Genomic DNA, 110,227 nt, shown 5'->3' with positions numbered 1-110,227 from the left:
AGGAAGTTCAGGGGCGCTTTCGGGGGCGGCAAAAGAATGATGTAACTCTGGGTGCTGGGGACCAATCTGGATTAGCTTTGAATCCAGAAAGGATTCCCAGTTCTATGGTCTCCAAGCTGGCCTGTCCGGGTTGGATTTTGATGGCTGTGACAGTTTTCCTGCCAGATCACTGCTGGCTTTGAATTCCTTCCTCAGAACCAAACAAGCAAAAAAGAAAGGAGAAAAAGCAAACCACTGATCTTTACACGATGCACGGGCCCCATTGCCCTGATGTGTATGTAACGTAAATGAGGCAGCACTTCACGTTCCCGTGACGAAGTAGCTGAGTTTACACCTCCGAGCATGTGTCCTTCCATCCGAGGACAGCAAACCTTGGTAGTCACTCCATCGATAGCCTACCTTCAGTGAGCAGCAATCACTCGCTCCTTTTTTGAAATATGCTTTATTATTTATATAATATTTATTTAATGTTATTTACTACTTATATAATATTTAATTCATCATTTACTCAGAATAAATAGCTCACTTAATCATTTCAGTGCCAGCACCCACTTTAGACTTTCAAAGCAAGACACACGTTCTTTTCTCAGTCCGATTGTGTTGACCCACAAAATGAATAAGAGGAGGTAGAGGGGAGAGTCTCCTTCCTTTGATAAGAGGAAGGGGTGTGGGGCGCCCGGATGGCTCAGTGGGTTAAGCCTCTGCCTTCGGCTCAGGTCATGATCTCAGGGTCCTGGGATCGAGTCCCACATCGGGCTCTCTGCTCAGCAGGGAGCCTGCTTCCTCCTCTCTCTCTCTCTCTGCCTGCCTCTCTGCCTACTTGTGATCTCTGTCTGTCAGATAAATAAATAAAATCTTTTAAAATTAAAAAAAAAAAAGAGGAAGGGGTGTGGGGCCCCGGAAAGAAAAGCCCTTGATGCCCCCCCCGAGGGAGACAGAAGCGCTAAGCCCCATCTGGCAGGTTCTGCAGACCCTAAGGGCAGCTCTGCCTGGTCCCGAGCCTGGCAGAGGCCCAGCTGCAGCCGCCCTAGGGGCTGAGGTGGAAGAGGACAATGCTATCTGGCATCCTTGGTCCCTCCGTTGGGGGGGGCCCTACCAGTCCCACCTTCTATCCTGCGATGTCTTATTCCTGTTGTCCTGACTCCCCAGTCTTCTCTCAGGACTAGTCCAGACCAGGCGGGATGCTATCTGCCATTTGGATGAAATCCCAGTTTTCTAGTTTTGCATACACTTTTTGTCCCTGAATCACAACAAGCAGAGACGGACCCCTCTTCAGGAGGCACAGTGAGTTTCCGGCCACCCAGTGTTCTCTCCCCTTAAATCATCATTCCTACAGAGGACTGAGTTATTATTGGCCATAACCATATTTACCCCACAGAAGTATGTCCTTTTACGTTGAGACGTAAATATGAAACAACAGTGTTCTAGAACACCTGGTCACTAACATGGCAGGATGAAGCCAAACTCCAAAGGATCCCAAGGCCTAGCCATGTCCTTAAAGAGAATGTTCTAAGGGACGGTCGTACAAACCTTTAACACTATTTAGCAATCTCTTCGGAGGGGCTCTGTCTCTTATATACTGGGAGATGTAGCATATGAGCTTCCATGCCTTTGCTTTTGTCTTATAATTTCAAATTGTATATAGTCAGGAAATATTGCATTCACTGGCAATCAATTTATTTTGACTGATATAAAGGGGTTAATAAAACCCCCCTTAGAAATAACAAGAAGGGGGCGGCAATATATCTTTCTGGTGCCTTCTTTCGTGGCACATAAAGAGAGCAAGCTTCTTTACTTCTCCCTGATAAGTCTTCTCCTTGATTTTCTATACCTAGTGAGTCATTTATAACCCTTATTACTTCCAACCCACACACAGTCGTATTTCCACACGCTGCCAGGGATCTCCTTGCTATGTCGTGAGAGCCGAGAGACCAAAACACCCTATAATTTATATGAAAATACATGCCAAAAATGGATTATTGAACATAACCAATGTGACTTCGTACACTTGCATATAAAAGAAATTTAGGATGAAATATAAAACATCATGCTAAAATTTCAATCTGTTGTTGAGGCATAGCGTAGCACAGAAAGGACGCTTATGTCTGGCGCTTGACAAATACTACCAAGTGATTAGGAGCAGAGATAAGTTAAGATGAGATACAATTAATACTTCCGTTCAAACTGAAAGCTATTATTGATTTTAGAAGGCACAATTGTGGGTTATTAATATTCTTATTTATTTACAGCACCTGGGAAGAAAATGCAAAACGGCAGACCGTGAAATGCTTGCCTCCTGTACGTGCCAAGTGTTTACACTCACATTCCGGGAGGGACTGGGGCACGTACCTTGCACAGCAGCATACACAGGTCTCATTTGAACTGGTCATAAAGTCTTTCGATATTAAATAAGTATCCGCTGCTGGTCATCCCTGAAGAGCACATTTACAGAAGCAGGAAATGATTTGGGGAACTGGCTTAGATCTCAGAAGTCTCCACACAGAGATATTATTTTGGAAGTTGAAATGTGGTGGGTTTTTTCTTTCTTTCTTTTTTTTTTTTTTTTTTTGTTTTTTGCTTCAGTGAAGTATTCCTGGATCATTATAGAGATGGCATTTAGAGAAATCTTACACCAAGTCTTGCCATAAAGGAAAATAAAGCCCGAGCTAAAATGGCATTGACACAAAACCATGACCCCCAGAAAAACAGATGTGTGCTGATCTTCTGGACAGAAGTGCATCTCTAGACGTGGGTCCTCCAGGAATAAAGCTGTCCCCAGTGAGCGGCCCTTACAAGTTGCTGGTTCACTGTAGAGCTGAAGACCAAGCCTAACAACGAGGGCCAAGAGACAGGAAAGTTTGCTATTCCACTTAACGGTCCAGCGACAAATAAATGTCATTTGCTGATAGCAGGCCCGGAGAGGTGAGAGGCCAGGGCACTTCTCTTAAGGCCTCTGGCCTCAGCTGGAACAGACACAACTCTGATAACCTTGTGCACTCACTCATTCACTGTCTTGGCCCTGAATCCCCACCCTGGGCCCTGCCTGTGCTGGGCGCTCGAGACACGGAGATAAAGACACTCTTAGAGCTTCCGGCGAACAGAGGGTCAGCCTCTGAGTTCACAGATAACAGACCTGCACCTACTCAGAGAACCTTCCACTTTGCGGGCAATGGAATGTTTCCGAGTGAGTGAACAGGTGCGTGCGAGCCTCAGTCGCCCATCAGTACTGAGCCTTTGCCTTTGTAGTTCTGACTTTGTGATGTGTCCGCAGATGGTCTCTCTGGTAAGGCGGCTTCTCGTCATGAGTGAGAGGACTTCCCTAGGCAGCACGTACTCCCTGTTAAGTCCCCAAGAAAGAAGGTTTGTCGTATGCCCGCTCTATGCAGAAAGCGTCCAAGTCCAGAGGGATGCAGTCGCGAAGGTAAGGACAGCATGACAGAAAGGGGGCGGCTTCCGTGGAGGACCAGGCCAGTCCCCACACGTGGAGGGGGTTCCCGGGGGAGAGACGGACGGCAGCTGCACTGCGAGCAATGAGGAGGAGAGAGGCCAGGCGTGCACAGGGCCCCAGGTCAGGGAAGGGACCTGGCGGCCCCAGGCTGCTTGGGGAGGCGGCACACAGCGAGGCAGAGACCTGCCAGGTTCTCAGGGACGAGAAGGCCCCTGACCACCCACTCCCGTGCACGAGCCACTTTGGCACAGAGGCGGAGCGCAGAGTAAAGGTGTACAACAGAGTTGCCCCTTGCAAAGGCCGTCTCTGGAGGGCTGCACTTTACCGCAGGGGCCTAGAAACGGGGCTGAGGAACCAAGGCCCGTGTGGCGAGTGGCAGACTAGAGCCCTTGGGTAGGAGTGGGGTGTGTGGCTTGCGACCTGCCACTCAGTAAGGAGGCTCTCCACAGGAATGAAAGGCGGAAACAGTCGGCGATCCAGGCAGGGTTGTGTCAGAAGTCAGGGCCGCCCCCCGGGCCTTCTGCTGCCCTGGGCACCGCGGGCAAAGCATCTGAGCCTGGTTCTTTATCTGAGCACGAAGACGGCCCTGCAGCACTGCTGTGGGGTTCCCTGACGTCCGGGGTCCCAAACGGACTGCTCTAGCCTCCAGCGCCTGCGTCCAGCTGCGGGCCTGTCCCTGGCCGGTGGAGCACGAGCACGCTGGTGGCAGGGGGTGGGTACGGGACCCCAACGGAAGAAGAGAGAAAGAACGCCTCGGGCCGAGTGCCGTGCAGGTGGGGAGCCAGGCTGTGGGTGAGCAGCGAGCCCTGCGGCTGCTTCAGGGCAGGGCGTCGGCCCGGCCCCTTGGAGGAGGGACAGATCAGTCCACATCTGAGCAACAAGAAACAAGCCCTTGCAGCTTAGGGGGAAATGTTTCCAGGCAAAGAGGGTGATCGTTATTGCTATAATAATATCTAAAAGCTGTGGATTTCAAAGAAAAATTATAAGCCTATACAAGTGCCCAAGGAAGTGCTGGGAATTTCTTTTAATAAGAGGGCGAGAAGGAAAAGAAGGGACCTTTGTTGTTTATTAAGTAGCTACTATGTGCCAATCTCTGTGCTAGAGCTTTAACATGAAGTGCCTCTTCACATCCCAGCAGGATGAGCAGAGGTAACAATTTTTAGGTCATTGGAGGGACCTTGAAAGGGGGGATGTTTAAATCATTGGAAAATCAGATGTAGCTTTGCAGCAAAACAGTTACTCAACCCCCTCCCTACAACACACTAGCGCGCGTGTGCGCACACACACACACACACACACACAAACACCTCCCTTGGCCAGGCTAACCTGAGCATGTTTTTCTTTCTTTCTTTTTTTTTTTTTTTCATGTATTTTATTTATTTACTTCTAGAGGGAGAGCGTGTGAGTCGGGGGAAGGACAAGGGAGAGGGAGAGAGAATCCCGAGCAGACATGTCCATCGCGAAGCCAGACGTGGGGCTCGATCTCATGACCCTGAGATCATGACCTGAGCTGAAATCCAGAGTCAGACACCGAACCAGCTGAGCCACCCAGGCTCCCCCCGAGCATGTTTTCCGAACAATCTGCAGCCATTCCTTGAAGCTCCCTCTTTCCAAGAAGGCAGGTGACAGGAGGAAGCTATTTTATTCCTACCGTGCAGATGGAGAAACTGGGGCTCAGAAATGAACAGTTGCCCCGGTGCACACCACTCGTTAGGTTCTGCAGCCTTCAGCAAACCAAACTGCCAGAAACGTCCAGTGCGCAGATGGGGACAGACCCGAAGTGGCCGGGCAGCTACAGTGAGCTGTGAGCTGACCATGTACGCCACATTGGCGGGCGTCATGCCCGCCACTCGACAGACAGTATCTCACCGAAAATTCACAGCACCCCAATGAGGTATGCACCTCTCTTAGCATCCCAATTTTATACCCTGAGAGGGACGGGGAATGGGAGGTTAGAGCACTCTGCCTGGGAGCTGGAGATGAGCAGGGTAGAAGCGGAACTCAGGTCACCTTCCTCCTGAGAGCCATTTCCCTGGAAGGCGGTGTGCAAGTGATGGCAAGCAGTGCACAGAAAGACACTTTTCTTTTATTATTTAGTATATTTACTTTTATATTGTGGTGAAATGTACATAACATAAAATTCACCATTTAAAATATTTTTAACTATACAGTTCAGTGGCGTTAAGCGACCATCAACACCATCCATCCGTGTCTGGAACCGTTCCCATCTTTCTAAAGGGAAGGTCTGCACCCATGAACTACTAACACCCCAGTCCCCTCCCCCAGCCCCTGGAAACCACCATCTGCCTGTCTCTGCGAGGCTGATTATCCCAGCACTTCGTGGAAGTAGGGTTATCCTTTGTCTTTTGTGATGGGCTCACTTCATTGAGCATAACGCCCTTGGGATTCCATGTCGTAGCTGGTGTCAGAATGTCCTTCCTCGGGTGCCTGGGAGGCTCAGAGGGTTAAAGCCTCAGCCTTCGGTTCAGGTCATGATCTTGGGGTCCTGGGATCAAGCCCAGCATGGGGCTCTCTGCTCAGCAGGGAGCCTGTTTCCTCTTCTCTCTCTCTGCCTACTTGTGATCTCTGTCTGTCAAGTAAATAAATAAAATTAAAAAAGAAAAAAAAAGAGAATGTCCTTCTTTAAGGCTAAACAGTATTCCATTGCATGGGTGGACCACATTTTATTTATCCATTCATCTCTCTCTGGACACTTGGGTTCTTTCCACCTTTTGCTACTGTGTCTAGTGCTGCTATGAACATGGGAGCTAGAGCCCTGGCTTTCAGTTATCTTGTGTTATAAACCCAGAAGTGGAGCAGGATAGTAATTTTATTTTTCATTTTTTGAGGAAATGTTATACAGGATTTTTTTTTTTTATGTTTTAAGTTTTTATTTAAATTCTAGCTAGTTAACATACAGTGGAGTATTGGTTTCAGGACTAGAATTGTGTGATGTATCACTTACATACAACACCCACTGCTTATCGTAACAAGTGCCCTCCTTAATGCCCATCACCCATCTGGCCCATGCCCCTCACCTCCCTCTGTCAAGGTCAGTCTGTTCTCAAGGGCTGAGTCTCTTACGCTTGTTTCCCTCTGGGTTTTCCCTCCCTCAGAAGAGATGAACACATCTCTTTTGTATCTCATATTCCGCGTATCAGCGAAATCATGTGCTGTTTGTCTTTCTCTGACTGACTTCGCCATTCTTTTAATCGTGTTTGACATTCTCACCAGCAACACCCAAGGCTTTAATTTCTCCATATCCTAGCCAACACTTGTGTTTTTATGATGGGCCTCCCAATGGGTATGAGGTGGTACCTCATTGTGCTTTGGATTTCCGTTCCCGATGGCCAGTTGATGTTGTGCATCTCTGCAAGCGGGTATTGGCCATCGTGTATCATTTTTGAAGAGATGTCTATGCAAGCCCTTTGCCCGCTCTTTAGTCAGGTTGTTTGTTTCTCTGTTGTGGAATTGTAGGCGTTCTTTATGGATTCTAGATATTAACTCCTTATCAGAGACATGATTGGCCAATATTTAATCTATTTCATGCGCTGCCTTATCACTGTTAATAGTGTCCTTTGATGCACAGAAGTGTCTAATTTTGATATCATCCAGTTTATGTATTTTTGTTGTTGTTGACTCTGGTTTTGGAGTCATATGCAAGAATCCGATGTCATGAGGATTTTCCAGATTTTTTCTAATAGTTAATGTATTTGCTTTAAAATATTAAAGTAGTGAGTACTATAAACATAACAAATGTTTTATATTATTTTTAGTTTAAAAAATTTACGATATTAATTTAAACCAATATACTAAGTAATAGCAGAGTTTTGTATACATATTGTAATTGATGTCCAAATGATTGGTGTTTGGTAAATAGTGTATTACACTAACCTGTGATCTATTAAATATATATCTATTTCTGTACACAGTGTTAAAGAAAAAATTATTCATGACACTTGACATGAAGGTAAGGAAGACTTTATTCAGGAGGATCATTGTAGCAATTTTTTCCTAACAGTTAATGTATTATGACAGTTGTAGGAATTACTACGCTGGAGTTTTGCAGCAGGGGAGGAGAGTAGGGTCTATTCCCAATACAAAGAAGAGGGAGACTTTATAGCCAAGGGGTGTGATCAGGGCAGGGCAAAGTTGGTGGGTGAAAAGTTACTAGGAGGAAGCATCTGGGATGAGGGGCAATTCTTTCTAAACCAACCTAATGGGATTCTTGCTGAAGGCAGGCGGGGCGGTCAGACATCACCTGGGGGCATGTGGGGAATGAGGAGCCCCAACAGATGCTGAGGCTGATCAGGTATCAAGGATCGGGGATTCTGGCAAACTGACTTAGCAAGATTCTTGCTTAAATTGGACGATGCAGAGACTGATGTGGAAGCCCAAAAGTTGGGGACTCGTTGAGAAGAGAGTTCAGGGGAGCCGGAGGGCAGTTTGGTCAAGGAGAGGGTCTGCCACTAGCTTGTAGGCTAAGCTACATGACCCTCAGGACCCAACGGTTGACTCGGCATCCGGAAGAGCAGCCCCAAGTACCAGAGATACTGAAACCAGTCGGCACAGCAGATCATTTCATCTAAACTGCAACACCAAGAAAAAAAGCTTTTAAGGTAGGGGGAGTCCTACAGGATCACGATAGCGCCTTATTTCCCATTCTGCAATGCAAACAAGTCCTACAAGTGAGTTCTTCCTACATTTTGAGCAAACTCAGGTAAGCTGATACGAGACTCAAGCTGCGTCATGTCCCCGTTAGGGTGAAGATTTGTGAACATTCACACGTTTTGCCCCGGAGATGCCGAGCTCGATTGTAGGGCGTTACCCCAGGCCCTGCTGAAGGTGTTTCGCACCAAGTGTATTCCTGCCCTTAAACCCCCGAGATCCTGGATTCCAAGAACACATCTGGCCCGCAGTCCCTCCTCCCACGTCGACCGCGCCGCGAGGGCACAGAGCACTGCAGAGCCGCGATGACCCACGCATTCGTGCTGCAAGATGACGTAATGGGGTCGGTCATGCCGGGTCGGTCCATCTCTTCTCGGGCCAGAACGCCGCACACCGACTCCTCACGACTTCCGGACGCGGTCGCCCCGCTCCGTCCGGTCTCCGGGGCCGGCCTCGCGCGGGGAGAGCCCGGGTTTCGATACGGGACGGTCGGCGGGCAGCGGCCGGGTCGCTGCGGGACCGGCGGCGGCGACGCACCGTCCTCGGAGCGTCCCCTCGCCCTCAGGACGCCCCGCTTCACCTCCCGCCCGCAGGGAGCGAACGGAGGCGGCCGAGCCCGCGCGCTCGCCCGGGACCGGCCGCGGGGAGCCCGGGCGGAGCTCGCTCGGGTCCCGGGGCCGGGCCGAGCCTTGGCCGGCGGCAGGGCGCTTCGCTCGGGGCCTCCAGCGGCAGAAGCACCGCCGAGGTCCGCGGCCTGGGAGGCGCCTGGCCGCGGGAGGGTTCGAAGCTGCGAGCGACCGGCCGCCGGGGCCGCCCCTGTCCCGCCGCCGGCCGCGGGCGGAGGCTCGGCTGGCGCCGGCGTCGGTTAACCGGAGGGTCCGGCGGCGCGCTCTGGGCGGGGCTGCCTGCTCCCGGCCCGGCTCCCGGAGGACGCGAGCGCAGCGGCGGGCGGCGAGGCCTCGCCGGCCCCTCCGCACAGCCCCGCAGCCGGCCGAGAAAGCCCCGCGCGCTCCGCACCCGCCGGAGGCCCGGGACCGCCCCGCGGCCGCAGCCGCCCGGAAGTGAGGCCAGATCCCCGGGACTACAGCTCCCAGAGACCCGCTCCCTCGCCCAAGCGGATTGGCTCGCTGCGCCGTCCATCAGCCACCAGCCGCGGGAAGACGGCTGCGACGGCGCTCCGCGACCAATCACGAGAGCGAGGAGGCGGGCGCTCCCCCGGCCGATCGGCCGCCTGTAGAGCAGGCGTGGCGGGACGCCAAAGGACTGGGTTCTTCGGGGCGGTCGGAGAGGTGACAGGCCGGCCCTGAGAAATGGTGACCTGGGACAGAAGCGCCCTTTTGCCCAGAAGACGCTGGTCTCCGCGGGGCCGGCCCCGCCGGGTTTCGCCTCGCCCCCATCGCTCATTGGCTCCCCCGGGACACGTGGGGGGAGGAGGCGTGGACACAGCGGCGTGGGCCGGCGGCCGGCGCCGGGGGCAGGAGAGGCCCGCGGACTCGGGCGTGGGGCCGCATGGACACGCTGGTGCTGGGCCGGTGGCGACGGCGGAGGGCGGAGGAGCTTCAGGTTCCGGGGGACGCGGTGAGCCCCGGGGCCTGGGCGTGAGGGCCTGGAGGGCGGAGGCCCTGGGCGTGCTCCTCTGGGCCGTGCGGCTCCGCCGGGGCCTTCCCGGAGGCGGCCTGGCCGGGGTCGCGCCCGCGCTCACGCCCTCCAGGCGGGCGGGGTGAGGCCAGGGCCGAGGGGCGGGGTCAGGGGCGGGGCCGCGGCGCTGTCCCGCCCCCGCCCCCCCCCCCCCGGCCGCGCCTGCGCGGAGATGCGGGCCCGCGAGCGGCTAGTTCGGCGCCGTGGGCAGGACGCGACCCAGTGTCCTTCGCAGTGTCCTGACCCGCGCCGGGTCCGGGTGTGCGCGCTGCTGCTCCTGAGTCGCGCCCCCGCGTGCAGGCGCGGGGCTGGGCGGGTAGGGCTGCGGGGTGGAGGGCGCCGCTGGGTGGAGTGCTTCGGGCGGAGGGAACGGGGTGAGGCGAGGTGGCTGGTGGCGGGGGCCCCGATCGAGGTCCGGCGGGAGCTGGACCCGCGTGACCCCTGCGGGAGGCTGGAAGGGAAGCGGGCTGGGAGACAGGCATGCCTCCGCCTTTTCGGGAGCTGGAGGAGGGCCCGTGGGGCCGCAGCCGGGCTCTGACTTCCACGGCCGCTTGCGGGTTGGCGCTCCCCGCACCGCCTTGACTCGGGGGTCCTGGCTGAGAGCCCCCGGGAGCCGCCGGCCGCCCCGCACCTGAATTCTGTGCCCTCTGCGCCTGCGGGCTCCATCAGCCTGGGGTCTGGCGCCCGAGTAAGGCAGCGCTGTTTGCAGGAGTGGCGAGTCTCCTTCCTGCCCAGGCGTCCCCACCCCCACTGCTTGACACCAGGCCAGTGTCACCTACGCCCTGTCACAGAAGCCCCGCACTTCCAGGGTCCATGTTACCGGGGCACAGGTTCAGCTTCTGCAAGGGAGGCTTCAAACCACGTTCGCTCCAACAAGGTGGAGGGTTGGGTGGGTTGGGGACCGTAAATGCAGGGCCGGGACTGGTGCTGCCCAGATCGGAGACACCCAGGGACCAGGTTCCTCCTGGTTCCTGCACTCCCCAGTGTTGTCCTCTTACGTGAGGTCAGCGCTGGGTCATCACGACCCTGCTCACGTTCCATACGCTGGAAGTAAATAGGAAAGTGACATGATCATACTGACATTTTAAGAGCTTATTCTGGGAGCTCTGGGGAGAATGAAGGGGCTGGTGGTCAGAGTGAGGGCAGGGAGTGTCTGGACTCCGAGAGGTGACAGGCTTGGACGGAGATGACAGTGAGACAGTGAATGGGCGGGCTCCCGCCGCTGGATGGGGAGTGGTGCTGTTACTGAGAGAGGATTGGTGTGGATCTGCAGCACAAAAGGAGCTGCGCTTGGGACAGGCTGCATTTTCCGTCTTTGGGACATTTAACAGAGGTTACAGGTACTTCTGCTCATTGAGTGGGTACCAGGGGGTTCTCTGAAGTTCGCAGTACCCTGTTGCTGTTCCCAGATTACAAGGGAGGAAGCTGAGGTGCAGGGAGGTTAATCAGCCCGGGGATGCACAGCTTGTAGGGAAGTAGGGCTTAGACCCCACTGTCTGCCTCCAGAGCCTGTCTTCTCAGCTACGGGGCTCTGTAGCCTCCCGTGTGGGGCTTTGCAACAAAGTCCTTATTGATTGCAAAGGAAGAAAGGCTTAGAGGCGAAACCTTGAATGGCCTTTCAGATTGCGGTGCCGGAACAAAGTGCCCAGCCTGAGGCTGCAGTAGGCCCCCGGCCGTTGCCCAGGAGTAGTGAGCTCAGTGTCTAACTGCCAGGGTGTGTATGGCCTCTTAATGCGATAAACTGCTTGTTTATATTGTCCTGTGCCTTGGTCTTTGATCTAATAATCCAGATGGAGTTCAATAAAGTATCCAAGTCCTTGCTCTGCGTTTTCTGTTCTGTCTCTCTCTCTCACACATACACACACACGCCCCCTTCCAGAATTTGGTTCTGTGCGAAGTGCATTTCCTACTTCTGTTCGCAGATTAGTGGCTCTACACCCTGTGCATTATGACCACCAGTGGAGTTTGAGGAACCGCAGCTGCCAGACCCATCTCTGTAGTAGCTTCACAAGCAGTTGTCAGAGCCAGAGGGAGCCACCTCCGCTCATCCCTTGAGGGTCCTGACTGCGGGAAGGGTGCCTTATGAGGTCACATGTGGAGCAGTTAAGTATCAGTAGGGCTTATCGTTTCTGTTAGGTAGACACGTTTTGAGCACCTGGTGTGTAGCAAGCAGTATTCTAGGCTCTGCAGAGAGAAAAGGGAAATCCTTGGTTAGATTGACCCTGAGACCTGGGGGCATCAGGTGCGTGGCTCGTTCAGGCCCCCCGCCCACGGCACAGTCACCACACTACCTGTTCCAGAAGGAAAGCACATGCCCAGAACACCTCGAGTCGTGAATGCTCAGCCCGTACCATCCGTGAAGACGCTCCTTCCACATGACCTCTATAAAAAGCCAGTTCTCTGGGAGAGAAGCACCCAGAATGTCTCAGCTCACAATTGAATTGGTATCTTTTCCAGTTTCCTTTGGGTTGATCCAAGATCCATTTTCCAGCTTTTGATTCCTAGGGAGAAGTGGCCACTTCTCTCTTGTAATTTCCTTTGATTCTTTGTCAGTATCCTGTGGAAATAACATATCAGGATGCATTAATTAATTGGCTATTGACAGGGTTTTTTATCACTTGTTTTTTCTTTTGAAAAACATTTTTACCTTAGTATTTTTTTTTGGTATGTACTTTTTTTAGTCGAAGTGTAATGTGTGTACAGTGATGTATTAGTTTCAGATATACAGTATATTTATTCAACAATTCTGTACACTACTCCGTGCTCATCACAGTGGGCCCACGCGTAATCCCCTTTACCCGACCTCCCACCCGCCGCCTCTGTGACAACCACGTTTGTTCTCTTTATTTAAGAAGGTTTTTTTGGTCTCTTTTTGTTTGTTCTTTGTTCTGTTTCTTGAATTCCATATATGCAAAAGCATATGGTATTTGTCTTTTGCTGGCTGGCTTATTTCACTTAGCATTGTATCTTCTAGGTCAGTCCGTGTTGCAGATGGCAAGACTTTGTTCTTTTTTGCGGCCAGGTGATGTTCCCTTGTGTGTATATACTACATCTTCTTTATCCATTCATCTATGGATGGACTCTTGGGCTGCTTTCATATCTGGGCTTTTGTTGATGCTGCTGCTGTAAACATAGGGGTGCATGTATCTTTTTGCATTAGCGTTTTCATTTTCTTGGGGTAAATACCCAGTCATGGGATTACTGGATCATATGCTGATTCTGTTTTTAATTTTTTGAGGACCCTCCACACGGCTGTCCACAGTGGCTGCACCAGTTTGCATTCCCACCAGTGGTGGACGATGGTCCCTTTTTTTCCCATATCCTCACCAGCACTTGTTATTCTTGTGTTTTTTATTTTAACCATCCTGACAGGTGTAAGGTGGTAGCTCTTTGTAGTTGTGATTTGCATTTCTGTGGTGATTAGTGATGTTGAGCATCTTTCCATGTGTCTGTTGGCCGTTTGTATGTCTTCTTTCAGAAAATGTCTATTCACGTCCTGCCCATTTAATTGGATTATTTGGGTTTTTTGATGTTGCGTTGTATGAGTTCTTTATATATTTTGGAAATTAACCCTTTATCATATATATCATTTGCAAATAGTTTCTCGCATTCACTAGGTTACCTTTTATTTTATTTTATTTATTTTTTTTTTAAAGATTTTATTTATTTATTTGACAGAGAGAGATGACAAGCAGGCAGAGAGGCAGGCACAGAGAGAGGAGGAAGCAGGCTCCCTGCTGAGCAGAGAGCCCGATGCGGGGCTCGATCCCAGGACCCTGAGATCATGACCTGAGCTGAAGGCAGCGGCTTAACCCACTGAGCCACCCAGGCGCCCCTACCTTTTGTTTTATTGGTTATTTCCTTTACTGTGCAAAAGCTTTTTATTTTGATGTAGACCCAAAAGGTTATTTTTGCTTTTGCGACCCTTGCCTCAGGAGACAGCAGCTTCTTACTAGATGTCCAGAAGATTGCTGCCTGTGTTTTCTTCTAGGTTTTTTATGGTTTCAGGTTTCATGCTCAGGTCTTTAATCCACTCTGAATTTGTTTTTTGTATATGATGTCAGAAAGTGGTCCAGTTTCATGGTTTTGCATGTAGCTGTCCAGTTTTCCCAGCACCGTTTGTTGAAGAGGCTCTCTTTGCCCCATTGCATATGCTTGCCTCCTTTGTCGTAGATTAATGGACCATATAATTGTGGTTGTATTTTTGGGTTCTCTAGGCTGTTCCATTGATGTCTGTGTCTGTTTTTGTGCCAGTTTGCATGCTGTTTTGATTCCTACAGCTTTGTAGGATATCTTAAAATCTGGGGTTGTGGTAGCTTCAGCTTTGTTTTTCTTTCTTGAGATTGCTTTGGCTATTTGGGTCTTTTTTGGTTTCCTACGAATTTTAATATTAATTGTTTTAGTTCTGTAAAAAAATGTTCTTAGTATTTTGGTAAGGATTGCATTAAATTTGTAGATCTTTTTGGGTAGTATGGACATTTTAACAGTATTGGTTCTTCCAGTTCATGAGCATAGAATATCTTTCCATTGGTTTGTGTCTTTAATTTCTTTCTTTCCTTCTTTTTTAAAAAAAATTTTATTTATTTATTTGACAGACAGATCACAAGTAGGCAGAGAGAGAGAGAGACAGAGAGAGAGGGGGAAGCAGGCTCCCCGCTGAGCAGAGAGCCCAGTGCAGGGCTTGAGCCCAGGACCTTGGGATCATGACCTGAGCCGAAGGCAGAGACTTTAGTCCACTGAGCCACCCAGGTGCCCCTCCTTCTTTTTTAAATGTACTTTTAATACAAGATTTTACTTATCTATTTGTCAGAGAGAGAGAGAGCACGGACGGGGAAGCAGGAGGCAGAGGAAAAGCAGGCTCCCCGTTGAGCAAGGAGCCCTACCTGGGACTCGATCCCAGGACCCTGAGATGTTGACTCGAGCCAAAGGCAGCAGCTTAATCCACTGAGCCGCCCAGGTGCCCCTTGTTTGTGTCTTTAATTTCTTTCATCAGTTTTTCAGGTTTCAGAGTACAGGGCTTTGACCTCTTCGGTTCAGTTTATTCCTAGGTGTTTTATTACTTTTGGTGCAGTTATAAATGGGGTTAATCTCTCTTCCTGCTCCTTATTACTGGATAGGAGCGCAGCAGATTTCTGTGTATTTTGTATCCTGAGGCTTTACGGAATATTTTTGATGAACTGGGGAGATTTGGATATGAATGAATCATAAAGTTCCACTCTACCGTTTTGACCCGTTCTTGGCATTGCGAATAGTTGCGTCTCCCGTCGAGGGCGGAGGGTGTCTCGTGTCCTCTCTGCTCTGCTGGTAGCGTGTCCAGCCGCCGCCTCCCGCGCTCGCGCTGCGCCTGCCGTGGCCGCGGCCGCAGGGTCCTGCTGCCGCCCGGAGCGTCGGACGGAGGCGGCGGCCCCGTCGGGGGGGAGCGCGTCCCGCGGGCGCGTGTCCCAGGGAGCGAAGGGACTGTCCCGCCGCGGCGCCCCGGCTGCTCTCAGGGACCGGGCCGCGCTCGGGAGGGGCGGGGGAGGGACCCGGCGGGCGGGTGCCCACAGCGCGCCCCGTGGTCGCCGTCGCCGGCCCGGCTGCGGCTCAGCCCGCGTTTCTCCCGCGGCGGTCACGGGAGCCACGGGGAGGCCGCGACCCGGCCGGCCCGCGTGGGGTCCCTGCTGAACGCGGCCCCTCCCCTGCGCGAACCCGCCCCGTCCTCCTTCCCCGCGTGTCCCTCCCCGGACCTCCCGGCAGTTGCGTTGGGGCTGCCGCGGGCAGTGCCGCGTTCGGAGCAGGCGCGGGCGGTCCCCAGCCGCGGAGCCGGGGTCGCTGGCCTGCGCTGCCCGAGCCGCCGCGTCCCGCCAGCGCCTCACGGCGGCCTGGAGAGGGCGCCTGTGAGTCCGCGTTCGCCGCGTCCCGCTGGCGGCCTGCAGAGGGCGCCGGTGAGTCCGCGTTCGCCGCGTCCCGCTGGCGGCCTGCAGAGGGCGCCGGTGAGTCCGCGTTCGCCGCGTCCCGCTGGCGGCCTGCAGAGGGCGCCGGTGAGTCCGTATCCCGGGCGGCCTGTGGTCCCCCCGGGGCGGCGCGGTCGGTGTGTCAGCGTGAGCTGCGCTTCCCGGGGACCTGCTCGCGGACAGCGTTTCGTGGGCCTCTCATCGTGGCCGCTTTGTCCGCGAGTCATTCCGAGCTGTGCGCACGTGTGAAAGCAGCTTTGTTTGTGATTCACTGCGTTCAGGCGCGCAGGCCCGCGGCTTCAGCGTGTGGCGGAGCTCTGTCAGTACGCCCACGACCGGGTAAACCGGAGAGAGACCGGTGCCAGGGCCGCTCACGCCCTTCCGCCCTCCCCAGCCCTCAGCAGCTACGGCTGACCTTCCGTGTCTGTCCGTCTGTCCGGGCCGGGCCGTGGGGACCGGAACCAGGTAGCTGTGTCCCGACCGGCCCCTTCCCTTGGTGGGATCGCGTGCTTGAGGTTCACCCGGTGGACGCGTGTATCCGTGTGTCCTCCCTTCCCTGGGGGATGACCGCCCCGTGCGGCCCTTCGCCGTCCCCCGGTGCCTCACGCGGTGGCCGTGCGAGTCGCTGGGCTTCGAGACCCGACGGAGCGCTGCTGCGGGCGGCCGCGCGCGGTGTTTGCGCGCTCGCGGGCTGTGACCGGGCCGTGGCATTGCCGCTCGGTAATCTGGGCTCCGCATCCTGAGGAACGGCCCGCGGGCTCCGCATCCTGAGGAACGGCCCGCGGGCTCCGCATCCTGAGGAACGGCCCGCGGGCTCCGCATCCTGAGGAACGGCCCGCGGGCTCCGCATCCTGAGGAACGGCCCGAGGGCTCCGCATCCTGAGGAACGGCCCGCGGGCTCCGCATCCTGAGGAACGGCCCGCGGGCTCCGCATCCTGAGGAACGGCCCGAGGGCTCCGCATCCTGAGGAACGGCCCGCGGGCTCCGCATCCTGAGGAACGGCCCGAGGGCTCCGCATCCTGAGGAACGGCCCGAGGGCTCCGCAGCGCGCGCCGCTGAGGCCGCAGCAGGACGGAAGGAGGCCTCCTCTCCGGCTGTTTCCGACGGCAGCGTGCGGGGCTCCGCTCCCCCGTTGTGGTCTGGTCGGCGCTTTTCTAGTGACAAATGACGTCCACTGTGTTTTCACACACTTTCGGGCCTTTTGTATGTCTTTGTGGGGAAATCACCGTCAGATCTTTACTGGGTTGAAAACCACGTCATCTGTTGACTCGGGAGCCTTCTCTTCACGGCCGGGCCGCGTCCGCTCGCGCGGGAGATGTCCGAGCGCCTCCTCCCAGCACGCGGCTTGTCCTTCTACTTCCGTGGTGCCGCCTTTCCGCGCCCGCGACGCCTTGATGTTGACGAAGTCCTGCCTGTGAGCGTGGCTCCTTCTAGGCCGTGTTTTTCTAGTCAGCTCTTAGGATTCCTTCCCCAAGCTACGGAGCTCTTGTCCTGTGCCCTCACACGGTCATGGCTTCCGCACTGCGTTTGGCCGCCTGGTCCCTTTGCGAGAGTGTCTGCGCGCGTTCGTAGCCCGGCTTGTCCTTCTGCACCCGGAGCGCGAACCCTGCCCGAACCGCTTCGGGGGAAGACTGTCGTCTTGGCGCCGCCGTCAAGGGTCAGTTCGCCGTAAATGGGCCGGTTTCCTGCGCGCTCTGGGCCGCCTGTCGGTCTGTACGTTTATTCCTGTGCCGGGGACACTCGGTCTGCATTACTGTGGACCCGAGTAAGTCCGTTCACCCGGGGTTTGCTTCTTCGCCTTCTTGCTTTTACCTTTCGGTCTTATCCCCCCGGTTAGGCTGAAGCGCCGCCCTCTCGGGTCACCAGACTCCACACAAGTTAGTTCAGGTGTTTGGATTTCAGTTTTCTCATCTACAAAACGGAAATAGTTTCTTACCTTTCGTATGTCATGAGGTTGTTACGAGGATCCAGTGAGGTACCCAACGTGCAGACGTCCCGAAGCTGCAGTTTCTATGACTGTGCGCGACCTCTATGAGTCCCCGCTGCGGTGGGTAAATTTGTATACCCGGTTTGGTAAGATCCTTCACTGTAATCAGGAGGGCGACGGCGGTTTATGTGGACTTCGTAAATCTCGCGAGCCTGCACTTGACCCTCCGTAGGTCCCGTAAGTTCACTCACGTTTTTTACTTTAGTTGGAAGTATGAGCATGGCTCCCCGCCCCCTCCCACCCCCCACCCCCCCGGCCGGGCTCTGTTGTCTTCCTCCAGGTCACCAGCCCACTGGGAACTAAGTTGTCACTCTTACTTTTGACTGTGGTCTTGGACTGCTTCCCTTCCCTAAACCTCCCCGTGTCCCAGCCAGACGGGGTAGGGGTATGGGCTGCGAAGCCACATACGCTAGGCTGACACGTCTTCCAAAAGTGGTCACGGCCAAATAAAGCACCGCATCAAGATGTAAGATCCATGTGGTTAGAGTTTCAGCGTGCCCTGAGAGTGTGCAGTGGAGAGGAGGAACCCTAGCTTCTGGTCTCCGTGCTGGACTCTGTGTCAGGTGGCACCGTCCTCAACCTCCCAAGAAAGCGGGCCTCCCAGGAGGGCACACCACACCACAGTGTTACTGAAGGAGACTCTGGCCTGGTGGAGCTGTTTTCTCTCTGAGGGTCTGCAGGCCTTATTAATCTTGCTGTTCCGGCATTAATGGTTTTGTATTCGGGGCTGGTGGACGCTCACACCTGCTCCTCCAGCGAAAGCGAATTTCTCTACTGAACTCCGCAGCCTCACTCTGCCACTGTTTCTGGTAACTAGGACTTAATTAACCAGCGTTACATTGCTAGTGCAAATGGTCTTTAGAAAGAGAAACAGACTGTGGACTCTGAAAAACAATCTGAGGGTTTTGAAGGGGCGGGGACTGGGGTGTTGGGGGAGCCTGGTGGTGGGTATTATGGAGGGCACGGATTGCATGGAGCACTGGCTGTGGTGCATAAACCATGAATTCTGCTGTGCTGAAAAGAAAAAAAAAGGCCATTAGTCCTAAAGATGCCCACAGTTTGTACAGAATGGAAGTTCAGATGTGTGTGTGCGCAGAGACTCACCCTCAACTGCATTCTGAGTTCTAGTGATTTACGTCTGTATTCTTTGTATGCTTAGCTTGTGTACTAGCGCATGCATTAAAGATGCTTAATTCAAGGTGTTTAATTTTTTAAGAATTAATCCATTTTCTGGCTGTGCAGATTGGGGAGAATACAGGGTGCTTTTTTGTTGACGTTTCAAGAAGTTGGCATCGTTTTTTCCTCCACATCCCTCTGGAGCATAGGGCGGAGGAACAGGTTTCCAGAGGTGGCCCAGGGCTGCGCTCCATGGGCTTGTGCCCCCTCTTCTGGCTCAGCAGTGTGTGCCAGGTGCGTTGTGAAGACGTCCCCAGTCTAGTTTCTCCCCTTCTCTCGAATCGTGGAGCCGTGACCCTCCTCCCTTCCCTGCGCCCTGCTCGTCCAGCTGGGCCTCGGCACTTCTGATAAAGGAGAGAGTCCGTGGCAACCAAGGTGGGCTCATGCCTCCTCACTGGGGGGCACCTTGTTTTTGCCGACACCTGCCGGGGATTTTGTTCTGTCAGTGAGGCAGCACGAGACATATTTTATATTTTAATTAATGTGTCTTATCAAGTGTCTTCTCATAGCCAACTGTGTTTCTGTTTCCAGTGTTCTCTGGTGAGGTTGCTACTCGATTGATAGTCCATTATTGTTAAGTAATGGGGTCTTTGTGTATACTCGGGATTTTAATTTTGTTTATACAGTGCAAGTGTCTTCATAGTTGGGTGGTAAATCTTTGTTTGCCTCTATGAAGGCTGACATAGCCTCTCCAGGAGGGAGTAAAATGAACCATGCAACACAATCCTAGAGTTAAATGTCTCCGCAGACTTCCTTTCCCTTTGGTCCAGGCCAATCCGTAATAACTGGACAATTTGCCAAGTAAGTGTCCAGGTCAATAGCACATGCGGTCAGCTCTCAGTAATCCGCTGTAAATAGCAGAAAACATGAATAATTTAATGCACTCAGCTGGTCAGGGCCCCCAAGCAGGTAACCCCCACATCCCCCAGAGGAGCCCAGCTCTCACCCACCACCTACGTACCAGCGTGACTCCGCCTTTCAGCCGCCGCTGGGTGTGGGGACCCAATTCCCCAACGGCCTGACCCACTTAAAGAATGTCAGCTTGTCGCCACAGATGAGCACAGGTCTGCTGACTTAACGTGCCCGGTGTCACCTGACCCAGCACAGAAATGGTTCCGAATGCACTTCCAGTGTTTGAGGGGTCATCCAGAAAGTACGGGTTCTAGCTCGGAGTCGCCCACCTGTGCCTCTTTGCTTTCCTTTCTGGCCAGTCTGGTGTTACTCGGAGAAGTAACACTCGGAGAAGCTGACACTGCTGTCAGCCCGCTGCGGTGTTGCGGATGGGGAGCGTGAAGCCTGTGTATACAGTGATGTGGGCGTATTTTATATTTCCACTTTCCCTGTCAGCCCAGCTTGCGGGAGTAGACCAGTTTCACCCACTGTACTCGTGCCCACGGTGTCAGGGTTATGTCCCGAGTCACCGGAGACCCCCCGTCCTCGGTCTCCCGGGGGTTCTCGTCTGCCTCGGGTAGGGTGCCGGGGGCTGCATTCTTTACAAACATCTTGGGGGTGGTTAGTAGGATTACTGGGACTGCTAGAAGGACTGGATGTACTCCGATAGACCAGAGGACCACACAGATGTCAAATTAGGGAGGCCTTCCATGTAAAGAAGAACGCTCAGAGAGCACCAGGGCTGGGGCAGCTGCTTCACGCGGAGAAGACGCGGGGGCAGTGTAGGATGCCCACCTCTCTGGGACAAGCCACGCCACGTGGCCACTGTGCTTGTCCCAGTAGGTGGGTTTCTTCCTCGCACACACACTGGTGGAGCCATGGAGGGTGGTCATTCTGCTCTCCGCGGTGGGGGCCACTTGGCTTTGCAAGTGTCTTTTATGGTTTATTTTAAGAGAAGTATTGACAGTTTAGAAACTCTAGAGCGGTGTGTCTCGGATAGGACAAGTCTGGAAAACGTCTCAGGTGTGGGATGGCGAAGGCCGCGGAATGGTTGGTTGGAGAGAGGAAACCTCACCATTACCTGAGCGGGATCTGCAAACATCTGGAAGGATGTTTATCTCCTGCTTGAGCGACTATTTATTTTATGTTGCTCAAGAGGGAAGAATTGGAATCCGTGGGTTGAGATCATGGGAAAGCAGTTTGGCTTAAATCAGTGTTTCTGTAAGTGTGGTGTACATACCACCAGGGCTATGAGAGATTTTTCTCTCCCTTCATTTTAAAAAACTTTATTTCAGAGTATTTACAGATTTACAGAAAGGTCCCCCCGAATATGATGGAGACAATTCAGGTATACCGTCAGCGAAACGACCTACTTAATGTTAGTGCAGTGAGCGCGCTGTGAGACCAGCCCCGGTGAGGGGCTGCGACGATGCTAGACCCTCTCCTGTCTCCCCTGTTTTCCCGTCACAGCCCTTCTCTGACCAGATGGAATCCAGGTTCCGCGCTGCATGTGGTTCTGTGGTTCTTGTGCTGCTCAGTCTCCTCCAATCTGTGGCACTAACCAGTGCTCATGACCTTGACACTTTAATGGACGGTGGTCAGTTCTTTTGTAGAGCGTCACGCGGTCTGGGTTGTCTCACGTTTTCTGTGATCAATGAAGGCCACACGTTTGGCGTGAGGACCGCGGCGGTGGCGCTTCGCCTTCTCAGTGCGTCACGTCGGGGATCCGCGATGCCTGTCCCTACTGCGGACGTTGGCCTTGTCCCTCCTCGAAGGTGATTTCAACCACTGTGAGGTCCCCATCTTTCTCTTGTCATTAATGAAAACCTTGGAGGAGATGCTTTGAGGTGTGCCAATATCCTGTCTCTCCTTCAGCTTTTGCCCAGTGATCTTTAGCATCTCCTGGTAAATCTCGTTTGAAATAACATTCACCGTGGCATTTACTTAATGGTGGTTTTGTGTTTTCCTCATTCCTTTCGACTTGTTAATTAGAATTCCGCTGGAAAGGAGAACAGGATCTCTTCCCCGCAGTGATGTATCTGTTTGTTGATGTCACGGTTAGACTCACAGGTATTTGTTTTATTCTCTAGATTATGGTCCAGTGCTCTCGTTACTTATTTCACTACCTAAGTGGTTCCGGCGTTGGCTGTTGGGAACTCCTTCAGGATGCTGTGCCTTCATCTTTTTGATGTGGTCTTCTTATGCTTTTTCAAAAAACTTATTTGGGGTGACCCAAAGTGTCTCGGGCTCATCTCATGCTTTGCCTGTTCGAGACCTGATTCAACCCCTCTCCATGGAGCCTAGATTCCTTTAACAGGAGATGCTAGTTAGAAAGCAGTGTCTACGTGCTAGGTATAGTCTTGCTACCGGTAGGATGCCACCAGTCACAGCGGACACAGCTAGAAAATGTACGTATTGGTGTGGGTGCGTGTGCTGGTGTGTAAGTACTCGTACCTGTGCTTCATGTCACATGCACATCCACACAGCTGTGTTCCCCCGCCGCTGTCTGGATACGTACTGAGAACTGCATTCATGCCGACTTCAGTCCAGATCCAGCATCCCTGGGTTCTTGTTCTTTTCTTTTCTTTCCTTTCTTTCTTTTTTTAAGGATTTATTTAGGAGGAGGAGGAGCAGAGGGAGACAGAATCTCAAGCACACTCCACACCCAACACAGAGTCCGATGTGGGGCTCGATCTCACGACCCTGAGATCCTGACCTGAGCCAAAATCAGGACTTTGATACCCAGCCAGCTGAGCCACCCGGGTGCCCCACCACCAGCCTCCTCCCTCCCTGACTTGTAACTTGTCTCTTCAACAGAGAGACACCTGGCTCTCTCTATTCACAGTCTGTTTACTTATTTATTCAGTCCTAGTTTACCAATAACATAGTTTCAAAATTGCTAATCTTGGAGAACCAGATTCATTACGAGACTCAGTATTTGCATACAGCTCTTTTTTGTCCTTAGACTTAACAGTTTCTAGTGAAAATAGTATTTTCCAGAATTACTGAGGCTAGTTCTGCATTTCAGTGTGGCTCTGTTTATTTCTTATAATTTCATTTATAGTTTCATTTCTTTTCATTTGTGTTCCCTTTGAGTCTGACGTCCTGGTTGATTTCAGTTTGGTACTTCTTTTAGGGTATGTGAACTGTTACTGCAGTTCTGAGACTGGAGCTTGGGAAGAATTTGCAACGAGTGTCTGCCCCGCTGTGTACCTGTCGCCCCCGTCCTTCCTACCTTTTCCCATCCGTCACCTGTGGGAAAGCAGTGTCTTCAGTTCCTGCGTTTCCTCCCTGTCTTCCTTTGTCCGGATGAGCAGACAGGGGCAGGCGTTCTCAGCCCCCTACTTTTTTTTTCTCTTGTGTATAATTTATTTTATTTCCTTGCCAAAGATGTAGAAAACAAAATTAACACAAGACAAGGAAGGGAAGTGAGAAACTTCCAAGAAACTTGTCAAGAAGGGGAAATTCCATCTCTGAAAATAATTCCAATCAGTGATACATCTCCTAGCATTTACAGAAGTCCGTGATTAATTTTAAGTTTGGAGCCCTGAAAGCTGTATTTCTTTTTTTAATTTTTTTATTAACGTATAATGTATTAGCCCCAGGGGTACAGGTCTGTGAATTGCTAGGTGTACACACTTCACAGCACTCACCATAGCACACACCCTCCCCAATGTCCATAACCCCACCACCCTCTCCCGACCCCCCTCACCCCAGCACCCTCAGTTTGTTTTGTGAGATAAAGAGTCTCTTATGGTTTGTCTCCTTCTGGATCCCATCTTGTTTCATTTATTCTTTTCCTACCCCCCCAAACCCCATGTTGTTGCCTCTCAACTTCCTCATATCAGGGAGATCATAGGAGCCTGTCTTTTATCCACTGGACATTCTTTCCTGCATTGTCAAAGATTAGTTGACCATAGGGTTGGGGGTCTATTTCTGGGCTCTCTGTTCTGTTCCATTGATCTATGTGTCTGTTTTCGTGCCAGTACCATACTGTCTTAATGATGAAAGCTTTGTAATAGAGCTTGAATTGTGATGCCACCAACTTTGGCTTTCTCCTTCAATATTCCTCTGGCTATTTGAGGTCTTTTCTGGTTCCATATACATTTTAGGATTATTTGTTCCATTTCTTTGAAAAAAAATAGATGGAATTTTGATAGGGATTGCATTAAATGTGTAGATTGCTTTAGGTAGCATAGACATTTGCACAATATTTGTTCTTCCAATCCATGAGCATGGAACATTTTAAAATTTCTTTGTGTCTTCTTCAATTTCTTTCATGAGTACTTTATAGTTTTCTACGTACAGATTCTTTGCCCCTTTAGCTAGGTTTATTCCTAGGTATCTTACGGTTTTGTGTGCAATTGTAAATGGGATTGACTCCTTAATTTCTCTTTCTTCTGTCTTGCTGTTGGTGTAGAGAAATGCAACTGATTTCTATGCATTGATTTTATATCCTGACACTTTACTGAATTCTTGTACAGGTGGAGTGGAGTCTTTGGGTTTTCCACATAAAATATCATGTCATCTGCAAAGAGTGAGAGTTTGACTTCTTCTCTGCCAATTTGGATGCCTTTAATTTCTTTTTGTTGTCTGATTGCTGAGGCTGGGACTTCTAGTACTCTGTTGAATAGCAGTGGTGATAATGGACATCCCTGCCGTGTTCTTGACCTTAGCGGAAAAGCTCTCAGTTTTTTTCCATTGAGAATGATATTCACGGTGGGTGTTGCATAGATGGTTTTGATGATATTGAGGTATGTACCCTCTCTCCATCCACTTTGAAGAGTTTTGATCAGGAAAGGATGCTGTACTTTGTCAAATGCTTTTTTAGCATCTATTGAGAGTATCATATAGTTCTTGTTCTTTTTTTTTTTTGGAGAGAGAGAGGGTGAGAGAGAGCATGAGAGGGGAGAAGGTCAGAGAGAGAAGCAGACTCCCCATGGAGCTGGGAGCCCGATGCGGGCCTTGATCCTGGGACTCCAGGATCATGACCTGAGCTGAAGGCAGGCAGTCACCCAACCAATTAAGCCACCCAGGCACCCTGTTGTTTTGTTCACTAATATGTTGTATCACATTGATTGATTTGTGGATGTTGAACCAACCTTGCAGTCCTGGGATAAATCCCACTTGGTCATGGTGAATAATCCTTTTAAAGTATTGTTGGATCCTATTGGCTAGTATTTGGTAAGAATTTTTGCATTTGTGTTCATCCAGGATATTGGTCTGTAATTCTTTTTCTTGATGGGATCTTTGTCTGGTTTGGGGATCAAGGTAATGCTGGCCTCATAAAATGAGTTTGGAAGTTTTTCTTCCATTTCTATTTTTTGGAACAGTTTCAGGAAAAAAAGGAATTAATTCTTCTTTAAATGTTTGGTAGACTTCCCCTGGGAAGCCGTCTGGCCCTGGGCTCTTGTTTGTCGGGAGATTTTTTGATGACTCTTTCAATCTCCTTACTGGTTGTGGGTCTGTTCAGGTTTTCTATTTCTTCCTGGTTCAGTTGTGGTAGTTTATATGTCTCTAGGAATGCATTCATTTCTTTTGGTTTGTCAAATTTGCTGGCATATAGTTGCTCATAATATGTTCTTTTAATTGTATTTCTTTGGTGTTGGTTGTGATCTCTCCTCTTTCATTCATGATCTTATTGATTTGGGTTCTTTTTCTTTTCTTTTTGATAAGTTTGGCCAGGTGTTTATCAATCTTATTAATTCTTTCAAAGAACCAGCTTCTAGTTTCATTGATTTGTTCTGTTGTTGTTTTTTTGTTTCAATTTCATTGATTTCTGCTCTAATCTTTGTTATTTCTCTTCTCCTGCTGGGTTTAGGCTTTCTTTGTTGTTCTTTCTTCAGCTCCTTTAGGTGTAGGATTAGGTTGTGTATTTGAGACCTTTCTTGTTTCTTGAGAAAGGCTTGTATTGCTATATATTTTCCTCTCAGGACCACCTTTGCTGTGTCCCCCAGATTTTGAACCGTTGTGTTTTCATTATCATTTGTTTCCATGAATTTTTTTTAGTTCTTCTTTAATTTCCTGGTTGACCCATTCATTCTTTAGTGGGATGCTCTTTAGCCTCCATGTATTTGGGTTCTTTCCAAATTTTCTCTTGTGATTGAGTTCTAACTTCAGAGCATTGTGGTCTGAAAATATGCAAGGAATGATCCTAATCTTTTGGTACCGTTTGAGATCTGATTTGTGACCCAGGATGTGATCTTTTCTGGAGAATGTTCCATGTGCACTAGAGAAAAATGTGTATTCTTTTGCTTTGGGGTGGAATTTTCTGAATACATCTGTGATATCCACCTGGTCCAGTGTGTATTTAAGGCCTTTATTTCCTTGTTGATCTTTTACTTGGATATTCTGTCCATTTCAGTGTGGGGGGGGTGTTAAAGTCCCCTACTATTGTTGTATTATTGTTGATGTGTTTCTTTGATTTTGTTATTAATTGGTTTATGTAGTTGGCTGCTCCCATGTTAGGGGCATAGATATTTAAAACTGTTAGATCTTCTTTTTGGACAGACCCTTTGCCTATGATACAGTGTCCTTCCTCATCTCTTATTATAGTCTTTGGCTTAAAATTTAATTGATCTAAGGATTGCCACCCCAGCTTTCTTTTGATGTTCATTAGCATGGTAAAGTGTTTTCCACCCCCTCACTTTATTTTTTTATTCTTAAAAAGATTTTATTTATTTATTTGACAGAGAGGGATCACAAGTAGGCAGAGAGGCAGGCAGAGGGAGAGAGAGATGGGGAAGCAGGCTCCCTGCTGTGCAGCAAGCCCGATGTGGGGTTTCATCCCAGGACCCAGAGATCATAGCCTGAGCTGAAGGCAGGGGATTAACCCACTGAGCCACCCAGGTGCCCCTACCCACTCACTTTAAATCTGGAGGTGTCTTTGGGTCTAAAATGAGTTTCTTGTAGATAGCATATTGATGGGTTTTGTTTTTTTTATCCATTCTGATATCCTTTGTCTTTTGATTGGGGCATTTAGCCCATTTACATTCAGGGTAACTATTGAGAGATATGAATTTAGTGCCATTGTATTGCCTGTAAGGTGACTGTTACTGTATATTATCTCTGTCCCTTTCTGGTCTACTACTTTTAGGCTCTCTCCTTTTGCTTAGAGGACCCCTTTCAATATTTCCTGTAGGGCTGGTTACGTGTTTGCAAATTCTTTTAGTTTTCGTTTGTCCTGGAAGCTTTTTATCTCTCCTTCTATTTTCAATGATAGCCTAGCTGGATATAGTATTCTTAGCTGCATGTTTTTCTCATTTAGTGCTCTGAATATATCATGCCAGTCCTTTCTGGCCTGCCAGGTCTCTGTGGATAAGTCTGCTGCCAATCTAATGTTTCTACCGTTGTATGTTATAGACTTCTTGTCCTGGGCTGCTTTCAGGATTTTCTCTTTGTCACTAAGACTTGTAAATTTTACTATTAGATGATGGGGTGTGGACCTATTCTTATTGATTTTGAGGGGGTTTCTCTGCACCTCCTGGAATTTGATGCTTGTTCCCATTGCCATATTAGGGAAATTCTCTCCAATAATTCTCTCCAATATACCTTCTGTTCCCTTCTCTCTTTCTTCTTCTTCTTCTGGAATCCCAATTATTCTAATATTATTTCATCTTATGGTATCACTTATCTCTCGAATTCTCCCCTCAAGGTCCAGTAGTTGTTTGTCTCTCTTTTGCTCAGCTTCTTTATTCTCTGTCTTTTGGTCTTCTGTATCACTAATTCTCTCTTCTGCCTCATTTATCCTAGCAGTAAGAGCCTCCACTTTTAACTGTACTTCATTAATAGCTTTTTAAATTTCAGCTTGGTTAGATTTTAGTTCTTTTATTTCTCCAGAAAGGGCTTTTATTTCTCCAGACATGGTTTCTCTAATACCTTCTATGCCTTTTTCAAGCCCAGCTAACCCCTTGAGAATCATCATTCTGAACTCTAGATTGGACATATTACCAATGCCCATATTGATTAGGTCCGTAGCCTTCAGTACTGCCTCTTGTTCTCTTCTTTGTGGTGAGTTTTTCTTCCTTGTCATTTTATCCAGATAAGAATAAAGGAGAGAATAAAATACTAAAAGGGTGGCAAAGACCCCAGAAAAATGTGTGTTAACCAAATCAGAAGAGACCCTAAATCATGGGGGGAAAGAAGAGGGGAAACAGAAGTTCAGAAAAAAAAAATTAAGAAAAGAAGAAGAAATAAAAAGGAAAAAAAAGAAAAAGAAAATATATATATTAGACTGGTGAGTAGAACAGAGCCACCCACTTAATTTTGGGAGTATTTTGCTCTCTTAGAAGAAACTACCTCCTAAAATTTTAAAGAAAGAAAAACTTTTGTATATATAGAATAGATACACGTACACACAATAAGGGTAAACACAATGAAGGGATGGAATGTGACTATAAAGATGAAAATTTTAAAAAAATTCTAAAAAAGGAGTTGATAAGTTGGTTGGGAAAAGAAAGAAAAAGAAAAGTGGAGAGAATTTGCTCAGGCTGGAGACTAGAATAAAGCCCTATGCTAGATTTAGGGTATATTTGATCTATTAGAATAAGTTGTATCCCAAATTTTTTTTAGAAGCAAAAACCCTATGTGAACACAAAAAATAAAGTTAGACACAATGAAAGATAAAATATGAGTATAATAATGAAGGTTCAAAAATATTGTTTTTAATGAAAGGTATTGTTAAGATAAACTTGTTAAAAAACGTTAAAAGAGGAAATAGGAAATGTTTAAACAATTTGAATAAGAAAAAAATTCAAAAAATTTAATTAACTTTGCAAGACGAGGGACTCATGGAAAGAAAGCCATGAATTCCATGCTTTGCTTTCTCCTCCTCTTGAATTCTGCTCTTCTTGATCAGTGAGTTTGGTCTTGGCTGGATGTTCTTGCTGATCTTCTGGCCTGTTGTAGTGATTCTCAAGTATCTTTGCCTGAAGGGGAATTGCACCACCCTTGCCCTGGGCTGGGCTAAGTAATCTGCTGGGGTTCGCTCTGAGAGCTTTTCTTCCCTGAACGCTCTCTGTAGAGTCCGGTGGACAGGAATGACAATGGCGGCCGCCCAATCTCTGGCCTGGAGGAGTAGAAAGCTCAGGGCCCCACTTCTCAGTGCACCGTTGGAGAAAAGCGCAGAGTCACTCCCGTCTCCCTGGCCTCTGGCCGTGCTCCGAGCTCCCCCAGCCTGTGACCTGTGTCTCTGTCTCTGACACACAGCCCTGTCTCCAAACCCAGCATATCCCTGCTGCTCTTGCAGGGGGATGTCCCTGGATCCACCACTTGTGGGGTCTCTGCTCAAAGAACAGTGGCCTGACTGTGCCACGGATCAGAGTTCAAGGTAAGCCCAAGCTGAGCGCTCACTCCTCGGCTCCGTCTCCGTAGCCGGCTTCTCTGCTTTAATACCTGCGAGCTCTGCAACACTCAGACACCCCCGATTCTGCTGTGACCCCGCAGGACCTGAGGCCATGCTGTCCCTGCGTGGGTTTCACCCCGGTTTAGCCTCTGGAGCGATGTCTCTCCGTGGAGCAGACTTTTAAAAGTTCAGATTTTGGGGACGCCTGGGTGGCTCAGTTGGTTAAGCAGCTGCCTTCGGCTCAGGTTGTGATCCCAGCGTCCTGGGATCGAGTCCCGCATCGGGCTCCTTGCTCAGCGGGGAGCCTGCTTCTCCCTCTGCCTCTGCCTGCCATTCTGTCTGCCTGGGCTCGCTCTCTCCCGCCCCCCTGATAAATAAATAAAATCTTTAAAAAAAAAAAAAAAAAGTTCAGATTTTGTGCTCCATTGCTCTGCCGCTTGCCGGGAGCCAGTCTCTCCATCCGTGGTCTATCTTCTGTCACTTTGGATTCACTTCTCCGCCGGTCCTACCTTTCAGAAAGTGGTCGATTTTCTGTTTCTAGAATTGCTGCTCCTCTTCTCTTCGGTGTCCTGTTGGATTTGTAGGTGTTCGCAATGGTTTGATAACTGTCTAGCTGATCTCTGACCTGATGGCATCTCGGCTGCTACTTCTCCACCATCTTGACTCCTCCCCGTTGTTAAAGCCAAAAGCTGTGTTTCTAATGCAAATTAAAGAACTGAGGAACTTGGCTGAATGTTAGGAGTCTTGGTCTTCCTTAGGATTCCAGGCTGTCAATCTGTGGGGAAGTGATCCAGGATTCTCTGAGGTAAATGTGAAAATCTGGAAATCCCTGGCCGCAGTGTTCCCACATCAACTGGCAGATGCTCAGATTGGTGGCCTTGGGGACCGGAGGCTCCGCCAGACTCCTGCTTCTGCCCCGGCAGGTGTCTGGCACCTCTGGCCCAGGCAGAAGCTCATCCCCCTTCTTGCATTCTCTTCTTCTTCTACACTTTTTCCCGTCGCTGTAAATCTTGGGAATCACCACAAGCTGGTCCGCGCAGGTCTTCCCCTGGTTTTTATAGCTGTCTGGAGCCACGCTGCTGAGCTGTGCCATGCTTCTCCAGCTGCTTCTCCAGGTGCTTCTCCAGGTGCTTCTCCAGCTGCTCTTGTGCCTGTGCCTACTGAGGTGGTTTCTGGGATCTTCCAGCTTAACCAGGGCTACAGTGAATAACCCTGTACTGCCTTTTTTCCCATATTGTCTGAGGTGTGCCTATTGGGTAAGTTCCTATAGGTGTAATTTCTGGGTTAAAAAGTCTGTTTATAGCTTTTGTTAGGTAGCACCAGTTTCCTGCACAATTTGCAGTGCAGGATAGCCTGTTTCCCTACAGCCTCCAACAGAGTCCGCTTTCCATCTCGGCCGTGGCTGGTCTGATAGATGCCGAGTGCCATGTGGGGTCTTCTCGTTTGCTCTCCTCTAAGTGTGAGTGAGCTTGGACTTGTAAACTTCTTGTGAATTGTCTCTTCATGGCTTTTTTCCATGTTTCTTTTGTGTGTTTGGTTCTTTGTCCCTCATTTTCTAGGAGAGTTTCATATATTAAGGGGAGTGGCCCTTTTCCTGTGGTATAGGCTGAAAAGACTTCCTCCAGTTTGTCACTTATATTCTGTGCAGTCGAGGGCACCGTTTGCTTTGTTTTGTTTCGTTTTGCCCTGCTGACATTTTTATTTTTATGTAGTCCAATTCATCCGTGTTTGTTTCATTGCTTCTGGGTATGGAGTCACAGTGAGAAAGTCTGTCTGTATGAACAGCTCGCCCCTGTTTTCTCCTAGGAGTTCTGTGGTTTCATTTTCTTACATTTTTAGGCCCTTAGTCCACCTGAGGTTCATTCGTATATATGATACAAAACACACATCTGATTTCATCTTTTTTCAAACAGCTACCCCGTTGTCCCGGCACCATGTAGTAAAAGGCCCGTCTTTAGCCCAGCGACGTGTGGTGGCAGAGTCTGTGTGCAGTCAGGCTTATCTCTGCACTCTGTATTCAGTCCCATTTGTCCGTCGCCGGCTCTACCCTTTTTAAAAGTCGAGTCTTTATATACGGTTTTGTGTCCAGTAGTTTTAATTTTATTCTTTCATTTTTATTGATAAAAATATTAGTCTAATGAATTTTTCTCCATTACTGCTTTAAAGGCATCCCATAGATTCTGATTTTCCCCTCAGGGTTTTCTTGGGCATTCTTTTTTTTTTTTTTTTTAGGATTTTATTTATTTATTTATTTGACAGACAGAGATCACAAGTAGGCAGAGGGGCAGCAGAGAGAGGAGAAAGCAGGCTCCCTGCTGAGCAGAGAGCCTGAAGCGGGGCTCAATCCCAGGACCCTGAGATCATGACCTGAGCCAAAGGCAGAGGCTTAACCCACTGAACAACCCAGGTGCCCCTTTCTTGGCCATTCTTGCGTATTTGTTTTTCCATATGACTCTTATTACCAACCCATGTAAGTCTACACCGTAGTCTGTTGGTGTTTTTACTGGCATTACATTGACTTGATAAATTAACCTAGGGGCAACTGTCCTCTTTCTAATGTTCAGTCATCCTAACCAACAATAGGAGATGCTTTTTCATTTGTTTATTTCTACCTTCATGTCTTGCAAGAATGTTTTACATCCCCCTTGTACAGGTTGAGTGCAGTTCCTATTAAAGTTATTCCTAAACATTCATTCTTCCTTGTTATAATGATCTAAATTGGGATGTTCTCTAACTAGTTATTTTATATTTCAAGGCAGTTTTTTATATTAACTTTGTGTCCTTCTAGTCAATTGATTCTTTCATTGTTTGGGTTAGTTTTGTCATTGATTCTCTGGGGGGTGTCCAGATACATATTATGATATCTGCAAACAGTGATAGTTTTACTTCCTAGCCCATTCTTATGCCTCCTCTTGATTTATCTTTTGTAATTATTTAGGGTAATGTAATGCCTCTAGGGTAGGGTGGTCGTAAGCAGAAATGGAGACTGGACATCCTTGCCTTGGTTTTAGTGGAAATGCCACTAGTCTTTTCCCATTAAATAAGATACTCTCATTAGGAATAAAGTATGTATATTTTATCATGTTAAGAATATAACTCTCAATTTCTGTTTCCTGTAATTTTTATAAATGGGTTTTAAGTTTTGTCAAAGCATTTTTCAGTATTTTGGTAGATCATCATACATCTTTTTCTTAGGTTTATTAATACGAGGAATGATACCGGATTTCCTAATATTGAACCCAACTTTCATTTCTGGAAAAAATCGTACTTGGTCATGGTATATGGCTTCTTCCTGTGGTGTTAGATTCTGTTTGTTAATGTTTTATTTGTTAATGTTTTATTTAATATTTGTGCATTGATATTCATGAGGGACACTGGTCATGGTTTTCTTTCTTTGTTCTTTTCTACCTGGTGTATCAGTATTACTCTTGCTTCGTAAAAGGACTTGGGGACTTTTCCATCCCCGTCAGTGCTCTGGAGCAGTTTACGTAGGGCACTGGAACTCTCTGGTCTTCAGCGTTTGGTAGAACCCCTGTGAAGCTCTCTGGCCTGATGCTCCTGGGGAGGTACCTGCTTGGGAAACTTTGTCTTCTCTGACTTTCATCCGGTTTGGCTCTCTGACTATGGTGGGGTCAGTCTTGGTCATGGCCATCTGAGCTTCCTTGGGGAGCTGTCCCTGCCAGCAACATGTTTGAGTTTGTTTGCATGGAGGTCTACAAAGGAGTCTCTTTGGATTTTTAAAATTTCTTGTTTCACTGGTCACTTACCCTGTGTCATTTCTTATTCTCCTTATTTGTTCTTTCTCCCCTTTTTTCTTGATCAAGTAGCTGGTAGATTGTCTACTTTGTTAATTCCCATCCCCCAGCCCTGCAAAAAACCATAAGACTTAGAATTAATTACTAGTTAGCTTTGCTGTTTTTAGTAGAAAACCTCCCCTCATCAGTCAGCTTTTCTTTCCATTGTTTCTTGCTTGCATTTTGTTTTGGGGTACTAACAAGCTAAGGCATGTTGGTTGATTAATGTCATTTTTTTTCATTTTTATTGATAAAAATGTTATTATGAATTTTTCTCTGATTACTGCTTTAAATGCATCCCATAGATTCTGTGCTTTCTGTGTAATTATTTTTAAAAATTCTATACTTTTAGTTTGTATTTATTAGTCTTTCACTAAATGTTAACAATAGATTTTTTAAATATCCAAGTGGAAATGACTTTCTGGGTTTTTTTGTTGTTTTTAAGAATGTATACTTTTATTGCATTGTGATCAGAAAGTAGTGTTTGGAGTATTTCTACATTATGGAAATGGTTGATGTTTTCTTTGTGACCTAATATATGACCATTTGTAGGGAATGTGCTAGAGATTCTTGAGGAAAATGTGTTTTCTATATTATCAGGGTATGGACTTTACTGTATATTGCGTATTTTGTTGTACTTGCAGTTCCTTTATAAGATCTGTAGTCTTCACTTTTATATTTTTTATTTTGGATTTAGAGAGATTTGTATTTTCTAGTCATTACCTTTGTATTTAAACCTATTTCTGTGTCCTTAGTAACCTGTTTTTGTTGAACTCTTTATTGTCTGATTTGGTTTTTTCTCACATTCTTTGGTGCACACCTGTTGCGTGTACGGCAATCACCTGTGCGTGACTCAGAGTTCCGCTCTTTACCTCTTCCTTTGTCTCACATTTCTTAGTTGAATTACTTCTGTTTTGTCACTGTGTGTCATATTTGCACATGGGTCTTTCAGCTTCAGTGCACCTTTATTCCGGCCTAACGTGTACATCTAAGTATTTTTATGTGTGTCTCCTAAATCCTTCTGCTGTAGCAGTCATCACCGGGGCAGGTGAAGCTTACCCTCCCGTAGAATCCTCAAGAAAGGTTGACTGGGCGTCCTCCTCTCCAGAGTCACGCTGTCAGAGACTGCATTTCTGTGGGCTTGGTAATGGAAGGATGGCTGGCTGGATTTTAAAGTCTTGGTTCATACTTTAATTGAATTAAAAAAAAATGTTGCTGCCTCGTTGGGGTGCATGTGTGTTGGTTCTGAGAAATCGCCTGCCATAGTCATTGCATAGTCATTGGTTGTTGCCCTCGGGCCCTGAGGACTTTGTCTTTTCCTTTGAAATCCCTTGTTTCACTGGGAGGCATTTCAGAGTTGATGCTTCTGAGTCCTTTTCCCAGGTACCCTGTGAGCCCTTTCCTTTGAAGATTTGGGCCTTTTTCTATTCTGGGAGTTTTCTTACAGAGTTAAATGTTAGCTTTGCTGTATTGTTTTGCTTTCCTCCCCTTTTCCAGTCTTTCTGTCGCTGTCCTCCTCTTGGTTGTGATCCTGTCTTTCCTCAATGCCCTTTGTTAGTTTTGTTTGAATGTATTCTTCTTGGATGCTCTGTAATCGATTCCTTACTTCTGAGGTGATTTTATTTTTTTCCATTACTATCCTGAGTCCAACTTACCAATCCCTTGCTCTCTCCGTTTTTGTCCTTTTCTGTTTTTAATTCTGCATTTCTAATTCAGGGTGGTTTGTCATATCCTCAAATGTTTGAATGTGTTTAATTATATTTTGGGAGTGTAAATTCCAATTTTCTTTTGACTTGCGGTGGTTTTCAGGAGGACGTTTCTCTGGTAAAAGATCACAAGTCTGGCGGCAGCCTCTTCGTTTGGTGCAGGTGACGCCGTGGTAGCTGTTGGCTGCTTGGCTTTGGCGAGGATGGGCTGGGGTGAATCTGATGCTATTTCCTCTTTACTCCTACAACCCCACGCTTTTCCTCTTCCTCTTAGCTTCACCACTCAGTTGCCAAAGGGTGCTTCTCCCTTCCCCTTTTGCCTGTTGTCTTCCCGTAAATGCCTCTGTAAATGCCTCCCCTTAAGGCTGTGTGTGGGCTGACGCAGGCGCTCAGGCACGTCAGAACGTCTTCATGTTCATGTGGACTTCTCATCCTTCCCGGTGCTCCTCTCTGTCCTGCGGTCTTTCCTTCTGCCCTGGCTCCCTGGAGCTTGTGACAGCATGTGTGAGGTGGGGGCCTAGGGGGCCCACACCAGGACCCGGTGGCTTTTCTCTTACCCTTTTCTTCATATTTCACATTCTCTGGCTTCATTATGCCCAGGGTGTGGTTTGATGTAGAATTTGTAGTTTCATTTGGGGAACCATACGGAAGTCAGTGACTGTGTAGCCAGTCTTGTCTTCACCATCCAGAGGTCAAGCCCTCACCCAAGAAATTCTTCTCAGTGGGCTGAGGGGCTCAGAGTTCAGCATTTTCTGGTTTAATTTCAAAATTTCCCTGTAATCTTTTAAGGCATGTTAGAGAACAGTAAATCTAGCGCTCCAAACCCATGATATAAGGCTTCTGTATTGAATGAATCCATTAAGTTAAAAAAAAAAAGTCAGTTTAGAAAGTACAAGTAATAGTACAGATGAGAAACAAATCGGGTGGGAACCATGATGATGGTTTGCAGGAGACCAGAGAAGCAGAGGGTGTGGGTGTGAGGGCTTTGTTTTCTGACCTGGTGGGAGCTGTCCAGCAGCAGAGTCTGCAGGCTGGCCCTGGGGGTAAGGGATGGACTTCACCACCCTTTGCAAAACTCTTCCTGGTTCTCAACTTTGTGTTGCTGAACGCAAAGTTGTGCACAAAATGCACAAAGTCTTGGGATTTTGAGAGTGAATTTTTTTTTTCCTTTAGTGTTTGAGGATTGCTTTTGTGATTTATCTTCTTTAGTTCATGGGGAAGCAAAAGCCAAATGCTAACTTTCCCGAAGGCTGTCACTTACAGAGCATGTGTACAACCTGAAAATAAGTAAAATTAATTTGCTCTTCAGTGTCAATGAAACAAAGAATTATCCTCCTGTGAATTACTCATATTGTATTAAGAAAGTATGGAACTTGGAACTAGGCAAAATGTGTTAAAGCGTGTAACTAGTTTCCAGAACAAAATTGATAGATTTTGTATATTTTCAATATCAATAAACCAGTCATAAGAGTTTATTAGAAGAGTTTTAACCAAAGTTGTTTAAAATGTCTATTTTAAATCCAGAAAGCCAAGTAAACACCAAACAGTGCTAGAAATAATGAAGTTAAATGTAATTGATGGAACGTGTTCCTGAAAGACGACGTTTAAAATCACCCCTCAGACATCCTATAAACTCATGCAACTCTGCAGGGGTCTGTGTTTGCCGCTGAAGTTCACGGAAGGCAAATCCAATTAGTGTCCCGTGCTCCCGGAGCCACCTCAAGTGACATTTCGTGTCTTTCAGAAACGGGCATGCAGGAGAGGAGAGGCGGCCGGGCCGGAGTGGGCCTGCCCCCCCACAAACCTCAGCGCCCCGGTGTCCTGGAGTGGTGAGGGGCGGCCACGTGTCGGGGTAGGTTCCTGTTCCCACCAAGCCAGCTGTGACCCATTTGAATATTTTAATAAAAAGTGTAAATAGTCTCTGTACTGATGCGTCTGCGGCTCTGATTTGTTGACTAGATTCCTCTCAACGGTGGAGGGAGCTCGGCCCAGCCTTGCCCGAGATGTATTGCGGGGGAGTCTGTAAGTGCATTAACCTTCTTGTGTGACATAAAAGACAGACTTGTTCGTAAATATTAGATCCATAAAACAAAGTTAATAAAAACGGCAATTACATTTCTAAGGAATGAGGGATATGAATAAAAAGGTGCAGATTGATTTAAGCTTTTCTTGGCATTCTGCTGGGGTGCAAACTGATTTGTTTCCAGCTTCAGATTGGAAATAGAAATGAAAATGCACTTAAAATTTTTTCTCAACACAGGGTTCAGGGAAGGGAACAGGCCACCGGATACAGTTAAAGAGATCATTTGAGGGCATCTTGGAGCAAAGCCCTGACCTCAGTTAATTATAAAAATAGGAATAGGAATGGACTTTTTTTCTTCTTTCCTGGTTAAACTTTCTTTGGTGTTCCCATAAACTTCACAGAAACTGCAGATTTCAGGAGGAGAAAGGAGAAATGCAGTGTTCACACTGTTAATTCAACATAAAGGGGTCTACAATGGCTGGAGTCAATCTCAGTTTCCTTTGTTGGGTAGAGTACCGTAAAGTACACACAGGCATAATAGTACAATTGTTATTAATTTTGTGCTTATTCTAAGAACAAATTAATGTCCTTGGTAACCTCTGTAATTCTTATTTGTTTGTTTGTTTTGTATTTTAGACTTAGAATGTTAATATTGGAATAAAATAGAATTACATTTAATTGCCACATAGAAACCACGAGAAGTGTATGTGTGTGTGTGAGTGTGTGTGTGTGTGTGTGTGTGTTTAGAAACTGGGGTGTGTACTCTGTACATGTGAGTGTTTCTTAGATTTCCCTCTGCAGGGTTTAGAGAATTGTATTGCTCTGTTTTGGTCAGCAAAAGATTGGGTTGATCCACTGTAAGATTTTGAATGGGCATACCGCGGGCTGCCGGGTTTTACATGTTTTATAGTGAGAGGCACGGATTTTGTTTTAACTGAAGACCTAGCGCTGTGTCAGTTATGGCCCACGTGAACTGCCGATCGTCTGAAGTCATTGTAGAAATAGGAAAACAAAGCTTAGTGTCCAACTCATTCTGTGAAGGTGTGCTTTTCATACTCTTATTTTCAGGAGAATTTCTGCTTCTGCATTCTGTGCTATAATCCTGAACAATAGTGAAGTCAGAGATTTGGTAATTAAAACTTACTGTATTTTAGGTCGATTCCTATAACAGGCACACATGCCCAGGAATACAATTACATAAGGTTTACCTTGAGAAATGCAGCCCCATTATGAGTAAATTGTGTTAATACTGGTGACTAACTGGTAACCTTCTTTGTTCTCATCCCATTTCCATGGAATGTATCTCTCAAATCCCCATCTGTTGGGCTGACACTTGGAACGTCATATGGATTCTTAATGCTCTGAGATGCTGTGTTCTGGCATGAATGGCTTAAAGAAAAAAAATTTGGCTCAAGCAACTGATTGGGTCATTTTAGCTAATATTCTGTTTGAACAACAGTTTCTGTTTGATTAGGATTTTTCCTTCCTTTGTAACTCCCCAAGCTTGCCTCTGTTCTGTTTCATAGGAAATGAATCTGTGAGCAGAGAACCTATATTGATAGGTAAATACATCATTTTTTCCCTTAGTGCTCGATATTCTTTTCATCTAAATTTCAGAAACTGACTTTAAAAAATCAGTTTCCCTTTATCTGTAGTTATTCTCAATAAAATTTCACCCAGGCTTGGGTGATTTAATATTTACACCCACTGTTTCTAAAAGTCTTATGTAAATAAAGATTGAAATGTGAATTTGAAAAGTCACACCTCTTGATATTTGAACAGACTATAGCTGCATATATCTTCTTTTTCTAATAATATGGCTAGTTTCTCTCCTAAGCTTTTAAAATAATAAGACACCATTTTTGTATTCTGGAACATCAGAAGGTTCAGTGTTAAATAAAAAGCAAATAGTATTTTTAGAACTGTGAGATCCCAGGGAGAGGTGCTTAACAGTAAATCACAGATGGGCAGCAATTCCAAATTCCAGAAGACTTTATTAGATACACGGCTCCATTCACAAATGTGCACTCGTGTGCGTGAGTGTGCCCTGTCCTGTACCGTTTTCCTAGAGCGGACCCAGGGTGGTGACCTGGGGTCAAAGAGAAGCAAAGTTTGTATCGAGGGGTCTGTGCAGCCCTAACGGGAAACCTGCCAGTGAGTCTCGGCTGCTTTGGTGCTGCTCTCACTCTAACCTCCCTCGGTGCTCCCCAATCACCTCCCTTGCACCTAGTTTCCTGGCGTGCTTCTGACTGAGCAGGACCTCATCCGACTGGCGGGTCCTGCCCTGAATCTTCATGCGCTCTCAGCTTCGTGCCCGAGCACCTGCTCTCTCTCCTGAGCTTTTCCTCATTTTGAACATGAACCGTTTCTCGTGAGTGTGGAGTCTTGGCTTCACAGGTGTGCGGGGCCTTTCTTAGCTGGCCTCCTCCGTCTCATTTCCAGGTTGGCGCGTGGTCCCCTCTCTATAGGTCTGCGCCGGCTGCCTGTGTGGGGACCGCAGCCTCGGCTGCTGCAAGGTCCCTGCCGGGGCAGAGCCGCCTCCTCTGAGCTCTGCTGTGTCCCGCTCAGGTGAGTGACACCTGCAGGAAGACCGTCCCCGTCCTTGGGGTGAGGTGTGGTGCTCCAGCCCCGGGGTGTCTGCCCCACCGCTCTGTGCTGCCCCACGGGGGCCCCGAGCCCAGAAGCAGTGCCGCTGGCCGCTCGCGGACCCCCATCTCTCACAGGTGCTCGCTCCTCTGGGCCCAGCCCTGCCCCCGCTTCCTTGCTCGGGTTGGCTCGGCCGGCCCGGCACGGGGTCCGCGGCAGCCGCGGGGAGGGTGGAGACCACGCCGTCCTCTGCGGATTCTGACCCGTTAAGTGAAACCTGGCAGGGCTTCGCGAGCTGTCCAAGCAACGGAGCGCAGCTCCGGTGGGCTGAGGGGGTAGTAAGGCAGAAAACTCCAGGAAGGACAGATTTCCCTCTTTTGCTGAGGTGGAGATGCTGGGTTCCTGCCACCGTCTTCAGCAGTGTCTGGTCTCTGACATCAGAGCTCCCGGCACAGGAGCCCTCGCAACGGCCTGTTCCTCCTCAGCAACCTTCCCTGCCTCTGCTCTGCTCTGCGTTGTGGGGACTCCTCGGCTTCTGGTTTCTGACCTGGACGCGGGGGTAAGGGGACAGGCCGGCCGGAGCGGGAGCGGCTCTCCCTCTGCCCCTCCCTCCAGGGTGCCAGCTCCTGCAGACTTGTCCCCGTGGTGCCAGCTCTGTCAGTGGCCTGGGCTCCTGGCCCTGGGCCATGCCACCTCCTCCCGAGGTCCTCCCCCCGACCTGCCCCTGGGGGAGGCTGAGGCTGTCGGGGAGGGAGTGTCTGGTTGCCTTGCCCTCCCCCATGGGGCTTTTCTGCTCTTCCTCCCTTAGTGTGCTTGAAGCCAGTTAAACTCCCTGTGCTGCGAGTCCCTAGGTCCCTCTCTGACTAGACCCTTTTGGGTTTAATGATCTAAAGAGGACAAGTCCACCCGGGGGGAAAGAAGAGAAAGATTGCTGTCGGAAGCACAGGCCTCTGGGTCTCCAGGTGGAGGCCAGCGTGCACGGCGTTCGGGAGGGCGGACAGCCCCTGGCCCAGCTCGGAGCCGCCTGGCGTTAGCCTGGGAGAGAGTCAGGCCCTTCTGTGTCGCGCTCTGGCGGTTCGCTGTGTTATCGGGGCCACCTGCATGTCAGGACCTGGGCTGCCAGCGAACTGCCGCTCAGAGGCCAGCGCGCGAAGCAGGTGTTTGGTTTTATAGACACACTGCCACCCCCCCGCCCCGCAACAAGCGGACTCTGGGTAGCAGCCAGAGTGCAGAGTGCTGGGGGACGGGGGGCAGGCGCGAAGGGAGCCGTCTCCCCACCTCTGTGCTGCTCGCTTGTTGGCGCCGGGACGCACTGTCTGACCGCTGCGGGGAGAGGCGGGAGCAGAAATCCAGGCCGGGGTGTCCGGGCTTTGGGCCATGCCCGCCGCCTGGCGTCCCCACAGGGCTATCCGGGCCAGCCCATGGGGGAGCGTTCTGATTCTGAATGGATACACTTGTTTTCTTCGCCCTTTTGATCTCTAAACGGGTGACCTTTAAAATACTTGCTGTGTTTGCCTCTCTGTCTTATCCGTGATTGCTTCCTGCCTCCAAGACACCTGTCGGCAAAGCCCCGAGGCAGGAGCGGCCCAGGAGTGGCCCAGGAGCTGGCGCGCACGGTCCGCCCTTGTCCCCGGCCTGCGGCCCGTGGCGGATGCTGCCGTGCTCGCGCCCTGCGGCCCAGGCGTCAGGCCGCGGCCGAGGCGGGGATGAAAATGTGACATCCTGACACAGAGGAGAGAAGGCCGAGGTGCAGCGCATTTGCCCTTTGTGTCCCGTTTCTGCAGAAGCTCGTGCTTGTCGGTCCTTTCTTCTTAGCCTGAGAGGAGAAAACGCCACCAGATGGAACCCAGGGAAACGTCACCGCTTCTGTGAGAATCAGACCACGCCTGTCCGTTTGGCCCAGGTTTGTCAAGGATCCTTGAGTTTGTTCAGCTCCATCCCTTGAGAGATAAGGAGTTGGGGCCCCCGTGGTCGTGGGCAGGCTCGCAGTGCTCTCTGCGCCTCCTGGCCGGTCCGCGTGCTCACGGCTTCCCTGTCCCGCCCTGGGCGCAGCGAGCGGCTCTCACCCGCAGCGGGGGCCTGGGTCTTCACGGCCGCCTCGCCCAGATGCAGGGACAGCTCCTTGGCCAAGGCTCAGTGCTGGATGACTCTGACCAGAGGAATGCTCTGGCCAGGAGAAGGGCCTGGCAGTGTCAGGACAGCCAAAGGCGAATCCCAGAACAGAGGCATTTGGATTGACTTGTGTACACTGTCTTCAAGTAGTCAGAGAGGCAGGCAGAGAGCCCGATACGGGGCTCGATCCCAGGACCCCGGGATCATGACCTGAGCCGAAGGCAGAGGCTTTAACCCACTGAGCCACCCAGGCACCCCTGGATTTAGCTTCTGACGGTGAATGTCTTTAGAGTGCAGGAACCAGGAACATAGTGTGGTTTTTTTCTCTTTTTTTAAAACTGTGTTATGGATTTCATTTCCAGGCTCTGAAGGAACACAGAGCCTTGAGATGACTAGAAAAATGAAATGAGTGCTTCGTTCTCTCTAAATAGAGTGAGTGAAGCCGCGAGGAGATGGTGCCGTGGGTCAGAAGCACTTTAAGGAAAACATCACGTAGACTCGCTCGGAGCCGCTCGGCTGCACCCACGTGCGTGCTGCCTTCTGTGGGTGGACGGCGCTGCCAGGTACACGGGTGGTCTGTGCGTGCACACACATCCTGGTGGCCGTGGTGAGGTCCTCCTTTGTTGGGGCTGCTCCTGGCATGGGGCGGGGAGGGGGCCGAGGGCAAGGGGGCGAACTCTTAATGCCCAGAGACAGATGTGACTTTGACCCGTGGAGGCATGGGAGCCAGAATCTGGACCCTTGCAAAAAGTTCCGAGCCTGGGAGAACTGCTTGTACCTTAAGGGGATTAGAAATTAAAATACCAGGCCATACACGGATGTGGGTGCCATGTTTGTTCTGTCCCAGTGCTACAAGAACCAAAAAGAAAGCATGAACATAAAAATAGATACAGGCTCTTGAAGTCCTTTAAGGCCTTGGACAGTGGCAGATGCAGAATCATCCTTCGGGGACACCTCCCCCGTCCAGGGCACGCAGGATTCAGAGCTGAGGCCGTCTGCACGGAGGATGTCCCATCAGAACAACATAACGACATAAACAGATATGCCACTGCGGGGCCTGGGTCCCATCTGGAAGGACAACAAGCAGGATATAAACCTCCAAGATTCTGAAATGTGTTCTGAAAGACCTTCACTGTATGAAATTCACTATAAAGATAATTATTTTGAATTTCAAAAACAAATAAGAAATAGAGTCAGGGGCACTGGGTGATGCAGCGGGTTAAGCGACTGACACTATAACACTTGGTTTCAACTTAGGTTATGAGATCGAGTCCCGTGCTGGGCTCTGCACTCAGCGAGGATCTGCTTGACATAATCTCTCCCCGTCTCCTTCGGCCCCTCCTCCCACTCACGGACCCTCTCTCGCTCTCTCGCTCTCAAAAATAATAAGATTTAAGATAGAAGAAACAGAGTCATGATGAGAGGATAGTGTGAAAAAAGAATTGGAAGGTCAACCCCCCCAAAAAAAGCCCTTCTAAAAGTGAAGGATAAAATCAAAGTGAATGATACAATCATTGAAGTGAGGCAGAGTTAGGGACAGAATTGGTGAACTAGGTTTGTCCAGGGAAGTCATCCAAAACAGCATGAATTGGAAAATATGAAATTGTGATTGGGAGTCAGAGGAAAGAATGGAAGTTCTTTTTTTTTTTTTTTTAATTTTTTTAATTTTTAAAAAATATTTTATTTATTTGACAGCGAGAGATCACAAGTAGGCAGGCAGGTGGAGAGAGAGGGGGAAGCAGGCTCCCCGCTGAGCAGAGAGCCCGATGTGGGGCTCGATCCCAGGACCCTGAGATCATGACCTGAGCTGAAACAGAGGCTTCACCCACTGAGCCACCCAGGCGCCCCTAAGAATGGAAGTTCTGTCAGGAAGTCCAGAAGGAATGAATTTAGAGAACAGAAAAGAAAAGGATAATGAAAAGACTTATGGCTTTTAAAAAGACAATAGCTGAGAATTTCTCAGAATTGAAGAAAGACGTGTAGGCAGCCAGTTTAGAAGCGGAAGAATGGAAGAACAGGTGGTAGAGGTCACCGTCAGATGTCAAGACACATTACAAAGTTGCGAGAATTCCGACAGTGTGCTCTTGGCCCAGGGGTGGGGAATAGACCAGTGCCGTAAGTCTGTGGGCTTGAAACTTGGGTATATGCATTGCAGAGATGGTAGAGCAGGTCATTTGGGAAGCACAGAGTCCTCTAACTGTGCCAAGGTGTTTGGCCCTCTTATGGGGAAAAAGAAGACTAGATGTCTCCCTCACACATATCAGTCTTGGGAGGTGGGTGGAAGGTTAAAGACCCTAAATGTGCAAAGTACAAAATCTAATAAAGCCACATGGGAAAAAAATGGATACAGTTGACTACGTACATGAGACACATTGCATACCGAAGTTCCTCATTACGGTTTTAGAAGATCCATAAGGCAGGGAAGACATTTGTGACATACAAATGGAGTTTGGCAGATACATGGACAAAGTCTGCAAAATGGCAGTTCAGAGAAGAGGGAACCAAAGTAGCCAGTAAATGTAAATGGACGTTAAGCCTTGCTAGTAATTAAGGGTATCAACCTAAAGCATCGAATTAGCAAGAAAAAAATAGGAACAAAGCTCCAGTGTGGAGAAGGATACGGGACATCCTCTGTCCTCTAGCCTTAGTCCACCTCCCCCCACTTGAGTCCTACCCACATATCCCTTCCCCTGATCCAAAAGGAACTGCTTGCCAAACCCGAGCCCTTTAAGGATGATCCGTAGGAGACGGAGTCTGAACAGTGTGCCGGGTTGCTCATTGGAAGCTGACGATGGACACGCGGGCGAGAATGTGGAGCGAAAGGGTCCGCCCTCCTCGTTCGAGGCCCACCTCGTTCGAGGCTCGGTGACTTGCAGAGCAGGTGCCTGCTCCGAGTGGTGGTGGCTGTTCCAGGTGACCCAGAAGATTGCTTCCTGGGAATCTTAACAGATGCTCGAAGAAATGTGTACAGAACTTAGACTAAGTGGCATTGCTTGCTCGCAAAAAGCCGGAAACAACCCACCTGTCCGATAGGACAGTGGATAGATCAGTTTGGGTATATTAATTCAATGAAGTTTACACAGTAAAAACGGATGAATTAAGGGCATTACAGAAGACCGCGTGTAGTATGATGCTGTTGAGAGCCAGTGTGAACATGTAAAACGTTGATACAAACTAAAGGAGTAAAAGATGTTGCTGAGAATGAGACACCCCAAGTTGAGGACGATGAGCTGCTTTCTCCTCAGGCGGGCGGACTCGGCTGATGCAGGGCGCTTCAGGCGTTTCTCTCACGTGCGCTCCCCGCCGGCTACGCGGTGCTCCGGGAGGCTGTGTTGCGTTTTTGTCTGTAGCTGTTTCGTTCTCCTGAAGTGTTGGGCGTGGAGTCTGCACACACCATCACGGTGAAGGGGAAGGTAATGAGGTTCTGTGGACCTGCTGGGGAGGCGGGAGGGCTTGTTCGGGGCGGGTGGTGCTTTGACCCGGGACCTCTTGTTGGGGAAACCTTGGCATGACGTCTTTGACGCACTCAAAGGGGACAGTGCGCGTGTGAACATGGGGACCGGCTGTACCAAGCACAAGGCTAGGATGACCAGAGTGGGAGCCCCCCCGCCCCCACCCAGGGAATGCGGTCGCCCAGACTGACTCCAGAAGAGAACAGGAACGGACCAGTAATAATGAGATTGAGATGAGTTGTGAAAGATAACCCAAAAGCTACCATCGCAGGTGGCTTTATAGGTCAGCAGAAATCCTCTGTGAAGTAACAGGTGGGTGAGTTCACGTTAGAAAGTGGCTACTGGACCAAAGGAGGAAAAACCCAAATGATCATCTAGTCCATGCAGAAATGGCATCTAGTTATCCCCAATTCCACCCAGAATAAAAACTCAGCAAACCAGAAACAGAAGTGTTTATCCTGGGGAGTTTTGGGGCTTGTCCCCCTTCGTGGAAGCATTTGTGTTGACAGAGGGGAGCACAGGTTCGCTGGCCGTCTCACTTCTGTTCAGCGGGCTGAGTCCGCTCGTGCGCGGGGTGCCTGACTGCCCGGGGAGGGGTGATGCTCTGACTTTTGGCACATAAAGACAACCGAAAAGAAGCAGTAGTATAGGAATTGGACAGGAGAAAATAAACTGTCATTTCCAGCCACTGTAATTACCTACCCAGAAAACCCAAGAGGAGCTGCAGGGACGGTGCCGGGACACAGTCCTCCTGCCTGTCGGATGTAAGATGAAGACGGGTAGAGAAGCCGCGTGTCCGCGCAGCGGCGCGTTCCTCAGCCATAAACAAAGGATGGCGTCCTGCCGTTTGCAACACCATGGGTGAACCTCAGGGGCTTTGTGCTGAGTGAGAGGAGTCAGAAGAAGACTCCCGCTGTGCGATCCCACTACGCGTGGAGTCTTAGGAGAAGAAAAAGCAGTGTGTAGAGACTGAGAGCGGCGTGTTGGCTGCCAAAGGTGGAGGGTGAGAGGGGTCAAAAGGGGTAAAACAAAAAATCTTAAAATTTAGAAGACAGTAGCAGCCCCGGGTGAGTGGGTTCATTAAAGTGCTCGGGCTCCTCACAGGGGCGCCTGCTGGAGACCGTGGCGGCGTCCTCTCCGCCAGAGCCCGGACGCATGGGTCCGCGCTGAGACGGTTCTGTGTGAGCGGCTGCTCACTGGAGTTGGGACAGCCTGCCCTCGTGCCCACTTCCGAAGTCCACGGAAGCTGGGCATGCGGCTTGTTTGGTTTTTTGTTGTAAACTCAAGGCTTTTCCAGAATGCACATTCCTCCACATTCCCGGTTTCAAAAGGACCTGTTTGTCCCCAGCTCAACAGTCCTCCGCGATGCTCCCCATCCTCATACGTCTGGGATGTGCGTGTTGTGAGTCGCCCGCTCGGGCTGGGGGACCTGCGCCCAGCACGAGCCTTAGCCCAGGTTCAGCCCTAGATCTCCTAACCCAGCACGAGCACCCGACTCCACCTCGGAAGCATGGGCAAGGTTACGGGATGCCACCTGGCCACCTCCACCTCCCGCTTCAGTCCTACGCACTTGCCCTCCCCGCCCCCCGCCCCAAATGGAGCAGTTACCGACCTTGGTCCTTTGAGGGTGATCTGTGGGAGGAGATGATAAAGTTTGCTCAGTGTTGTTCCGAGTTGCTCGCTGGAAGCTGCTGAGCCGATTGTTGAGTTGTTCCCGTTGTCCATTCCCATGCCCTAGAAGGGTCCTACACAGATGAGGCTGCAGCAAGTTCCAGAGCCAAAAAAAAAGAGGCAAAAAAAAAGTCATCTCAAGAATCAGGTGTCCTTTGCGCTGATGTAGGCCCTGCTCTCCTCAGCTGCTTCACGTGCTTGCTGACACCGCGGCCTTCGTGACAAGGCGGAAGGCCAGGTTCCGATACAGAATCCCTGAATTTCTCCGAGTCCTGTCCCGGGACCTGTGGGATGTGGGAAAGCTGGCTGCTGGGCACGCCTCTCCCTGCTTCTGGGCTCTGTCCTGCATGACACAGGGCCTTGAGCACATTCAAGGGACACGTCCAGGCTCCTCACTCCCACTCCCACCTCACAGAGCCTCCCTCCAACAGACAGCGAGCCTTTGGAGTAGGGCCATGGAGCGGCCTGTCCTCGGGAACGTACCTGGAGAAGAGTCTGGAAGGGGAACCGCGGTCGGGGTGGACACACCCCTTTGGCTCTGCGGGTTCTTTACCCCGTGGAGAGGTACAGCTGAAACGGGCCGGAGGGGGGCCCTCTACAGCATGAGGCCCTAGGCTGGTGGGTGCACGGGGACGGTGGCTCGGATGGAGGGAGAGAGAGATGAAGTCTTACTCGGTGGAAATTCGGAGACAAGGCACAGTCCCGTGATTTCTTCTGGAGGTGGGGAGCAGCAAGTCTTCAGATGGTGAGAAGAACAGAACAAAAGCTTCTCGAAGGGGAAGATCTGTTCTGCCCGGAGGAGAGGGTGAGCCGTGTTGAAAGGCCAGTTCGCACTTTCAGAAGAATGTGAAGGACTGGCTTTGGGTTCCTGGACCTGCAGGGTTTCGTTCAGTAGTTGTCACAGGCAGGTCTGCTCGCCACAGCCTGTCCTGTGTACCTGGGGCTGTCCTAGGAGCACCTTTGTCTCTGGAGGCTAGTTTGGCTGCATCCAGAACTCTGCATGGACCGTAGTTCCTCACTGTGCCTACGACCTCTCACTGCCTCCTGACTTCTGTGTTTCTGATGGGAAGTCAGCTGTCCGCCTTCTGGAGGATCGTCGTAGGCCCAGAGGCTTCCCCTGCTCTGCCTCCGAGAGGATCTGTGCTTTGACACTCCAGATGTGGACCCCGTTGGGCCTGAGGCCCCTTTAGTCCCAGTATTAGAAACAAATAAAAGCTGTCTTCAAAACCCATCTTTCTTTGGTGGAAAATTGTTGGAAGTGTATTTTATCAAAGGTGACATGTTCCCACGGTTTCTTACAAGATGACGTTTCAGGCCTGCTCAGGCACCGGCATCGTCAGCGAGCGCAGGCCTACGGGCACGACTCTTCTCGCTCCTGTGGAGTCGGACACGCAGTCAGCGCCCAGACCCCGCCGTCACATGCACCCCAGGGGGCTGGCGTGCACCACGGGCACTGCAAGGTCCGGGGACTGCATGCCTGACCACTCGGTCAGGGACAGACAGGCTCCGGTTTGTGGTGTCACTGTGGCTCTGCACTGCAGGATGGACGGTGGCAGACTGGAAGACGCTGAGAAGAGTGACTAGAGTGACGCGGGAACCTGGCAAGTGCTGGGCGACGGGCTTTAAGGAGCAGTTTCTGCGGGTTCTTCTGTGCTTGAGGTCCTGGGACTCAGTGTTGATGCTGACGTGACTCTGTCTGTGTAACTGTTAACGTCTGGTCCGTTCTGCCTCCAGCAAGACCCCATTGCACGGGGAGGGTGGGGACGGGGGCTAGTTGGAGACGACTCAGTGAAGACCTTCTTGAAAAGAAAGTTTGGTTTCCGAGCCCCGCGCTGGTGGTGCTGGTGGCGCTGTTGGCAGCAGTGGTGAAGACGGTGGCGGCCTTGTGCAGTCCCCTCCTGACCAGCCAGTCTTCCTGTGCTGGGAACACCGGCCTGTTGAGTAAATTCAGCTCCTGCCTTCATAATCTGGGTGCAGCCTGCATCCAGATCCCTGCCTGTGTGTGCCCTGAACGTGGCTTCCGTCGTCCCCGATGGCTTCTCTGGTTCTAGAACATTCTGACCTCTTGTTCTCGTTGCCTTGGAGGCTCTCTCCCACCTTGTAGGATTCCAGTGTGTCTTTTTGGTCCACTCAAGATACCTCTCCTGTGTAAAGCCTTCCAGACCCGCCCCCTCAGGTAGAATCAGCGGCCTCCAAACCATCCCATTCCGAGCCACTGGGTGAGCCATGTCTGTGACACAGGAGCTCACAAGCCTGGGTCCCACCTCCCCGACTGTTCGCCAGTGCCAGGTCTCTCGGGCTGGGTGCCCATGGCTCAGAGTAGCACCACCTTATCGGAAGTGGACACGGTCATGGAGCAGGCTTTCTGGCCCCACCCACCCTTCCGGGCCTCCGCCAGCCCGGGGAGCCCACTGGCATCATGACGCGGTCTTACAGAGCAGGACCCCTGCCGGCTCCTGCCGCTGGGCCACAGATTCACGCTGCTCTCTGCTGGGATAGTGCCCAAGTGGGACAAAGGCTCCTAGATGCTGGGCAGGACCGGTCATTTCACAGGGGCTCAGTGCGGGGCCGCCTGTCTGCCCCGGGCCAGCGGGTCCTCCCGTTTCCTCCTGCGGGTGAAGGTGGGGGCGTCAGGCGAGGTGGGCAGGGGCCCTGGACTGTTACGAACCCGGGGCGCGTCCAGAGCCTGGTCCCCGCCACAGCGCCTTTGTGTTGGACCCCTACTCGATATTTAGACAACATAATTTTTAAACATTCTACTTTATGAATATATAAATTTTATTTTCACTCTTTTTCCCCTCATAGCACTATAGGGGAGAAGAAAAATAATGTTTATTGAGAACTTCCTATGTAACAAGCACTGTAGGAAGTACTTTAAATATCTTCTTTATTATACGTTATGTGTAGTCTGTAAACGTGTATTTACCTCGGAAATAAAACGTTCTTCCCAAGTGACGGCCTGTCATTTTAGGTGCAGCTCTGCGCGGGGGTGTCAGCTGCGGTGAATCCGTTCCCACCGTGTGTTTTTGTATCATTGTAGGGACATCTTAACCACACCGAGAGCCAGTAGGAGTGCCAGCTGGAAGGTTCTGTCTGTGTGCCAACAAGGGTCGCCCTCAGCATGGACTGGGTGCCCACCCGTCCCACCGCAGCCCGCGTGCCCTGGGCGGGAGGTCGCACCGCCTGCCGCGCGAGTCAGGAGGACCCTGTCGCCTCAGAGGAGTCTTCAGCCCGGTGTCCCCGCCGCACCTTTCAGACGTCTCTTTCTTGACGAGGAAATCGTTTGCCTCGTTTAAAAGTTTAAGAAAAAAATGTCGGTGTCAAATTTCCTGTGAGGTTTGAGGACCGTGTGGCTTCTGGAACGGTATCCAGATGTGGCCCTGCTTTCACACTTTCCCGTCGTTTTGTGGATGGATCCGGGGCTGCTCGGGTACTCTTTTGTAATTAAAAGTCTTATTTTTATATTTAAAATGCTCTATAATCTTACACTAAATTTCAGTGAATGCGGGTATCCAGTCTGTTCTGTGTAATTCCCCAAATGAAGTTATCAGACACAGAGCCTCTTTTATATTAAAATGGAAATTTCTCATTTCTCTTGGGTTTTCTGTGCATTGTCTGACTGTGGAGACTGGCGTCCTTCTCCCCGGGTCTGAAGGCTTCCTGAGATGTCCTGGTACCTACAGGCAAGGTCGCCCGGAAACCACTGGGTCATGGGACTGCTCCGAGGCCCTTTACCCTCCCAGAGCCCCCGCACGCCCCGTGTTGTGCTTGCGTCATCCCCAGGGCCATGTTCTCCGCCAGCGGCCACCCCCCTGCACTGGTGGTCTGAAGAGCCAGTCCACGCACGGCCACGGCTTGTGTTCGTGGAGGGGGTTCCCGTGGCGCGGAAGGGCCGGAGAAGACCGGTGTGGGGAGGAAGCCGGCGCAGTGCCAGCCGGCTGTGGGTCATCCGGAACCGCAGGGCACACTGCCGTGTTGCAGGAGACAGAGGAGACTTTTCCGTCCCCAGCGTCTTGGGCGGTCTGTGGGCACTTGGCCGCGGGTCAGGGCACGGTCTGCTGAGCCGAGCCGGCCGTCCCCACCAGCACAGCCGAGGCCCAGAGCGGCGTGGCTGGGATTCGTGGCCCTGAATGGGTGCTGTGCGACAGCTGTCACGGGCCCCTCTCTTCAAAAGGAGACACGTCTTCGTTCTCCGAGAAACAGCGGGCGTTCCGGAGTTCTGAGGTTCACAGCGCTTCTTCTGGGGTGAGCTCGTGCCTCTGCCCTGGCCTCACGGGGAGAGGGGGCGGCCACACCCAGACTCGGTCCCTGTGGTGAGGGCCGCAGCACACACGTCGCCCCGGCTACTTAGGGAATGAAAAGCTTTCCTGTAGAGAATAAGCCCCGTGCATCTTCCTGCCGGCTGGAAAGCCCCCGTGGAGAGCTGGGCACACGGGGTGCGGGGCTCACGTCCCCCACGGCGGCGTGCTGCGTGAGCCGGTCACCAGCGTCTTGGAGCCTTGTCCCCCTCCCATCTGCACAAGGGGGTGACGGCGCACAGGCCTTGCGGGGAGCCTGAGACACAGGCGTGCACAGACGACCTCGGTGACCGCTTGGGGACTGCCGCCGAGCTCCACCGTGCAGCCCCTCAAACCCCAAAGCAGACACTCCTCCGCAGAGCAAAAGGACACGGAAGTTAGAGCCGCAGCAGCAGGGACAAAGGTGGGGGTGAGGCCGGACCCGGCAGTTTCCTCACGAATCCCTCCGGTTCCCGGTTCCCGGGTGGGGAGGGACGCTCGCCACGGACACCATGTCAGCGAGCACGTGTCCACTCAGGCCGGTGGAGTCCCCATCCCAGGGCCCACCCCATCCCAGGGCCCACCCCAGTCCGGCCTCCCCTGCCCGGCTGCCACGCACCCCGGCCTGCGGCCTCCCCCTCGGCTCTGGGCCTGTCCCGCCCAGTCAGCCTCCTCAGGCGCTGCCCTTGGAGGCCGCAAGGGAGAGCCGCGCGCAGGTGACGCCCCGTCTGGCTGTGTTCAGGGTTAGGAGAGCAATGCTTGTTCCCTGGAGAAGAACGGGGGACGCGGAGCCGGGGAGGTAGGCGCCACGGGCACAGGGGGTGGCTGGGGGCCGGTGTGGACTGCCGAGCTGTGGCCGGGGGCCGCTCGCTGCAGGGAAACGTGGCCTAGGGAAGTGGGGGGGACCCCCTCCCAGAGCGCGCCGCCCACCGCTCGACGGCGCCGACACCAAGTCTGCCGTCTTGTCAGAAGCGGTGGTTTAGTAAGTCGGAAGGTAAGCGCGGGGATGTCTTTTCTGTCTTCCGGGGTGAAGGCCAGGCCAGGATGCCCAGCGTGGTGGACTCGAGGCCCGCGTGTCCTGCTGGGATTCGCTGGAAGAGTGTCCGGGGCGGCCACACGCCTCCCACGGCAGCCACCCCTCCCGGCCACGTGAGTCTGTCAGCACCGCGGGACCGAGCACATCGGCGAACAGGTCAGACCTCACACCCCACCCGTGAGGCCCACAGAAGGGCTCATGCCTTAAAGTGCTTCATCTGTGTTCTCGTTTTTGAAAAAAGATTGGAGGAAGGGAGTGAGAGAGAGTGCGAGTGCGAGTGGCAGGCCAAAGCGGGGGGCCCAACACGGGGCTGGATCCCAGGACCCCGGGAACATGACCCGAGCTGAAGGCAGATGCTCAACCGACCGAGCCACCCAGGCGCCCTGTGTTCTGTTGTCGGAAGAGAAGGGATAGAGCCGCCCTCGTTCGTGCGTGTGCGTGTGCATGCGTGTGTGTGTGTGTGTGCACGTGTGTGTGTGTGAGGGGATGCATGCATGCATGTAGCTTTTTCACTAAAACACAGCGCACACAGAAAGTGTGAAGCCAGGCCCAGGCGCGTACGTGTCCTCGCGCGGGCGGCCGACTTCTGCGGCTCCCGCTGTCCGTCAGGGCGCTCTTTGCTCCCAGCTCCCGGCTCCCGGCTTTGCTCGCTTTTTCATCCACATTCACCTCAGAATCACCTCACCGGGTCTCAGAAATAAAAGCCGCATAAGACGGCAGTTGGATTGCGGCTGAATTTACTGATTAGTTGCAGGATGAGCAGATTTCCAGGACTGGGACCTACTGCCCAGAGACACCGGGTATTTTGCCACATTTTATGTATCTAGGGGCTTCCTTTTCTTTCTGCTTTTGGCTCTTGTTTCGCTAGTACAGGTCCCGTACTTGAAGCTCGGTCCTAGCTGTCTCTTTTCCGTTAGATGTTCTGATCATAACTGTTTTAGCAGATCGTTTCTCGGAATACTGCTGTTTACAACGGAATAGTGCATTTCCCTCCCAAAATGTAGCGAGAAGGAAGCTACTCTGTACTTAGTGACACTGTAGGTCAGTGTGCTGGATGATCGTTTCTGCAGTCTAAAACCCTTTGAGGGAGTAATTATCCTCACTGTACTAATGAGGACAGAGCCTGTCCAAAGGGGGCTTCTCGGACCCCAGTGCCTGCCCGTGCAGACCCATGCTCCTCAGGCTGCCCGTGGGTGGGGCCCAGGGCTGGGGGGTCTTGTTAATACGCAGACACTTGGTCTGGGAGGGTCCCTGAAGTCGGCCTTTCAGTAAGCTCCCATAGATGCCACCCCCCATTCTGAGAATTGGCATCCCTGAGTCACTGAGGCGGGGAGAAAACAGGACCTTTGTGGAGGAGCAGCCGGCTCCCGGGTTCTACATGGGTAGTATTTCCGGTTTTTGGAGGAATTTGCACGTATACTTTGCCAGTCGAGGCAGCCCTCAAACCCACTGCCTGAAGCACTGTCTGGTGGACCGCTGGGGTAGGTGCCTGCCTGGGACTGCTCTGCTTCCCCCAGCCCTGACCCTGTGCCTCGGCTTCCCCTCTGGAACCCGCTGTGAGCAGTGAGCCGTGGAATGACGCATTTGAGGTTCCTTGAATGGGACTCGGGAGCAGTGACTGCGAATGTGTATCTGTGCATGGGGCCTCGGATGCCAGCGACATCCAGGGCCCTCTCTGCCCCCAACGTTGACCTTGACCCTGTGGCGAAGCCCCCTCCCCCGCAGGGCAGGCCCCGTGGAGCGCGCTTCCAGAGTCATCTCAGGGCCGCTGCCCTCCGCCCATGACGAGGACTTGTGGTATCGCTGCGCATTGTAAAGCACCTTTAGAAACTTCTGGCCCATCGGTTCCTTACAAATCCGTACGCACATTTGGTGAGGGTTTCCGGCCGGCCGTCACACGCGACCTCGGACTTGCGCAGCCGGGCCGGAGGGCGGGGCTGCCTGGTGCAAACTTCGCAGGGCTCAGCTGGGCGGGCGAGAAGTCGCTCCGCGGGGACAGGCTTCCAGTTGAAGATGGAACAGCTCTGGGGACCCCTGGAGTTAAGGCTGTGCAACACTGTGGCCACACTTCGTGCCATAGATGGGGACGCTCAGACACAGCACAATTTAGGTCCCGTGTGTTTCACCACAATAATAAAAACCAACAAATCCAGTCAAGACTTACAGGTACTCGGTGTTTTGAGGAATGGAGGTGTTTCTTCCCCTCGCCTCCTGCGATCATTGGCTGTGGCTGGCCCAGACCTTGTCACTCATTCTCCACGTCCCCTTCCTCCAGCCACGGGAAACCCCGGATAATCTGGGGACTCAGACAAGCACCCCCACCTTTGGTGCGATGGGCAGATAGACGGCCTGCATTGGGGGTGAGGCTTCGACCCCGTGTTGGGGGGCACACGGCCCCGACAGGGGTCTGGACGGGCTTCACTCCTCCCGGCCGTGCTGGGCCGTCCTGCAGGGGTAGTTGGCGCTCCTGGGCCCCCACTGGAGTTAGGGGTGGGGGTGGGGGGCAGCTGGATGGCAGAGTGCTGGGCAGTGGCCCAGGGACGACCAGACCGGCCACGTTGCAGGGGAAGGCCGCAGGTGGCAGCCGCGTGTGTGGGTCTGTGGCCTGTCTGTCCGTCACACATGGGATGGCCCGGCTGACAAAATGAAGAAGGACAAAGCGGGCCCGTCTGGAGCGCTGAGCCTCACGGTACCTTTCTGCTAGGGGTCTTCCTCAGACACCTGGTATCGTTTCCTCTTAGACACCGCCCCCCCCGGACCCAGAGATTATGTAAAATAGAGTGACTGCCTGTCTCAAGACCCCAGCAGGAATGCCCTTTCGCGGAGCGCTGGACGGGGCTGGGCAGCATCTGTTCCCAAACCGAGCCCCCGCCGCCCCGTTTCCAGTCCCTGCCACGGACAGCTGGCTGGATGTCCCTTGGAGCCAGGGTGGTAAGTGGGTTGGGTTCACTGAGCTGTTTCTGAGCAGCCAGGACACGGGGCGCGTGGTGGCCGTGTGCACGCTCCCTGGCTGGAGGTGGCAGGTGACTGTGTCCCTCGCTGACCGACGGGGGCAGAATGCAGAGTGTGGGTTTGCGCTTCCCGCCTCCCCGGACTCAGCTGCGGCTTCTGTCCGACCGCCCTGCTCTCCACGGTATCTTGGGCCAACTATCTCACGGAGGCACGGCCAGTCTGCGGGCCGCCTCAGGGGACACGCCTGTGGGGAATACTCCCCACGGGGTCACTGCAGCTGTGGAACCATGTCCGTGTGGTTCCCTGGGTGCCCTCCCATCCTGCGGGGGACAGAGTTCCCACCTGCAGCCTCCCGGTGGGCAGGAGACTCTGGGAGCGTTGGAGGCACGGGGAGCAGCACTCGGGAATGGGTTGCTTGGGTCACTCAAGGCTCATTGTGCATTTATAAACACACGGTGACTTTTTAGCCGAAATTCAGGACACACAAGGTTGGTGAGTGACATCTAAATTCATTTATGTGACAATAGTTACACAAATACAAACTTAGATCACATTTAGTTATGACCTTTAAAAGAAAGAGTCGATTACGGGAAAAGACGGAACCATCAACCACAAATGTATATTTCGGTGAAAGTGATCTCTCTGGTCAGTCTTCGGGGGAGACCCCCTTAGTCATGGTTCAGCACAGCCAGCTCGGTGATGATCTACATCTCTTAGTTTTTAAACATTCTTTACAAGCCTCCTAATAATTCATTTGAATTAGCAAAAGAAATCTCACCTCAGTGAGATTTTCCAGTCCCTGAAATCTGCCGATTGTGAAAAACGACCCGTGGCTGTTAGCGGTCTCCTTCCGACACGAGTCTGTCCTGACCTCGGCCCCTTTGCAAACCGAGTTCTCAGCTTCATGCTGTCGAGGGAGGGACAGGAGCTCCTGACTTGCCTTCGGAGTTCTCCTCCTGTCCGACAGTCGGGGTGCCGGCCTTTCCAGACAGCCTGCAGGAAGCCTTTCCGCTTTGCCGGGCCTTTCTCTGCTGGGCAGAAGCCGCGTGGGGTCACGTTTGCTCCCGTCGCCGGTGCGCGTGGCGTCCTGCCCCTGCCATGTGACGTCATTGCCGGAGTCAGTGTCAGGACGCTTTTCCCACGTTCTCCTCCACAAGTTTGCATTTCAGACCTTACGTTTGGGGTTTTGGTCCATGTGCCACGCGTTTTTGTGTGTGGTGTAAGCGAGGGCTGCAGTTTCATTCTTCCGATCCTGGGCTCCTGTACCCCCAACACCGTTTGTTGAAGACACTTCCCTGCTGTGTGTTCTCCGCGCTGCCAGTGAAGGCCCCTTGACCGTGATGTGTTTGTTCCTGGCTCTCTGTTCTGCCCCACAGGTCTACATGCCTGTGTGCATGCCAGGGCATACGTTTTTTGGTGACTGTGGCTTTGTAATATATTCGGAAGTCGGGGCGGGGTGCCTTCAGCAGACACATGAGAAGACGCCCTAGATCACTCACCACCAGGGAAATGCAAACCCAAAGCACGATGAGATCTCACCTCATAGCTGGGGGGTGGCCGCTCGTAAGAACCGAAAGACACTGAGTGCTGACGAGGCCGGGGGCCACAGGAGCCCTCGTGTGCTGCTGGTGGGCACACGAACTAGTACAGCTGCTATGGAAAACGGTGCAGAGGTTTCTCAAAAAGTTAAAAATTGAGCTGCCGTATGATCCGGCAGCTCCACTCCTGGGTATGCGCCCGAAGGAGCTGAAGTCAGATCTCGAAGTGCGGCTGGCTCTCCCGCACTCATCACAGCACGACTCGCAGGAGCCACACTTGGAGACAGTCCGAGTGTCCGACCACACGTCCGTGGGTGAGAAAGGGGCACATACACCCGATGGAGTACGATTCAGCCTAAAAAGGAGGAGATCCGGTATTACCCGACGACAGGGAAGAGCCTGGAAGACGTTTTGCTGAGTGGCGTGTGCCAATCACTGAAGGACGAATACTGCGTCATTCCGCTAAAGGAAGACATTGACAGGAGGCTCGGGGAAGCAAAGGACAAGCGGGTGCAGGGACGGAGGACCTGCGGCTCAGCGGGAACAGCTCCGGCTGCGAGACGGTGACGCTGGGGAGCTCGGCTGTGAAGGCAGAAACCACAGCCCATAGTACGAATTGTGCACTTGGACATCGGAGACGCTAGAGCTCTTGTTAAACATTCATATCACAACAACAACCAAAAAAACCCCAAACCCAACCCCAAACCCAAACCCAAACCCAAACCCCGCGTGTCACTACAGCAGCACTCTGGAGGGAGGGTTCTGCTCGCGTTCGGTCTTTCCCTTTGGGTCCAGACACGGCTGCTCCCAGAGGGTCCTCTGTTCCGTAGTCACTGCTGGAGGGTTTTCTCACACTCCCCATGGCCAGCAGCTTCTCCCTGAGGTTAGGGATGCACCCCGACAACAGAGCAGGGGGCACTTCTCACAGAGACCCTTTATCTCCGCAGACAGTTCCCCTTACAGCACGGTCTCGCTGACGTCCAGGTAAGTGACGGACGCGCTCAAGACCTGCGCTCCCAGAGTTCAGGCTGCAGAGATGCCCACGCCAGCGGCCACCCCGCCCAGACTGCAGATACCCACAGCTGATCACCTACGTCCCACAGCGAAGTCCCCACACGAGGGGAAGCACTCCCACCAGGCCCCTGCGGGCTCCAGGTCTCATTCTGGAAAACACCTCCCTGGACATAGAGGCTAGACCTGGAAGTTCTGACCCAGTGTCCCCCAAAACCCCAAGAGCAGCAGTTGTGGCCTCCACAGACTCTGTAAGTCCCAAAGCAGCTGAGCGGTATCGACAAGCTGTCTTACTCTGTGCCCGTCCGAGAACCTTTGGGTCGTAACAAAAAATGACATTTTGGCACAATTTATATAAATCATGAGATTGTTATATGTGGAATTTGGAAGGTGGGAAATGTTTATTGCACAAGCGATCGCCACCAACACCCGACCTGCATTTTAAGCAGACATGCTTGGGAAACGTTCTAAGGACATGTATTCTTTCCTCAAAGTCAATGCAAGATTTCCAAACGCTCGTCTGATACTTAATTTATCTAGGACGCTGTTGGGTTCCTCTGACAGTGTCCTGGTCTAAACTCCTACGTCAACCCTGTATTCTCGTAAGAATACTTGTAACATAGGAATAGCCGGGGGTATCTGGGATGACGCCGGCCTGATGAGACCATGCAGACCCGAGGCCAGGCCTGGGGCTCGGGTTCCTGGTGGCTTCCTCTGGGGTGTGGTCGCCTTGGGCTGCCTGACCTGGGGATGCCCAGAAGGTCCGGGGGCTGTGGCTGGTACTCTTGCCTCCCACCGGGGCTCAGAGCCACCGACTGGCCTGTGTGGGGTCCACGGGCCCCTGCTCCCTCAGCTGCAGGTGCTCGGACCGCTCCGAGGGGGATCGGCCCCTGCTTGATCAGACGTCTCCTGAAGCTGCCTTGTCCCTGCTTCTCCCATCCTGCTCCTTCCTCTTAAGGGGCCCATCCACGCTTCCTGGCACAGGTGCCCCTGCTTCGGGCTCCCTCCCAGCGGACCTGGCCAGAGTTCAGGGCAGAGCATATTTTGCAGGGTGGGAAGGATGCTGGCGGCCAGGCAAAGAGAGGGTGGGCTGCAGGGGACAAGCACTGGTGACTGAAGGAACATCTGCTGCTGCTGTCACTAACTAGTTTAAAAGTCTAACACAAATATGACCCAGGACTCACACTTAATTCTGGGGAGAGCATGCATGTGTGTGAGAGCATGCATCTGTATTTTTCTTTTGTCTTTTTGTATTTAAGATGTTCCCTCAGAAACTAACGTGGAATAAGGGGCACGTTGGCTTCGTAGCACAGCCCAAGGTCTGCGGGGACAGCCACGCCTGGCTCTGTCCATGCACGTCCTGGGTGCTTTGAGCAGAGCAGCTTGGGGAGTCCCCACATGGTCCCCCGAGACAGGAAGGGTCATCTGCTCTGGAGACAGGGAGGGCAGGTGCCTGGCTGAGGCCACGGGGTAGGTCGGTGCTGGAAGCAGGGATGGCCCCAGCTGAGGGGCTCCGAAGCTCCCGCGGTGCCCGCGCGGTTCTGCTTGCCTCATGCTCTCTATGCCGAGAACAATCTCTCAGAACGATTTTTAAAATGAAACCTGGATGCTAACTCCTGTTTCTTTGGTGGCTTTTTGGAACTTAATTCCGATGTCCCCTGTGTTATTTGAGATGGACGATGTCATGTGTGGATTTTCAAGTGTCTTTAAAGCATGTTATAAAGCTTTCCTAGGATTGCATTTTTCTTTTCTGTAGTTTGACTTCATTTTGTGGGTGAAGACTTCAGTGTTTCAAGGATGATGACAAGGTCACCATGCCGTTGTCCTGTATCCAGTCACACTGACTCAGCCGTCAGCCTGTGACAGCCCCGGCCCCGTCTACACAGGTCCTCTTCCTCAACACCCTGCATGAGGGGCTGGTAGCTCCGTTCCCCACTGGGGCACTAAGGAAGGTGCCATCATCCATTCTGGAGATGAGGAAGTGGGTCGTAAAACCCAGGGGCGAAGCCGAGCAAGGGTTGTCCCAGGCTTGCATGGGACACAGGAAGGATGTGTCACGGGGAGGGGCCCGGAGCTGGGCAGAGCTCCCTCGCACCCAGACGGGTTTGGGGCACATCCACAGGGTCAACTTGAACTGATTTTATTGACCTTTGAGAGCCTCCGGAGCTCCAGCCACCACGAGGCCTGCCGTGTGCTTGGCCACCCGGGCTCTGTGAGGCGGGTGCGTGTGCCAAGGGGCTGGGGGGCCACTGAGGTCCCCTTCCTGCTCCTGGGCCCTATGCCCACAGCTCCCGAGGGTCCATCTTTCCCAGCTCCGAGTCCACCACCCGCCGCCTGGTCCTGCACTGCGCCCTGAGCTGTGTCCCTGGTGTCTGGGTGACCCTCTCCTAGGTGACAGCCCAGCGGGCCAAGGAAGAAAGAACACCTGCTGTGAGATCGGAACTCACTTTACCCCTAATCTGACCACGTCAGCCCCTGTCTGAGTGCTGCTGTGCTTGCCTCTTCCTCAGCGCTGGTCCTGAGCCAAGTCCTCAAAGTTGAAAAACTCAGACTCAGCCCGGCCGGGGGAATGCTGTCCCCAGAACTGGAGGGGGCACGTCCCTCATGTGGCCCAAGAAGGACTTGTCACTCTGGCTGCAAAAGACCCAAACAACCAGGGTCGGCTGCTAAGTCAGGAGCTGTCTTTGGGGCGGCCGAGAGGCCCCACTGGCTAGTGCCTGACTCTTGGTTTCAGTTCGGGTCACGATCTTGGGGTTGTGGGATTGGACCCTGCATGGGGCCCCTCTTGGAGTCTGCCTGAGAGGCTCTCTCTCCCCCTGCTCCTCCCCAGACCGCGTTCGCACCCTCTCTCTCTCTCAACGGATATTGAGATAAATCAGCGGATGGATAAATACGTAACAAATGGAGGGATAAATCTTTTAAAAAAGAAAAAAAAAACGAAAGAAAAGAAAAAAAAACAAGAAACTCTTTGTTTTTTGGTTGGAGTGTAAGCCTGGGTCGTTCTGCAGGTTCCCTGCCCTGAGCAGCTTCCAGAAGCTGGGGAAAAGTAGGTCCCCAGGCAGGGTCCCTGACCCCGACAGGGAGAGATGTGGACCTGCCTGCTGTGTCGCACACCAAGTGCGGGGTCACTGCCGGCCTGGAGGGGGCGCACGTGGGGATGAAGCAAGCAGCAAAGACAGCGCCGGCCTGGAGGGAGGGGCGCTCCCACCCTCTGGACCTCCTGCCGCTGGGGCCGCTGGCGGGGCTAGGGAGGGGGCACGGCCATTCCAGCCCTTACCTAGCCCCACTGTCCTACAAATCGTGTTGCACTGGAGGGGAGCCGGTGGGACCAGAAAGCCAGCCACCGGCCTTGAGCACGGATTCCTCTGGCTTCTAAGGCAACCACAAGGACGGGTGATGCCTGATGGCTGGGAACAAAGAAGCATACTTGTTCTTTGTTTGTTTTTCTTGCTCTATTTCCCTCGAGCTAAATCAGAAAAAATACTTCCGGGGGATTTTTACATAAGTGACACTGACGGGAGGTGGGGAACATCCCTGACTTGTGGCACCAGAGGCCAAGGCCATGGTGTTGTAATATAAAAGCATGACGGCATGGGTCCAGGAGCGAGGCTGAGGTGGGCCCTGTGTCCGCGGTCTCAGCTGATGTACGGACAGGAGTTAGAGAAAGTGGGCGTCTCTCGCTCCCTCTGCCTTTCCCCCAGCTTCATGGGGGTCTGCTGGCTTTGCCGTGGGGTTGCTTCGTGAGGGGAGATCATGTCCTTGAGGAAGACCATAGGTTGCGGAGCTGTGGGCCCTGCTGGGGCACGAAGGCCGCCTCTGGAAGGGCCGGGCTGCTGGAGACCCCGGGTCTCCCCCAGGCCTGGCTGCTCCCTGCCACGCACCCAGGCCCTTCGAGCCTTGACAGACCCTCAGAAATCCTGAGCTGACACGGGAGGCGTGAGAGCGGCCCGCCTCTGCCCCATGTGCGGTAGTGACGACGGTGGCAGAACCGCGGTGGTGAGCCCTTGGGCGTGGGCAGGACCCCCCGGCACACCGCTGCGGCGGCTCCTGATCCTCAGGACGACACCACGGCCCCCTCCCGGCCTTGTCCCCCAGAGAAGCCGTGGGCGCACGCACTGGCTTCCGGGGCCCACCCGGATCTCAGCGGGTGGCTGGGCAGGTGGCGGCGTCCCGTGGCGACAAGCCAGCGGCCGTCCTCTGTCAGGCACCCGGGTCAGGACGCGCAGCCCTGTCCTTGCGGTCGGAAGGCCGTGGTGCCTGTTGTTCCGAGGGCAGAGCACACACGCACCGAGCGCTGACTCGCACGGCCCACCTGCCCCGCCCCTGCAGAGCTAAGGGGACCCCCCCCCCGGGAGAGGGAACCGCCTCTCGGGGAGACCTCAGGCCACACGCGGTGCCACTCGGGGCCGTGGTTTCAAGCCCACGAGAAGGGCGGGAGCAGGAGGGGCTGCGTGGGGCCTGGCACCTCCGGAAACGCGCCCGGCCCCGGGCAGGCAGGGGCGGCGGGCCGCGGGCTCTGTGGCTCACGTGGGCACGGCGGCTTTACGGATTTAAGAAGAGCGTGGCCGGCTTCCGTCTGAAGGATGTCCCCGGAGAGACCACCACCATTTGATCTATTTTTGATTAAAATGTAAAAATTAAAAATTAAATCAGATGATAGTAGAACTCCTTGGGGAAAACACACTTCGGTTATGAATGTTCCCTACAGGAACCATGAGACTCTCTCAGCAGCGTTGTCTCGGCCGTGGGTGGTCGTTTTACGACACACGTAATTAAAGTGAACCGCAGTGAGAACCAGCAAATGCCTCCCCCGGTGTGTGGACTGCGGGCCGGTGCTTCTAGAGCGGGCCCTGGCTGGGGAGGCACCTGGCAGAGGGGACACAAGGGGCTGCCGGCAGAGACGGGACCTCTGAGTGCCCAGCCGGGCCCTTCCGCCTTTCCGTACCCGGGGCCGCCCCACCGCACCCCCATCGGCCACTGAGTGCACCTGCTCCTCCCGCCTGGGAGGCCAGCACTCGTTTCGCGTCCTGTCACCCAAGTCCGCGCAGGTGGATTTCCTGGGAAAGCTTTGCGGATCTGGTCGGCTTCTCCGTGTCAGGTGGCTTGGTCGGTTCTGCCTCGGAACACGGGGAAGCACCTTCGAGGGGTAGAGGGTGGCCGCCTCGAATTCGGATCCCCGACCCCGCAGCTGACGGACACGCCCCGCTGGCGTGACAGAACGTGACTCTGAGTCACGACTTTGTCTCCATTGGCGGGGGTTGTGACTGGACATGCCGAGGCTGCCTAATGGCGATTTCGGGTCTGCACTCATTTTCTGAGACCTCTGCCTCCGACGAAAATGCCACAGAACAACAGCGTTTCTGGACGAAAGGTCTTAGCCTGGCACCAGCAACGCGGTGCCGCGGTTTCTAGGCAGAGAAACGTGCGACGGTGCCGGACCCAGACATGGCTGTGGAAACACCGCTGCAGTGTGGGAGACGGTGCCGGCCACGTCTCGGAGCCCACTCAGGTGGGACCCATACCTTTCTGATGACCTGCTGGTGTCAGCCAGCCAACCTGCGACATGTGCTGATGTCCCTTTCTGTTGTCAGAAGTTGTGGCACCCGTACCAGGTGTAGTCATTTGGTTTGGACATCCTCCGATGAGCACGGGGAGCAGGCCGAGGCACAGCCCCAGGCAAGAGGGAAGGAGCCAGGAGTGCCTGGTTCATGGTGGCAGGCCTTCCCCAGAGCCTGCCCTGCTGGGAAACACCTTCAGGGTCCCCAGTGTTCAGGCCTGGCCTGAGGATGAAGCTCTCTGCCCTCTAGGGAAACCCAAGTCCCTGGGTCGCGTCCCAAACTTTCTTCAGGGGTGAGTCTTGTTCACTTCCCCGGGCCCCAGGCCTTGGCCGTGGCTCCATGGGGGCTGCCTCGCAGTGGCTGTGACCATCTGCTGAGCTCAAGCACCCGAGGGGGGAGGGCTGCACGTCGGAGCCGGGTGCCTGCCGTGTGCAGGGCTGAGAGGTGTGGGTCTCGGGAGGCCCCAGAGCTCTGCCCCTCACATCGCTGACGTACTGTTGGGGGCTGCAGACTGCGAGGGCCCATGGGGCTGGTTGCCCGTGAGCCTCAACCCTCAGAGTTTCAAATCCGTCATGTGCAAACTAGTAAACTGCCCATCATCGACAAGCTGCAAGCAGGTCTTTCCTGCAGGAGGCCGTGTTCCGCGCTGCCCCGGGGCCTTGGTCCTTCCTTTTGGTTTAAGCAGTGGGGAGACCGATGCCCTGGTTATGCAGAGGCGAGGAGGTGCGGGGTCTTCCGGGAGATCACAGGCGCCGTGGGGGTGTGCCGTGTCTCAGCTGCTCAGGGACCCAGAAGGCAAAGGGTGACCCGGGGCGGCAGGCTTTCTCCCATGTGCACACGGGACCCGGCACTTGCTATAAACGACATCTTTTTAAAACTGTTTCCCACTGGTTCTTCCGGTGGCTGGTATGTGGGAGGAGTTTTAGGTCTTTATAGATGTGCTCTATCTGGCTGCCTGATACAGCTTCTTAAGGGTTTTTAATATTTTAACAAGTTGATTCTCCTAGATTTTCTAAGAACACCAACAGTTTATAGTGATGACTGATTGGGTTAAGCGTGTCGGCACCTCAACCCCCTTATTTACCTGCTTTTACTTTTTACTCCTGGCAGGTGCTTTCCGAAGCTTCTGTTGCGGGAGGTTCAGGTATGCTCCCAAGCAGAGCCGGAGACCTGGCCGCCCCGTGCACCCTCCAGCATCGTCAGGTTCCGACTCGGCCTGACTTGCGGCTCCCCCCTCCTTGAGAACGTGCATCCCGGGGTGTATGAAGCAAACCCAGGGCATTCACGTGTCCCCCCGAAGGCCCCAGGTATCTTTCGCAGGGGAGGCTTCCTTGGCGTCGCTGTCACCGGCGCTGTAGCTCCCCACTGTCACCGGCGCTGTAGCTCCCCACGGTCACCGGCGCTGTAGCTCCCCACGGTCACCGGCGCTGTAGCTCCCCACGGTCACCGGCGCTGTAGCTCCCCAGACGCCGACTCCCCCGGATCACCTGACGCTCACTCTTCCTACAGGTGACGAGGTCGGCCCGCCTTCCTCCTAGACCTTCTTCCCGCTCTTCCGTGGCCAGTTTCCTGCCTCTCACATCAGCTAGACGTGGGCGTTCTACCTTCGGCTGGAGCCGTGAAGACGGTGTGCCTGAGGAGGGTCTGAGAAGTGAGCAGATCCGGAACAGAGACGGGGTCAGGCATTCGGGGCGAGGGGGCAGCACGGCCGCGGGGAAAGCGCCGGCGCCGAAGGGATCTCCGTGGAGAGGCTCATTTGGGTGGCTTGGGGAGCTCCAAGGAGAAGCTCCAAGTGGCTCCAAGGCTTCAGCCCGAGACCCACCAGCCCAGAGACACATAGGGCCAAGACTTAGAGAAAACAGAGAGTAAATGGATCACAGGATCACTTCTGAAAAAATAAGCTGAAGAAAACACATGTCCACTTATAAACTCTCCTAAAAATGCAAATGCAATCCAAGTAGCAGAGTTTTTGTCTTCTAATATATTTCCTTGGTCGTTAACGTAGTTGGTCCAGACTGTCCTGAGAGGCTAGCACGTGCAGAACGAACTTCCCATCCACCTGGCAACTAAGCAGCATCTGGCTTAGCACAAACCCTGGTCCAGCCCGGAGACCCAGGCCGTGCTCTGTCTCATGTCTTCCTCCCCCAACCCCTCCCCGATGCCCACAACACTGCTGGTGTGTGTGTGTGTGTGCACGCATGTGTGTGTCTGTGTGTGAGTGTGCACTGGCACAAATCTGGCTCGTGATTTCAAGATGAAGAATTCCCGCAGCCCGTGCACTATTGACGGACACTGGGTTGCTCTTCAACTTTGCCTACAGCAAACATGCTAAAACTCATAGGTTAGAGTATGCAAATCTGATCTAGATAGTTTACTATCAAATTGGCAAGAATTTTTAAAAAGTGCAATTCTTAGTGCTGGTGAAATGTAGAAAAGGCATCGGTCACTCTCGGTCGCCGGGAACGGTGTCGCAGTCATTTTGGATGGCAGTTTGGCAACATCTGTTAACGTGTAAAATGCTTTTGGTCTTTGGTTAATTCTGGCTTTCTTGGGAAGTGAGTCTGTGCATAGATTTGTGCCCAAAGGTGCCTTGTGAGCCCGGCTCCCCAGACCTCCTGAAAGGACCTTCCGAGCCCAGACTCCGCATGTGGAAACTGGCGCCCCAAGAGGTTTCAGTGCGCGGCGCCGTGTGTGCTCAGGGATACGGTGGGAGTTTGCCGCTCTGCACTCTGTGTCCAACACGGCTTCTCCGGGGCAAGATGTCGGCTCAGGAACGCCGTCTCCTTCCAAGTGACACCACTGTCGCAGACTGCCCTTCAGGGGTCGGAAGGAGGTGATGCCATTCGGGACCTCAGGGGTCTGGGGATGGCTGTGGGGTCCTGATCAAGGCCCAGCATCCCTCTCATGTTGGCTTCTGCCCAAGACTGGTCCTCTGAGCAAGGGGGCCCATGTGGTTCCCCAGAGCCCTCCCAGCCCGCAGTGTCCCCCAAACACTGTGCCTCCTGCCCCACCACAGCGGCCTCTGCATTCTGTTCCATTGAGTAAAGCACTGACCATCGTGGTCTCGCGGGGTGGGGTGGGGCAGGGGAGACTCACCGAAGGCTTTTACTGCTGTCTTACCTCTCATTGGAAGATGAATTACGAGAACTGGACACCACTACCCAGTGTCTGTAAACCAAATGACCCGCGGCCCCAGCGGCTTTGCCGAAGGACACGGCCTTCGCCTCGGAGAGAGCCACGTGCTCACGTGTGCCTTGCATGGCAGGCAAGCAGATGTTGGGACGCAGTTACCAGAGCGCTGTGGGCTGCTTGGCAAGCTGCTGGCTGGCACAGGGGCATCTCTAGCCCAGGAGGGAGTAAGGTCTGGGGCCCCTGACCCCAGGCCTGCTAGTGCCGCTGGTAGCCCAATTTCCCAGCATTCCCCTCCAGAGCTGGCACCCAGGGTTGGACTGCTCCAACCCCAGCTCCTGGCATCCCCACGGGTACATCTGCTCTCAGGCTCATCCCAGGAGAAGGGAGAGGGGCAGAGGACGGGGGTTCCTTCCAGGAGCACCCTCACAGCCCGCTGCCGGCTGCGGAGCCAGCATGCCCAGGCAGCCTGCTTCCTTACCCCAGACCCCGTGCCCCGAGACTGTGCACTTTGCCACGTCTGTCACTGGATCATGCCATGGGGACTACTAGTAGTTCATGGACCTCCAAAGTGCCTGTCCCCAAACAAAAGAGCGTATGAGAAGCCCAGAGGTTTCCTAGAGGTCGAGAGGCATCCTATCATCTGCGGTTTATGAGTGAGAAAACCGGCCCAGGTTGTAAGCTGACTTGAGGGCTCAGCCAGATGGGACAGAGCAGCACCGGGTAGGGCTTCCGTCTCCATTCCTGGCTGCCAGGGGACAAACTCTCCCAGTCTGTCTGTGATGGAGGGTCTCCGGGGACATGTGGTTTTCGGTGCTAACCTGGGGACATTCCAGGCACCCTGGAAGCAGTTACTCACTGTGCCCAGCCTCTCCCAGGGTGCTCCTGGGTCCTCTGTCCCAGCTGGGACACTGCCTCCAAGCTCAGAGCCCCGTGGTTCATGAGTTCCTTCTGGGTGACCGTACCTGCCTCCTCCACCCCCACCCCCATCCCATCAAGGCCGGTCTCGGGAGAGTGCACACAGCGGGTGCTCAGCGGTTGTGTTTCCTGGAGCACTGAGTGGGCAGTGGGCAGGACCTGCAGAGGAGAGCCAGGAGGCAGCCTAGTGCCAACCTCGTGAGCTGGGCAGTCCGAGGCCAGGGGGAGGGTGGAGGTGGGGAAGGACTAGGGCTGCTGCTGGGCCCCCTCCAGGCCGTGGACCCTGCCCATACCTCCCCACTGCACTGGCTGGTCTTTGCATCCTATCATTTAAATTGGCCAAATACTAATTAAGAAATAATCCCCCCAAATCATTTTCCTCCCAGGCTACATGCCTGCATCTGGAGGCAAAGTCTGGAGGAAATGTTAACACGGGTAATGAGAACCTTGACTGTGACTCAAAGGATGGCCCTGCCAGGGCAGAAGCCTGGGCAGGAGCTGGCAGCCAGCCGGTGGACGCTCCTGGCTGACTTAGAACAGAAGCAGGGGCCTGTGGCAAAAGTCGAGGGGCCAGGGGTCTTTCCTAGACCTGTGACTCTCTAGTGGAATGCATTTCTCTCCCTGGGGCGGCATGCGACTGAGCATTTACCCCCAGTCAACGAATGAGAAGTTCTGAGCCAGGAACCCAAGTCTGTGCGGGCCCTCCACCCGGGGCGCTCCCCCAGCCTCCGGGCCCGGACACCTGGGGACCCACGCCGTCCCGCTCTGCCCATACCTGCTGGAAGTCGGGCCACATGTTCCTCCCTGTCACCAAAGAATTAAAGACAACATCTTGGGTAGGAAGCTATTGTGGAGGGTGGAAGTTTCTGGCCAGGCAAATAAATTGGATTTAAGTATATTACAGTCATAATCTTTTTCTGCCTCTCTCCAGACGGTCTCTGTACATGGAGAAATGAGAATGTATTCGCAGACAAAGCGTGACCTGAGGGAGAAGCCTGCCGGAATCTGGATTTTCAATAACATAAGACAATAAAGCTTAGACTTCTAACCTGCTGCAATATGGTCAGAGTATAAAGAGCTTAGCTCCTAATAAAAGGGCAGGGCTTCCCCTCATATCTGAAGATCCGGACCCCCCAGAAGGACACTTCATAAAGATCGTAACGGGTTAGCTGGGATCATGCAGACACGAGGCCTTGTTGACCGATTGTCTGACAGTTGTCACCTACGGATCTGATATTAATAAGTCCCGTGTTGATTTCCTCGGGGTATTTTTGTCCCTGTAATTGCACATCTTCCTGTTGTGACCCTACACTGGGTGGCATGTTGCATGCATGTCGCTCCCTTTTTCCTGGGGTTTGTCCACCGTGATACGGCATCTCCCTGAGTCGGGGATGAACGGGCAGCAGCTGGATGGTGGCAAGGGCAAGCTCGTAGAGCACAGGACATAGCCACCTGAGCCACCCAGTTCTCCCTGGGAGCTCGAGCACTCTGACACCTTCCATGGGAGAGAGCAGGGGAAATTCGGGATCGTCAGCCATCCTTTTGTGAATTTGTTTGCCTCTCCGACACTCTGCCAGGGGATGAATGGGTTAAGTGGTTCCCATGACAGTGTAATTGAGGCAGCGCATGTGAATCTACCGCATGAATATAATCACGTGAATGAAGCTGAGGGACAGCGTGGAGCTTGGTTAAAAGTCTTTGACACATAAAATGCTGCTGAGCCAGCAATGGAGCTGTGGAGAATTGGAATAGCCAGCAGCTTTCTGGCTGTCCATCCTCTCCCACAGTGTAGATGGCATTGCCCTGACCCCGCCCCCCCCTTTCCACCCAGACTTTCTGGTGGCCCCGGGGCAGGTCCATGCCATGCTCTGCAGTATCATCTGCACTTAAAATGACATTGAGGCCAAGAATTCCAGAACATCTCAGTCCCATTTGCTGCTTTAGTCCTTGGGCTGCATCTCAGAAGAGCCCACCCCTTCCAAATGGGACACAGCTCTGCAGAAGTTTTCATTTTTGGGGTGGTCCCCAGTGGGGGAGAGGCAAGTGTGGGATGCCGGATGCTCTAGGAGAGGACTGTAGACTCTGCTAGGCGCCCTCCTTCTCTGGGAACCCCGCCCTAGTCCACGTGGAGAAGGACGACACAGGGAAACACACGCTAAGGTAGCCACATACCTATGTGCAGCCGTGCCATACTTTGGGAACTCAGAACACTTTCTGGAGTGATTTACACCAATCATGGAGCCATGTCTGCTTCCCCCTTTGATTGTCAAATCAAAGACCATTGAAATGTGACATATTCACAGCAACACAATGCCTTGGGGAGGCTGATGAGGGGAAAGGGGCTGCACCCCATACGAAGTGCTGGATGAGGTGTCAGGGGGCCCTGGGAGGAAACTGCCTACCTCAGGGCCGGCTCTTGGGAATGCCAACAGCTGATGCTGAGCCACAGACCAGCCCCACCAAAACCGTCTGGCACTCTCCGTCCATTGTGGTCCTGTGGTCCTGTGACAGGAGGTGCCGGCGTCTGTGGGTGGTACCCATGACCTATTGATTTTGGAAGACCAGAGCCCAAGACCCAAAGTGGGTTGAGTTCCTGATCATATGGGCCTGAGGTAGGAGGCTGGTATTAGACACAATCCTCACTCACTCTGTGACGGTATCTTCCTGACCCTCGGGTTTCTCAACAGAGTATGATAATGACATGGGTGCCATTGGGCTTATCAACTGAATTAATCACAGCTGTTTAAGAAAGGGTGGTCCTCAGCCTTTACAGGGAAGTGTTACAGGATTGTTTTCCTCCCAAATTCATATGTTGGAGTCCTAACCTCCAGTACCTCTGAATGTGACTGTATTTGGAGACAGAGTCTTTAAAGGTAATTAAGGTTAAATGAGGTCATAGGATGGGCCCTAATCCAATATTACTCTTATCCATTAAGAATAGGAAATCAGGACACAGGCACAGAGGGAAAACTGTGAAGATGCAGGAAAACAGTGGCCATCTACACACCAAGGAGAGATGCCTCAGGAGAAACCAAATGCACTGATGCCTTGATTTTGGACTTCTATCTTCCAGAACTGTGAGAAAATAGATTTCTGTTGTTTAAGCCATATAGTATGTGGTATTTTGTTAAGGTAGCCAGAGCAAACTAATGAAGGCAGGTTTTCTCACAGATGCCTCTGGCTTCAGCCTAGAGAGTTGGCCTTTTATTCCTGTTCAGAGGCCTCCTAGCTTTGTGGGCAAAACACTGGTGTGTTAGAAACAAGCATAAGGGTATGGCCAAGTAAACTCCCATGAACCTAACCCTCTTGTAAATAAAAACACTGGAGCAAAGCATACAACCAAGGAAAAACCAACTCTATCCAAGTCTCTGGTCAACCCCCGAAATATGCATCCTTGTATGCAGACTCAGAGCATTAAAATAAAAGCAGATCTGAACTATGATTTGACCTGACATGAAAGAGACAGAGTTTGCAGTTTAAGTTCAGTCAAAACAAAAACAAAAACAAAACACAATCAACATTCTCTGGGATTAAAACAGCCCAGAATCTTTGCAACATAACATTCCCAATACATGACATTCCAAGATACAAACTAAACTTACTTGAAAATGTGATCTAGCCTCAAGAGAAAAGTCAGTCAACTGAGAACGATGCTGGATGATGCGAAGATGTTGGAATTAGAAGACAAATATTTTTTAAAAGGCTATTATAATTGTATTCAATGAAATAAAATATGCTGGCAGTGAAAGAAGAGAAGGAATCACAGCTAAAAATAGAAATTATGGAAAAATCAAATAGAAATTCTACTGAAAAAAATGCAGTATCTAAAACTAAAAATTCTAATGCAGTATCTAAAAGTAGAAAATTGGCTTATTACTAGAATGGAGATCATGGATAAAAGAGTGAGCAGACCTGAATATAAAAAGTATCAGTGTCCAACCTGAAGAAGAGAGAGAAAATAGATTGGAAATAATGAACAGAGTGTCAGGAACACTATCAGAAAGTCTACTATATATTTAATTTGAGTACCAAGAGAAGTGCTAGAGAGTGTAGCAGAAGTATCTAAAGATCTAGAGGCCAAGAAATTACCTAAATTTAGCAAACACATACATGTGAGTTTCAAAAGCTCAGCAAACCCTAAACAGGATAAATGTATATAAAACCACACCTAAGCCTCATAATCAAACTGCTGAAAATTAAAAGAAAGAGAAAACCTTTAAGGTAGACAGAAAAAAACTATACACATTGTACTTGGAGGAGAAATACGGAAATACGGCAGACTTCTACTCCTAAACTATGGGGACCAGAGGGCAGTGGAACAATATCTCCAAAGTGCATAGAGAAAAGCCTGTCCACATAGGATTCTATGATCTGGGACAGTATCCTTCAAGAATGAAAATATTTTCAGATTAAAGAACACATAGAAAATGTGTTGCTATTCATGAGAAATGCTAAAAAAAATTACTTGAAGGGAAGTAATAATAGTTGGAAATTCAGGTTTTAGGGAATGAGTGAAGAGTATCATAACTGGGAAATATGTGGGTAATCATAAAAGAATTTTAAAATCTTAATTTCTTTAAAACACACAAGACTGTTTAAAACAAAAAAATAACATCATTGTCTTCTGGAGTTTATTATGTATGTGGATTTCAGACCCACAACAACTATAACATAAAGGACTGGAAGCATATGGACCTATACATTTACAAGTTTTCTACATTTTACATATGATGGAACAGTATCAACTCCAGGTAGACTGAAAGGCTAAGGTTTTTTGTTTTGGATATCTTAATCCCTAAGCAACTGGTAACAGTGTAATGTAAAGAGATAGAGCTAAAACATAGTAGATTAATTAAAATGGAATTTTAAAAAATATTCAGATAATCCAGAAGAAGACAGAAAATGAAGAACAGAGGAATAGGAAATAGAGGGAATAAACAGAAAACAAATAATAAATTAGCATACCTAAATTCAACCATATCACAAATTACATCAAATATTAGCGAATTGAGTATGCCACTTACAAGGCACAGATTGTAAGCATGGATTTTGAAAAGCAAAACCCACACCTTATACTCATTAGGGCACTACAATTTAAAAAATAAGGACAAACAAAAAATAATGTGTTGGCAAAAGTGTGGAGAAGTTGGAACTCTTTGCACACTATTAGTGGGAATGTAAAATAGTACAGCAGGTATGTAAACCAGTATGACAATTCCTTAAAAAATTAAAATTACTATATGGTCCAGCAAGTCCATTTCTGAGAACATACCCAAGAGAACAAAAACAAGCAAAAAAGAAAGTATGGACACAAAGAGACATTTGTATATACATCTGTTCATTAAAGCACTGTTCACAGTAGCCATAACATGGCAGCACAACCCAGATGTCCATTCCTGGATGAACAGATAAAGGAAATGTGGTAAATCCGTACAATGGAATATGAGCCTTAGAAGGGAGGAATTCTGAAGCAGGCTACAATATGCATGAACCTTGAAGACATTTGCCAAGTGAGATAGGCCAGCCCATCATGAAAAGACAAATACTGGATGATTTCACTTACATGGGATATCTAGAAAAGTCAAACTCATAGAGATGAAAGTAAAATGGCATTTTCGCGGGATTGCAAGTGGTGTTGGGGTGGAGAAATAGGAGTTATGTGCTGGGTATAGAATTTCAGTTTTGCAAGATGAAAACATTCTAGAGGTCAGTTACTTAACAACGTGGATATATTTACCACTTAAAAGTGGTAAATTACACTTAAAGATCATAATGGTACATTTAAGGTGATAAATTTTATGTTATGTGTATTTTACCACAATTAAAAATAAAAATTAAAAATAGTAAGGCACAGCTGAAATAGTTATTTTAAATATATTACTTTAAAATGATTACTTTAATATGAAAACCCAGAAAGGTTGAGCAATTACATGGAAAAAGGTATATCATGCAACCAATAAGCATAAGAACACTGGCATGGCTACATTCATATCAGACAAAATAAACCTTCAGACAGAGAGCATTGAAAGAGATAAAGAGGGATATTTCATAGTGACAAAAGGTCAATTATGAAAACATAATAATTATAAGTGTACAGGTACCTAATAAGATAAGAAGTAGAAATTCTCTAATCTTAGCAACTTTAACAGCCATTTCTCAGCACTTGATAGAAACAGAGAAAAAATTCAGCTAAAACATGGGTGATATGAAAACATTATCAACTACCTTGACGTAACTGATATTTCTATCATATGTGCAACTTCACAGTACGTGGTGTGTTCTGCAAGATGGATGGCCACACGCTGGGCCACATAACAAGTCTTACTAAATTTAAGGAACTGAACTAGTGCAGAAGATTTTCACTGACAAGTATGGAGTGAGATTAGGAACCAAGAGCAGGAAGAGATCTAGGAAAACCACCTGTGGTAGATAGAACAATGAATAAACCTGCCACCACCAGGTGTCCATGTCCTAATCCTTGGAACCCATGAATATGTCAAGTTATGTGAAAAGAGAAATTCAGATTACAGATGGAATTATGGTTGCTAATCTGCTTCCCTTAGGAGGGGAGATGATCCTGGATTGTCTGAGTTGATCTGGTATTCTCACTGAGGTCCTGCTAAGTGGAAAAGGGAGGCTGAGAAGGAAGTAAGAGTGATGTGACGTGGGGGGGACTCTATCTGCCGTGTCTAGCCTTGAGGATGGAGGAAGGAAGCCATGGCTGAGGATCACAGGCAGCCTGGAGAAGCCAGAGAAGACACACATGGATTCTCCCCTTGAGCCTCTGGAAAGGAGCCCAGCCCTGCAGTCATACTCTGACTGTCGTCCATTGAGACCCACATTGGCCTTCTGACTTATAGAACTCTAGACTAGCTTGGGTTGTTTAAAAGCACCAAGTTTGGGGTCACGATTACCACAGCAGTAGAGAACTAATAGAACATTGATTTCACTTCACCAGGTTGTTGCAGTTCCTGGACTTAATTAAAATAAAAGTTAAGGGGGTTATACAATGAAGGGAGTCTGCCTTGGAGGAATGCTGGATCCGTGTCCTTTTGGGCCTTCCTTCCCCAGCCCTGGATAGGTGTAGACACATCGTCCGTATGTCCACAGTGGACAGGACAAGCAATCCCCACACCCACTCTGGCAGGTTGAATAGCACTCCCCTAAAAATTTATTTGTGCTCAGAACCTCAGAATTCAGCCTTCTTTGGAAAGGGGGTCTTTGCAGATGTAATCAAGGATGAAGAGAGCCGACTGAACCAAGGCAGGCTCTAAGTTCCATGAGGGTTGTTGGAAGACCCAAGCAGGGACTCAGAGAAGACCATCTGAAGATGGAGGCCGACATCGGAGGGAAAAATCTGCCAAGAATCTGCCAACGTAGGACGCCAAGGATTCTGAGCGGCCGCCAGAAGCTGGGAGGGAGCCATAAGGGGGATTCTCCCCTGGAGGGTCCAGAAGGGGCCAACCCTGCTGACCCTTGGTTTTGGACTTCTGACCTCCAGAGAGGGAAGGGTCCTTTTTTTGGTTTAAGTCACCCAGTTGGTAATAGTTTGTGGCAGCATCTCCAGGTCACAAAAACACCCAGAGTGTCGTCCTTTGAACCATTACAACCAGAAGCAGGTGCTCAAGGACTCCAGGGAGCACCTGGCAAAAGGACCAAAGGGCAGGAGTTGGGCCCCAGGAGTCAGGCTTGCTTCCTTCTTGAGCTTCTCTGGACTTGTTCTGCCTGGTGAGACTCCTGAGCCACCAGTGCTCTATCCTCAAACTCTGGAGAGCTGGCCTGGCCTCCTGCCTCAGCCACGGCTCAGGCCCAGAGAGCTACTCCTCCAGGGGTGTCCCACCTGTTATGATAAATACCGTCATGGCCATGTCCCCTCAGAGCCCTGCAGTCACCCAGGCCGCAGGACATGGCCATGTGACTCTGGGCCCATGCAGTGGCCGGCAAGGAATTGCCCAGGGCCCGCCTCTCACTGTGGCCAGACGGTGTGTCTGGGAGGGACAGAGGGTGATGCCGGCCAGCTGTGGAGCTGCTCCTCAGCAGGGCTGACCAGCCTGCATGCCCGGCGCTTGGCCCACACTCACAGCACAGCCCGTGGAGGCCGCAGCGCCCTGAGGAAGGGAGTTACTGGCTGGGAGGTAGAGTCCCAGTGTTTGGTCCTTATTTCAGTTTCTTTTTTAAAATTAATTAATTAACTAATTAATTAATTTTTATAAACATATAATGTATTTTTATCCCCAGGGGTACAGGTTTGTGAATCGCCAGGTTTACACGCTTCACAGCACTCACCAAAGCACATACCCTCCCCAATGTCTATAACCCCACCCCCCTATCCCTACACCCCTCCCCCCAGCAACCCTCAGTTTGTTTTGTGAGATTAAGAGTCACTTATGGTTTGTCTCCCTCCCAATGCCATCTTGTTCCATTCATTCTTCTCCTACCCACTTAAGCCCCCATGTTGCATCTCCACTTCCTCATATCAGGGAGATCATATGATAGTTGTCTTTCTCTGCTTGACTTATTTCGCTAAGCGTGATACCCTCTAGTTCCACCCACGTCATCGCAAATGGCAAGACAGATGTGTGAGGCTCTCTCCCAGCCCTGGTGGTGGCATTAAGGGACCGTGTCAGGAGGTATGAGGTGTCTTGGTGCTTTGTGAACACCCCACGTCTCCGTTTGCCTTTGTCCCCGATCTGTGGCAGACAGCTGGCAACCTCTATGCGGTGGCCGTGAAAGGCCGTGGACTTCCAGCCGCCTCTGCCACGTGTCCTCCAGCACCAGGAGCAAGAGCTTCCGGAGGGGCCACAAGTTGGTCCTACTATGAGCTAAGTAGGCTCCAGAAATATAATCCATGAGTGTTTGGATTTGGGGAAGTCACAGATGCGAGTGGTTGTCACCAGCTGCTGGTGACCACAGTGGGGCTGTGGGGCTTCGGAGAGACCACCATGGGCTTCGTCCCGCATGTGTAAGGGAGACATCCAGGAGGGCCGGGTTGCAGCTGGAGGGCCACGGGTGGTTCGGGGAAGCCGGCCGCCCTTGGATACAGCAGCCCCCGCCAGTCACCTCATCCATGCAAGGGGACCCGAGCTTATCCCCCAGGGACGCTGGAAGGAGAACAGGATCCATCCGTCCAGGCAGCCGGAGTCTGGCCTGGCGCTTGTGTCCATCACACTCACGGGCAGCAGAAGCGATCGTTTTGCAAATCCCTGCTCCTCCAGCAGAGCCCCAGCTGCTGCGTCTTCATGAACGTGCAAGGTTTGTCCCTGCTGAGGGGTTGGACTTGGCACCCCGTTCACGAAGTGCCTCTCGGGCTGCTGGGGGGTTGGCCAGGGCCCCGGGCGGCCTCCAGGAGCTTGCTGCAGGAGAGGGCACAGGTGCAGACACTGGGGTCACCATCCTCTGAGATCATCGTGCCGGGGCCTTCTGTGGGGCATGGGGAGCCCCGAGGAAGGAGCTCTTCGGGCCCATGGGTGCCGGCAGGATGGCCCCCCAGGACAAGAGCGGATTCTCCAAGAGGGACGGGGGCCTGTGGAGCATGAGGCAGAGAGAGGCTTTTGTGCTGAGGGAGTGGCTGGCCACTAGGAAGGGGCTGACCAGAGTGCACAGTGGGCACTGGGGCCCACGCGGGGGACCACCCGACCAAGGAGTTTCTTTCCATTGGGTGACCTGCTGCATTAGTTTCTTGGAGCTGCTGTAACAAATTACCACAAATTTGGATGAATTAAAGCAACAGAAATGTATTCTTTTCAGAGGCTGAAAGTCGGAGATCAAAGTGTCGGCAGGGCGCTCGCTCTGCAGGCTCGGGGGGGGGTGGTTTATGGGGTTTGCTGGTGGGCCTTGGCTGTAGCTGCACGCCTCCGACCTCTGTGTCTACCATCGTCCCTGTGTGGTGTCCTCCCCTCTCCTGGAAGGACACCAGTCCCCAGAGCCGGGGCCCTCACTAAGCTGCATAACCTCGTTTTCACTTAGTACAGCTGCACAGATCTAAGTCCAAATAATGCCCCGTCCACGGTGCGGGGGGACTGGTCAACCCACCCAGAAACTTGTCCCGGCTTGTTGGGACCCTGTGGCTCATTCCCCAGGTCATGCTGCAATCCCCGAGCAGCATGTGATATTACAAACTCCCAAGTGTTCTGGAGGAAAGGGCTGGGGAAGGGCCTTCTCTCCAGGTGAACATCTCTCCGGGCAGAGCTCCTGCTGCCCAGCCCTCAGAGTCCCGGACGCACTGCTCCCGACAGCGCCGCCTGCCTCCCCCTCCCGCGGCGGGCGACCTTCCTCGGCGTCCCGCGGCAGGCAGGTAGAGCCGCCTACCCAGGACCGCGAGCAAACACATGCTTCTGCCCTGGACAGCACAGGTGCTGCCCGTAGCTGCACGAAGCCCGGAGACAATGGGGCCCCTGGAGGCAAGGGAGGCACGGGGCCTCCGGCCACAGACAGGGCTGAGCCCCCAGCGGTGCTCCTTGCCCTTCCCGCCCCCGTGACTCCACGGTGACTCCTGACCACCGCGTTAGCCCGGGCTGGAGCAGTGGGACTCGGCAGGACTCATCTGCTTGTCTCAGTTGGAACAAACTGGGAACTGCCCGAGCGAAAGGGCTGATTGAGAGACTTGGAGGCGTCCCCAGGAGCCACTTAGCCACTAGAAAAGCAAGAGTGGGCCCGATCTGGAGATGAGATCCAGGGACGTGCGTGCCCCAGGTCCCCTGGCCGGTCCCCAGCAGCCTCACTCGGCCTTTCAGCCACTGGCTTCCTTCAGCCTCCCTGCGGACCGGCTTCTCCACGTCCAGAATCCTCACGGCCATGACTCATTGGTCTGGTGTCCCCCAGTCATTGGAGACCAACCGGGGACCAGGAACCCCCTTCAGGAAAGGGAGGGGACAGACAGACGCACCCGCAGCGGCCCGCTGTATGCCTTGATTCCATGATGATCGCTTGGCTCCGAGAACGGCACTTGGAAACCACAAGGCTAATGTTTGTCATTTGGAAATCATTTCCTGTGCAGGGCTGGGCAAGTCTCTGTCCTGGAGCTGAAGTCAGAGGCCGGAGCCATCTGGCTGACTCAGTGCTGTCTGTGGGAGATGCCGTGGCCCTGGGTCTACCAGCTCCTCCTGGGACCTCAGGGCAGGAGTGACTGGCGATGGCAGGAGTGGAGGCTTCTCTGTAGATGCTGGAAGCCTGTGCGCTTGGAGGGCCCTCCCGCCGGTCCGGCCAGCTCACCCTGAGCCAGCTGACGATTCTCCCTGCTCCCGGGATCGGGGTTCCAAACCTGTGGGCGACAACCCTGGCTCTCACGGAAGTCAACCTGGCGTCCCTCCACGCTTTTCAAATGCACGAGGACCCCGCCGATGCCTCCGAGAAGAGGACGGGCAGTGGCAGAGGTGCCAGGCTCTCGGGAGGAACGGGCGGCGCAGGCTGGGTGGGGACGGACGCAGAGGGACCTCGAGAGCTGCCCAGTGTCCCTCCGTGGGGCAGGAGACGCAGATGGCTGCTGTCCTAATTGGATCATCAGTGAACTGAGGAGCGTTTGTGGCTTGAACCAGAGGGTTGGGAGGTGTTGATGGCTTCGGGCACGGAATGCCCCACATCAGAGGGCGGCGCACTCCAGCCTGAGGGCCAGATCCGTCCTGCCGCCTGTGCTGGTACATGCATTTTTATCCAAACATAACCACAGACATTCGTTTAAGCTGTATCTGCGTCTGCGCTCCCACAACGGCAGACTCGAGGAGGCCGGCAGAACCTAAGAGAGTCATCCTCTGGCCCTTCCCACAAAAGGTTTGCTGACCCCGGCTCTGGGGCTGTGTTGCTCAATAGGGTGGCCACGGGCTGCACGTGGCTCTCGTCGTTCAGATGCGTGAGACGGGTCTAGTCCGCACTAGGATGGGCCGTAAGGGTGAGTGACACAATCTCGGAGACAGTAGGAAGAAAAGGATGTGAAGTAGCTCACTGAGGATTTTCACACACTGATGGCTTAAGATGGTAATTTAATTTATTTCTTTAAAGATTTTATTTATTCATTTGAGTGGGAGGAGGGCACAGAGAGGGCACAGGCAAGGGGAGAAGCAGAGGAGATGGAGAAGCAGACTCCCTGCTGAGCTGGGAGCCTGACACGGGGCTGCTTCCCGGGACCTGGAGTCCAGGACCGGAGCTGAAGTCAGACGCCCAACCATCTGAGCCACCCAGGTGCCCCAAGATGATATTTTTAAATAAATAATACAAGGGCCCCTGGGTGGCTCAGTGGGTTAAGCCTCTGCCTTCGGCTCAGGTCATGATCCCAGGGTCCTGGAACCGAGCTCCGCATTGGGCTCTCTGCTCGGCGGGGAGCCTGCTTCCCCCTCTTTCTGCCTCTCTGCCTGCTTGTGATCTCTTTCTCTGTTAAATAAATAAAAACTAAAAATCTAAAAAAAAACACCATACTATAAAGATTAATTTCAGGGGCGCCTGGGTGGCTCAGTGGGTTAAGCCGCTGCCTTCGGCTCAGGTCATGATCTCAGAGTCCTGGGATCGAGTCCCGCATCGGGCTCTCTGCTCAGCGGGGAGCCTGCTTCCCTCTCTCTCTCTCTGCCTGCCTCTCTGTCTACTTGTGATCTCTGTCTGTCAAATAAATAAATAAAATCTTTAAAAAAAAAATAAAAAAAAGATTAATTTCACCTTCTGCTTCTTACACTTCTCACGTGGCGACTGGAAAAGTCTCAGCGGCCTCTGAGGCTCCCGTTGGGTTTCTGTCCCGTGGCACCGAGTTAGACACAGGTCGGCATCACGCCTCCCGTCCGCCTCTCCGGGGCTTCCTGCACGTGGCTGGGAGATGGCTCCCAGCGCCATGCTTACAAGTTGTAGGTCACAGTCCGTTCAGTGGGCCAGGAAATCCATGGAGTAGGTCACGGCCAGAGTTTTGGAAGAATGAAGAACAGAATAGAAAGCGTCTGCCGTGCCTCGCACACTACAGACGAGCGTTGGTGCGCAGGTGTTTCAGTTGTGCGTTCTTTGGTGCATCAGTGGGTGCCTGGATCTGCATTTATACTGTGATTTTCGTGAATAAGACAAAAACGCAGTCATACCACAATGAATGGTGTTAAAGCGCAGACTCTTGAAACACCAGGCTCTGCCTTTGGCTGCGTGGCTGGCTGTGTCCTAGTCCATCCTTTTGCTTGTGTCTTGGTCACAACCCGACTTCTACGTGCAGGAGACGCCCCTTCTTAAGGCTCAGAAAACACTTGCTTTGGGAAAAACAAGCACGGGCCTCCGGGTCATTCTCCTGACGACGAATGTGTGCTGTCCTGGTAGTGCACCTGTCTTTGGTGACCGAATGTGAACTCGTGCCCAGCTTTGCTATTTTTCTGAAAACCCCAAATCCTTTCCTTTCAGTGAGGAATCATAGAACTCCCCGCGAAGACCTTCTAACGAAAATGACACTCAGCCCATGCGGTCCCGGTAAGACGGACAGTGCTGGTGAGGTGCGGAGGGCCCAAGGAGTTTTGATGGCAAGACGACATTTTTAGAGTTGCTGGAAGGCTGTGCCTGGTGGGAGAGACGGCGAGTCGTGTGTAAATACGTGAGTAGTGCTCCGACGCGAACTGCATTTCGCGCCGTGGGTTGTGAAAAGCGTTGAGAAGCACCAAACACGCGGAGTGCTCCCGTGAAGCACCAAACACGCGGAGTGCTCCCGTGAGGAAGGCTAACCATCCGCAGGCCCCCGGGGCTCTGACCTCCATGGGCTGGGGCCGAGTCCCACGGACATTCCCCTGAGGTCAGTGGGACCCACACCGCCTGGGGCCCAGAGCTGACGTAGCCGCTGGGGTGCTGAGCCCGGGCCAGGCAGACACCTCCTGGGGGGCCGCGTGGATGTCAAGTCTGCACCTTCTGTCCTGCCCTGTTCCCACTTCGCCCTAACCTTGGCTGGGAGGAAAGTGGGCCGCAAGCTCCTTCTTCACCTCATAGGCCGTGTCGTACGTTCATTTGTTCTTTTCATCATTCAGGAGGTAGTCACGGAACAGCTCCCACATGGGAGGCACACACGGGCTTGCCCTGGAGAAGAGGGCAGCACTGGGCATGGGGAGAAGGAGAAGCCCAAAGGGAAGCTGCCAATTCTGGAATGTTCTGCCAGGCCTGGGGATTAAAGAGCATCACTGGGCTGAAGGCACCCCAGTGAGTAGAGATACCGGGGGAGGAAGCATGCTGGGCAGAGGGAGGAGGGAACGTACAACAGATTCATTGACCAACCGACCAACCAACCAACCAACCAACCAGCCAGCTTATCAGCACCAGGTGCCATCAGAAGCCCTGTGGGCCCCTCGCCACCCCCTCCCTGCCCAGTGGCTCCTCATCCTGAGTCGCAGAGGTTTGTGGGAAGGGTTCTGAGTATCTGTGCAGTGACCGGGAAGGCTCTGAGACTGACCAGACCCCTGTCCTCTTTAGTTTGTCCCCACACAATCCTGGGGCTCATCTCTCCGGTGGGACTCATCTCCCCGTGCCCCGGGGTGGGTGGCGGCTCTGCTGTCTGCAGGTTCTCCCCGCACGTAGCCAGTTGGCCCTGCAGGGTGCTGACGGCTTGGGGAGCTCCCAGGTCTGGGCCCGTGGTCCACCGTGCCCTGCTCTGTGCTGTGGGAGCCACTGGGACTCCAGGCATGCCCGTTCTGGGTTGACTTTGGTAGCAAAGCCTGGAAGTTCTTTGAACCGAACACAGTTTCTCCTGGGGACACACAGGAGAACTGGCAAAGTTTATTTCCTGTTACGGCCGCAGCGGTAAACTCTCGCTCGCCTCCGGCGTCTTTCTCACATGCCCGCAGCCCGGGGGCTGCGGCTTCCAGAAGAGGCTGAAGAGCTACGGCACGTTCTCGGTAGCACGGGTTGAGCCCATGGCTTTATAATGAGGTTGGAAAGTTTGGGGCTACGCATTTAATGAATTTTGTATTAAGATATAACACAGCTGCTTTCATTAGCATTTCACAGCGCTATTTAGAACAGATGTTTAATACTTAATGAATTGAATATTTAGATACGGAGACGCATTTGACACCTACCATTAAAGAAGAGAGCTTCAAATGCAGCGAAGTCCTCCTCAAGCAGTGGTTTTGGGGTCTAGGCAGTGAACTCTCCAGAGGGCCCAGCGAGAACGAAGATCTCAAAGGAGACGCCCCCCCCCCAGCACCCTGGCTTCCTGGGCTGTCCCCAGGGGCTCCTGAAGGGCTCTGCGAGTCGCCTCTGCCCCAACTGACTGCCAAGGCTGCTCCCGGCGACCCCCACCTCCTTCAGGTGAGGCATTGGGTCCGTTTTCCTCTCCAGCAGAGATTGCTCTGAAAGGCACCCAACCCTTGCAGACTGATCCCAGAAGTTAAAAGAAGGTTACAGATCTCTAGCAGCCTTCTGTGTATCACGACGTCTACTGTGCCCCCATGGAACACTGGTGCACTTGTTAGAGTCTGTTTCATAAGTAGACGCACCCTAAGAACAGTTTATTCAAATATTAATACCTCTTGGGGGAAACATCATCAGGCTGACTAGAAAACATTATCATGGTGGAGTTCTGGGGAAAATCTCACATAGCAGGTCCATAAAACCAGTAAAAGTCCCCACCAGGTGGCCCATGTGATGAACAACATGGAGTTTCACCCCTGTTGTCACCAAGTGGCCTTGACGGGGATGGCATTCACCTGCTCCCCCCACCCCGACCCCCAGATCCCCTGCCCCCGGGACCGCCGGCTCTCTGAATGGAGGTCGTGGAGACCAAAGCCAGCCTGGACCCAGCTGTGTGGCAGCTGGACCCCGCCCGGGGATGGTCTCTGGCCTCAGTGGGGCCCGTGTGTGGTGGGACCAGCCTCGTCAGCTGAGCAGCCACCTGGGCGGCAGGGGGAGAGTTGGGAACCCAGGGAGGGCAGGAGTCCGCCAGCAGCCTTCTGCCAGGAAGGTGTCTGGCCTGTGGGAGGCTGGAGCCCGGGCCCCCTGAGAGAAGCGGCGGCCTCGGAGCTGCGCAGCCTGGGAGCGGTGTGGGCATCGTGGGAACATCACGGAGGCGCGTGTGGCTACTGCGGGGCAAGTCCCTGCTGGGCTCTCCCCGGGCCTCGGGTTCCTCACGCACAATTAATGCCAGAAAGAGCAGCATCCTCACAAACACAGAAAACATGATGGTGCGTTGTGGAATGACACCCGGGCCATCGTGACATCGGGGTCCCGCTGTGGGGTCCCCTCCCTCACGGAGCCCCCCCCCCCGCACTGCCCACACCTTCACACTCACCCGCTTGGAAAGAGGCAGGCCGGCTGCAGCCTCAGCGCATGGGCTCATTTGGAGGAAGGAAATGGGCTCCCGAACCCCACCTGTCGCGATGTCAGCGCCCGTCGCAGCCGCACGGCACAGTCCGAAGGGAAGATTTAGACCCAATGGGGAAAAACCGGATAAAATTGACGCAGCCGTTCTACGAGTTCAGAACCGCACACATACTCTTCACGGAGCGTTAGGATGATTTCGCAGGTGAGTCTCCGTCAGGAGCTCCTACTTGGGATGAATTCATTGTTCTGTTTCATGAGGACTGTCTGGTTCCTAAGTTCTCGCTTCTTCTGCCTGTTCCAAAGCACCCCAGGGAAGCCGCACAGAAATCTCGAAGGCATCAGCTGTGGTTGTTGCAACCTGAAACCCTGTCGACCACGTCGCCCCTGACCCGGTCCTGGAAGTGACTTTACTGGGGAACAGGTGACGCTCTCCTTGGTGGCATCTGTCCTTGCACGAGCCTCAGCACATCATGGTCCAAGGCCGCTTTCACCTCCTGCTCTCATGGTCCCTGGGGCCCTCTGGTCGTCATCACTCAGGAACCCAGCCCTGGATCTAAGTTTCGGCGGCTGCGCATGGTAACTGGCAGGGACCGCGGAGCCAGACAGTCTCCAGAAGGCCTGTGGGGGGTCCTGGTTCCCCTGGTGCCTGCTCCACAGCCTCAGCAGGTGCTCAGTCTGTGGGCCGGACCCTCATGGCCGGGTGGGCCACGACCCTGCACGGCTTCCTGCGGCTGCGGTAACAACCCACCGCACACTTACTTCGCTGAAATCGAGTTTGGATCAACAGAGGTTTCTTCCCGCACAGTTCTGGAGGCTGGGGGTGTGACATCAAGCAGTATTTTATCCTTGTTCTTGTGACACCAGGGTGCCCCAGAGTGGGTCCTTCCTGCCTCCTGGAGCTTCAGGAGGTGACTGGCACTCCCCGCAGTTCCTTGGCTTGTGGCCGCGTCACAAGCTGCCTCCTCGGGGCATCTGTCATTGTCCTCCACTGTGTCCCTCTAGAGGACAATGGCCTGTAGGGCCCACCTGGATACTCCAGGACAAACTTGCTTTAAGAACCGGAACTTATGGTAAGTCAGGACCTTTTGCCATAAAGGAAATGGTCACTGGTTTGCCACGTGAGGCCCCATTTGAGGATCCGGAGGTTAGGATAAGGACACATTGTTGGGGGCAGCCTCCCGTCTGTCCCCACCTCTCAAAGTGCAGTGGGCATTAGACACAGTGTCACCTGGCTCCTGGTCAGATCCACGGTCCTCACTGTTGAGTGGGCGTGAGGCCGAGCCTCCCAGCCTGGGTGTGACCTCACAGGGACGCTGCTGCTTACCACATGCCTGGCTCAGAGCCCAGACATGCCCTGGTGGCAGGGTCCCTGCTCCTGTCCTTGGAGCCGGCTTGGCTGCGCTGCTCATGCCAGAAAGCTGTCACCACTGCCCCTCAACTTCTCAACGCCTGCTGCCTGGGGTGCTCAACACAGCCACCGTGCCTTTGGCCCTCATGGGGCAGTGACTGCGGACATCCGAGGTGGTACCCCAGTGAAGCCATGTGGGACCTGGTGTGACCACTCTCCCAGGCCCACGTGCACCAGCCACTCAGAGTGGCCACTCTCCTGGGTCCACGGGGACCAGCCCCCAGACAAGCCAGCCCCTAAGGCTGCCCCTGGCCAGGAGGAGGTCTGGTTTGGGCCACACTCTGTCCCCAAAGCCACTGTTCCCTTCAGCTCTGGGTCTCGGAGCTGCGTCCCGCACGATGGGCAAGCCCTTGGCATCTCAGCAGCCGCACGTTTATCTGCCTCCCCTCGTAAGATGCCTGCAGTGGCCGTGGTGTCCGCTTGGCCCATCAGGCCTGTGAGCTCCTGACATCCGGCCAGTCAGTAAGTGGCCCCCCAGGACCTGTGTCTCGCAACAAACCCCGCCTAGAAGCAGTGCAACAACCCCTGTACATGAAGTGCCCGAGTTGGAGGAGAGTGATCTCTTTTTCAAAAGAGTTTATTTAGGGAACGGGTGGGGGAGGTGCAGAGAGAATCTCAAGCAGCCGCCCGCTGAGTGGGGAGCCTGCCGCAGGGCTGGATCCCACGACCTGAGATCATGACCTGCACCGAAATCAAGGGTCGGACGTTCAGCCTACGGAGCCACCCAGAAATCTGCAGATGTGCCATTTTCTAGCAGCTAAAAGAGCCCAGCCTGAAACGCCTACTGTGTGCCTGGAATTGTGGCCCCTGGATGCCGCCTGCTCTCCGTGGCCGGTAGAGGACAGACGCGTGACATGGCCAGTGACATGGCGGCGGCACAGTCCCCATCGTCCCGGGAGCCCACCACAGGTCGGCTCGCCGTGAGGACCAGACGCCGAGTCTTAGAACGGAGCCGCCCCAGCTCGAGGGAGAGCGTGAAGGTGCGAGCGCGGCCGGCGCTTCCAGGCCTGCCCCTGCCCGCCAGCTCCCCGTGGCCATCGTGACGGGCTTCACAGAGCCAGAGAGCTCCTGAACCTGTCCATGGGAAGTGGTGTTACCGTGTTCATCTTGCCTAAGACACTAGGCTAGACCCACACGTCATGACGATGAGGACAAGCCCACCAGCCGCAGGCCCGCCCCTGGGTTCTCCGTGGCAGGAGCAGGCCACGTGCTCTCTGTCTAATCCATCTTTTAATTATCCTCTCCGAGGACAAGGTTTATAACCAGAGCTCTCAGTAGTGACAGCGTCGGTATGGGGCCCTTCGGAGGTGATGAGCTCGCCATGTTGACTTAGGGGAACGTATGTGTGTTTTTCCGGGTGCGCGCTAGCGCATTTAAGCCCTGCCCTTTCCAGCCAGGCCTGAAGACACGGAGGTTACTCACGGCAGCAAAGCTTTTTTAAACAGCAGGAACAGAGTGTCTGGATTTGCGGAACGCTGAGCTAGTCAAGAACGGCCCGGGCTCTCCTTTCCTTTTTTCCTCCTCCTCCTCCTCTTTACTGGATTCCTAAATAACAACTGCTTCTTGCAAAAATTCATGCAATTCAGAAATAACCGTGAGTTAAGGTTTGAAGCAAAAACTTCCCTGTCCACCCCCCTCCCTCCCACCTCTGTCCCACTCCCTGGAGCAAATGCTATTAGCAGGTCTTGTCCACGGCAGCACACACACACATTTCTCTTTCTAGCTAGTTTTTCTGAGATATGATTCACCCACTGACAGCGTCCAATTCCATGGTTTTTCGCTCGTTCATAGAGATGGGCCACCCTCCCATCCGTCAAACACAGAACACTTACCAACTCCGAGACAACCCTGTGCCCCTCGGCCACCGCCCCCATCTGGCCCCCCATGGCTGCCATCCCTGAGCAAACGATTGTTTGATGACTCTGTCTACAGTGCTCCCTGCTCCGGACACGTCGTGTAACAGGAATCATACACTGTGTGGCCTTCCGGGCCGGGCCCCTTCAGGGATCACACTGTTCCGAGGTTTGTGCGTGTTAGAGTGCGTATCAGGGCTCCTCTCCCTTCACGGCTGAGTGATAGCCCATGGTACAGAAGGACCAGTTTGTCGATGCCGCGCATGTGTGCAAACACCCACGCTTCTCCGTCTGAACGCTGGCTTTCGATGGGATCCTGCGCTCCTGCAGCGTGCGGGTCCTGGGCAGTGCTGGTACCCGCGGTGGATCGTCTTCTTTCTCCTGGCCCTGGAGCACCCCGTAGACATGCACCTTCCTTTCTGTGATGCTCCGAGTCCAGCTGGTGGCCTGTGTGCCCCATCTGACCCCCACCATGTATCATTCTGTCCACCCGGTGGTCGGAAAGCACATTGGGTCTGCAGCCTGGCTACGTGAAGGAACGTCACGACGTGGCCGCTCCGTGTGCCCTGGCCATGTGGCCGTGGACACTGCGCAGCGGCTCTGAAGGGCTCGTGGCCCATCACCTTGGTGGCCACGGTCCTGATCAGGTCACCCTTCCACCTGCTGCCCAGTGTGGGACACCTGGCCCCATCTGTGCAGGGCTGCAATTTTTTTTTTTTTTATTTTGACAGAGATCACAAGTAGGCAGAGAGAGAGAAAGAGGAGGAAGCAGGCTCCCCGCAGAGCAGAGAGCCCGATGCGGGGCTCCAGCCCAGGACCCTGGGATCATGACCTGAGCCGAAGGCAGAGGCTTTAACCCACTGAGGCACCCAGGCGCCCCGAAGGGCTGCAATCTTGACTGAGATACTCATCACCTGGTCCATGTGTAGATGTCCCCATCGGTCATCAGGCTGAGCCAGGTAATAACTCCAACACCCAAATCATAGTGGCTTAAAATGACCCGATTTTCTCTTGCTCACACGGAGTCCAGGCGAACCCAGATCCTCCAGAGGGCCCCAGGCCCGCCCGCCTCCTGCAACAGGCGCTGCAGTGCTCAGAGAGAGAAGCAAATGGCCTGTGACGCTGGAGTTTGTTCATTAGGGAGAGAAACGGGCCGTTTACCCTCACACGGCCACAACAAGGGTCAAAGAGATGTGCTCCCCTCTGAGCCTGGAAGATTTGCCAGATGGCACCCAGGGCTCCCTTGGGTGTCATTTGGGCTGTGGTGACACCCCAGGACAGGCATTCTTGATGCCTTCTGGTTAGACACAGCTAGACGGTCTTATTTTGCCTTTCTCAGCAGAGCTAAGAGGAAATGCATCACTTTCTAAATATGGTATAAAGTTCCTATGTGACCCATTTTTAAGAGAAAGTAAGAAAAGAGGGGGCGCCTGGGTGGCTCTGTCAGTGAAGTGTCTGACTTCGGCTCAAGTAAGGATCCCAGGATCCTGGGATAGAGCCCCGCGTCGAGGTGGGGGTCCCAGCTCAATGGGGAGTCTGCTCCTCCTTCTCCGTCTCCCCCTGGCCATGCTCCCCCCACTCAGTAAATAAATAAAATCTTAAAAAAAAAAGAAAGGAAGGAAGAAAAGAGATGTGGTGGCCTTAAGCTATGCCAGGAACAGTCTGAAGCATCACCGTCTGCTGGGCTTCTCCCCTCTCACTTGCACCGCTGACCTGGGAAACCCTCCTTCCTCCAAGGACCTGAGCCCCACATCATGGGTGGTCCCCAGGGGCCATCATCTGGGCCACAGTTGACTAGAAGAGGGAGGGGAGCAATCAAGATGACTCAAACCACCCCTGGTTCCCTCTTTCAGATCCCCGGAAGCCAGGGAGTCCCAGTGGGGACCCTGTCACCTGGCAGAGTCTGCCTTGCACGGCCCCAAGCCTCAGGGGTGGTTGGGGCCCGGTCGCCTGGCCTGGGCAGCCATGACAATGTGTCACCAATGAGTAGGCTCCTTATGGACAAAGCCATCCTTGTCCATCATCCTGTGACCCAGAAACAGGGACATTGGTGGCAGCTGCTCTCGATTAGGGAGGTGGCCTGTTGGCTGCTGGTCTGGACCAGGGTGGTGCTTGGGTGTCCTTGTTCAGCCAAAGACTGTTGGCCTGTCTCAGCCTCAAGGCCATTGTGGAAGAGCATTTGTTTCCTAGGCCTGTGGGACCAGGTGTCTCAAACTGATGGCTTCCAGTAACAGAGACGTGCCCTTTTGCAGCTCCGGTCAGCAGGGCCATGGGCCCTCTGAAGGCTCTGTGTGGACATCCCATGTGGCCTCTGTCCCAGCTCCTTCTGGTGCTGATGTGACCTGCTTTTTCTGAGGCTTAGAGTTGCATCTCTCCCATTTCTGCCTCTAGTTTCTCTCTCTCTCTCTTTTTTTTTTTAGATTTTTAATTTATCCATTGGACAGACAGTAGTAGTGGACACAAGTAGGCAGAGAGGCAGAGAGAGAGGAAGAGAAGCAGGCTCCCTGCTGAGCAGGGAGCCCGATGTGGGGCTCGAACCCAGGACCTTGGGATCATGACCTGAGCCGAAGGCAGAGGCTTTAACCCACTGAGCCACCCAGGTGCCCCTGGTTTCTCTTCTGATAATGACACTAGTCATTGATTTGAAATAGAGCTTTACCCACTCACCCAACCATGTCCTTAGTCTGAATCCCAGAAGTGAAACTGCTGGGCTTCTGATCACGTTACCCAGTTGGCCCGTGGGAAGCTGTGTCTCCAACGGCAGAGCCTAGCGGGGCCGAGTCCCCACGCACAGCCCCCCACGTCGTTCCGAGCTCCTCGTCCCCTCCCCCTCCTTCCTCCCTGCCCCCGACCCCAGCGTCCCCTCCTGCTCCTTCCTCTTCCTTCGGCTCCTCCTCCTCCTCCTCCTCTTCAATTTCACAAGCCTGAGAGGTAAAAATATTAATTCACTCTTTTATTTGGCCAATTTTTATTTCTTCTTTAGTGAGATACTTTGTATCCTTTATCCCTTTTTTCCCTGTTGAGGCATTTAAGAAGTTGTTTTTTTTTTATTAATTTGGGAATGTCTCTCTGTATAAAGAATGTCAGTTCGTTTGTCCTTCATGTCTGTTGTCGGTATTTTTCCCTAGTTGAGACAAACTTTTTTCAGGTGTGAAATTCCAGGAGAAGTTTGTGGCATGAATCCTTGTATTGGGGACATTAGGTGACATAATAGACATAATGTCTTTTATTGCGGTTTTCAAACAGTATAGATATACTCTTCAGATGGCCATTTTTTTATGTTGACCCTCTATAAAGTCCAGTGGCATAAGACTGAGTCATAAATAAGTGAAGACATTTTTACTGGAAACAAGGACATTGAAGTCTGTGTACATGGCTTTTTTCCCCACATTTTTTAAAATTATAAAAGTAATAGACAAAAAGCAAAAATATTAAAGCAGTGTAGACCGGTATTAAATAAAAAAGAAAAGTTTTCCACACCATTACCACTCTCGGGAGAGAACCATTTTAACAGTTTATGTTTTCAGATCTTGTTGTTACCACCGTAATTCTAAATAAAATGCTTCTGCTTCTGTTTCTGCTTTTGTCAGTTTTAAGCAATTTCTATTTGACTTTCCAGTATGATAGAGAAGTTTAAGTCATTGCCACTTTCTATAGTCTCCCTTTAATTTTATTACCTTATTTTTCATTCTCCCATTTGTCATTAATGGCTTAAAATCGTGCACAGATCTCGATTCCTGTGAGTGGCCTTGAACGTGATCTCACACCTCCTCCCACGTCAGGTGCTGAGGTGAGGGCCCCCTGCTCTGCGTCCTTTCCCTCACACCCACCTGTGTCAACGACTCCTTTACATCTAGAGTGTTTCGATGTTGTCTCTCCACAGAACACATCGAGACCTGCTGTGGGCTGCGACAGCACTGACGGGTCCCCGGCCTTACCGAGCTCGCTTCCTATCCGAGACACAGGCAGTGAACAAAGGCCATGAGTAAAACCTACAATGTGTCGGAGGGTAGAAGCCATGGAGGAAAAAGGAGGGCCATGAGGAGCTGCAATTCAATAAACGGCCAGAAGAATTTATAGCATTTATTCTCTGTTCCAAATCTGTAACTCCGTCTGCTCTGTAAATGCCCATATGTTTAGTCTGTAAGTCTAAAGCTAGTAAACATATAGTATGCCTTCATAAATATTATTCCTTTCTGTACTCAGGAAGGAAATGAAACTTTATACTGCTAGGTATAGCTGCCGGCAGGGGTGATGGTCCAGGAGCCACTGTTAGAATGCAGATGCACTTCGTACCTTCTATCTGTTGCTCACATCATGTCGTGATGTTTTATCTGGGTCCATGACAATCTTCTGTAACTCTTTGTTTGTCCTGGGATTGCTAATTGCCTTCATGTTTTCATACTGATGGTGTAAGTGTGCTTTCCTCACCACATTAGGAAGACCATTCAGCTTCGTCATTACCCTCTTCTGAATGTCTAATTCGTACCACTGCCTTCTAAACTCTCAGACGAGAATTTCTTTCCGTACTGCACTCTTGCGTTAATGCAACCGCTTTTTGGATCCCAGATTTTTCTTTTTCTTAAAGTTCTTTTGTTATTGTTGTTGGCTAAATTAGAGTACACCCGCAAGCAATTTTTTCTCAGAGAAAGCACAGTGGCAATGCAAGAGGTAAATGTCCCCCCAACTTGCATATCTGGAAATTCACCCCCAAATATAATTGGTTTGTCTGGTCTGGATTCTGGATTCAAAATGCTTTCCTCCCCACTCGGAAGCTCAGCCCCACTGTTCTCTGACATTTATTTTGGCCGATGAGCTTGTTGCTAACTGTATCATCATTTCTCTATGGTTAACTTGTCTTTTCCTTCTCTAAATGCCCAGAGATCTCTCTTTAATCCTGGATATCTTAGAATTGCACAAGGCTGGTACTGAATCTGAGTTTCCTTCTGGGTGGAGGAATCGGGGTCTTACAGGACCAACAGGGTTGGGTGGGCCTGAAACACGAGTTGCTTTGACTGCTGTGCTGGGAGAGAAGCTGTGTATAGGTTCAGCAATTTCATACTAAGGTGTGAATGTCTGATAGGCTGGCAGTTCCCAGGAGGGGAGGAAGGAGGTACTATCTGTTGTAAAAGGACAGTTGTCAAGTTTAAGGAAACCAGTTTTTTTGTTGGCTTGTTTGGTTTTGTTGTTGCTGTTTTTGTACCTGTGTGAAGCTCATCTGTGTCGGGACCCCTCCCCTCCCCGGCTCTCAGCACCCTCGCCCACAGGATGAGAGCCAGCACTCTGGCACCCGAGTTCTCAAGGAAGCCATCCAGCCACGGATTAACACAGCCTGTTGCAAAGGAGGAGCTCAGACCACGAGGTCAAGCCCATGACATCACACATGCAGCTCTGAAGTCAGGCCTGTGTCTGCATGCACGTGTGACAGGATCTAGTCACCCCTGGGATCTGGGCGTGGGCTGGACACCTTGTCTTGTGGCACAAGCCCCACCTGGCTGAAGGGCAGACGAGAAATTCCCACACACTCCAGTGGAGGGCCAGGCCCCGGCCCCGTCTCTGCCGGCAGCGAAGCTGCCTGGCTCCGAGCTGCCCACCACAGGTGTCTGGAGGCCAGCCCAGCCTCAGAGTCCGGCTTGTGCCCGAGAGTCTGAGCCAGGTGCTGGCAGTGCCTGGCGTGCCCGGTGGCACAGCCTGCACGACTGGCCCCCTTCCTGTACGAGCCTCTCCCCAACAGAGGGCAGGGATGCCCACCTCTCGACCAGTCATGGGGCTTCTGGATGGGTTGATGCCCCGGAGGTCCTGGCTCGGACGTGTGGCCACCACCTCTTGGCAGGAAAGCTGTTCCCCTCTGCACCTATACCTAGGTGAAGGCCTTGTCCCAGATCGAGGTCACAGGGAGAGGCTGTCAGGGCTCATAGCAGGAGAGGAGCCAGCCCCAGGCAGGGACAAAGCCCTGGGCTTGTGGTTTCTGTGACAGTGACCATTACCTTCACTGCCCCATAGGCCAGGGGAAGTGTCCCAGCTGGGCATGTGTTCGTGAATGTTTGACAGCTATTCCTGTCGGAATGAAAGAAGCTTGTCTTGTGTCCTCCCCAGGGCCCAGGCCTCTGGGTGTCACATTGGTGACAGCACCTTCAGAGCAGGCTCAGGGCCCGAGCTGAGTCTGCTGTTTCCTGAGGGGAGGGAGGGGCCCTCCCAGCTGGGGCCACAGTCTAGACCCCGGAGCAGTCCTCAGCCATCCAAGGGGGTGAAGCCCTGGCCCACGCCGTGATGCAGATGAGCTTTGAAAACAGGATGTTCAGGGAAGACACCAGACACCAAGGGTACATAGTGGAGAAGTTCATCTGTTCGACTCGTCCCGAACAGGGGAATCCATGGAGAAAGCAGATGGGCCTGACAAGGAGCTGAAGGGAGGGGCGTGAACAGGTAAGGTGAGGCCCGAGCAGCTTTCCCCGGGGTTTGTTTGAACAAACATTGATTCGTATTGGGAAGCAGCAGACCAGGGGTGGCCGGGAGCTCTCCCCTGACAGGAGCCCGGGGAGGGGTTTCTGGAGAGGAGCCGGGGAGGCCAGGCAAGGCAAGGACTGCACTGGCCGTAGTGGGAGCGGCTGCCATCTCTGGGAGAGCCTGGATGGCTGTTTGCGGTTGGTTGTATTCAAGTTCCATCTTCGCAGGTTCGAGTGCGGGACTTGGGCCGGCGTGGGCCGCGGAGACACGTCAGCCACGTCAGCCTAGCGGCCTCCTTGTGTCAATGCTGTGACAGGAGGATGGGGGCACTTGCTCTGTGGGCTCAGGGTTTCCTTTTGGGATGCTTGGAACCGGACGGACAAGGTGGTGGCACGGCTGTGTGGATGCACTGGCTTGACTAAATGCACTGGACTGGGTGCTTTGAAAGGCAACGTGGTTAACTTTCTGCTAGTGAAGTCTACCACAATTTAAAAAAAATCTCAATAACCCAACCATGGACTTGGAACAAACCTCAGGGCCTCAGAGACTTGGCCTCAGGGTCGCTGGACACTGGGCATGACAGTGGAGGGGGACAGCAGCTTTCAGATAAGGCCGAAGTAGCCAGCACACCTGGGTCCTACAGCCTTGGGGAGAGGCACCACTGAGGCCTGTGGACCAACCGTCTTACCCTCAGAGCTGCTGCCTGCATCCTCATGAGGGGCCAGGGGCCAGCTGCTGCGTCCCCGGACACACGCTTCAGTGCCACGCTTCGGGGCACTGCTCAGGCTGAGCGGACCGAGACCCCAGGAGCCCACATCCATCCTGCCGGGCCAGAGGAAGGACAGGCCCACAGCGCAGGGGCCAGAGGCTCTGCCAGATGGGCAGCTCTTTCCATCCTGGGTTGAGCTAGTGAAGGAGCTGCTCCTGGTTTGAACCAAAAGCCCTCCAGGCCAAGATTTGCCTTCCCAGAAGCCTAGCCAAAGGAGGCAAGCCGAGGTGGTGTGGTCAGCAAAGCGTAAGCTGAGCTCCCCACAAAGCTTCGTGGGCAGCTAGAAACCGAGGCGCCCTCGGAGAGTTTGCCAAGAGCACGTCTGTGTCACAAAGTGGGCAAACGGTCTCATATGAAGACACGAGGATTATCAAAACACCCACAAACCATTAAAGGAAAAAGTCAGTGGGTATTATTAAGTGTCCGTTACACATTATGCAGCATCTTAGACTGGGGACAGCCTCGACTCCCTACCGTGGGGCAGGTCCCAGTGGAGAAGGCAGACAGACTCTAAGTGGAGAGAAGGTCCAGACCTGCAACAGACACGGCCGCTGGTCAGCACGTGAAGAGAACCGAGAGCAAGCAGAAGGACCAATAAGGCTATGATGGGGACTGAAGCCATACTCTTGGACAAGCCCAGCGACAAGTGACATCCAGGACAAAAGCCCTTTGGTCAGTTCAGAATTGGCCCAGGACCTGCTGCGGTCCCCAGACAGGGATCAAGTCCTGGGGGACAAGAGAATACTTTGGAGGTGGCTTCAGATGCAGGTGCCCGGACAGAGGAGAGGGGGAGGCATCGGGGCAGAGGCCTGGAGGCCACTGGCTTTTCAGGAGAAGAGCCCAAGAGAAGGAACCCACAGCGAAGGAGCCCTAGTGGGAGCCCCGGGAGAGCGTGGGAGTCCTGGCTGCAGTGGGCAGTCCTAGGTCCGCAAATTGAACACGAAAAATGATCCTGACTGACCTCCCACCCCGAATGTGTGCCAGGGTCTCTGGGCCAGATTGGACGGGCCTGGGGGCCAGCCCAATGTGAAGGTGGTGGCAGGGGGAGGGGCCCTGGTTCCTGGCTTGTTGGGCAGAATGGGGCGTTCAGCCGAGGCTACAACGCCCAAGGCAGCTCAGCAGGAGGGCGGGAGTGATGAGCGCAGGTCTGGACAGGACAGATGTCAGGGAGGAGGTTAGGGGACTCTGAGTAACAGCTGCGCCAGAGACGCCAGGCCCTCACCCCGGCAGCCAACGGTCTTTCCCTGTAAGGAAGAATTCGCGCGTGGAACCACACGTGGAAGGCTCTGGAGAAGGGGAGAGGGTCCTGGAGGACCCTAAATGTGTCTTCACTGGAGGGAGGGAGAGGGAGACGAGCTAGAGGCTGAGGATGGAGGCGGAGAAGCCGGTCGCCTCCAGGAGGCGAGGAGCCGGTCCTTTCCTGGAGCGCCCAGAGGGACAGCGTGGCTGATGCTGTGACTTCAGCCCAGGGATACTGATGCTGGAATCCGGCCTCCGGACTGCGAGAGAAGACGTTCGAGTTGCTGTAAGCCTCCCAGGTGTGCTCATGTGTCGGGGCAGCCCAAGGACACTCTTAAGGAGACTGCCAGCCCCGGGAGGAGCTTGGTAGACGTGGTGCACGTGTGCAGACTCCCTCATGCACACAAGGTTCTTCCCCGGGATAACGGCCAGGGGTGGGGTTGCCGGGCTGTGTAGTGGCCGCGTGTTTAGTCGGCTGCACCGTTTTGTCTTCCCACCAACAGTGCCTGAAGGATCCATTTTCCCCAAGTCTGCGTCAGCCTTTGGTGGTGGCACTATTTTTTATTGTCATTTTGATAGGAGCGTAGTGGGATCTCACTGTGACTTTAATCTGCATTTCTCTAATGAGTATGTTTTTCATCTTTTTATGTGATTAATTGCCATCGGTGTACACTCTGCTGAGATGGTTCTTCATGTCATCAGTTTGCCTCGTAATTAGATTATTTGTCTTCTTACAGTTGAATTTTGAGAGTTCTTTATGTAGTCTAGATACTAGTCCTCTGTCAGATTTTCAACTTACAAACACTTTCTCCTAGTCTGTGGCTTATCATTGGATCTCCTTACAGGATCTTTGGCAAACCAAAAATTTATGTTCACACAAAAACATATACACAAATGTTTGTTGCAATTTTATTCATATAATAGCCCTAAGCGGGAAACAGTCCAAATGTTTTTCAACAGGGAAGTGCTTAAACTAAGTGTTTTTTATTTTTTTAATCTTTTTGTCAAGCCAGTGAGATCTATTGCCTACTACCAGGAGCAGAAGTCTGACCATGGCTGCCTGCTGTGTCTTGGTATCAGAGGGACCAAGGAAAACACAACACAGGCACCACACGAAACAAGGCTTTCCTCACACAGAGATGGGACTTGGCAAAATCTGCATCAGTAGTAAGCATTAGCCCCTTCCCCATAGTCAGCAGGTTCCCCACGGCAGATGATGTGGGGCCATTGGCCTGCGTGCACCCCTCTTGTGCTGCGTCAGATGGACTCTGTCCCCTTCCTGCATATAGGGTTGGCCAGGGGCTCTAGTTTGGGGCTCTAGTTCGTGCACACCTGGGCAGGGCAGAGAAGGACACATCGAATCTGAAACAAGGAAAGCTATCCACACAAGGAGACAAGTCAGCACAGGCAGTGTAAGCTCTTTACCTCTTGATAGGGAAATGTTCCAAGCCCAGTGCCCCTGTTTATGCAGCTGAGTGCAGGGATCAAAAGACTCCAAGTGGGAGATGTTTTTCCCAACATATTTTGACTAAGCCCAGTTTATCTGTGTTTCCTTTTATGGATTGTGCTTTTATGTCAAGTCTAAGAATTTTTTGACTAACCACAGAACCCCAAGATTTTCTCCTTCATTTTTTTCTTAAGGTTTTGTAGTTTTACATTTCACATGGAGCCCATGATCGATTTTGAACTAATTTTTATATAAGATGTGAGGCTTGGTTGTCTGTGAAAAGCATTATTCTCTAAGCATTTTAATGTTATGATTTTTTCCTCTGAGCACGGCATTAGCTCTGTCCCCAAATTTGGTATGTTGTCTTTTTATCTTCATTCCGTTTATTTCTTCTTTTTTATTTCATTCAAGACTTCCTTGATTCATGGGATTATGTAGAAGTGCCTTGTTTAATTTCCAAGTGTTTGAAGATTTTTCTGTTACTGGACACTAGATTGATTCCATTGTGGTCAAACAACATATTCTGTATGATTTTGATTCTTTGGAGATCTGTTTTTATGTCCTAGATTATATTGGCATATGTTTCAGGGGTATTTGAAAACAATGTGTATAATGACATTGTTGCATGGAATGTTCTAGAAGTGGCAGTCAGATCCTAATTGGACTGAATTTTTGGTTAATTGTGTGACTGACTTCTGAACTTTTGCTGGTTTTCTAAGAGTTCCAACAATTGTTGAGAAAGGGATTATAGGGTTTTGGGTTTTTTTTTTTCCGTTTTCCCTCTCAGTTCTATCACTTTAAAAAAAAAGATTTTATTTATTTATTTGACAGAGAGAGCGAGAGCGGGAACATAAGCAGGGTCAGTGGGAGAGGGTGAGGGAGAGCTGAGCAGGGAGCACAACTTGGGGCTCGATCCCAGGACCCCAGGATGATGACCTGAGCCAAAGGCAGATGCTTAATGCCTGAGCCACCCAGGTGTCCCTCAGTTCTATCACTCTTGGCTTCACCTATTTTTGGCTGTTTTGGTACAAACACATTTGGTGTGATTATGTTTTCTTTTGTCATTATATATTGTTTCTCTCTGTCTCTGATAATTTTCTTTGCTCTGAGGTCTACTTTATCTGACTTCGGTGAAACAAAATCTGCTTTTTAAAAATTCATGTTTACATGATATAACTTTTACTATCCTTTTACTTTCAAACTTCCTGTATCATTACTCATTTGAAATGAGTTTCTTGTAGATAATGTATTACCGAGTAAAATTTTTTTAATCCACTTTGATAATGTCGATCTTTTTATTGGTGTATTTAGAGCATTTACATTTAATGTAGTTTTTTATACGTAAGGGGTTGAGTCTGTCATTTTATGTTGTGTTTTCAATTTATCCCCTCTGCTTTTTATTTCTCTTTTTTATAACTTCTATCTTCTTGTGGGTTATTGGAACATCATAATCTTTTTTTTGTTACTTTTTAATTTAAATTAATTTAGCCAACATATAATACATCATTGGTCTCAGATGTAGTGTTCGGCAATTTATCAGTTTTGTATAATATCTGGTGCTCCTCATATCGTGTGCCCTTCTTAATGCCCATCACCCAATTACCCCATGCCCCCACCCACCTCTCCTCCAGCAACCCTCAGTTTCTTTCCTATAGTTAAGAGTCTCTCATGGTTTTTCTCCCTCTTGATGACTTCCCATTCAGTTTTCCCTCCCTTCTCCTCTGATCCTCTGTGCTGTTTCCTATATTCCATGTATGAGTGAAGCCATATGATAACCGTCCTTCTCTGACTGACTTACTGAATTCACTCGGCATAATGCCCTCCAGTTCCATCCACATCTATGCAAATGGTAAATATTCATCCTTTCTGGTGGCTGAGTAATATTCCATTGTATATATGAGCCACATCTTCCTTATCCATTCATCTGTCAATGGACATCTCAGCTCTTTCCACTGTTTGGTTATCGTGGACATTGCTGCTATGAACATTGGGGTCCAGGTGCCTCTTCAAATCACTACATTTGTAGTGTGTCTTTGGGGTAAATACCCAGTAGTGTGACTGCTGGGTCATAGGGTAGCTCTATTTTCAACTTTTTGAGGAAACTCCATACTGTTTTCCAGAGTGGTAGCACCAGCTTGCATTCCCACCAGCAGTGTAAGAGGGTTCCCCTTTCTCCGCATCCTCGCCAGCATCTGTCATTTCCTGACTTGTTAATTTTAGCCATTCTGACTGGCATAATGTGGTCTCTCATTGTGGTTTTGATTTCTGTTTCCCTGATGCCCAGTGATACGGAGTGTTTATTCATGTGTCTGTTGACACATACACATGTGTATGTCTTCTTTGGAGAAACATCTGTTCATTTCTTCTCCCCATTTCTTGACTGGATTATTTGTTTCTTCTTGGGTGTGGAATTTGGTAAGTTCTTTATAGATCTTGATACTAGCCCTTTATCTGATACATCATTTGCAAATATCTTCTTGCATTCTGTAGGTTGCCTTTAGGTTTTTTGACTGTTTCCTTTGCTGTATGAAAGCTTTTTATCTACTAAAATACTATGTATATATGTAGTCTTTAATTTTCAGAGGTTTGACTGTGTTGAGCCTTGGCATGGATTTCTTTCAGTTTATCCTGTTTGAGATTCATGAAGTTTGTTGAATCTATGTTTATATGTTTTGTTAAATTTGGGGAGTTTTCAGCCATTATTTTTCTTAGTACTTTTTCAGCAGTGTCCTTATTCTCTTCTTCCTGAGACTCCAATATCATAATGTTAGATCTTTTGTTATAATTCCACATGTTCCTCAAGCTCTGTTCATTTAAATTTTTTCCTGTTTAGATTGAGTTTTCATTGTTCTGTCTTCAAGTTCATGGATTACTTCCTCTGATCTTCCATACTTCAGTAAAGCTCCTCCACTGAGTGTTTTATATTGGTTATATTTTCATTTTTAAAATTTCCATTTGGAAATTTTATATCTTCTATTTCTTTGCTGAAACCATCTATCTTACTTCTTGATACTTTCTATCTTCTCATTTATTTTACGCATATTTATAATTAGCTGTTGAAGCATTCTTATGATGGCTGCTTTAAAAATATCTGTCAGATAATTCTAACCTGTTCATATCTCAATGTTGGCATCTACTGGTGATCTTTTTTCATTCAGTTTGAGAAATTCCTTATTCTTTATTTGACAAGTGACTTTCAGTTGAAGCTTGGACATTTTGGTTACTATGTTCCAAGCACCTTATTTAAATCTTCTGTTCCAGTTGGGTTTCTCTGGCATTGCTCTGGCATGGGAAAAGGGAAGTATCACTTCATTGCTACCAAGTACAGGGTAGAAGTCTTTGTTTCCCACTCAGCCCACATTCACAGCCAGTGGGGGTACTCCTTATTATTGCTGGATAGGGGTTGGGAGTTCTGGCTGCCTATGAAACTTCCACTACTACCTCCTGGCCTGGGAGAGAGTGCTTCATTACCACTCCCCACATGGCCTCTACTGACACTGTGAATTGTAGTAAAGTCCCCAAATCCCCACTAGGCCTTCTCTGATGCCACCCTGTTGGGGCATTCCCTTACAGCCCCTTGGGGATAGGAGTATAGTCTCCCCACTTGGTCTTTGGTGGCATGAGTAGGGTTGGGCCACAAGATTTCTGTGGGGTTTAGTTGGTATAGAGCAATTATAGTCTACAAGTTCTCTGTCTTAACAGGATGCTCCTTCCCTGTCCTTTGGCTAGAGATAGCAGGGATTTTTTTTTAATTTAAATCTGTATGATTGACACTTCTGGACTGACAACATTGTCAGCTCCAAGTCTGGGATGTATGATGCTAAAAGAAAATCCGGGAAAATCATCATTGTGTAGTTTCCTGGGTCTCAAGATCCCTAACTAGTCTTTCTTCTTCTGGACACTTTTTAGTCTTCTCATGTGTTTTATGTGTAAGGTCCAGGGTTTTCTGTTGTATCTAGCAGGAGGAAAAGAAAAAAGTTCATCTACTTCATCTTCTCAGAAGCAGAAATCTCTTATTTTTAATATTTTTTAAGAAAAAAATTTAGGTGCACAAAATGCACTTGGTCATGGGAAAGTGTGTATTTCCAATGTCTTTTTGAAAAGACTGGATGGAAATACTCCAAAAAGTTAACCAGTGACTCATTTATTTTATCTCTCTACCTTTGTCTAATTCCCAAATTGTTTATCAGGTACTATTTGTAATTTTAAGTAAACATTAAAAATGTCCACTTTTAAAAATAAGCTGCTGTTCTTTGTGCTGCCACCCCCAATAGACACAGAGTTGCACATTCCTGAGTCTTTCCTCATGCCCCATGGATTGGGACCACTGTAATGTTACATACAGGATCACTCCCAGTGTGCTGATAGCTATTATGGTTTGCAGAACATAACTTTTCCAGCCCAGAGTAACACATTTTTCTCTAGGCCATTTAAAGCTGATCACCATGAATATTGCATGAGTTAGTTGCTATAAATGAGTAAGCTTCGCACTTTCAACAGCTGAAAATAGCTTAGTGTTCACGCACGTAACAGTCCAATGAAGGTTTGCTTGGTGGGGAACCTTCCTCCATATGGTGACCTAGGGGCCCAGGCTCCTTCCAGCTTGTGGCTCTGCTGTCCCCTGGGCCACGGAGACCTGCATTCCAGCCAGAGGAAGGTCAAAGAGATTGGAGAAGGCCTACATCATCTTCCGAGCTCAACCCAGAGGACAGACATAGCACCTCTACTATACACCATGGAGGGACAGGGTCACATCAGGTCGCAAGGGGAGAGTCTCTCTTAGAAATACAACTCAGGATGCCCCCATGGCAGCTGCTGCAGCCATAACTGAATGACAGAATTGTATTGAAAGATACTGCATGGCTCATCAAGGGACGCGGCCTCTGGTTGCTGTGGTGGACTCATCTCATTGCCCTGCATTCTTTCCCTTGGGTCCACTCCTCACCAGGCAGTTTTGGGATAGATGCTGACCTAGCAAAGAACCCCTACTCCTGGCATCACCATACTTGGTTTGTGACCAGTTATGTGAGCCAACCCAGACAAATCCGAGCTCTCTGGGATTTTTAAGGCAGTCAGGAGTTGCTAAATGAAGGCATGTGAATTGGAGGCCATCAGCACTGCGCTGGGTACTGGGGAGCTGGAGGCAGTAAGGACAAGACTCAACAGGGCCTGTAGGGAGCCCTTCTCCAGCCGGGGGCCCGTGGGGGCGAGTACTGAGAACTCTTTCCTTTCGATCTTTGCGACCTCTTCAGCGTCCATAACATCCTGATAGGGCTGATGGGCGTCTCCTCCCCCACAGTAGGGCTCAGCATCTGGGTGGCCTTTCCCCAGGTACCCGCAGTGTCCATCTGGCCTGCAGAGCTCAAGACCAGGTCTGCTGTAGCCTATGGCCAACATGGAGCTAGGGAGCTCCCAGAAAACTAGCCGGCCCATCCATAGTTCTGCTGAGATGGTCTCTGGCTCCTGCCCGGGTTGTGATCAGGAGGGAGGGCCCCTTATGGTGGGAGATGCTGCTCATTTCATGGTAACTCCATCATCCCCGTAGTTATTACAGGCAAAGCATGAAAGTGGAAACAGCAAAAGGGAGAGATGCATATGGTGGAATCTGGGCGGCATCCAAACGCAGAGCTTCGGTCTTCCTTTCTCTATGGAGTCCTGGACGGTGTCACCCCTCACAAGGTGTGACCACAAGCACTGGGCACTGGCAAGCAGGGAAGCCCCCACGACTTCAGTGTGCAGAGCTGCCATTGAGGCCTCACTACAGCCACGGGCTCCATTGGTTGTACTGGCCCATGAGGTTGACCTCCAGCTCCAGCTCCCCTCGCCAGGAGGCTGGCCCCACACCCTGTGGCCTGTGGTCCCCACCCTTTAATCCCATGGCTGCTTTTTCTGGCACAGCCAGCACCTGCCCTGGCCATCCCATTAGCACAAACTATCAGATGTGGTGAGGGCTCATAAGCAACAAAGACATTCCTATCAGCAAGACCAAATCCACACCTTTCTTTGGAGGCCAAGTTCTTTGCTCTGCAGGCTTTCTCTGGGGCCCATCCTTTGCAGGGTATCCTGCCTTGGCCCCGAGCCCACGTGCTGGCCCTTCTCTCTTCTATGGGGCCTTCCTAGAAGCTGGGAGGGGGCCTCTGCGGGCAGGAGCAGGAAGTCTGCGGTGAAGCCACAGGCAGCAAGCAGAGTACAAGGCCAGGCGGGACCGAGGAGGGTCCTCTGGCTCTAGAGATCTGCCACTTTGGGGCAGCTGGCCCCTTGGAAGGTCGTAGCTGGCTTTGTATGCCTGCTGGAGGGTATGGGATAAGGGAACAAAGGAGCCGAAGACTGAGGAGAACGTGTCTCTCCTTCTCAGGGTTCCAGCACCGAAGGACTTGGGGAGACCACACACGCTTCTCAGGCTACTTCCGCCCGGTCCTGTCCCAGTTGCTCCCCCTGCACGGACACGCTCTCCGTCACGAATCGGCAAAGAGCGCGTACATGGGACACAGAATCTCGAATGTGCTCGTCCCGCTGAGTTCCTGCTATTGCCATGAGAAGCATATGCCCGGGGCTGGCTGGTCCCAGAAGATGAGAGACATGCAGAGCTGACCTGAACGGGACCTGTGGTCCGAGGCTGCACCTCACCATTCGCAACCAGCAGGGCCCAGATCCACACAACCGCTGCAGCCGACGGGCGGGGCACGTGCGAGGAAGCGCGGCTGCTGTATAGTGGCCGCCCTGGGAAGGTTAGCAGCACCCCCGTGGCCAAACTGACCGATCTACAGTGTGAGTGATGGGCATCGGCCTCCAGGCGGCAAAGGTGGGTGCGTTCCTGGTCTGCTGTTGCTGTGATAAATTGGCACAAATGTAGCAGCTTCAAACAATACTCATTTCCTATCTCAGAGTTCTGCATTGCAGACAACTGGGTGGGCTTGACCAGGTCCTTGCCAGAACACCCCCGATGTCACTTTCTTTGATTCATGGGCACACGGCTTGCTGTCTCCTCTTAATGGGCATGGGAAGAGAAGCTAGAACGCTGCTTATCTCTACCTCTCCAGTCTGCACGATCGCCGGATACTAGAATTCCTGTTCATTTCCCAGGCGGAGAGCATCTGAGCTTCCTTACCAGGTAGATTTTACAACGGGTTCCAGATTGTAAAAGAATATGAAGTTTTGCTATAGGCTGTGCAGTCTAGAAGGGCCAGAGAAGTCCTGTCTCCCCAGGTAGCCCTTCAGCCAGGGACAACTGGTTGCAGGGACCAGAAAGGCCCACTTCTCACCTTGGGCAGGAGAACCGTAAGGCAAACTTACACTCTGAGTGTCTCGAGGGACCAGGCTGAAGCCCATCTTACAAGTGACACGACACTAATGCTGCTAACTGGCCAGCTCACACCCATGCAGAGAGGTGGCTGGTGTGGGCTCACGCACCTGCCACCCGCTGTGGTTTGGCTGGGTGGCTCTGCTGGTCCTGGTGGGGTCTCTCCCCCATTGTGGGTCAGCTGGCTGCCAGCTGGTCCAGGATGGCCTTGGCGGGACCACTGGATTCGGCGCCACCTGTCCATTCCATACTGGTCGCTGGTTGGGTCTGTTCCTACAGTGAAGACAGATGCAAAAAGCAGGAATGGGGTGTCCCGCACGGCGGCTAACATCCAGAGGCCCAGGCAAGTCATGCCCTCAGCTCAGAATCAAAGGGTGGGCAAGGGGACTGGCTCTGTCATGTGATGGGAAGGTCCGCAGGGTCTCAAAGTCAGGCCACCCTCTGCTGAGCCTCCATTTCCTGCCTGCCTCCCTAGCCGCTGCCTAGCCCTTCTGGGCGAGCCACCTGGAGGCAAGTCCCTGCCTCAGGCAAACGTTGTGTGCCCCGACTGTTGTATTTAGGTAAACTGTTCTGAACTGAGGTGTAATTCACATGCCATAGGTCTAAAAGAGTTGACTTTCAAGGCTTTAGGTAAATAGAAGAATGAGAAATGAAAATGTTCAGGCCTATGCTGAAAAAATAAGGAGTCGGATATACTTATGTCAGGGCGAAAACCAGCATCAGTGACCCCAGGACTTCCCCCTCCCCCATCAATGCATGCATCTCAGTCTTTCTCAAATACGATGTTTCACGGACCTCGAACACAGGTAGAGCTTCCAGTCCTAGGATTTCCCTTCCTGAATGATTGTAGGAAGGAACCCTCATCATTCCCTCGAATGCCAAGAGTGGGGGCCATGGAGGGCCAGGGTGCCTCGCGGGGTCACCCCGAGTGCCTCCCTTCACACCTTGAAAACAGTCTTGAGTGGAGTTGCTTGAATCTAGTCTCGGGAAAGCAGTTTAGATGGGAAAGCAGTCTGCCATCTCTATGAACTGGGAAGTGGGTCTCATCCTGGAACCACCATCCCAGGGCCAACAGAAGAGGCCCTAGGAAGCTGGTACCCACCATCCCTGGCCAGGCTTGTCATCACATGGCTGGTTGCCCACTACGTGGCCCAGGCCGGCGGGTCTCATTGCCCACCTGACTCCCACAGGTGGCCTTTTCCTGGCTGTCTTCCATGGACAGCGGGTGGGTTTGTTACTCTCACCCAGGTTACACCACTGGGACAAAATGTCACAAAGCAGGTCACAGCATATTTGACCAAATCCGCTGCCATTTTAAAGTATTTTTTTCCTTAGAGGCAGGAAGAGTTGTGGACGGACGACAACATTCCAAGCAGAAGAGCCCCTTTTTCTTCCCGGTCTATCAACTTGGGTGTGTGTCTAAAACTTTCCACAGTGCCACGTCTCTGAGGCGGATTCACATCCGTATTAATTCAACAGCTGTTTGCTGATCCCGCATGCCCCATGAAGCTCTGCGCCAGGAACTCACCCACTAGATGAAGAGAACAGGTGGGTACCAAGTTCGGGAGTCTCCTACAGGACGAATCCGCGTATGGATGGGTTTCTGACCAGACTGATAGGTCAGCAAATAAAGCAAACAATTGCTGAACACTTTTGTCCTCTGAAAATGCACAGCATATAGTTCTGACTTCTGGATTAGGTGACGAAGCTTTGCCTCTGCCGAATTTCTGCAGTGGCGCCCCTCTAACCCTCTGCGCCCTTGGATAGTGCCGATTTGGCCTTGGTGAAGTCCCACCCTAAGTCTCACACTTGAAATGTTGGCTGGTTAGCAGGGGCCACAAGGCACATTGCTTCTTATGGACAAAGAGATAAAAGTAAATATTGAAACATGTTTGAATATCGATGTTTGCGAATTTGTTTCTGGGTACAGAGGCCAGTGACAAAGCACACACGTGACAATGACAGATGATGACATGGACATTGATTTTTCTGTGCCTGTTAGATGTACTGAAGCCTTTCCTGCTGCAAACATCTCCGAGCTGAGTCCTCACACTGCGGGGTGGACCTCAAGCACCACGAAGCAGGGCCTTGCTCACTGCTGAGCACGGCCTGACAGCCCATGGGAATATCTGTGGGACAAAGGCGGACAGTGAAGGAGACAGCAATCCCTGAATCTCATAAGTGAGGCATGGAGAAAGTCAGCGACTATTCCTACTTAAGTTGTACTCTGTGCTGTTACTTGTATATGAAGGTGAGGTCACGGGTCTCCTGTCAATGGCCAAGCTCTTTCCCATAAAAGTGATGGGTTTCCTCAAACTGTCCCATAGGATTACGTCATTTCCTTCAGGAACTTATGTGACGAGTACCATTTCTTTCAGGCTGCTGATCAGGAACAATCACCTACATAACTAAGTGTTCTCCATTTATTTCTCATTCCTGTAAAACAAAAACAAAAACAAGTCCTTGAGGACCTACCAAGACTAAGGCCAGGCCTCCATGCTCTAGGAGTGTTTGGAGGAAGGAGGCCCAGGATGGCCTCTTTGGAGGACAGGTAAGATTGCAGAGGAGCGTTGGGAGGGAAGGGTCACCAACCCAGCGTCAGTGGGATCCTACCCATCCCCTAGCTTCAGGGTCACCAACCCAGCGTTCGTGGGATCCTACCCATCCCCTAGCCTCTTTCTTGTCATTCCACAGCCCGTCTGGGCACACTTAGCAAGGGCCATTTCAGGGCTCCGTGCATGCAAAGTGACTTTAAGACACTGAACCTCCCATTGTTCACCTCTGAAGCTACATGTTGTGGAACCACGTAAGGGCTGGAGTTCCGGTGTCCAGCTTGGAGTCCCAGCTTCCTGGCAGTGTAACCGGGAACATGTCCTTTGACTTTCCCAAGCTTGTGCCTGGCCTAAGTGCCCAGGATGTAACATTCAACACATGCGAGCTGCTATTAAAAACATGGGTAATTTTGTATCTTAAAATATTGCATCTTGCTTAAATGGTTTCATGCCGGCTCACATTAAAAATGATTCCCAAGTGAAGATGACAAAGGGGAAATACTCCTTATTTAGTTCTTTTCTTACATTAAGCTATCATAATAAAGTACATTTCTGGGTTGCATTCTCTAGAGTGCTTTTTACTAAATAAATGGCCAAAAATATCTGTTCCTTTCCAGTAAGATTTCATGATTCAGCACATTCAACTTTCACTACAAAAGGTTGAAATAAAGAGAACAAAACAAATCTAGAAGCAAGAAACAGGGGAAAAAAAAGCAAAATATGGTTGATGGTGAGAGGCCAGTTCTGACATGGTGACGCTTTCTGTTTTTGAAGAAGAAATTTGGCTGCGGTAAAGTCATGTTTTCCCAGGCATCTACAGTGCACCTGCGTCTTGAGGAAGCAGGACGATAAGAATTAGTAGGAGATAGTACTAGGTTCTCAGCCAAGGGGCGTACTACAGAAATAAGCAGGCACTGGAGCCAGGGACCCTGGTTAGAAGTCAGCTTCTTTAACCCAAGGACCAGCCAGCAGGTCAAGGATGTGGACGCCCTGGCGGGAACCCTGTTCTTGCTTTCAGCAGCAGCTCCAGATGTTAATGGCAAAGTTCCCACATTTGATCATTTCCTAGGTGACACCCAAGGTAGGAGTGGGGTGGTCAGGGCCGTTTGGCCCCGTTCTCCCCTTGGGGCAGCAGAAGCCCATCCTGCTAACGTTGCCCTGAACGCAGCGCTCTGCTCCTAGGACTGCACTGTATTGTCCAGCACAGCGTCCTGACTCGGAGAATCCCAGTCCTTCTCTTTGCGAGAGAGCTCATGCCTCGCCCCATTTCACTGTAACTGCCTGGCGTTGAGCTTCCCACTAGATTCTTCGCATCCAGACTCCAGGGTAGCTGTCCTCTCACCTGGCATTTCCACCCGCGACATCCTCTCCTTGGGAGCGTGCACAAGTCTACACCCGACGGCTTTGGGCCACCCCAAGCCTGGGACACGGGCCTCGGGACTCCCCGGGTTTGCTCCCCGGGTTTGGCGCGCTGTCTCGGCCAGGGGTCACCAAAGCCTTCGGGGTCCGGAGGAAGGAGCGGGGCTCCGGTCCTAGCGAAAGGCCTCCCTCTTGGAGGCCCCCTCGCCCGGCCCAGGGGGGCGCCTTTGAGGTCCCTCCCCAAGGCGACGAGAGCGGGGCGCAGCTGAGACCCGCGGGCACGGCGGCGGGCCGGCCGCGGGGCCGCCTGCGGGCACCTTCTTGCGCCCCCGCCCGGCCCCCAGCCCGCCGCGCCGCCGCCTCCCGCGGTGGAAGGCAGCGCGGCGCGTGCGCACTGACGCGCTCGCGGCCCGGCCCGTGGGCTCTCCCGGGAGAGTGGGAAGTGGGAACGTGGGAAGGCGCCGGGCCGCACACCCTCCCGGCCCGCCGCTGGCGCCGCCGCCACCTCGCGGCCAGGGCGCCCCGCGACGCCCGTCGAACGAGCCGCGCAGGTAAGCGCGCGGGGACTGCTCGCGCTCCCCGCCCCAGCCTGCGGCCCCCAGAGGCCACCGGCCCCTAAAGTTGAACTTGCCGCGTCGAGGGCGGGGCGCTTGGCGCTGGGACCCAGGCTGCGCCGACTGCGCCACCCGCCGCCGGGGTGCGCTCTGCTCGCCTCCGGGGGCGCGCGCCGCGGGGTTGGGGCTGCGGGACCCCGGGACCTTGGGCGGCGATCCGGCTCCGGCCTCGCAGTGAACTTTTGCGCCGCGTCCTGGCGGCGTTTTGGCGGCGGGCGAGCAGTGCCTGGGCAGCCCCTCGGGCTCCGGCGGTTCTGTCGGCTCCTCCCGGCCGGACAGCGCGGAGGCGAGCGCGGGCGGAGGGCCCTCGGCGCTGGGGAGGCGCGCGCGGGCGCAGGCGGAGATTGGGGGTTCCGGGGTTTGGTGGCAGGACCCGGGTTTTCAATCCCCGCCCCTCCCCCCCGACCCTTGGAGCGAGGGAGGGAAAGGTGCCTGGAAGAGAGCGCAGGAAGCAATTAAAACCCCGCCTCTCGGATTAACAACCAAAAATTGATCGATGTGTCAGGAATACCGCTGATTTATGAAAGGTGCTTACTTCTCCGGTGTGGAGCATTTTATGTTCTCCAGGTGAAACCGAGTTCACCAGCTCCGGCGTAGATTGATGTTTTAATAAAAATAAATAAAGGGGAAAACTCGCCGGGTCTTCGGGGACATCAAGTCTCAGACCGCAGAGTTAGACTAACAAATCACGCCGCGTTATCTGCGCGCTCCGGGGGCTCCGGTCCGCCTCCAAGTCCGAGGCGGGAGGGCGCCTCCCTCTCGGAAGTTTTAACGCAAAGTTGGGTCGCAGCGGCGCCTCGTGAGCGGCACGGCGCGGGGAGCGTCGCGCGATCGCGGTGAGTGGCGGGCCCGGCGGAGCGGGCGCGGCGCGGGCGCGGGGCGAGCGGGCGGCGCGGGCGGAGGAGCGGCCCCGGCGGGCGAGCGGGAGGCGGCGGCGCCGGCAGCCGCGCGGCGCCCGTAGATGGCGCCCTGGCCCCACGCTAGGCTCGGGAGCCGCCGGCGCCGGGCGCGCGCGGGCGGGGGAGCCGGCGGGGGCGCGGGGCGGGCGCGGGGCGCGGGGCTCCGCACTCGCAGTGGACGTGGGCCAGGGCCGCGCGGCTCGGCAGGAAGGGAGTTAAGCTTATGCTGGCATTTTACGTGTAAGGCCAGGGCAGCGTGGGGGGGGGCGGGCGGGGGTCCGTGAGCCGGGGGCGTCGGTGCGAGCCGAGGGGCTTCTCTCAGACAGACCCCGGCCCGGCCGCGGCGGGCCTGGCGGCCACCGCGCACCCCAGCCCTCCCTGTCCGGGCGCGCGGCCCAGGCGGGGCCCTGGCGCGCAGACACGCGTGGGTGCGGGCGAGGGTCGGCCGAGCGGCGGCAAGGACCGCAAGTTCAGAGCCGCCCACAGATCACCCCCGGGGGCGGCCGGGACGGCCGGGAGGCCGCCCCCGCCCCGCGCAGGGTGCAGGGCCCGAGCCCGCGCCGGCTCCGCCGCCTCGGCTGCCGGCGCGCTCGGCTTTGCCATGTAAATTTCAGCGGGACAAATTGCTTATTAATAGTCTAGGAGAGAAGCGGGTTTCTTTCTTTCTTCTTTTCTTTATCTGTTTTTATTTCTGCATGGCCCCTAGCTATGCCCTGGGCAGCCTCGCCGCCCAGCAGTTTTCTCTTCATTTCAATATCCTAAAGAAAATGCAAATTTCCACAGTGTGGCCTTTTTAAAAAGTTAAATTAGCAACAGCTTTAAGTGACTCCATTAGTATGGAAAACATACACATGTTTAACGTGGGAATAGCTTCCTTTTAACAGGGCTCGTTCTGGGCTGTAAATTTAGCAGACCCTCGGATTGGTAAAGAATCACGTCGCGACCCAGTGTGTCACCAAAGGCGCACCCCTCGCATGGCCTGCGTCCGGCTTACCGGGAGGGGCCGTCCCGCCGCCACGCGCCGCCTGATACCGTCCGCCAGCTTGGATCCCTTAGAAGCCCCGAGAACGTGGGTGAAAGGGTTTGTGTAGGCGGAAAGGGAGGAGGGTTTGACACATTTCTGACCAAGGGTAGTGAGCTCTCCCGTCCCTCCCAGCCTCGTGGTCGCGGTCCCTACAGCTGAAATAATTACCCTGGCGAACTGACCAGGCTAGGCAGCTGTCACCACCAACCCATTTT

The 110,227-nt window shown here is 52.2% G+C and overlaps 1 protein-coding gene across 3 annotated transcripts; it reads left to right on the top strand.

Moving 5' to 3' along the window:
- The first annotated feature begins 8,393 nt into the window (after positions 1-8,393).
- On the top strand, positions 8,394-67,763 carry C14H10orf143 (chromosome 14 C10orf143 homolog). Of its 3 annotated transcripts, none has more exons than XR_004278576.1 (4): positions 8,394-8,619; positions 8,668-8,710; positions 8,743-9,694; positions 64,310-67,763. XR_004278576.1 is itself a non-coding variant. In XM_032312591.1 (4 exons), the coding sequence occupies exons 1-4, from the start codon at positions 9,626-9,628 to the stop codon at positions 49,496-49,498; spliced, it is 270 nt and encodes an 89-aa protein (XP_032168482.1). In that variant the 5' UTR covers positions 9,317-9,625; the 3' UTR covers positions 49,499-50,022. The 3 variants fall into 3 exon arrangements, 1 of the variants encoding a protein (XP_032168482.1); XR_004278575.1 differs by lacking the exon at positions 64,310-67,763 and adding an exon at positions 49,469-50,022; XM_032312591.1 differs by lacking the exons at positions 8,394-8,619; positions 8,668-8,710; positions 64,310-67,763 and adding exons at positions 36,329-36,436; positions 36,544-36,606; positions 49,469-50,022 and having other exon boundaries at positions 9,317-9,694.
- The last annotated feature ends 42,464 nt before the right edge of the window (positions 67,764-110,227 follow it).

Source organism: Mustela erminea, chromosome 14, assembly GCF_009829155.1.
Source record: "Mustela erminea isolate mMusErm1 chromosome 14, mMusErm1.Pri, whole genome shotgun sequence".
Classification (NCBI taxonomy): Eukaryota; Metazoa; Chordata; class Mammalia; order Carnivora; family Mustelidae; genus Mustela; species Mustela erminea.
This window is presented reverse-complemented; position numbering and strand designations above follow the sequence as displayed.

What these genes read in the sequence shown, in the direction of transcription:
- C14H10orf143 (XM_032312591.1), top strand. Translation starts at nt 9,626, where the DNA reads ATGGACACGCTGGTGCTGGGCCGGTGGCGACGGCGGAGGGCGGAGGAG. An exon ending in AGGGGCGGCCACGTGTCGGG is followed by an intron (nt 36,437 to 36,543) that starts GTAGGTTCCTGT and finishes TTTGTTGACTAG; the next exon opens with ATTCCTCTCAACGGTGGAGG. An exon ending in GATGTATTGCGGGGGAGTCT is followed by an intron (nt 36,607 to 49,468) that starts GTAAGTGCATTA and finishes GTATCATTGTAG; the next exon opens with GGACATCTTAACCACACCGA.